A 144,179-nucleotide genomic window follows, 5' to 3' on the forward strand; every position below is an offset into this window, starting at 1 on the left:
TATGTTATATATAACATATATATCTAAAATATTTAAAAATAAAAATCAGCTTTAGACCTACATTTTCTCTTTTATAATGATTTAAATTTCAACCCACCTAAAATTGATAGTTTTCATCTCCTACCACACTTTTCAAAACAAATATATTCTAACCAAGAGAAAAATTATAAATTCTAAAAGGAGGACTCTCTTCTCTAGAATGTCATATAATTTTAATTTATTTTTTATATGATTTGATATTTGTTTTCTTTCTCAAAATTGACATTTTTTTTACTGTTAAAATACATACTCGTAAAAATTTTAAATTACAATAAACCCAATCTAATTAAAGCACTATAAACTCTATATGAGAATATTCATGACTCTGAGCTCTATAAAATGGTGGTTATATGTGATTAAAAAAATCATAAAAAATAGTAATAGTTATTGAAATGCGAATTTTATGAAATAATTGTATTTCTTTAGTAATTAGATACAAATTGGTATAAAACATGCATTTAATAGACATTTCCAATTGGAAAAGTGTGAGACCATATATAAATTAGCTAGAATGAATTTATCTAGATCATATTTTTGAAAAAAAATGATTTTTAGATAGAAATACTCAAGTTTAGTTGTTTTGATAAGTTAGCCTGAAAGGTGACATAGCTTTGTAAATTTACCCAGCACCTCTGACCATTTTCAAACTTGCTTCAAAAATTTGTATATGCACACATGCATCTATTAGTTTTCTTATAGATAATAAATTCCTTTCTCATACTAGGTTATGCAAGACACCATCAAATCTTATAATTCTGCCATTGAAAAATTTCACACAAATACTTCCATGATCAACAATATCAGGAACTAAGTTATGACCCAAACACACCTTACCACCATCAAACTTTTCTAACTTACTAAACCAGTTTCTATAAGAAGTCATGTGGAAAGATGTAGCTGAGTCTATCAGCCATGCATTGTCACCTCCATGAATGGCCAATGGTATAATGAAATCATCTCCATCTTCCTTTTCGGACTTAGAATTAGAATCTTGATTCTTCTTCTTTTTCTTCTTCTCCTCTTTATAGTTCATTCGAAAGTGTCTAGGTTTTCCATAATTCTAGAAGATTGCCTTGGATATACTAGGAGTTTTTAAATTTTTATCTCCCCTTATTCTTGGACTTAGAATAGCCATGATTCTTTTCATTCTTACCTCTTTCTTTTGGTCTTCCTCAAACAGTCAAAGCATCTTTGGCATTTAGAGAGACCTTATGTTGCATCTCCTTAGAAAGTAGGGAACCAATAACATCCTCCATCTTCAAGACAAATGAAATGCTCCCTATGGCCACGACAAGGTTGTTCCATGAGTCTTGCAATGAACATAGCAAGATTTGGGACCTTTCTTCTTCATCCATTAACACCCCAACTAAGGTCAACTAAGTCATCAACATATCAAAACTTTAAAGATGCTTAGAAATCCATCCACCTTCTTCCATTCTCAAGGAATACAACTTCTTCCTCAAGAAAATATTGTTCACACATGATTTCTCTTGATAGCTCTTACTTAACTTCTTCCAAATATTTTTCACAATAGGTTCTTCATGAAAATTAATCATAATCAAGTCTGCAAGACACAATCTGATGAGATCTTGAGCTTTTCTATTTATCACATCATACTGTGTAACTAAAGTTGGATTTGTGGGCCTCATCTTAGTCTCATAAATTGTATCCCATAGATCCTGAACAATCAATAGATCTTCCATCCTTAGCTTCCACATCTCAAATTTTGTGCAACAAAAAATCCCTACGTCAATCCTCCCTAACATGCTTGTCATCTTTGCAATCCTACAATACATAAATGCAATCCTCTACACAAGCTGCCACTCAAACCTTGATTATCTCAAAAAACCTGTACTCAATAAATAAAACTAAAACTAGCCAGGCTTTGATACCACTTGTAAGGAAGAAAAGGTGCACATAATCTCCTCATACACTAATCTTGGGAGGATGATTATACAAATTCAACTAACTCTTTTAGAGATCTCAAGAAATGAATAATAATATAATCAAAATAATGTAATGAATAGATAGCACAATAATTACAATGGGTAAACCCTCCTGGGAGAAAAATCCCACCCTCAAAAATCCACATAATGTATTGTCAAATCATAAATATTGCAATACACTTGCAATGCAAGTTCTTACAAGAGTGTATCACCACAACTTGAACTTAGACTCGGACTCAAAAATGATCCTTCTAGCACCCAGTCTTGCAAATAGAACTCAATGATCCAAACACTTGCCCAAGCCCTATAATTTTATAGTCATTTACAAACTAAAAACCATTTGTGATTTTTAAAAGCCATGGGCCAAAGCCATGGGCAAAACAACCATGCCACATGTTACCCACTTGTCATTTGTAACTCCAAGAATAGCATTATCTTCCATAATTTTGTCCTATAGTATTGACCCCAATAAAAGTCATACCATGAATTTTTTATAATCTAAAAGTGACCCTCCTATATACTACTAGGGACAAGGCACATTTTCAACAACTCATACACCTTTTTCCAACTCATAAACATGTGGTTGGGTCCTAACTATCTAATAGAAACCACAAACAAACTAGAAACTACAAAAACACCCTCTATTTTACTTCTACATTGACAGACCATCGATTAACCAAGTTACAGTTACAAAATAAAAACTAATATCCTAGTTGTCTCACTTGAAGCTTTCTTGTATTATGTACTATGATTTTTACCCTTTGAATATTTAAATTTTTTTTGTTGTTTAACACTATGGCATTAAGTTTTAAAAATATCTCACCCATCATATTAGCTTTGTTGGAAATTGGGTAGATGATGTGATGTGACCAAAAGATGAATAGTGTTGAGAAAAACACATTTATAAGTATATGGTCCACTAGGAACGGAATTGAATTCACACTTATTTGATAAATTCAGACTAAAGCCTTTTCAAGGCTATTGTATTGATGTTATAGAACTACCAAATAAAAACATTATTGTTACATATAGAAAGTAAATGTGAGGAGGGAGGAGGAGAATGGCTATGATTACCGAATAATATTGATTATCATAGAACATTAGATTATTAGGTTCAAGTCTAGAGGTCAAATTTTTTAAAAGGTCTTTCTTGAGAGGAGGTGCAACTAAAAGTTCTTCAATCATGATTGAACTTTATATGGAGTTGAATATTCCTTGACTTGAGAAACACACATGTTTCATTAAAAGGGATGATATTAATTGCTTCTCATGGATGCTATCTATGGAAGATAATGATCTATAGGATAAAACAAAGCCTTTGTATATCAATATCAGGTGGAAAAGAATGTTGAACTATACTTGGAAAAGAGATTAAGGTTGCATGTCTAAGGATATAAGGCAAAATCTTATACTTCGGAGAAATGGCATATGGAATAGTAGTTGGCCACAAGATTGGAAAGTTGAATAGATAATCAATGGGGTACTCAACATCCAAGTGGATGATGGATTGGTGGCTATGGGAAGAATGACATGGGGTTACGGTAGGGGGTTTATGACTAGAAGCCACACATATAGTTAAACTTCATTTTTTTCTACAATAGTGGTGGGGAGGAGTACTAGCTAGTTATTGTAGACACCTAAAAATCCTTTAAAAAAATAAAGAATTTTTATTTTTTGAAAAAATCCCTGATGACATCATCATTAATTAATTAATTAATTAATTAATTTTTATGCCATTAAACCCCTTTATCTTAATTAAAAATATTTAATTAAGGAATCCCTCCCAAAAATGTTTAAATCTTATTTAAACATTATTTCCTTATTTATTAATTATTTAATTAATAAATTGACCAAAAATCCTAAAATAAATTAAAAATTTATTTTTTGTCCAAAACTTGGCCAATTTCCTTATGACTAATAACCTCTTCCAAAATCTTCTAATCCTTCTTTAATTTCGATTAAAGGCTAATCCCATCATTTCCTACCCCTAATCCCAACTCAAAATATTTAATTAAGATTAAATATTAATCCTCATGTTTATTAAAAAAGTTTTAATAAATATCTCCTCAACCCAAACCCTTGAAATAAATAAAACTTTATTTATTTCCTAAAAATCTAATTTATCCTCATCCTAAGAAGTTCTAGACTCTTCTAGAAAGTCTTCATCCTCATCCTAGGAAATTCTAGACTATTCTAGAAAGTCTTTATCCTCATCCAAAGTCTAAACTCTTCTAGAAGATGTCTTTAAACCTAATCCTAATCCCCTCCTAACCTTGTCACATTCCCTAAACATGGGTTAAGACTTACTAACCCAAGCCAAAGTTAACAAATATCTCCTCCTTCACCCACCCTCATTAAATGCCATCCACTTGCCTATCCCTAAGCTAATCCTAAACCATCCTAATCCATCCTCTAATAATTTCCACAAGACTAAACAAGCTTAAAACCTTCCTAATCAAGTTCAATTTGAAATTGCTCTCATCACCCTCAAAATATCTCAACCATAAAACTTTATGAAGTCCACTAGGTCATAAATGACTCTTACAAGCCCTTTTATTGCTCTTACAAGTCATTATGAGGGTCTTTATGAAGATTTTATCCCTTGAGCCTCCTTTGTTGACTCATCCTTCCCCTTTCCTCCATCCTCTCACCATGTGACATGTGTCACTCCTTGATTGGCTATAAGGAAGCACAATCCATGTGCCTCCTCTCATGCAATCTGAGCCCTCCATAAGCTTTTTCCCATCCTTGCATCTTAGCCCTCAAACCCTCAAGCCTCTTGCCTATAAATTGGATCCTTCCCCTTTGCAAAATAACACAATCCATGAAGTAAAGTCATAATTCCATTTTGAGAATCCATTTTACATCAAAACCATACACTCACACCCAAATTCCAACTCCATTTGAAGCATAAAGCTTGAGCATACATCCTATCTATTTAGACAAAGCTACTCAACAAGAGAGCTTCTCATTGAGAGAGCCCATTAATGGCTCATATTCTCAATTGAGAGCTCATCTTAGTCTATCTTGGAGTTTATGAATTTTTTTTTAGTTTGTAGAAGCTTTATTTAAATTTGGTTTCTATTAGCATACTAACATTGCTCATATACATTTTGGCACGCCCGGTGGGACCCCGCATGGGTCATCTTCATTAGCTTTCTTAGTCAAGTTTTGTATGTCATTTGCTAATTTTGGCTAATTTTTGTGATTGGTAGGATTTTATAAATTGGTTTTGTAGGTCCACATGAGCATGAAGAAGACAAAGGAACTCATAGTATATCTCATAGTGTTTGCAGATTTTTCAAGCTTATAGGTGGACAAAGCACTTGGAATTCTTCTTCCTCTTCTTGTCTATATTCTTCTTATTCCATCTACTTCTTCTTCTTCTTCTTGTGGGAGATCTTGGCCATTTTTTTTTAAGGAAGCAAAATCATACACACTTCTTTTTAGTGCTTAAAATGAACCCCCAAATCATACTTAAATCCATTAAAAAATTAAAAATTTGCAAAAAAGAAAAAAACTTTTAACAAGTGAAACTAAACCAATCTAATCATTTGCATCCTTGCAACATCAAGGTTTTAGATGCATTCATGCAAAGTTAGGAACACTTCATTTTTTGGAATTTAAAAAGAACTTCAAATTTCCATTTCAAAAGGTTCAAAATCAACACTAAGTGCACACTAAAATCTAAATCAAACTCAAAGCATCAATCAAGGATAAAATGAACCTCATTTGCAAATATTTTAAAGTTCTTTTAAAAATCTCATGAAAACTAAGAGTCCTAAATGGTTGCCAAAATTGTCCTAAAAATCTTTGTTATTTGTTCGAAATAAATGTATTGTTGCAAAATCTTGAATGTTTCTTAGGTTTTTCATGCATCAAAACAATCTAGGAATATCATTTTTGGGCTTAAAATATGCAAACTAGAACACAAAATCTTGAATGAAAACCAAAGTCCAAAGAGTCATTTTCATTTTTGAGTCCAAAACAATCTTGAATGATCTAAGGTTAAAACAAAGCACTTCAAAGTTCTTAAAACAACACACAAAATCTCAATCTTGAATGCTCAAAGAAAAAAACTTGAATGTTTAATCACTTGTCTTTGAATGCATTGTTGCTAAAACCACTCTTGAGTGCCATGGATTAAAATCAAAGTTTTTTTTTTTATGAATGCATGATTAAAACAATAAATCCAATCTTGAATGCCATAGATCAAATAATCATCTTTTGGGGCATAAAAAGAATCCACATTTTTGAAATCTTCTAAGTTATAAAAACTAATAAAGATGCTTTGAGTTAAGTTTGTAGTTGGACTCACCCTCTTTAATCACCCATCAATTGAACCATTGGTTGCAATCTCAGTGCCATCTATGGGGATGGGTCCACCTAAGAGGGTGTTAAGTGCTCCACTCAAATCAAACTCCACTCACTTGAGTTTTTAGTGGTTTTTCTAAGTTAGAAAATTCCTTGAATGCGCATTAGTCTCGCTAACACTTCATTTGGGCATAAAAATTGAACAACTCTTGACATGGAGGGCCTCCAGGCGCACGCTTGGCAATCGAGTTTCACACATCTTTATTTTGGGCTTAAAAAAAACTCACACTCAATCTTGAATGCCTAACAATCAATGAACATCGCATGGTTTTGATGCATTTTCAATGGCGCTCACATTTCTTATGTTGACGATCTCTCGACTTTCATTATGCTAATGATGCTGTCAAATTGGAATGAACATTGTATGCCATAATCACAAGTGTCTTCAATCATAGCTTACAAAATTTAAATCATCAATTGGAATGAACGCGTGTCTTTTAAAGCCCAAGATCATGTATGTGGTCTTGTTTTACACTTTTTAGGAGGCCTGCTTGGGGATTTCATCACCCCTTGGGACGACCTCAACTCCAGCATTTCGGCGGAGTATAAAGATCGAGAGGTGAATCCAAAGACACCTCTCTTGGGATCAAAATTTTGTCACTCGGGCTAAGCCTCAAGGAACTTTATACCCTTGAGAAGTGAAAGAGGAGAAGTGGGTTACCGCTCCTCTTGGCTGTGTGACATCTTTTTGGTTTCATCTACGGATTTGGGCCTCACGTACCTTGCGTATATCAAGGACTCCCTAGCTAAACCAAATTTCATCCTTGTAGAAAGCTTCCTAAGATGTTGGTGTGTTTGACGTGCTTGCTCAAAACTTTTGTCTGCTTGTTTGTTCATAGCTTTTGAATGAATGTTTGCTAATTTTGGTCGAAATCCCAGAAAAGCAGAAATCTCCCAACTCAAGGCATACTTAGCGTAGTCACTGCCTTATCAGAAAATCATCCAAGATCCCCTGATGCAACCGAATCTATCTAGTTCTTTGCCTTAGAACAATCCCAAATCCAAAGTCTATCCAAATCATCCCCCCAGCCAGCTAGCAACCTAATCCAAAATCACCCAAGCCTTTAAAGAGTTGTTGTCACTTTGCTAGATTTTGCTATCCAATCAATCCTACCAATCAACCAATCTCACCAAGGTTATCCCTTTGACAGAGCATTGTCTAGGGTAATCCAACTTTGTCACTTGTATCCCTCATCACCTTGAGCTAAGAGTTGGGATCCACAAGTGGTCAATCTTGTGTCATGCCATAGGATCACTAGTCTATCCTTAAGTTGACACAATCACCACGAATCCTGCACATAGGAAAGCAAAACTCTCACTTTTTGATAGCATACCCTTGAAGTCTTCCACCCACAAGAAAGCCAAAAATCTCCAGCCAATCCTCCTTAGGTCTGTCATACAGCTTTGACTCTCCCTAGGAAATCTTTCATCAGCCAATCCAAAATATGTGCTTAATCCAAATCCAACCATGAGCTTCTGTGTTCATCCATATGCAAGGCCCCATCCCCATCAAACTCATCATCAAAGCATGAAGTACCAATCCTATCATGATGTGTTTGGTCGCATTTTCCTTGCTCGTGCCACCTCCTATTCCAATGATGATGAAAATCTTGTTGACTATGACGGGTATATTGAAAGCCTTAGAAATATTCCCCCAAGCATCCCCCAAAATCCAAGAGTTATTCCAAACTATCTAGTCATGCCATCCGATATTCTAGCTTCCCCTCCATCACCCAATCAACCAAGCTTCCAATCTTCCACCCCAATCACACTAGCTATTCCTATCAATCCACCTCCACCTTCGACACATGAGTCTCCAAGGAATCTCCTAGAGGAAATACAAGAAAAGTTGCCTCCAACAGTCGATAAGCCATGTCATCTAATCCAACCATGTGAAGTAGTTAGTGATGAAGCTTCCCCATCTATAATATCACCTCATTCTCCCATAGCTATCATCCCCATACCATCCATCAAATTGCTTAAAATCCTTCCACTTCCCGCAAGCATCAAAATCCCACCACCTATCAAATCCCTCCAAATCCTATCCACATCACCTCCAAGCATTTCCCAAATCTCTCGTAATGACCCTTATGCATCCATCTTCTACTCACCCATCTCCACTACTGAATCTCCCATCTATCCATCCGTTGCCTTTGAAGAATCCATCCCTTCACCTCCTATCGCACCATCCACTCCAAACCAATCCTATCAAGATCCTACCCAAAATCATGTTGACATCCCCCAAAGCATAAATGAAGATATCATCGTACCATGTCTTCCATCCATAGTGCAGTCACCATCTCCTCCATCTCCAAAACCTCAAGCCATATCTCCTCCACTACAAGATATCTTGTCATCCCACCAGCTACATCAAGATCCTATCCTTCCATCTCCCCCGCTCCATGCTTCCATCTTACCACCTATCCAAGCTATTCCACCATCTATAATCTACCCTCTTGGTTCACTTACATTCATCCAAGGTGGCCCTCTCTCAGCAGAAGAATTAAGAACAGTATCTCCCCATTGCAATACACCTAATAAATCACTTCTACCATTTTCTGCAAGCAAAAAGTTTTCTTAGCTTGTTCAAATGCTCAATCGATGGCATTATCAAGGTCAAGGTTTAGGACCACAAGAGCAAGGAATTAGAGAGCCTATTATTGCACAAAAAAATCTAGGATTTCATGGTCTTGGATATGTATCCAAAGGCTCACCATCTAAAGGTGTTGGTACACCACACCCCCAAACCAAGCCTATCTCCAAGCCCACCATGCCAGCCTCCCATCACTCCTTCAAGAAATCTTATGTCATCCCCCCTCCACCATATTTGCAACCCAAAACAACCTACCATATCCCCCCTTCATCCGCTAAATCCATTTTGGGTACCTATGTCCCAAAATCTACCATCCTCCATCCTCCTATTAGCCATCATAAAAATCCTATTCCATCCATTCCTATGCAAGATCAACAAAGGCACATATTAGGGCACATCATCCATCATCATCCCCCTACATGCTCTTTCGTATCCTCTCCATCTCACAAAGCTTCTCCTAACCATCTTCCCGAAGCTTACCACAACAATGTGAATGCCAACTTCAAAATGCATAAAGCTAAAAATCCACATCCTAGGCAATCATATGTCTATTCTAAAAGACATACTCCAAAAAGGAAAAATGCAATCAAAGAATGCAAAACAATGCAAAAGCCTATGAAAAGAAAATCCAAAACCATGTGGATCCCCAAGAAAAAAGTTGAAACCCAATGCATAATGGCATCCACCATTGCTAATCCCCCTTCTAGTACCTCATGTCCCTCATCTCCTAACTCCATCTTGGGTGCCTATATCCCCAAGCACGCTTCCACAAATCCTCCATCACGCCCGCATCTACCATCTATCCCCCATATGCTCTTTTCACACCCGTTCCAACATGTGCCAATGTTGCTCTTGCAAGCATCCCCATCTCAAGCTCCTTTCCATCATTTTCATCCCTCCATCTCCTACCATCAATCCCATCTAATCTAATCTATTGCATAAATCACACATCCGGTGTACCAACAGCTAGCAACAAAATTGAACATTCCAACAGCCAGTGAAAAATTCCAAAAAGCCAAAATAGCTGAAGAAAGCCAAAATCATTCCAGCTAAGTCCAAAGTCAAAAAGTCAAAAAAAAGTAAAGAAAAATAAAGTGTCCACTGGTGAAAACTTGGCAATTCAAGCACCTTGGACAAGTACCATGATGAAAACTTGGCAAACAAGCGTCATGCATAATCTCGCCATCCCTAGCTTAGCCTATCACCCTCATGCTTTTGGTCATCTCTTGACATCCAACTCCATCTTCCAATCTATCCACCTATCCTCCACCCTCCATCTTCCATCTCACACCGTCCACTAATCTCCTGCAACTTCAGCCAATCATCCCAGCTATCATCCATCTCCCTAGCCCCTTCAGCTTTTTCCATCCTAGCTTCAATCCTATCACATCCATCATAAGACCTCCTTTCGCATGTTATCTTCTGATTGGGGGCACTATATTCCTTGGAGATCTTGTCTTGTCCATCCTCCCTTGTCATTGGTATCTAGCTCTAGGCTATCCTCATGCAAACCCAATGTCATCTCTTTATATCCATCATAATCCTAGCTATCTACCATCCTATCCAGCCATCTCATCCTGCTCCTCTAGCTATCCTTGGTCACAAAATATCTCATCATCATTGCATGCATCCTGCCAAATCCATATCTTTCACTATCACCCCACCCTTAGCTTTCACATCTTGCACAACATCGAACCATCCTGCTATCCTATCATCCTGAGCTTTTGCCTGCTTGTAACTATCTTGGTCCGTTAGCTTGTACCATATCTTCATTAGCTCACTTGTAAATATCTTGGTCTGTCATCTTGTACATCCTCTTTAGCTTCGTACCATTGTATCTATCCAGTTTTCTTGTTCGTTCCTCCTTGATTAGCATCTTGCACACATCACACAACCCTTGGTTAGCTATTCCAATGCATCCTTTAGCTAGATTTCCTATCACCAAAGTGTTATCTTTCTTAGTTCAGCTTGCCAAATGCATCACTCATCCAAATCCACTAGCTTAGGTGCTCTCCGATAGGTCCTTGCAGGATATAGCTTTCCTCATGTCTGATCTTGGTCTGTTAGTACCTCGTCCTACCCATCTCGTTGGCAAACAGTTCTCTTTTGGATTTTCACTTTCTTTTGATTTGGACTCTTCCCTATTGGGTCTTGAAATATCTTTTCCAAGATATCTCCTTGTTCCCTCCTCAAGGTTGCCACGATCTTTCATATCATGGTATACTGTGAATGGGGCAATCAGAGCATAAGGTCTTGATCATGTCTGTTGCTTGTTTTCTTTTCTGCTTGTGGGTTACCCAGTGTCGTTTCCACACTACTTCCTCTAGGATTCATGTGTGATACTGGGGCAATCCTTGCGTGTTTGTTATGAGTCAGTTCGTCAGTCCTTTGGACAGTTGGTGAAAAGGCCTTGATGTTCTTGGTAACCTTGGCAATTAACCAACAGTCCTATAGCAAATCTAGTGCTCAACTACATGGTGGTACTTCTCTTTGAAGTATCCCCCCACTCAAAAAGCTTCAATGGTTTTCCTTCATCTCCATTATCCCCCATCCATATCCAGCATCCGTCTCTCCTACCCCAGCTTATGCATCAGTACCTCTTTGAATCACTCATCACTCTTAGCTTTAGGGATCCACAATCCTAGTCTTAGGGATCCACCAAGCCTCATCTTTCGAGATCCACAATCCTAGTCCTAGGGATCTCCGAAACCCATCTTCTGCCAATCTGACTCTTTGAAATCCTGTTGCATCAGCTTTTTTAATCCCCTCATCCATCTCCCCATCCTGGATTCCTTTTATAGCGCTCCGCTCCTTCATCCTCTGCAATCCCTGAGATCTTAAGCTTGCTTCCTCTTGAGCCTATGATTCTCCCTTTATCACTCTCCTGTAGTGAGAGTTTGAGCTAACTAAACCTCTTCTCTTAAGCCAATCTGAGTCTCCTTGCTCATCCTAGATTCTTGTATTTTTCAAGAAGCCACCAAGCCTCGCTTTCTCTCCCCGCTACCTTCTTGAGGGGGCATCTCACAGTCCATTCTCTCCTCTTCTGCTCTAGCCTTGGGCATCTTATTTTTTTATCTTTGATGCCATGCCACTTGTGGCATCACATCAAAGAGGGGCAAAATGTAGACACTTAAAAATTCTTTAAAAAAATAAAGAATTTTTATTTTTTTTAAAAATCCCTGATGACATCATCATTAATTAATTAATTAATTAATTAATTAATTAATTTTTATGCCATTAAATCCCTTTATCTTAATTAAAAATATTTAATTAAGGAATCCCTCCCAAAACTGTTTAAATCTTATTTAAACATTATTTCCTTATTTATTAATTATTTAATTAATAAATTGACCAAAAATCCTAAAATAAATTAAAAATTTATTTTTTGTCCAAAACTTGGCCAATTTCCTTATGACCAATAACCTCTTCCAAAATCTTCTAATCCTTCTTTAATTTCGATTAAAGGCTAATCCCATCATTTCCTACCCCTAATCCCAACTCAAAATATTTAATTAAGATTAAATATTAATCCTCATGTTTATTAAAAAAGTTTTAATAAATATCTCCTCAACCCAAACCCTTGAAATAAATAAAACTTTATTTATTTCCTAAAAATCTAATTTATCCTCATCCTAAGAAGTTCTAGACTCTTCTAGAAAGTCTTCATCCTCATCCTAGGAAATTCTAGACTATTCTAGAAAGTCTTTATCCTCATCCAAAGTCTAAACTCTTCTAGAAGATGTCTTTAAACCTAATCCTAATCCTCTCCTAACCTTGTCACATTCCCTAAACATGGGTTAAGACTTACTAACCCAAGCCAAAGTTAACAAATATCTCCTCCTTCACCCACCCTCATTAAATGCCATCCACTTGCCTATCCCTAAGCTAATCCTAAACCATCCTAATCCATCCTCTAATCATTTCCACAAGCCTAAACAAGCTTAAAACCTTCCTAATCAAGTCCAAGTCGAAATTGCTCTCATCACCCTCAAAATATCTCAACCATAAAACTTTATGAAGTCCACTAGGTCATAAATGACTCTTACAAGCCCTTTTATTGCTCTTACAAGTCATTATGAGGGTCTTTATGAAGATTTTATCCCTTGAGCCTCCTTTGTTGACTCATCCTTCCCCTTTCCTCCATCCTCTCACCATGTGACATGTGTCACTCCTTGATTGGCTATAAGGAAGCACAATCCATGTGCTCTCCTCTCATGCAATCTGAGCCCTCCATAAGCTTTTTCCCATCCTTGCATCTTAGCCCTCAAACCCTCAAGCCTCTTGCCTATAAATTGGATCCTTCCCCTTTGCAAAATAACACAATCCATGAAGTAAAGTCATAATGCCATTTTGAAAAGCCATTTTACATCAAAACCATACACTCACACCCAAATTCCAACTCCATTTGAAGCATAAAGCTTGAGCATACATCCTATCTATTTAGACAAAGCTACTCAACAAGAGAGCTTCTCATTGAGAGAGCCCATTAATGGCTCATATTCTCAATTGAGAGCTCATCTTAGTCTATCTTGAAGTTTATGAATTTTGTTTAGTTTGTAGAAGCTTTATTTAAATTTGGTTTCTATTAGCATACTAACATTGCTCATATACAGTTATAAGCTAGGATGTTTAACAAGATATCCAATGGAATATTCAATATTGAAGGCAATCATGGTTTGGTGTTTATTAGACTTAAAGGAGGGGGTAGATGACCAAAAATTGTAATTCAACAATTTTAGTATGTCATGAACAACTAGTATTTGTGGGTTAACACATTTGATCAAAGCTATCAACCAAACTTTTCAGTAATCATTGTAGTAGAGGAAATTTTTTCTGATTTGGTAGGGGACAAGTCTAAAAGGCAAAATGTTTTGATGGCTCTATATGCAAAAAGACTCCACACTTCATGCTTACAATATTCCCTATATCTAACAAATATTATTTTGATTTGACCTATGAATTGGACTTCTTAATTGTTGACATAGTAGAAGAAATTCTTGAGATGTTTCAAACTTGGATTAAAAATCTATAGATAGAAGCTCTCACCTTCACACCACAAGCTATCCCAAATATTTTTGAGTGGACTCTTTTTACTCGACTCTTAACCTTGACTTTTGAAAGAAGGGAATTCAACAATCTTTAAATCTTTGATGAGAATTTTATAACATTAGAAAATGTTGACATTTTTTTTACATTATTATAACATATTACAAAGATATTTCTAAAAGAAACATGCTCTCTTGTCCTTGGTTTAATTTGAATAAATTTCTTGATGGTGGAGTTACTATTTTATTCTCAAATTTTAGTGCCAAAGGACAAATGATCTTTACACAAGTTTAGGTTAGAGGAAATGGAAGTAGAGGAAATCTATTATTTTAAACTATAATTTTACACAAGAAACTATTCATTGCATGAAAATGATATTTTCAAAAATAAGAAAGGGCATTGTAGTGTGTATTCATTTGTGGGTAGGTGAATCTAAAAACTTGATGAGTCTTAGGTCTATGGATAGTTTTATCCACAAACTATGGATAGTTGATTCTAGAAACTATTTAGAAGTTTGGAATGGTTCATTTACAATTATATGATATCAGAATATTTGTAGAAATATGTGAAATTGTAGTTCATGGTTCTTAAATAGAAAAAACTAATATATCATTTGAAAATTAACTATTCTCATTCTTTTAAACGTAAATTATTTTGTGTGCCTAAATAACTATCATATGAACTTAATCAAAATTTAAGTTTAAAAATAAAGCATAACTATAAAATTAATAAGATGAACAACATATGTCTTTATAGAAAATAATTGTGCTTGTAATTAATTAAAGATTTTTTTTAAAATCACTATTTGTACATTTAATTCAATATATCTTGAGCATTCTATTATGATTGATTCCAAATTATCATTTTAAATATTAATTCTTTTCTAATATTCTAAATGTTTGGAAATTATTAATATAATTATATAATATTTAAGTTATAAGTTTTTTTATTCCACATAATCATAAAATGAGATGTACCATAGTAATAGTTGTTGGGACAAATCTCAACCTCATCCCTTATGATGTCAAAGACTTGCACTCAACAAGAATTGATCATTGGGGGTTCTTTGTGAGCCACTCAACTTCACCAATAGACCAAGGGCCGATTGGATTTTTTATTATTATCTTTGGTCATACATTAAACACAATTTTTTGTGGCTATGTGTGTACATGGAAGAATAGAAGATGCTAAGTAGAAGTGACTTAGAAGGATAAGTAGAATATGTTTGACGATTTGCAAAGATATATTCAATTAGGAAGGACCAAGTATTCGAGCCAAAATTTTGATCTAAAATCAATAATACAATTACATTAGAAATCAAGTCATCTAATTGATACTCTCTAACCATTGTAGCAGTGATCTAGATCTCTTAATAGACTTGGCTTAACAATTATTTTTAAATCCTCTAACAAGGTGGCATTTCTAGATTGAAGTGTATTAAGACCTCTAACAAGAAAACTCCTAATAAGGTGACTAAATCCTCTAACAAGGTCACACCTAAAAGTGTGGTTTTTGACATTTAACAAGGTTGGCTCCTAACAAGGCTCACTTCAAAAAAGTAAAAATCAGTAACTATTTGCAATTAGTGGTTTTTTCCAAATTGAATTTCCACGTTAAGTCTTGGTGTCACTTATATTCATGTTATTTATTTCATTTCAATGAAACTAATTTAATTAAGGTTAATCATAGATAATATCCTAAGACTTGCATGTTAAACATCTGTTGAGTTATAGTTGTTATTGTACACAGTTGATTCACATATTCATGAGACTATAGAGAAAAGGGAAAATAGAATGACAATGAGCTAATGTAGACACAAGAAATCATTTTCAAATCAAGACTCTACAAAGACCCATGTTCCCCTAACTACAACTGCTAAGGTTTCTATCAAACAACTATCTCGGTGATAGTTCTAGAATAGGAGTATGCTATGAATGCAGATCTAAAAATGTCTATGTAAGATCTATGTGAGAATACAAATTATACAAGTATAATAACTCTAGAATTCTATGATATGTGCATGTAATTGACAAAACAAGTGCTAAAAGATATCAAATGAATAACACAAAAAAGCTAAAAAGATACTAGAATGACATGAATTCACTATAGTAACAATGCTAACATGCTAACATGATAACTCTAAATATGCATATAGTTTAGATGCATCAAAATTAGGTCCCTTTTCTCTTGAATTTGTCTCCTATTTATAGGATTTTGGAAGGGGACTAGGTAAAGATCATGATTTCACTTTTGATTGGAGGGTAATGGTGATACTGTAAATAGCTCATAAGGAACCAAGATGAAGAGTCCAACAGACTTAGTTTGTGAGGATAAATGAGGATTTTCCAATTCTGTTAAATGTGAAAAGGAGGATTTTCTCATTTGTTAAGCTAAATGGATTTTATTAATTTAATAAATGTTCTATTTATTTTCAAATTTTGTCTTTTTCCTTTTTCCTTGTTTTTTTATTTCATTTTATGATTTTGTGAATTGCTTTTCCCCTTTTTTAAGTTGATTTGCGTTCTTTTTTATTTGATACGTGATTTGATTCATTAATGACCTGATGCTACCATTGATTTTAAAGTCTATTGTATTTATCTAATTTTATTCTTATTTTTGTGTCATTTGATCAAAATTTGCATTTTTGTAGGTCTTTACCAATTTTTACGTGTCTACAAATGCCCCTCTTTGAGCTAATATTTGAAGCATATTAGTTCAAAGACTATGTGATATTCTAATTTTAGGTCAAATTCTAATAACTAAATGTTTGATGGATGATGTTTTGCTAACTCAAGATTGATATGATGCCTAAATGTCAATAGTCTAATGTTTGATCTAATATTGTGATGTTTTAAAATCGTTCATTTAAAATAACTTGTTTTGATGCCCTAGTTTGATTTAATGTTGGAATTTAAGCTTGGGTAGAACTTATTTTATATTTGGAATTTAAGCTAAAATGTCCATCTCAAGATACAGAGCAAAAAAAAAAAGGTTCAACAATGTGTTTCAAAAAGGTGATGTGTAAAATCAATCAGGTGATGTTAGATAGATAGAAAATAGTGCCCTCCTTAGGATAAAAAGTAGGGAAAACTAAAATGTCCATCTTAGAATACATAGTAGGAAAAATAACTAGTTCAATATAAAACCATTAGCTAAGTAACTAGATGTTGATATTTGATTGATTGAGGATGATCACTTGTGATAAAAAATTGATGTCATTATTTGATTGTTTGATGAAATAGGTGCATGGGTGTTAGCTCATGGCATAAGCTAATGTCATTGTTTAATTTTATGAATTTTACCCATGGCCATTGGAGAGTATTTTCAGATTATCAATGGCTCATCTATAGGTGATTGAAAGATGAGAAATTACCTATCTATTTCCAATGGGATGAGTCCCCCCACTGAGTAGGGATCTAATATATATGCCAACCATTTGTTGTTAAGGTACCCAAGAGGAAATTCAAACTAGATGAATGCAACTAACTATCACTATTTTGTAAAGAGATGCAAATTAACTGTCATCGTAGAGCACCTAAATAAAAGTGACATAGTACACCCACCACTAGCTCAGCTATGGTGATATGAATATTGTATCACACCAAGAATTATGATGAAAAATAATGTACACAAAAAATAGGACAACAATTAAGAAAAAAAACTATAGTTATAATAAATGAAAACAAGCTAGCAAACAGACACATGTTAGATAAAGATCCTAACCTAAGATATCATTCAAAATTGATCAAGGTACATATAGCCTTCTAGAGGAGAGGAGGCACTTACAAGTGGACACCAATAATGCATAGAATCAAAGGATCACTAGAAAAGAACATTGAAAAACCAAAGACAAATAAAATATCATGACCACATCCCGATACCTCTATTCAAGTACATCATCAAGGTACTAGAAGTTCATAACAATAGAAAAAAATCATTATTTGTGAACCAATGGTGCTGATAGTTATTCAATTCCTTGTGGATGAAACTATTGTAGGAGTCTGGTAACAAAGTGTGGGATGTATCACTGACAATTCAGCAGTGAGATCTGGACATTGTGTTGAAAGATATGTGTTGATGGGGATCTGGGTGACTAAATGTTAGAGCCAAGTACTGGTACTGGTGTGGTAGGATGTATAGAATGAATGTATGGCAAGGAAAGTGAAGTGTAAGGCATGGTGAGTGACAATTATAAATAGATGAGAATAGTGTCAATGAAAGGAAGCATATTAAAGGAGATAGCACAAATGCTAAGTTAGTTTGAAAATTCTAGTAAATGCATGGTTGAAATAATGTTGGGCTCACCAAATTAGTCACAACAATAGGGTGATGTTAGCCAAGGAGGATGGGTGAGGTAAGGACAAAGGGAAAAGCACATTTAATGGACTATTGGGAAATTGGTGCATCAGTTTGAAATTCAAGCCTTTTTTCATGAGCAAGGTGAATCAAGTCATGCAAGATGGATGCAAACACAGCCTAAAGGTTTGGGAGTTAGGGTAAAAGAAATGCCATTATCAACATTGGTGATGTTGTCAGGGAGTGCAGCACAAGAAGCATTGCAAAGTGGTACTAGGCAATGATCCAATGATGTAGGTGGAGAATATCCTACCTAAGGTGATGAAGAGTGTGTTAGAGGCAACTCTAGAGGTGTAAGGAATGAAATCTCTAGTGAAGACTTTGGGAAAACTATAGAGGGCAATAGAAGATTTTAGTGTGGGGGAGGTGACAAGAGAGATAAGTTAGTTAATTAGCCTTGGGATTTTAGGAAAAAGGTCAATCAAAGTAGAGGAGGATTGATTGGGTGTGGTAGAGCCATAGCTAGAGCTAGAGGGTGGAGCATAGTCAACAAGTGAAGTGGAGGAGTTATCGAAAATGCTAGCTGTAGAGAGAGTCTAGGTAGATAATGCAAAGTAGGAAGTCACATTTTTGTTGGGGTTATTGATGGAGAAAGATTGCAAGGATCAGACACAAACAAAAGCAAAGTAGCTCTAGGTGGTGGTAAATATCAAACAAGCTCAAGTGTGGTCATTAGAAGTGGAGTTGTGAGTGGAATAGTTGTGAGCAAACAGAAATGATGCATGCTTGCAGGTAGAGTGATCATGAGTGCAAAGACTATAGGAGTCACTAAGAATGGCACAAGTGTGTTTAAAAAGTGCATAGAATGAACTAGTGTAATTGTGAGCATAGTTTGAGTCTTTTAGGAAGAAGTTGCAACATCAAACACCATGTCATTATAGTTGCAAGAGCTATTAGCATTGAGCAAGTCAAAGGTGAGGTAGTTACAATAGGAATTAAGTAAAGAGAAAGAATATGTGGAGCGCTAGAGAATGGCGGTTGATTAGATGCAACAGGAGTGGGATGTTTCCCAATGAGTGATCACTATACTAGGGATAAAAAAGTTGATGGAGAATGTGATTTTTGATATGCAATGAACTGCAAAAGTGCATCGAGAAGCTGCCTACTATATGAGACTTTATCATTAGTCCCTCCCTCATGAGAAGTGATGAGACACTTAAATTGTAGATAGGGAATTTACACAACTATTGAATGCCCAATTACATGGTGGGAGATTTCTAATTCCCATGGATGTTGTGTGAGTGTGAGGAGGATTGATGTTAGGGGCCTCATCCTTTGGGACTAGGTCTATGGAAATGACCCTAATTGGACACCTTGACCTACCACCTCCCTAAGGGAGGCTGAAATAAATGATCCACCAAATGTTATTTGAATGCAATATGCCTTGTCATTGTAATAGAATAAAAAGTGTGTTTGTTTTTGTAGTAAGTGAAAGGGGGAACCATGGCTCATGTTAAAATTGAAAATTTTGGATAAACATTGTCATAGCTATTTTTGATATTTTGTGAATATATTTTAGATGTTTTTGGAATTTTTAGGAATATGCGGATGTTTTTGAAATTTTTGGGAATATTTGGATTTTTAAATTTTTTTTGGAGTTGTTTGCGAATATTTGGAAGGTTTTCAATCTTCATAAAAGTAGGAACAATGAGATATGTAGAGGAAGATTAACACTCACTTATGTGTGGGAGCCAAAAGTTAATGTGGGCTCTCAATAAAAGATGAGTAAAAACTTGTGTGATATTTTGAGAGCACTAGTGTACAATGTGGAAAAAGAACGAAAAGCTCAACCATGAATTGTGCCGCACAATTTTGTATATATTGATACCCTTTATAGACGAGCGAAGAGCTAAAGTTGGGATTTTTCTCTTGGTGTGTGATGAGATAATACTCGCATTGCCTATGAAAAGGGGTTTGGGCCTATGGAAGGCTTTGATGGTTGAAAAAGGCACTAGAGGGGCCTTAAAAGAGGTGTTGGTGCCTACAAAGGTGCTAACGGGCACTTAAAATGGTGTTTGAGGGCCCGAAAAGGGTGCTTGAGGACCTAAAAAGGGACCTTAGCCTAAAAAAGGTGTGTGGGCCTAGAAAGGTGAAATAAGGCCTTGAAAAAGGCATTTGAGCCTAAAAGTTCTTTTTGGGGGCCTAAAAAGGCACTAATGGGGCCTTAAAAAGGTGCTTGAGGGCTTGAAAAGTGTGCTTGAGACCCTTAAAAAGGCGTGGGAGCTTGAAAATGTGAAATGAGGCCTTGAAAAAGGTGTTGAGGCCTAAAAAATTTTCTTAAGGGCCTAAAAAGTGTTGGGGGATAAAAAAGATGTTTGAGGTCCTTGTGGTCTCTCAAACATACACTTACTTATTCTGAGCCCTTGTTAGCTGACGATGAAAGAGTCTGATAGATATATGGTCTTTTTAGGATAGAATTGATATATATTTTTTAAGTTTGTTGGACTAATCATGGTCTCTGCAACATAAATAAGACTGGAAATCTACCAAGAGTCATTGTTCTGGATAGGATCAAAGAAAAGAAACTCTTTCAAGACCCTATCAACTATTCGTGTTGTGTTAGATTTTCCAAAGCCCAGCGAGATGTTTCAAGACATAACTACACTACTTCCTAATAAATGGGTATTCTTGTTTATTGTTTTTTTCCAAAATCAATAGGGAAATAAAATAAGCCATAAAATATTTCAATATTTTTCAATATAGTCAGACTCACCATTGGTTTCATATAAACTAGTCAAGGTATGTGAACCTGTCTTGAAGGAGAAGAAATTATAGATAGACACCAAATCGACATGAAATCAATGGATCATTAGTTTAAAAAATATGAAAATAATTTATCCAAATTTAAATAGCCTTTTTGGGATGAGTTTTTCATTAATTAATCTTAATTTTTGGCTATTTTTGATATTTTTGAGAATTTTTTATTTTTCTAAGAATTTTTGAATGTTTTGGACAATTATTGATAATTTTTAAATTTTTTTTTACAATTTTTGATAATTTTGGATGATTTCAACTATTTTGGGTAATTTTTTGATAATTTCAACTATTTTTGGTGATTTGTTTGACAATTTCAACTTTTTTTTGGAGATTTTTGATCTGGTGACAAGAAAAGGAGGATTTAAGTGAGATTTTTTGGAATGTGTAGATAATCAAGGACTTTTTGAACACATAAAGAGTTAAGGAGACCAAAAGTGGGTTGTAATGGCTAAAAGTGGACTTAGAGGGCTATAATGGAGAACATGGAGGCAAAAAAAAGATCTTTGGGACTTCAAATGGATGTTATGAAAGCTAAAATAGAGATCAAGAACTATTGGCCATGGAAAATGTTTGAGATGTGCACTGGTTTTCCTATAATTCATGTCTTTGATATCTCAGAACATAATCAGAATCCATGTTGCATCTGAGTTGCCTATCTTCCCTTTGTTGTTGTTTTGTTGGCTAACATTGTTGCTGTGGACTATGTCTGATGCCTAGAAACTGCTAATTGTAACCCACAAGTGTTTCTCACTTGGGTATGTGTGAAATTAACTCAACTATGCTAGGTAGGGTGTTAATATGAAGTGAAGAGGCCACAAACAAGCAAAATTTGTGTCAAAGAGGGTTTTTTAAGCCATGTCCTTTTGTCTCTTTGCATTGAAGGATTTGTGTTGTTTAGGAAAGTCCAAAGGTGTTATCACTCTCTCCTTTTAAGAAAAAGGTGATATTTCTCATTCCTTTTGTATCAATTAATATTTTTATTTATTTTGTTTTTAATTTTTAATTTTTTATTAATGTTCTGTAGTGTTTTTTTGTTTTTGGTTATTTCAGCGATGAGGTGTTTCTATAAAGCATTAGACATAAAACCTTTTGAGATGGATGTTATTGATGGGTTCAGCTAAATCTTCTCCATCACAATCTGAAAGTTTGTAGGTACTGGTCCCAAAGGATTCAGTGATAATCTAAGGACCAATCCAATGTGCTTTCCATTTTCCTTTCTTCTCTCTAGTTGCCTGATTCTTATGATTTTCTTGAAGGACTAAGTCTCCAATTTCAAAGACACGGGGTTTGACCTTTTTGTTGTAGTGTCTTGACAACCTATTTTGATACACTTTGAGATGCTCATGCACTATACCTTGATGTTCTTCTAATAGTTCTAGCTACTTTATATAACAAACTCTATAGTCTTCATCTAATAGGATATCATAGAGGGTAACTCTCAAAGATGGGATCTCAACCTCTAAAGGAAGAATGGCTTCACAACCATAAACTAGGTAGAAACATGTGGCACCTATAGGTGTTTTAACAATCATCCTATATGCCCATAAGGTAGGATTTGGCTATAAATTCTAATATTTACCAATATCATTGATGGTTCTTTTAATAATTTTGATCATTTTGTTGTTGGTCACCTTTTCTTGGCCATTGTCTTTGGGATAATAGATTGACAAAAAATGGTGTATAATGTGAAACTTCTCACATAACTCATCAACTATTTGATTTTTAAAATACAAAGCATTATCCATTAGAATGGCATGAGGTATGCCAAACCAACAAATTATTTGGTTTATTATGAATGAATATATTTCTTTTCTAGTAGAGTCTACAAGTGGTGTCACTTTGACCTTCTTGGTGAAATATTGAGTTGTGGTAATGATCTATTTATGTATGTTGAAGGAACGTGGGTAAATGGCCTCAATCAAATCAAAGCCCCACTAATAAAAGGACTATGGTGTGGCCAAAGGGTTGAGTTCTTGTGCTAGTGCATGAATAAGGTTACATGGATTTAACACTTTTTACAATTTTTTACATAGTTGATAGAATCCTTTTGTTGGAAATATTCAATACTAGCTAGGTTACTGAGAGGAGAGGGGTGAATCGGTAACCTCAAAACTTTTAAAAATTTTAGAACTTAGTTGCATTAACAAATCTGATCTACTACATGCATAAGAAATCAAGAAACATAAGACACCATGAACACAATATTTGGTGACCTAGAAACCCTCCAAATAGTAAGTAAAATTGGGGTGGGGTTGATACCCACAAAATTTCAATACTGCAACATAAATTTGGCCTGTTAAGGCTTACAATGATCACATCTAATGATCTGCCCTATTAGGAGCAATTAGTACTGCTAGGTCCACCTTGTTAGAGGTTTTACAAACACACAATGAAGTATGAACTCAGTAAAGAGAATTAAAGAAAAGTATATTAAGTCTACCTTGTTAAAGGATTTGATGCTAATTCATCTATTAGGATGAAATAGTTGATCTCTAACTTATAATTGAATGGTTGATTGAGATCCTTGAAGTACTGATCACATCTATGTGATAGATATAACTTTGTTGCTCCTGATATGGCCTTACAATATGCTTTACTCTACTATTAGATTCTTTGTCATGAATGGACTCTTTAGATAGTGATTCAAATTCCCACTTGGTGGACTCCTCATTACCTTCATTATTAGGGGTGCCCATGAATGGTTCTCTTTTATTCAATGTAGATAGTAGAAGAATAGATTTACATTCTTAGTATCAACTATTTTTTTATTGTTGACAACTTTATCTTTGGGTACCCATACCAAGGTGGTAGAGGAGGAATCAATGTTTTTGGATTGAGACCGAGAAGTGGTTTTTGCATTGTCTTGTTGAAAGTATCTGACTCCTTTTTTTGATCTATTAGACTTGAACTATGCTACTAGAGGTTTAATGATATGTCTTCCTTTTCCTAAATGGCCATCGCATGTGTATCCCATCATTCTCATTAGATTGAAACCCTTTCCATAGAGGTGAGGGGAAATGTCAATATTTTGTATGTTTATTGATTTTCTCTATGGAACTTGAAGGTACACCACTTTCTTTAAGAAAATGTGCATGGTGAGGCCTAACATTTGAAGATGGTTTTCCATGAGATCTTTGAGATAGTGGGGGATCAAATAATAAGATTGAATACTCTACTACCCCTTTGCATTAAAATTTTAATTTCTAATAAAATTCATTCATTTGACAATCCATTTCCTCATAATGTGATTTTTTGTGGTTTTTTGCTGACGATGGTGAAGGAGTGGAAGAACTGGAACAACCTACTTTCTCTTTTCCCTTAGTTGATGTAGATAACTGGTTGTTGTCTTGGGTAGTGGAACATGAATTCTCTATTGATGTGGACTAACTGATTTCATCTGGTGGGATGTTAGTTTCATCCTTGTTATAAGGAGCAAGGGAGTTACAATATTGGGTAAGGTTTTGATCCCTAGGTATGGTCACCTCTTGACCCATGTATGGAAATTTGAGACATTGATTGTAAGTGGAATGAACAACTTCCATGTTGTGGATCAAAAACCTTCCTAATAGGATATTGTAAGTTAATTTCAAGTCAAAGACATGAAAAATAATTTATTTTACCACTGGGCCTACCCTAATTGGCAGAATGACCATGCCCTTGGAGGATCTCCCCTCATCGTCATAAGTCTTAATGGTGATTTTCTTTTTTCAATCAACAACATCTTCTATATACCCTAAGACTCTTACCAAATTCAATATGAAATTTTTTAGGCCTGCCCCACCATCAAAAAAGGCTCTCTTAACTCTATTTCTATGGATAAAGACTTCAATGTGCAACAAAGAGTTTTGCGGATGAATGAGAAATTGTCGTATTGGGCTGAAAAAGATACACAATGGGGGGTGACAAGGTTACTTACCATGTGTTGGAGTCTACTAACATCTAGTTCATTTTTCATGAAAGCTTTAGTAAGGATCTCCTTATGTTCAAGTGATATTTGTAGTAGTTTGAAGATGGAAATATGGGTGTGAGTCTTCAATAATTGGTTAATTAAGTTGTATTTGGGTACAGTGGAACTTGTAGTTGTATGATAAAAACCAATTATGAGCCCTAGTAGAATGACTTTAGAGGCTTGACCTTAGGTAACAACACTTAATAATTGTTTCTTATGTTTGTCTTTAATTACAATTAGATTTACAACATTGTCAAATCTAGAGATCATATTAATAGTGTTATCATAGTGATAAGCATAATTAACCTTATAATGGGAAGACATGTTCTAGTTTTCCCTAGAGGATTCACCCTTATCATGACTCATGAAATGGTTTTTGAAGGTCATGTGGTCTTATTTTTGCAAACTTTATTCACTTCAATAGTTCCATTATTGATCAATTTTTGTATTGCACATTTAAGGATGTAATAGTTGTTGGTTAAGTGCCCCCTATTTTGATGATAGGCATAAAAGTGCTTGTCACTCGACCACTTTGATTTAACTTATGGTTCATAGGGCTTGGCCTCAGGGAGTACAATAAGTTCATCTACTAAGAGTGTTTGCAATGCACTCTCGTAAGACACATCATTGGGTGTGTATTCCTTAGGTATTTTAGAATATTGGTATCGTCTCGGGGGAGGGGGTTGATTATATGACACTTTTTGATTGGACATTGAAGGAGTAGTCATGTTGCATCAGTAAAATGGATGAACATCATCTTTTCTAGGTGAGTTTTGTTTGGTATTTATATTGGTGTTATTAATGATAGGATACTGCTAGTTTGGATGGAGTTGAGCTTGTGGTTTAACATGATTGACTTCAACCACCCCATCATTGACTATGTTTTTATTATTATTCTCCACCATGACTTTTGTTTATCTATGGACTAATTAGATGTATTGTGAGTCTATGATTAATTATTTGAGAAACCCTTACCATCTTTTGATAGCTCGATGAGATCATTTTTTTTTAGGGTATCTTCTACTTTGGTTGCATTTTCTAATGTAGTTTTAGAGTCCATAGGACCTTGAAGTTGTAGACAGTAATTCATTGGTTTGGAGAGACTATTGATGAAGATGTATATCTTCTCGTTGTAGGGGATGTCTCTGTGGTACTTGGAAAAACTATGTCTCCACCTTTGTAAGAAGACTTTGAATGACTCTCCTAGCAATTGTTTGGTATTGCACAAATTGATCATGGTAACTTCCCTTTTGATATTATATGAATATTGTGTCATGAAGACTAAGTTGAATTGATCAAAGTGCTTAATTTTGGAAGGTAGCTTGGAGAGACACTCCATAGCTTGTCCTTCTAGGCTTCTAGGAAATAACCACAATAGGTAAGTTGTGTCATGGTCAAATTCAATACTTAGAGTATAGAATTTTCTAGGGTGATTTCAAGGATCAAATGTATTGAAATTCTTATCATATTTTGGTAGTTGCGCATTCTATAGGAAAGGTGTGAAGGTGATACATTTTTCAAATGGGAGGGAACACACCTTCCTGAGGCTAAATTCTACAAGTTGGATCTTCCCTCTTTTCATCCTTTCCATTCCTAGTTATAAGTCTCGTAGTTTTTGTGTAACAATATCTAATAGTGATTCTTCTTTATCTCATTTAGATTTGTAATGTCAAAATCAAGTAGTAATTTTTGACCTCATTGTGCTAATGCTAGTAAGTAGCATTCTTTGTGTCTTTCAAGTATCTGGTCCATGATATCACCAAGCTTATGGTTTTGCTAAAAGTCTTCAATTTTGGTTTTGATACTCTTCTCATCCCACATGTTGGATGAACCCATTTTGAAAAAGGGCTTTGAGTTCTAGTTGAACAAGGGTGATTTGTGGGTAGTTGTGTTTGGTGAACAGTTGGTAGGTATAATAGAATCACTGAGGCTTGAACATTGTTTTTATTTGATGATTTTCTTGGCTATTCTTGCACCTATCTATATAGATGAACATGTTGGCTTTGTCACTACACTAGCTTTATGCAGTGACATGAGATATAGATGGGATTCCTTTAGTTTGTTTGCATTTTAACAATACAAGGGCATCTTTTACACTGTAGTTGGTTAAGAAACAATCTATGTTTGAAAAGGATGTTTGACAGTGTTGATAATGATAAAATTCAATCTCACAAAGTTAGGTAGGGAATGGATGTGTGTTTCTAGTCATTTTTAGCTTGATATGTGGGGCTGAAGTAACAAGAATCTTTGTTGGAATTAGAACATTTCTTGTTCAAGAGAAAAATGGTGATAGTGAATTTCAAAATCTCTCAATTTTTGTCAAATTTTGACAAGGAAAAAGGGTGTCCAAATCTATTGTTCATTTGTGAAAATTGCATGTACAAGTAGCCTTTGTTTTAGGATTTTCCTTAGATGAACTACAGAAAGTCTTAAATGCACCATTTTAATAATTATATGCACTATTTTATTATTCACGAGGCCCAGTTTTGTAGGTTAAATATGCTATTTAATCCTTCAAATGCATTGTTGTTTTAGTTAGATTCTTTATCCTAGAATTCAAATGTGTTATATAAAAGATCAAATGCATTGTTTAAATAATTATATGTGCTATTTCAAGTTATTTAGTAGTTTTTGAGTTTGGTCTTGTATCGATTTGTAGTTGCATCTTCTTGGGAGGATGATTATGATTTGAAGGATTATGATTATTACATATTAAAGTAGGCAAATCCAACACAATTGTAGTAGATATGATAATGAAATAAACCCCCACACACCAAGAAAAATAAAAGAAATGGCCTCCTAACAAGGCTATCTAAAGATAGTGACTACAAGGTTTTAATGTTTGACCAACAATGTTCAAATTTACCACTTTGTGACAAAGAGCTTCCCACCAATGCTAAGGAGGTTTTGCAAAATCTCTTGCAAGATTACTAGAGGAAGGCTATATTTCAAATATAGTTGGCTTGCATTTGATTAAGAATGTAATATTTGGAAGGCGTTCCCTCTTACTAGCCCTACTAAGGAAAATCTTGGGAGAAGCCCTTCTACAACTAAATAATCTAGCTAATAAAAAGTAGGAAAAGTAGAAATTGAAAGTAAGTTTGGGAGTTTGACCACTCTAAGAGAGTAAGAGCATATCCCTACTACTTTTATCTCCCAAACATGATAGACAAGGTTTGTTCAATTTGGAGACCTTAAATACAAAAGAAAATGGGGCTCCTAATTAAGATAAGTGTTTGACCATTCCTTTTTTGATTGTTACTAACGTTTACAAAAGGTTTGGCATTCTAATAAACTCTTATGAGTTGAGAGCATAGGCCTACTTCTGATTAGATCAATGAGATCAAACCCCCTACTTAAACTAGGTTATGGATTTAGAAATGCTACAATCTAATTGATGAGGGTCTAGGTCTACTTACTTGATTAGATGCTAGCAAAGGCTAGGCACATTTTTGAGGGTTTTCATTCCTACCTCACAATTTTAGTAGCTTGAGAGTTCTTGTCAGTGTAGAAGAGATCTATAAACAACCATCAATTAGATCTGCAAGTTAGATGTGATGATTGATAACCCAAATCAAATGTGCTATAGAAAATAACATATGCATTATAGAAAGGTGCAAATGTGCTACACGAATAGTCAAAAGTGCTATTTAATAATACAAATGCATTGTAGAATATAGAAAATGCATTGCAAAATATGTCAAATACATTACAGAAAACTTCAAATACATTATAGAACACTTCAAATATGCTAAAAGACTATGTGAAAGCATTCAAACAGTGTTTAGAGGCATTGTAGCATTAGGAAAATTGTAGATCTAGTCTTCACAAGTTTGTTGATGTCTTTGAAAGTTGGTTGTGTTTGCTATGAAGCTTCCTTAATATTGTAGAACCTGCAGCTAGTCATATCTACACAAGAAACCCAATAAAAATATTGATCTATAATAAAAATAGAAGGTTAGCAAGAAAATTGAAAGAACAATTAGGCTTTAAGTTGAAGCCCCATGGTGGGTGCCAATTTGTACACGATGGATTCATGTATTCATGAGATCTTAGAGTAGAGTGAAAATATAATGAAAATGACCTAATCTAGACCCAAGAAATCATTGTCAAATAGAGACTCTATGAACATATCATGTTTCCCTAACTACAACCACTAAAATTTCTCTTAGGCTAGCATCTCAGTGACAGTTATACAATGAGAGTATGCTATGAATGCAAATCTACAAATGATTATGCAAGATCTATGTGAGAATATAGATTATACGAGTATAATAGCCCTAGACTATTATGATATATGCATGCAATGGACTAAACAAGTGCTAAATGATATCAAATGAACAACATAACAATGCTAAAAGGATACTAGAATGACCTGATTCCTCTCTAACAACAATGCTAACATGCTAACTCTAAATATGTCTATAGTACATATGCATAAAACTTGGGTCCCTTTGCTCTTGAATTTCCCTCCTATTTATAGGATTTTAGAAGGGGTTTGGCTAAAGATCACAATTTCACTTTTGACTAGATTGTCATGGTGAAACTATAAATATCTCATAAGGCACCAAGAGGAACAGTTCAAAAGACTTAGTTTGTGAGGATAAATGAAGATTTTGAAATTCTTTTAAATGTAAAAAGGAGGATTTTCAGTTTTGTGAGGATAAATGGCTTTTATTGGTTTAATAAATATTCCATTTATTTTCAACTTTTGTCTTTTTCCTTTTTCCTTTAAATCCTTTTTTTTTTTTACCGTTTTATGATTTTGTGAATTATTTTTCCCCTTTATATTATTCATTTAGGTCCTTTTCTATTTGATAGGTGATTTGATTGATTAATGATCTAATATTACCATTGACTTGAAAGTCTATTATTTTCCTTTGACTTAATCCTCAATTTTGCATCGTTTGATTAAAAAATTTATTGTTTTAAGTTTTTGCCAAATTTTGGATGTCTATAATTATTTTAGTGGACACCAAGTTATAACATATTATTAGTATTATATGAGTGCCTATGTGTTTACTAAGCTACAATAATTTTTGTAGAGTTTATGTTCTATGTTGACATCTAAGTGATCTGGGATTTATTTTAGTGGTAATTGATTCACACCTCCCCTCTCAGTTACTCATGTTATATTTCCAACAATTTCTAACAAAGATTTTGGTGCTTGTAGAAAAGGTTTCAAGGACCTACGCTAAATATTAGGATGCCTTACAATAGAGGGATTCCTAAGCTTAATAGAGACAACTTCAAGGCATGGAAGGAACTTATGAAGACTCATCTAGAAACCATCAATGATTTAGGTTTGAAATATTTGGGAAATTCTTACAAGGCTCCTACTAGAACATTGACTATGGAGGAGATTACTGAAAATAAAAATCATAACATTATGATGATTGACATTACATTAGCTCTTAGCTATGTTGAATTTGATGAGGTCAAAGGATCTCCTACTACTCATGACATGTAGACCCAACTGAAGGATATATATGGAGGTGATGATAATGTGAAAGAGCCAAAGCAAAAAGATTGAGAGGTCAATTTGATCAGATGAAGATGAGAGAGGATGAAAATATTGCAAAATATATTGAGAGAATCAAAGCTAGTGTCAATATAATCAAAGCCTTTGGAGGGACAATTGAAGATGTAATAGTGGTAAGAAAGGTACTCATAACCCTTCATCCTAGCTATGCAATTAGACTATCTGCTTTTCAAGAGATGATATGTGATCCAAATAAAAAGATAAATTTTGATATTCTAGTTGGAAGATTGACTGTATTTGAGCTAGATAACTATGATAATTATACTCCTAGTTCAAGCAATCTTGAGTTAGCATTTTAAGCCAAGTTGTCACTCAAGAAGAAAGCTAAAAAGTCTAAATGAAAAGAATCTAAAAGTGAAAAGGAATATAGTTTTGAAAGTGATCTTGAATCCATTGAAACATTGCTTCCAAGAAGGTATCCCGAAGACAAAGGAAAGTACAAAGGTAAAATTCCTTTAATATGTTTTTCTTGTGAAGAAGTTGGTCACATTTCTGCAAGGTGTCCAAAGAGAGAAGACAAAGATGAAAAGAAGCACAAAAAGTACAAAGGCAAGAAGGGATTTCAAGACCTTCAAGGACTAGAAAGAAAAATGTAAGAAGCCTTGTTTAATGGCTAAAGATTTAGACAGTATTTACCATAGTGAAATGGTCTATATTATTGCAAAAGATGGATCTGATGATGAAGTAAATAAAATGGCACTTATTTCTCATGTTAGCAAAAATGATACATGGATTATCGTTAGTTGTTTCTCACATCATATGATTGGTGATAAAACAAATTTGAACATTTGGAAAATTATGATGGTGGAAGTGTAAAATTTTGAAACAATGAACCATGTTGCATAAAGCAAAAAACTGGTATCTCACTATCCAATGAACTTAGATGTGATAATACTTATTGGGTTGAAGGACTAAAGAATAATCTACTGAGTGTGGCATAGTTGAATACCATTGGATTGAAGGTGGATTTCATGAATGCTAAGGCCAAGCTACTAGATGGAAAATGAAATCTAGTTAGGTTTGGTAACCAAACAAAAGGTAACTTATTCTACCTAGATCTTAGTAGAAGAAAGATGGTTATGGCATAAAAGGTTGTGTCATGTGAACTTTGATAATCTAATCAAGATAACCAAAAAAAAATGAGTGAGAGGTATTCCTAGTTTGAGGAAACCTAGAACTATGTAAAAATTGTCAAATTGGTAAGATGGGCAAGACAAGTTTCAAAAGTAAGAACTATCATTCTGAAGAAGTGTTGGAGTTGGTTAATATTGACTTATGGGGAGAAATTAGTGTTGAGCTCTACAGTGGAGACAAGTAATTTATTATTTTTTTTTATGATTATTCTAGAATGATGACTATAATTTATATAAAGGATAAGTTTAAAGTTTTTCAAAAGTTCAAGTGACATCTAGATAGAGTAGAGAAGGAAATAGAAAGGAAGCTAAAGTGTTTCAGATCAGATAGAGGTGGTAAATTCATTTCTAATGAATTATGTACTAAAAAAGGAATTGGAAGACAAGTATCAACCCCTAGTACACCACAATAGAATTTTATAGCTAAAAGAAGAAACAAATCTATCATGGATTGTGAAAGAACTTTGATGATAGAAAATAATGTTGCAATCAAATATTGGAAGGAAGCTATTAGTACTATAGTACATACCTTGAACAAAGTACAGCTAAAGAAAAACTCAAATCAAACTCCTTATGAACTATGATATGGCTACAAACCTAATGCAAGTTACTTGAAAGTATTTTTTAGTGAATGTTATATTCTCAAAGAGACTAGGAAAGGTAAATTTGATGTCAAAGGTAATGAAGTTATATTCCTAGGATACTTCAGTAGAAGTAAAGCATATAAATATTTGAATTTGTCCACTCATGAGATCTTAGAAAGTATATATATGAGGATTGATGAGTTTTTAGAAAAGAGTGAAGAAGAGAGTAGCAAAGAACTTGATACATTTCCAAATCTAATTGGAAGTCAGAAAACTTCACCTATCAAGTCCCAAAAATCTCTAGAAGTACTCAAGTTGCATCCAGTGTAACCTAAGTCATAGTCTAAAGGACTTGAGTCACAGCCAAAGCAAATTGAGTTTGAAGGACCTAATTCATAGACAGTGGGACCCAAGCTTGATAAAAAAAGATCATGACTAGGATAGTGGAACAAGTTATAAATCCAAAGTACCTATGTTGGCAAGATATGTTAGAAGGCACCATGCACCCGATCTTATTGTTGGAGACAAGTCAGATGGTACAATGACAAGAAACAAATTGAAAGTACATGTTTAAAATTTACTTTCTTTCTAGGACTTTACTTGCTTATGTTTCATATAAAGGATTTAAAATTTATCAAATAGATGTGAAATCTGCATACTTGAATGGAATTCTTGATGAGGAAGTTTACATAGAACAACTAAAGGTTTTGTAGATCCTAGAAAAAAAGATATGATTTGTAAACTACACAAAGCATTGTATGATCTCAAGCAAGCTCCTATAGCTTGGTATGAAAGACTTCATAACTACTTGATAAAGATTGGTTTTTAAAGGACAAATGATAACAACAACCTATATATAAAAGGACCAGAAAAGAAGATTGTGTTGACAAAAATACTTGTGGATGACACATTGTTTACTAGAAATGAGTAAGAAATTTGAGATGTCTATGTTTGGAGAGATAAAATTCTTTATTGAATTATAGATTCAACAAAAGAAAGATGGTATCTTCATTACTCAATCCAAATATATCAACAATATATTAAAGAAATTTGGAATGGATGATTCGGCACTAGTTGGAACACCTATGTCTACTCAATCTAAGCTTTCCAAAAATGATGATTCCAAGAAAGTAGATTAGACCACATGCATATCACTCATTGGAAAACTGCAATATGTAGTGCACACAAGGCCTGATATTGTTTTAGCAATCGGTATAGTTGGCAAGATTCTCAAAATTCCTAAAGAAAATCATAGGGGTGGCGATCAAGAGAATCATGAGGTATCTAAAGGGTATTGAGGAATATGGACTATGGTACAAGAAAAGAGGTACTTATATTTGAAATCCTTTACTGATGTTGATTGGGCAAAAAGTGTTGATGATAGGAAGAGCACCAATGGTGGAGCATTCCTTCTCGATAAAAGACTAGTGTCTTGGACAAGTAAGAAGAAAATTTTATTTTCCCAATTTACAACAAAAATAGAATATGTTGAATTAGTAGTTAATTATTCCAATATTGTTTGGTTCAAGCAACTATTGGCAGGTATGAATGTAGAGATCAAGGATTTAGGGGTTATCTTCTATGATAGCACTAGTACAATTAATACATCAAAGAATCTTATGATGCATACCAAGACCAAGCACATTGCAATAAAATATCATTTTCTAAGAGAATTGGTGCAAGATAAAGAGGCAAGATTGGAATATGTGAATACCAAAGAACAAATTGTAGATATATTCACTAAGCCATTTCCTAAGGATGCATTTTTGTATCTAAGAGGTAAGTTAGGGGTTATTCCCCTATCTAAAGATCACTAAATGAAGTTTAGTGATGCATCAACTAGTGCATTTTGAAGATTGATCAAGTTGATTTAGTATTAAAATGGATGATTTCATATGCATTTGTACATGAGGTACATTGATATTCATTGAATATTGTCTTTGGCATAAGATGTCAAAGAGGGAGAATATTCTATCATATTCATAGAAATTTTATAAAGAGGGAGAGTTTTGTGATGTGGGAGAGTTTGTGGAGAGTTTAGTCATATATTAGTTAGAGATTTCAAAGAGGAAGAACTTGGTCTGAAATATTTAGAGCTAATATGAAAGAGGGAGAGTTTTCTATTAGAAGAAGTTGTTGAAGATAGAGTAAATAGGAGAGTTTTCTAGTAGAGGGAGAAATTGAAGTCAAAGGGAGTTCACACTAATAGAGGGAGTTCTCATGGATGAGAATTAGAATGAAACTAGGGATATTGTCCTTACTATTATTTTTCTCTAAAATTGCATTGTATTATGGCATGTTGTGTTGCCATCAATGCCAAAGAGGGAGATTGTTGAAAACAATTGGTTAATTGTGTATTATCTTTGATGTTATCCAAAATTTCATATCTTTATCAACCAATGTACGCTAAACTCACTCGGGAAATGAAGAAAGTTTCTTGTGTTTGTCAAACATTCCAATGTTTACCAAGTTCAGAAGGCAATTTCTACCAAGTTCACTCAGGCATCAAATAGAAGTTTACAAAAGTTGAGTGTTAATTGAGATCACTCAAATAAGAAAGGAAAGTTGGATGGAACTAGTGCTACCTAATCTCACTTGGTTACCAAAGGAAATTTTTGAAGATGTAGTGTTGACCGAGTTCACATGGTTAACATAGAAAAATCATTTATGATTTAGTGTATACCGAGTAGGCTTGGCTAACGAAGGATTTTCTTATTTTTGCATATGAATTTAATTGATTTGTTTATTAGGGTAAGTGCACCGAGTTGTGGTGCCAAAAAGAGGACACCCTTTTTTTCCTTTCTATTTTCAATAAGTGCGCACACGCTATAATGCGTGTGTGCTATAGTGCACACGCAAGCCATAGTGCGTACGCGCTATAGTGCACACGCACTATAGCGCGTGCGCGCTATTTAAAAAAATAAAATAAAATTCAAAGCGCGTACATGCTATTTAAAAGTATATTTAAATAGTGCATACGCACTATAGTGTGTACGCACCATAGCATGTGCGCATTTTTTGAAAACTTTTTTTTTTACAAAGCACGTACACGCTATTTGAAAGTAAATTTAACAAGCTTTAAATAGTGCATGCGCGCTATAGCGCGTGCGCACTATAGCGTGCATGCGCTATTTAAAGATTTAAATACTACCAAGCCTAACATTTGGTATTGCCTTGGGAATCCAAACCAAAGCTTTGGAGTCCATAAACTGGTCTGAGATGTGTTTTGCTGCAAACATACAAAAAATGATTGATTTTTCTTGTGTGCTCTCCGTCTAGTTTCTTCATGGTTGAGCATCAATAAAATCAGGTTTCATGAAATTATAGGTCTCTTTGTTAGCTACACAACCATATAATTTATTTTTAATTTGAACTATTTTAAGCCTTTCATCTATAATTTCTTTTGAATGTGTGTCCATTTTTTGTCAAAAACCAACATGTACTAATTGGGCTATAGATTTTAGCTCGTTGATCGAATTTTGAAAAAACTTAGTTTTTTAGAAACCAGACTCCATTCTACACACTTTGAAAAAAAGAAGTTTTTATTTTAGATTAGTTTTCAATCATTTATAGGGGGAGCACATAGATATTTCACATTTTTCGAATGTGTTCAATTAAAAAATTCATAAAAAAAAATACATATTATAAAATTACCCAAAAAATCTAGGATAAACTACATAGTGTTAGGTAACTTTTGACCAGAGCGATTAAAGAATTTGAAGAAAAGAGTTAAAATTTTAGGGGGACCACACTTTGTACTATGTTATGTTTCTTTGAAAAAACCAGCACCACTTTTTGTGGCCCCATTTTTGAGGACCTAAAACTAAACCATTTTGAAAAAAAATTAGTAGTTTAGAAACTAGATTCAGAGGACTATGACTTTTGTTTTTGTCATATCTTAAAATTTTGAGCCTAACTATCTTCAAATTCTTTTTGAAGTCCAGAAATTGCTGATTTCAGGAAAAAGGTGTCCACTTATACCCCCCTTTTGGCACCACAACTTGGTGCACTTACCCATTAGTTCTAGCTGAATGACAAGATGAATATTAATTATTCTATGTTGTAGTCAAGCTAACTTGACAATGGATATGATATTTAAGTATAAGGTTAAGTGGAGGATTGAATGTGTATGGTTACAAGGAAGAATAGAAAATGCTAAGAGGAAGCAAATTAGAAGGATAAGAAGAATATCCTTGAGGAGTTGCAAAGATATATTTCATTAGGAAGGATCAAGTATTTGACATAGAATTCAGATTTGAAATCAGTAGTACAGTTGCATCAGAAATCAGGTCATCTCATTATTACTCTCCAACCATTGTAGCAGTGATCTAAATATCTTAATAGAGTTGGCTTAACAGTTATTTTTAAATCCTCTTACAAGATGGTATTTTTAGATTGAAGTTTATTAAGACCTTTAACAAGGCCACTCCTAATAGGGTGATTAAATCCTCTAGTAGGGTCACACCTAACATTGTGTTTTATAACCTTTTATAGGGTTGGCTCCTAATAGAGCTCACTTCAAAAAAGTAAAAATTAGTAACTAGTTGCAATTGGTGGTTTTTCCCAAATTAGATTTCCACGTTAAATCTTGGTGTCTCTTGTGTTTATTTTATTTATTTCATGTGTATGCACCTAAGATAATTAAGGTGATGCAGGAGCATCCTAGGTATAAGAGAAATCTTGCATCACCCAGAAATATTTTCTTTTTGATATTTTGTATTTTAATAAGAACTAGTAGACAGGATGGATCCTATTTATGGGAGCTTTCTATTTTTAATAACTTTTTCATAGGAGCTTGAAATATTCTCATTTTCTACATGAAGGTTCATTTAGAGTTGTAAGCCTACCATAAAAATCCCATTGCTCTAGCTTAATTATCCAAGAAGTTATTGTGGATTTTCAGTGGAAACATTTGCAGAAAAATCTCTTGGCTCATAGTTGGAGGCCTTAGAGTGCCCAAATGAGGTTCAAAAACTTGATGAAAGGGTTCTTGCATGGTTCTGAACCTATAGATTAGGAGCTGGCATTTCTGAAAAGTGGTTATAATACCCAATTGGAGCAATGCTTAGAGAGTTATTGCCTTCTAAAGTTGGGCTAACTGAAATATCTAAAATAATTCTCAAAGATGTATTTGGCCAACTCTCTCTCTCTCTCTCTCTCTCTCTCTATATATATATATATATATATATATATATATATATATATCTATTTATCTATTGTTAGAGTCTGTTGGCCCTAGATATTAAGTTTCATTGTCTAGAACCTTCCTGAGCGGCATAAAAATTGCCTATTTAGGAAAGGCCTGAACATTATGTAGAACAAATTTGGGTGATATTTCGTAGCTTTTCTTGCAAATTATTGTAATGAAGGTGTCCATGTGGGTTAGCATATTGTAGTTGTGAATTCTATAATTTTACATTATAGCGCAACTAAGAAGTCCATATTTTGTTCTCGCATTTTTTATTGTTTCTTTGTTTTCTGTTATAGTTTATGGTATTAAGGGGACCACCCTTCATCATAAGGTTATTCACAAATAATGTCCTAAGAATTGCATGTTAAGCATTTGTTGAGTTATAGTTGTTATTTTAGTGGTTACTGAGTTACAGTATATTAGTAGTATTAACTGAGTGCCTGTGTGTTTACTAAGCTACAATAATTTTCTTAGATTTTATGTTTTGTTTTGACATCTAAGGAATCAAAGATTTATTTTAGTGGTAATTGATTCACCCCTCCCATCTTAGTCACTCCTCTTATATTTCCAACAAGATGGTCATTTCACTGTTAATTGTTGTAAAAAGAAAAATGATAAGCAAGCTATGAATAATCATCAAAGTAATAAAAAATCTCATGGTAATCAAACATGTTATGCTTTAATTATTAGTTATAATGTTTCTAAATGATTAGAATGGATTGTGGATAGTGGTGATTCTCAAGATATTACATCTCATAGAGAAGTGTTTGATTCTTTGCAACCTAATCCTTCAAATATTCTAATTCAGTTAGCTGATAATCATAGTTGTAAAGGTGAAGGATTTGGTAATGTTAGTATTCCAAATGGAAAGTTACATGATCTTCTTTATGTTCCTCATTTGGAATATAATCTTCTTTCTATTTCTAAATTATGCCAAGATTATAAAGTTGAATTTCATAAGCACATGTGCTATGATATTTATCCTAACACAACTGAATTTGTTGCTAATATTAAGTTAGAGAATGATAATTTATTTAAATTTTTTGGGTTTACCTCTTTAAGACACCCTTTATATGAAAATATTTCTTTTAATACGAAGCATGAAATGCTTTGTAATTTGAATTCTAATTGTATCTCATCTAATATTGCTGAGAATTTAACTCCTATTGTTCCATCTAAGATTTCATGTACTAGGTGCATGAGTGAAAAAATGAAAAAAAGAAAAGGTTACCAAGCTTATAATAATATTACTAACAAAGTAGAAATTGCAAGAAATGTTTCTATTTTAGAAAATAATGTGCAAGATTCTTCCAATGCTCAAAATGAAGAATTTAGTGGAAGCAGAAATGTGTTAGTGGATGACCAACCTCCTTCTCTAAACCCTGCTCCTTGTATATCTACTTTTATTCCTTCTATTTTTTTGTACAATGGTAGTGGCAATAATGCTAATGTTGATACTAATGATTGTTGATCTTAGATTGGTTTTGACAAGTGAGTGTAAACAAACTTAAGCTATTTACTTAGTTCATGCTGAATAAGTAACATATGTTGCTCAGAAAAACATAGACCATGCTAAGTGACTCAAGTGTTGAGAAAATAGTGTATACCAAGTGATTTAGGAGTCGACTGAATAGTGGATGTCAAGAAATATAGGTATCAAGTCACAATAGAGAGATTAGTGTATGCTAAGAATTAGAGACTTTCGATGCTAAGTGAGATAGTTTTGACAAAAAAATTTGTAATGGCACAAACAACTATTTAAACCATTTTTGAGCTGACTTAAGACTAAATTATGATATTTTGGAGATAAGGATGAATATCTAGTTTGATTCCTTATACAATTACATGAAGCCAATCACAAAATGGGAAGGTTTAAGTGAAAAAATAGATGAATCTCAGCCATAGATTCATACCTAACCCTAAGTCACTAACTATTCTTAAGGAGGATAAAACTCTAAACTCTCCAAGGAGTGTGTAAGGAATTCAAGGAGAAAAGAGAGAAGTTTGCATGTGCAAATAGAGCATTCATAGTGAGTTATACCTAACAGTATTTGTAAGCCTTTAATAGGGTAGACCTCTTATAGGGTAGATCATAACTCATAATCAGAAGATTGTAACCTTCATTGCATATACTTTATTACTATAGTAGTGAAGATTTGTGGGTCTCATCCCCACCCCAGTTTTACCTTCTCACTTGGAGGGTTTCTAGGTAATCATATATGTTGTTATGTCTATGAATGCTTATATGTTTACATGATTTAGATGTATGTGCTTTACATGTTATTTTAGTTTATCTATTCAATGCTTGAGATGGATGTATGGTGAAATTTTTATAGGTCCAAATTTGAACTATTGATTCACCTGCGCACACCCCCCTCAGAAGTTTACCTTTCTTATTGTAATTCTAGCAATTGGTATTAGATTCTTGTTCTCTAAAAGAGAAGTTTTGTAACATTGAGGAATGATCTTGAAATGGAAATCTATAAAATGGGAAAGATCATTGAGAATTAGGAGATTGAAATACATCTCATTCTCAACTAAATGAAGCAAGAGAAGCTTTAAAGAAGTCCTTGAAGAGAAGGAAGGAAATTGCTATGAGCAGAATGACACACAATATAGAGAGATAGACACTAATAAGCTATTTGTGGATGAGGACTCCAATAAATTTGATGCAGCAGTTGCCAATACAATAGAAAAGAATAGAATCCAACTAAGGAAATTATAAATCTCAAGTTAGAACAAGAATCACAAGCCATACAAGTATGTCAAGTGACTTAATAGAAGAAGAAAGCCATGGAAGTAAAAGCCATGATTAAATAATACAAAAGAGTTTTGGCCAATAGGCTAGAAGAGAAATCATTAGAACTAACCAAGATTTCCAACATGCAATTGGATAGCCTAAGTCAAATGATGAACATCAACTATGAATTGAATGTCAAGAACATTGAGATAACAACACTGAAACTACAAAATAAGTAATTGAATAATGACCTAAAGAAAGGAAAGGAATTCCCTAACAAAGATTTCCATCATGCAATTGGATACCCTAAGTCAAATGATGAATTTTAACTATGAACTGAATATCAAGGACATTGAGATAACAACACTGAAACTACAAAATAAGTAATTGTAGAATGACCTAAAGAGGAATTTGTTGAATGTCTCAAAAAACCAAATGAATCCATCAAATAATTTGAGAAACTATTAAGATACCCTAGATCTAATAATACATCTAGACTGGGATACACAGGTAATAAAGAAGGAGAGTCATCCAAAAGTGTAGAAGAAAGGAACAACAAAGGTAAGAACTCTAAATCTACTTGTCATAATTGTAGTAAGAATGGACATAATACTAATGTGTGTAAGAAAAATATTATAAATTAGAATGTCAAGCCTAAGAGCATGGTTCACTACCATTAGTGCAACAAGAAAGGTCATCAGGCACATGAATGTAGAACCAAGAACATGCATGTACACAAAGTACACAAACATTTGAAGGATATTGTTACAACTATCAAAAGTATGGACATAGAGCTTTTCAATATAGATCCAAACTCATCTAGTCATCAAGCAAGCAAAGAAAGGTAAGGAATAGGTTAAAACCACAAACTTGTGTCACCCTTTTGTAAAGTAAAAGGCTAACAAAAGTATAATGATTTATCTTCAATAACATAAAACTTGTAGTATTATTTTGAATTTGAAAATGAAGTAAACTAATGAAATGGGTAGAAATAGTTGAAGTTTAAGATTATGACTTTCAAAAATTATTTGGAATAAGAAATGATATATTTTCCTAATTTTTATAGATAATTTTTTAGTTGCTAAAAAATACTCAAAATTAGGGGTTTAGTTCCCACCACAAAACTATATTGAAATAAAATTACTTCCATTTGAATTCAGACTATGTTGTAGATAACACATATAGCTAGAACAATCAAAAATTAAAATTGACTTTAGACAAATATTTTCTCTTTTATAATGATTCAAATTTCAACTTATATGAAATTGATAATTTTCATCTCCCACCACAATTTTCAAAAAAAATCTATTCTAACTAGGAAAAAACTTTATGTTTTGAAAGAGGACTCTCTCCTCTAGAATGTCATATAATTTTTAATTGTTTGATATGATTTAATATTTTTTTGTTTCTCAAAATTGACATCTTTTCAAGTGTTAAAATACGTGCTTGTAAAATTTTTAATTACAATATAATATATCTAATTAAAACACTATAAACTCTATATGAAAATATTCTTGACTTTGAGCTCTATCAAATGGTGTTTATAGTTTACTAAAGAAATATAATAAAAACTAGTAAGAGTTATTGAAATGCCAATTTTCTAAAATAATTTTATTTCTTTAGTAATTGGATACAAACTAGTATAAAACATGCATTTAATAGACATTTCCAATTGCAAAAGTTTGAGACCATATATAACTTAGCTAGAATGAATTTATGTAGATCATATGTTTGAAAAAAAAAATTTTTTGAATAGAAATACAAAAATTCAATCATTCTAATAAGTTAGCCTAAAAGGTGACACAACTTTGTACTTTTTCCCAACATTGACAATTGTTATAACTCAGATTTTAATACAAGATATAGCTATCAATATTGTCAGGAATATGGGCATGTTCCTAAGAATTATATTAGGACACACTTTAGTGGTAATTAAAAAAGGTGGTTAAGTCAAAGCACATGTTTTAGCTATTTGAGGATTGGTCAAATTAGTAGATATTGTCCAGCTAGATCAAAGGCACCAAGTTGTGAATTTGATAAAGGTAAAGTCAAGGCAAATGTTGAACACATCAAAGATGATATGAATAAGACATGGAAGAAGAAAGATGATTGCAACACATCAAATGGAGAAGGGATCATTTCATCCAATGGGTTAGGTGATCACATCTCATCAAACTAGGCATTCAAGAGGTATGTGGGACTGATACTTAAATGGTATATCATACATTAGTTCCAAAAGGAGATAGTATTGAAAAGATTACATTATCATTAATAAAGATGCAAGATGTTGTTATAAATCTAAGATAAATCTTTAAGTTTCTTATGTTGTTTCTAAGCATGAAATATTTCCTATGTGTGTTAAGTGAAATGGTAGTCAGTGTTGAGCTTACAGCTATGTAAGCACTCAACATTAATTATAAGGGTTTCAAAGGTTATTTGATCAATTTTAGCTCATTTTTCATCATTTCAAATTTGAGAAAGAGAAAGCAGAGTAGAAGTTGATCTAGAAATCCATTCAAAGAAATTGTAGAGGACACTAGCCACGATCTCACTCTAGTTTGTCAAATTTTGTAAGGTATTTGTCAAGAGATGAGCTATGTAGTTTAAATTTTGTAAACCCTAGTTTTATATTATGGTAGTTAGTTCGAAGAATATAGAAGGGAAGGAAGTTTTTAATTTTCAATTAGTGAGTAATGAAGTTAAGAAACCCATTTTTAAAGCTATTTCTAACATCGCTTACAAGCAAGACCCTTTTGGTGCATTATTGATGATTCCACCAAATGTGATAATAGTAAAATATGTAAGAAAATGTTATAACATAAAGATTAGTAGCATTGGAGATCTAGAAATTAGAGAAGTATATGAGAGATTATGTGATAATGGTGTTTTGAAGGAAGAGTTCAAAATCATTGAGAGAAAGGGATTAACACAAACCCTACATTTTCCAAATGTGTTAAAGATAGAATGGATAAGGATAGTACTTAGCTAAATCCATGATGGTTCTTTATGACTTGATAACAGACCTATCCAAACTACTAAGAGAATAATCCATAGGGTTACTAGTTACCCAACCCTAGATCAGACTATGAAACTGAGAAATGATTCTAACGAAGTGATTGATAAAAACACTAGAGTTGTCTAGAATAAAAGACGCACGACAACATATACAATCACTAATTCATTGCTAGATTTTTCTATCAAGTTGATTTCACACTTGAAGTTCTATCAATCTAGTAGATTAAACAATGTGCCCTTTATAGCAATGGATGTGGATTACAAAATTGTAAAGAAAGATCACACACATGATCTAGTTGAGCTACAATTCTAACAATTGATGAAGAACCTTGGAGCTATCAAAAAGACAAAGAGTGCACAATGTAAATTTGGTTCCATACAAGTTTGTATATTCTTTTATGTGCAAAATACATTTCCTTCATTCGTCACTTGGGATGGAAGACCAATAGATCAGTTGTAGTGCAAATTAATGAATACATTGAGCAATTAGGTGAGAATTTTGAATCTTTAATGAAAATTTATTTTGAAGACTTCAAGAAGTCAATGAAGGAAAGAAAAAAAATAACAGTATCCTTAGTTGAGAAACAATATGATGACATTTTCTTTCTTGTGGATGTTGATTATACATTTGTACAAGCTTCTACACCAAGGGTGAGATGGTTGAGGCCACTTGGTTATGAAATAAATGTAGATGAGGCATCTGTAACTATAACAACTTTGCTGGAAGAAGAAGTGGATGAAACTACAAAGATATTTGGAGACTATGAAGTGGTAAAGTCCAAAATCACCATGGAACTAAACATTGCTTTAGTTACCAAGAAGAAGGATAGGCTGGTGAAGAAACTAAAGTCCAAATTTTGTGAAGGTGATGAGAAGGAGGAAGACAGAGAGGAAGAAGAAGAAGAAGAGGATGAAGAGGAAGAAGAAACCCAAGCAAAAGCACCTCTTGCATTAACTCAAGGTATGGGAGAATACTAGGAAGAGGAGGAGACTGAAGGCTTTGAGGGAGAAGAAGTCAAGGAAGCACCCACTCCTGTCGAGCCAAAGGACAGGAAAGCCAAGGCATAACCTATGGCAAGGACTAAGAAAATTGTCAAACCAAGTTAGCCAAAGCCCACTACACCTACTATAAGAGCCAGTACTCATGCAATAGCCCAAAAGGCCAAAGAAAATACATAACAAACATACCAAGGAGGTCAAGAGTAGAAGAAACAAAGAAGACAATATGTTGCACAAGCTGAGTTTGATGAAGAGAAAATAGACTCAGATGAAAACAAAAAATTTAAGGTGGTGAGTCATAATCCTCTTTCAGACTTAGATAATTTTATGTGAAAATGTTAAGAATAGTGTAGACCTATCGGGATTTTCACATGTTGATTTTGATAATTTTGGAAAATTTAGAGAAAAATCAAGTGGAGGAGGTCATATGTGCCATAATGAAAAAATTCAAGACCACTCCACTAGAACTTGCCAAATCCATGCCAAAGAGTCTATATGACAGAGTTGAGCAAAAATGGCACTATTGTTTAGACTTGTAGAAGCAAATAAGATAAACATCTCTAGCCCAAGTGATGCCTGAACTAACCAAGGCACAAATTGCTAAAGATGTAAAGAAATATGTAGTTAGGTTTGTACCTAAATATAGAGCTTTTAGAATTTTGTAGAACAATATTGAGTATGTTTTTAATAAATCCACTCAACTATGGAAAGTGACTTATGGATTGACTACAATAAAGGAAGGTGAGGAAGAACCCATTGAAGTCAAAGATGATGAAGAACATGATGAAAAAGACAACATTGTTAGAGGAGAAATAAAAATGGAAGTAGATGACAAGGCAACACCTGAGCTTGAGCATCCAAAAGAATAGAGTGTGCAAGAACATAATTGTCGAGTGCTAGTCCTCCACATGTCATAAATGAGACTACTAAAATGATAACTGTCAAGGATATTTTTGATCTATTAGCTTAGAATATCAATCCCCTTACTAAAGAAGATTTCAACAAGATATTAGATCAGTCTACACTATAGGCCAAACTTTGTGACAATCCTATTTTGGTCAGAGTAGATGAGCTACAAAAGTCAGTGATTGATACTCAAAGAGAAAAGGTGAATCAATAAGAACCAACTTCTATTATCCCTCTAGTCACTATTGTACAACCTTTGGTCCAAATTCTAGAAGCTACATCTACCGAGGTTGATATAGTTGCCAAGATTGATATTGTTGAGAAGGAAATAGCAGAAGAACAAGCCACCATTGTAGGACGACAAGAAACAGGTCAGATTGACTTATCTACACCTACAACACAAGGACAAGGTGCAAGTCAAGTCATAGTGGGAGAATAGGGAAAGCCTAAAGAGATAGAGTTGACATCTAAGGTTAAGGAACAAGTTTACATCCAAACCTTGGTAGCCTTACTAGCATCTAGCACTCCTTCCATACAAACTCTTTAGAAGCCAGGCACAGATTCTACTCCATTATAGATCTTAGTGTTGAGCCCTAGTCAATCAAAGATTGAAGAAGTAATTAAATATGGAGATGGGAGCCTTGATGAAGAAATTTTTCTATCCAAGTTTGATTATGATGCTATGACTATAGAACAAATGGGCATATTGTAGTAGGCCCTAGCAAGGAAAAAGCATTAGGAAATGCTTAGCAGGGAGTACATGAAGAAGTAGGCACTACAAGACATTAATGACATCTTTTTAGATGCATTAAGTCTACCAACTTTGGATTAGACCAAGCCACTAATGGAATAGTTGATAGATATAGTGGAGAAGGTTAGTAATCAAGACCTAAATACAAATACCAAATTATTAGAGTGGTTAGAAAAGAAGTTCCAAAACAAAGTAAATGAGAAAATATCTAGTGCTATAGCACTAACACAATGTGCACTAGCAAGTAAGGTTGAAGATGTGAAGAAGGTACTTGAGAACATATTCTCATTGTACACAAAATTGTGTAATTCCTCACTCTTCACCCAAGAAACTAGAAGTCACATTTTGAGAATGGAGAGACACATCAATATATCAGGTGCCAAGATACCTCAGAACCCAGCTCAAAGTGAGAAGCATTTTAATTCATTGCTTCAAACATAGAGTCAGTTAGTTTTATTGATAGTAGATGATGCCAACATAAGGGCAAAACTAACTAGCATCCAAGAAACTCTCACCTCCCATATGGAAATATTGCACAAGGAGCTAGGCTATGCTGAAACCCTACTGAAGAAAGACCCCAATCTTTCTACTTTGGATGGTCTAGTCCACCTTGCTACCGAGCTAGCAATCCAAATCAAGTTATTATATGTAGCATGTGAGAACTGGGATGTAGCTCTTAAGATAATATTGAAGGTCCATAAATCTTTTCTAGATAAACAGATAATAAGTGTATAGCCCATTCACATAGGTGTCAAAAAGGGGGAGAATAAGATAAAGGGCAAGACATATTTTTGGGGAAGTAACAGAGATCAAAGAGAGAGCAAGTAGAGAGCAAGCATAAAAAATCCAAGAAATATCAAATGAAAGAGTATTAGCCAAATAGTGATGAAGTCAAAGTGTATTAGCAAAGACACATTTACTCAGTAGGAGTACCAAGTTTTGGTTACAAACCATACATATTAACTCAAGGGGAGTTATCTAGTTTTGAGGTATCCAAGTGTTTACATAATTTTGAAATTTTGAATATAAGATGACTTATGGTATGTTGTGCTCATGAGATTAATGATGTTAATGTATACTCAAGTGTTTTTGGCACTCATGTCAAAGGGGGATATTTTTGATCTTAGACTAGTTTTAAAAAGTGAGTGTCAACACACTTAAGCTATTTATTTAGTTCATGCCAAACAAGTAACATATGTTGAGCAAAACATAAACCATGCTGAGTCACTCAAATTCCAAGTAGAAAGTGTATGTGGAGTGATTTAGGAGCTGAGTGAATAGTGGATGCTAAGAAATGTAGGTGTTGAGTCATAATAGAGAGATTAGTGATGCAGGAAAAGGGTGAATAAATAGATCCAAAGGCTCATCTAGCTATCCAAACCACCCTGCAAGAGTTAACACGATAGAAGAAAACACAAAGAACAGCAACCAAAAGAGGAAGAAGAGTGAAATACTTTTATTGATTCATCAAAATATCTTCATACATGCCCAGCTATAAGACCTTCTAGGTTATGACCAACTATAAATACATTTACATTCCAAGATCCAACTGCAAATTCACACTTTCAAATTTTCTCTCATAATTCCTCTTCTCAAAAACATTTTTCTTCTCCCAAAAAATTTCTTAATACTAAGCCTAAACACTCTATATATACTTGTCGAAATGGCTTATAGATTATTCTAGAATATTACATAAGAGGAAGGTCAACCCAACAATGGTCTAGATACATCCCAAGAAAATATTTTAATATAAATGTCATGATTGAAATAAATCTCACAAGTTGGCTCATAGAAGTCATGTACAAATGTTGACAATTGGCAATAACTTGGCATACATTGGGTAACTTGGAAAATGAGGAGTCACTTGGCATACACTAGGTAACCCAGCACATGAAGGAACACTTAGTCAACACTTCAACATCTATAGAGCTATAGTAACTTGGCATCTACTAGAGCTATGGTAACTTGGCATCCACTAGAGATATAGTAACTTAGCATCCACTAGAGCTATACTAACTTGGCATCCATTAGAGCTACAATAACTCAACATCCATTAGAGCTACAATAACTTGACATCCATTAGAGCTATAGGAACTCTGCATGCACTAGAGGTATCATAACTTGGCATCTATTAGAGCTACAGTAACTTGGAATCCACTAGAGCTACAGTAACTCTGCATCCATATGCAGAATGAACAAAAATGAGTAGGATAACAAGGCAACCTAGGATGCTCTTGCATCAGACAATCAGGGTTGAAAGAAATGATTCTCCTAAATCATTGAGATGTCACAACCTAAGTTGAATCCAAATTAGATTTAGAAATCCATGAAGCATCTTCAATAGGCTTGTTCTTCCACTTCACCAAATATTCATAGTAATCTTTTCCTCCTGTGCTCTTTCCAACTCTCTAATTCAATATTTGTTCAACTTTTTCAATCTCCTTCTTAGGATAATATTTTGATATAACAACTTCATCATTTGACTCATGATAGTTATAAAAATCAGCAATATTTAATATAGGAGATATATCCATGTCATTAGGTAACTCAACTTCATAAGCATTACCATTATCAAACTTCTTCAAAATCTTATAAGGTCCAAATTTCTTCATCTTTAGCTTATTGTATGTTCCAACCAGGAATCTTCCTTTCTTTAAATGAACCATCACCTCTTCACCAACTTGAAGATCATGGTGTCTTCTAGATTGATTAGTATTCTCCTTATAGTTCTGATTTACTTTGTTCCAACCTCAATTTCATTTCCTTATGCAAAGACTTCATAAAATCAGCAAATTCTTCTCATGTAGCACTTTTATTTTCTTCACTAGCAACATTTCTTGAATCTAATATACCTCTAGGATGTATTGTAGTAACAATCTCAAAAGGTCTCTTCCCTATACTCCTATTCATAGAATTATTATATGTAAATTTAGCTTGTGCCAATACCATCTTCCAATTACTTGGCTTATTCCCAACTATACATCTTAGCAAATTTCCCAAGCTTCTATTCACAACTTCTATTTGTCCATATGTTTGTCGATGGAATGTAGAACTAAACTTCAGCTGAATACCCATATTTTTCCACAAATTGTTCCAAAAATAACCAACAAACTTCCTATCTCTATCTAAAATAATACTTCTTGGTAATTCATGCAATCTCGTGAGCTCTTCAAATAAAAGTTTAGCAATATGCTTAGCGTATAATGTCTTCTTACATGGTATGAAATGAGAAATCTTAAAAACTTTATCCACTACAACAAATAAGGAATGATACCCTTTCACTGTTTTAGGAAAGCCAAAAATAAAATGCATACTAATGTTAGTTCAATGTTTCTTAGGAATAGTAATAGGTGTATACAAACCAATATTTTGACTCACCACTTTTGCAATTTGAAAAACTCCACAACTCTTTACCAATTTCTAAACATCCTTATACATTTGTGGCCAGTAATACTTCTCTTTCAACAAACTCAATGTCTTATCAATTCTAAAATTTCAAACCAATCCACCACTATAATTTTCATTAATCAGATTCAACCTCATAGAACTTCTAAGAATACATGTTATTGAATACCTTTGGGGAAGTAACTGAGATCAAAGAGAGAGCAAGTAGAGAGCAAGCATAAAAAATCCAAGAAATATCAAATGAAAGAGTATTACCCAAATAGTGATGAAGTCAAAGTGTATTAGCAAAGACACATTTACTCAGTAGGAGTACCAAGTTTTGGTTACAAACCATACATATTAACTCAAGGGGAGTTATCTAGTTTTGAGGTATCCAATTGTTTACATAATTTTGAAATTTTGAATATAAGATGACTTATGGTATGTTGTGCTCATGAGATTAATGATGTTAATGTATACTCAATTATTTTTGGCACTCATGTCAAAGGGGGATATTTTTGATCTTAGACTAGTTTTAAAAAGTGGGTGTCAACACACTTAAGCTATTTATTTAGTTCATGCCAAACAAGTAACATATGTTGAGCAAAACATAAACCATGCTGAGTCACTGAAATGCCAAGTAGATAGTGTATGTGGAGTGATTTAGGAGCTGAGTGAATAGTGGATGCTAAGAAATATAGGTGTTGAGTCATAATAGAGAGATTAGTGATGCAGGAAAAGGGTGAATAAATAGATCCAAAGGCTCATCCAACTATCCAAACCATCCTGCAAGAGTTAACACGGTGGAATAAAACACAAAGAACAGCAACCAAAAGAGGAAGAAGAGTGAAATACTTTTATTGATTCATCAAAATATCTTCATACATGCCCAGCTATAAGGCCTTATAGGTTATGGCCAAATATAAATACATTTACATTCCAAGATCCAACTGCAAATTCATACTTTCAATTCTGCTCTCAGAATTCCTCTTCTCAAAAACATTTTTCTTCTCCCAAAAAATTTCCTAACACTAAGCCTAAACACTCTATATATACTTGTCAAAATGGCTTATAGATTATTCTAGAATATTACATAAGAGGAAGGTCAACCCAACAATGGTCTAGATACATCCCAAGAAAAGATTTTAATATAAATTTCATGATCGAAATAAATCTCACAAGTTGGCTCATAGAAATCATGTACAAATGCTAACACTTGGCATACACTAGGTAACTCAGCACATGAGGAGTAACTTGGCATACATTGGGTAACTTGGCAAATTAGGAGTCACTTGGCATACACTAGGTAACCCAGCACATGGAGGAACACTCAGTCAACACTTCAACATCTATAGAGCTATAGTAACTTGGCATCTACTAGAGCTATAGTAACTTGGCATCCTCTAGAGCTATAGTAACTTAGCATCCACTAGAGCTATACTAACTTGGCATCCATTAGAGCTACAATAACTCAACATCCATTAGAGCTACAATATCTTGGCATCCACTAGAGCTACAGTAACTCTGCATGCACTAGAGGTATAGTAACTTGGCATCTATTAGAGCTACAGTAACTTGGAATCCACTAGAGCTACAGTAACTTGGCATCCATGTGTAGAATGAACAAAAATGAGTAGGATAACAAGGCAACCTAGGATGCTCTTGCATCAGACAATCAAGGTTGAAAGAAATGATTCTCCTAAATTATTGAGATGTCACAATCTGAGTTGAATCCAAATCAGATTTAGAAATCCATGAAGCATCTTCAATAGGCTTGTTCTTCCACTTCACCAAATATTCATAGTAACCTTTTCCTCTTGTGCTCTTTCCAACTCTCTAATTCAATATTTGTTCAACTTTTTCAATCTGCTTCTTAGGATAATCTTCTGATATAACAACTTCATCATTTGACTCATGATAGTTATACAAATTATTAATATTTAATATAGGAGATATATCCATGTCAGTATGTAACTCAACTTCATAAGCATTACCATTATCAAACTTCTTCAAAATCTTACAAGGTCCAAATTTCTTCATCTTTAGCTTATTGTATGTTCCAACCAGGAATTTTCCTTTCTTTAAATAAACCATCACCTCTTCACCAACTTGAAAATCATGGTGTCTTCTAGACTGATCAGTATTCTCCTTATAGTTTTGATTTACTTTGTTCCAACCTCAATTTCATTTCCTTATGCAAAGACTTCATAAAATCAAAAAATTCTTCTCATGTAGCACTTTTATTTTCTTCACTAGCAACATTTCTTGAATCTAATATACCTCTAGGATGTTTTGTAGTAACAATCTCAAAAGGTGTCTTCCCTATACTCCTATTCATAGAATTATTATATATAAATTTAGCTTGTGCCAATAGCATCTCCCAATTACTTGGCTTATTCCCAACTATACATCTTAGCAAATTTCCCAAGCTTCTATTCACAACTTCTATTTGTCCATCTGTTTGTCAATGGAATGTAGAACTAAATTTCAGCTGAATACCCATCTTTTTCCACAAATTCTTCCAAAAATAACCAACAAACTTACTATCTCTATCTAAAATAATACTTCTTGGTAATCCATGCAATCTCGTGATCTCTTCAAATAAAAGTTTAGCAATATGCTTAGTGTATAATGTCTTCTTTCATGGTATGAAATGAGAAATCTTAAAAACTCTATCCACTACAACAAATAAGGAATGATACCCTTTCACTGCTTTAGGAAAGCCAAAAACAAAATGCATACTAATGTTAGTTCAATGTTTCTTAGGAATAGTAATAGGTGTATACAAACCAATATTTTGACTCACCCCTTTTGCAATTTGACAAAGTCCACAACTCTTTACCAATTTCTAAACATCCTTATACATTTGTGGCCAATAATACTTCTCTTTGAACAAACTCAATGTCTTATCAATTCTAAAATGTCAAACCAATCCACCACTATAATTTTCATTAATCAGATTCAACCTCATAGAACTTCTAAGAATACATGTAATTGAATACCTTTGAACAACATACCTTCTTAAATCAAATACTCATCATACTTACTTGTGTGATTTATCAAATTTGGTTCTCTGCACTCTCTCCAAACCTCAAAAAAATTAGGATCAACATCATACAACTCTCTCATTTCATAAAAAAAAAAGAACTTCAACCTTCATTTTAGTCAACAAGAAATGTCTTCTACTTAATGCATCCATAACTATGTTAGTAACTCCACTCTTATGCTTTATCATAAATGTAAAGCTCTACAAATACTCAACCCACTTCATATGTCTCTGATTCAATTTATGTTGACTTCCCGAGTATTGTAAAGCTTTATGATTAGTATACAACACAAACTCCATAGGAATCAAATAATGTCTCCACTTATTCAATGCTTGAACAATGGCATAAAATTACTGATCATACATAGAATATTTCCTTTTAGCATTATTCAACTTTTCACTAAAGAAAGCAACAGGCTTACCTTCTTGACTTAATATAGCTCCTATTGCATTACCACTTGCATCAAATTCAACTTGAAATACTTTGTTGAAATTAGGTGAAGCCAATATAAGTAATTCAGAAACCTTTTGTTTCAAAGTCTCAAAACTCTTATCAGCTCCATGTGTCCACTTCAATTCTTTTTTATCTCCCCTCATTGTTTTAGTCATAGCATTACAAATAACACTGAAATTCTTTATAAACTTTCTGTAAAAACAAGCCAAACCATGATATGATCTTATCTCACCCACATTCTCAAGTGTAAGCCATTCCAAAATTTCTATAACCTTCTCAGGATCCATCTTCAATCCATCAACTAAAATCATAAATCCCAAATACACAATCTCCTCTTACATAAAAGAACACTTTTTCAGATTAATCAATAATTTTCCCTATTTCAACCTCTGCAATGCTTGTCAAATATGCTCGAGATGTTTTTCCATAGTTTTACTAAATATCAAAATATCATCCAAATAAATAATCACAAACTTACACAAAAAAATTGTTTTAGAACTTCATTCATCAAACTCATGAAAGTACTAGGTGCATTAGACAAAGGAAAAGGCATAACCAACCATTCATACAAACCATCTTTTATCTTGAAAGAATTCTTCCATTCATCACTTTCTCTTATTCTAATTTGATGATAGCCACTCTTCAAATCAATCTTGGTAAAATACTTTGCTCCACTCAAACAATCCATTATTTCATCCATCCTCAGCATAAGAAATATATATTTCACTATTATGTTGTTAATGTGTTTGGAATTAGTACACATTCTCCATTCTCCATTTTTTTTAGGTGCTAATATAATAGGTATATCACATGGACTCAATCTTTCTCTAATAAAATTTTTTTGCAACAACTCATGTACTTGTCTATTAAGTTCTTCATTCTCTACAGGTGTCAATCTATATGGTGCTTTGTTTGGAAAACTAGCTCCAGGAATCAGATCCATACAATGACTTATTTTTCTTATTGGAGGTAAATCATTAGGAACATCATTAGAAATATTATCTTTATACTCATTCAGTAATTCTATAATTTTTTTGGGTACTTAGCTATCACTATCTACTATCAGTTGGTCATTACTAGCTTCTGTTGCTCGACCACTACTACCAATACTCAGTCCTCTAGGAACTATGGAAAAATACACTTGATTCCTTTTCATTTCATTTTCAAATTGTTTCCCATTAACCAAGAAAATTTTTATAGAAGTACAATTAACCTCATCTAGACTTTCAATCAAAGGTAGCAATGGTTGTTTGTTTCAATTTACCCAAAGAGTATATTGATTTAATCTTCCATAATGTATAGCATATCTATCAAATTTCCAAGGTCTACCCAACAAAATATGACAACAATCCATGAGCATAATATCACACAAAACTTCATCAAAGTAATGTCCAATTTTGAACTTCGCAAGGCATTGTTCACTTACCAATATCTTATGCTCATCTTTGATCCATGAAACATGATAAGGTTTGGGATTTTTCAGCCTTTGCAACTGTAACTTGGTAACCAACTCTTTTGATGCTAGATTTTTAAAACTTCCACTATCAATAATCACTTTGCAACATTTTCCAACCATCTTGCATCTTGTCTTGAAAAGACTTCTCTTTAAAATAGGTTTCTCATCGCTTCCCTTATTACATAAGGTTCTTCTCACCATTATATTTTCTCTAGCCTTATGTCCACTTGAGGAACCCTCATCATCTTCTTGAATCACAACATTTATGTTACCATGCCTACTTTTAGAGGATCTACAATCAAAAGATCAATGTCCCTCTTTACCACATCTGAAACAATTACCATGAAATCCACCTCTAGAATAGGAGTTACCTCTTTCTCAGTAAGAATTAGTTCCTCCTTGATAAGAATTGCCACTTTTCCATTTAGTCTTTCCTTTTTCATCATTCTTTCATTCAAATTTTTCTTTATCCTACACAGAACTATTAGATCTTCCACTTTCTCCATAAGATCTACCTATACCTCTTTGTCTTTATTTATGCTTCTTTGCCAATATCTCCTCAGCTTTCAAGGCATATTGATATGATTCTTCTACACTTTCCAACTTCACATAACTTATTTTATCTTGAATTTTAGATCTCAATCCATTAATGTACCTTGCAATTTTCTCAACATCATCGTCCACCTGTCTAGATCTGATGTCCAATGTATAGAATTCTTTGGTATATTCTTTCATAGTCATGTCCTTTTGTTTCAAATTTTGCATCTTTCTCAACAAGATAACTTGGTAATCATCAGAAAGGAATTTTTTCATTACCTTGTTCACCATCTTTGGCCAAGTTCTAATCTTCTATTTTCCTCTCCTTTGTCTATTAGTTTGCAAGTGCTCCCACCATAGTGATGCATGACCTTTCAACCTAGTGACTACAATCTTCACCTTTCTATTATCAAGAGTATTTTCATACTCAAATAACTTCTCCATATCAAAGATCCAATCCAATACAACATTGATATCCAATTTTCCATCATAAGGAAAAACTTCTATAGTAGGCTTCAAATTTTCTGTAGACAACACTCACAACAATATTTCCTCATCTTGATCTTCTTCAAGTTCTGGATTATTGTTTGTTGTTGCTACTTCATAATCACTTACATCATCAAGATGTGCTCCTCTCATTTGGGCTGTCTCTATAGCATCTAATCTTGCTACAATTTATCTCAACTAATCTAATATAGCATCATCAACATTTCTTCTACCATGAACCATCTTTACAAATCAGGTTCTTGCAAGATCATAATCCTCTACATGTTATAGGTCAAATCTACAGATCTGCCACCCTATAAAAAAATCCAAATTAGGGTTCTACATGGCTCAATCCCCATAAGGATGCAAATCAAGCTCTAATACCAACTAAAATAGGCAAAGGGTGAACTCAGCCATCCAAACCACCCTACAAGAGTTAACACAATGGAAGAAAACACAAAGAATAATAACCAAAGGAGGAAGAAGAGTTAAATACTTTTATTGATTCATCAAAATATCTTCATACATGCCCAGTTGTAAGGCCTTCTAGGTTATGGCCAAATACAAATACATTTACATTCCAAGATCCAACTACAAATTCACACTTTTAGTTCTACTCTCAGAATTCCTCTTCTCAAAAAATTTTTTCTTCTCCCAAAAACTTACCTAACTCTAAGCCTAAAAACTCTATATATACTTGCCAAAATGGCTTATAGATTATTCTAGAACATTACATAAGAGGAAGGCCAACCCAACAACGGTCTGGACACACCCAAGAAATGATCTTAACATAAATGTCATGATCAAAATAAATCTCACAATTTGCCTCACAAAAATCACATCCAAATTCTGACCCTCAGCATACACTAGATAACTCAACACATGAAGAGTCACTTGGCATACACTGGGTAACTTGGCACATGAAGGAACACTTGGTCAACACTAGATTGCTACAATAACTCAACATCCATAGAGCTATAGTAACTCAACATCCACTAGAGCTACAGTAACTCAACATCCATTAGAGCTATAGTAACTCAACATCTATTAGAGCTACAATAACTTAGCATTCATTAGAGCTATAGTATCTCAACATCCATTAGAGCTACAGTAACTTGGAATCCATTAGAGATACAATAACTTAGTATCCACTAGAGTTATAACTCGTAATACACTAAAGCTATAGTAACTTGACATCCATATATAGAATGAACAAAAATGAGTAGGATAACAAGGCAACCTAGGATGGTCCTGCATCAATTAGTGTATGTCAAGCATCAGAGACTTTATGAAATGTCCCTTTTCTGATTTTACATGATATTTCCAACCTTTAATCAGATCTTTAAGATCAAACAACTAATATCACAAAGATCCTCCAAATTTCTCAAGAAACCCCAAATCGGGTATGCCAGAAATTGTGCCAAAAGCTTCACAGCTTCACCAATTACTAATAAATCTGAAAATGGAAATTTTTACAGAACTTTCAGTAGCATAACAGCCTACAAATTGACATTTCCAGATCCGTATAGCCTTTACACAACAGCTCAAAAATGTAGGACCAAAACTATGCTCATCGGGCTCCCGAAATAGCACAAAATATGCCCGGAAACACCACAAGAACACTAATAATCTATCTCAGAAGTTTAATCACGTCCCAATGTATATATTCAGATCTATTTTAATAGCTTAAAGTCTAAAATACAGCAGCAACCAAAACTGATATGAAATACTCAACCGGAAACACCAAACTCTTACAAAAATACACCCGGAAACTCACAAATCTGCACTGTTCAGCACAAAGGCAAACTCTGTATGAGCATGCACATGGAATGGCTTCAAACTCCCGTCCTTAGCCTTCCTGGAAACCTGCAAACTCCCGTTCTTGGGTCTCCCTGGAAACCTGCAAACTCCCGTTCTTGGGTCTCCTTCTCCACAGGTTTGGCAGCCTCTGAAGAATAACAAAGAATGAGCGAAAATCAAGTCTGGAATCCCCCCCAAAATGCCTCCAAACCTCTTTAAAAAGGGCATAACTGTAACTCACATCCAAGAGAGGTTAATGAAACATATTTTAATAATAATTATCATTTATTAGTCCAACGGTTTCCAAAGATTAACTCCCTTTTTCCGAAACTTCACTTTCTTGGGCCTGCCTGTCTTAGCAAAGATTATTATTTTTTAATTATTTGAAAAGGGGACATGACAAGTCCTCCCCTCCCAAAAATTGCTTGTCCTCAAGCAATGGCTGAACAATAAACCAATCAATCCTCCTGGATCCCAAATGTAGTCATGAACTATACTACTACCAATTAACACAGACTCTTGCAAGATCCTCTGCAATATGACCAAGAGGAATCCATAATCAAACTGGCAATTATAGCTCAACCAAACTCCAAAATCACCATTACCACAATCAAAAAGCCATGAGACACAAACTCTTAGAATATCAAAACCCAAGTAAAGTGGACTACCAACATAGTAAATACCATCAATGCATTCCACTGGCCTATATGGAATGTACAATCCAACTCTGCAACAATGGTGAATGCTCTCAAATGAAACTATACCAAGTATGGAGAATCCACACACTGTACAACTCCTGCAGTCAACACAACTCTGTAGATCATTGGCCACTGTCTCATAACCATAACTCCCATGCACCCCTGATGGTGAAAAGCCATCACAAGATAAACAACAAGAAATGGAACCCAAACCAAATTTTCCTGCCATCAACTCCTCAGCATAAGGATCAATTGTTAACTGATGTACATACCCTGCAATATAATGTTGATTAAAAAAACCAACCTCAGTCAACAGCTCACCATGAACAAGTGATACAACCCACTGTGATTGATCACTAGCTAAGTCAGGAGATGTCATAGCCAAAGGAGTAGAATCAATAACAACACTTGCTGAAGCATCACTCCAAAACTCCTGCTCTAAGTCATGTATTATCAAGCTATCAACTACAAAACCTGTTGCCATGTCGTGCCCATCACAACTCTCATCTCGAGGCATCAAACTATTCCATAACTGATGATAAGCACTAGGAACCAAAGTACATCTCTGTATCATAATCTCATCAACATGGTCATCAAAGGTAAATTGATGAGCGTACCTCACAGTGTAATGCCGATAGAATGCGCCAATCTCAGTCAGTGGCTCAGACTGTAATCCAGATGAAACTAACTGCAATTGATCATCAACCATGTTGGAACTGACTACTACCTCCAAAGATATCACCAAGGGAGTAGTATTACTAGCAGGAACCATGCCAACTGTCGACTCACCAACATCACACATGACCTTTGATACATCTCTAGTCTCTGTGCCTTCAGTACTAGAGGCCACCACCCTGTCAGGCATACAATAATCTGCTACAATACCCAACTCAACTAAACCTAACTCTAGTGGGAATGAACCTGATATGCCAATGTTAGTATCAAGGATGGATGCATCCCCATCTCCACTATCTCTAACAATCTCAGCCATGGACATCCTCGAATCACCAAACACCATAGCTTGTGACTGTATAGAATCAGATAAAGACTGTAGTCGCTCTAACTCCATGGTCACCTTAGCCAAATGAAACTGTGACTCCTTGAAAGCCAACTGTGTACTCTCCAGAATCTCAGAAGTCACCTCAAGCTGCTCAGTAAGCTCACTCACCTCATCTTCCTTGGCCAACAATGCATCATATGCTGTACTGCCCCACTCCATAAGATAATCTCTGTCGGCTACCAACTGCATATAATTTTGTCTCAAAATCCGAATAGCCTCCCATAAAGAGTGGATCTCTGTCAAGGAAAGATAACTTCCTCCCTGCTCATCACTAGTAGGAGAGCCCCATCCAGAAACTGCTAACAACTGACGAGCAGCATCGAAATGTTGGCAAGTGATAGCAATGTCTTGGTCACTAACTCTCAACTGATTAGACACATGATGGCACTGGCTTGACTGTCTCCTACAAACCTCCTCTGATGCACTGTCTGAAGGAGTGTCCTCAAAGTTACTAGTCTCTAGAGTATTACCATCCATATCCTGTGAATCAAATCTAAAGCTCATATCAACATACGGAGTATCAAAAACATTAGCATTGCTGTCCAACTCCTCTGTACCCAAGGAAACTAAGTCTTCAAAACTGCCCACTGCATCCTCCTGGATGTCATCAATGCCAATATGATCCTGGGACTCATCTATACACACTACCAAATATGAAATATCATCAACACATTCCAGCAAGTATGGTCGACTGGATATATGAACAAAGCCCCACATTGGTGTATAAAAACTAATACCAAAATCAAACAAGATACTGGCACAAGAAAAGACAACACCATGTAATCTGCTAATCAAATCCATGATAGCACCCAAAAAAACACTGCTACCAAAAAGTGTTAAAGATCTCCAGTCAACTGAATCCCAAATGCCAATATAACAATCTCGAGTCCATATCCGTAAACTAGAATCAACTGGTAACTCCAGCAAACTCCTCACCTGAGTAATATGACCAATACCAACTAACTCCACATACCTGTCATGATGAGATAATGAAGTCACAATACTATCTTGGTTCACCTTCAGCTGGCTGGACAAATCATGTGAAGTACTACCAGCCTCAACCTCATGTGATGAAGCATCTAACTGTGCCTGGTACTCTTTCTCAGCAAAGTCATGAATGCTCAATGTCTGCTCATCTCTACCAGGTATCTCACCATCCTGCACAACAACATCCTCATAATCATCATCTGAACCCACTACACTATAGTCACTGCCTGTCGTAACTATACCATCTTGAATACCTGTGGCATCACCCTTTGACGACCTGTAAACAATAGTCTCAATTTGAGTATCAAGTTGACTATTACTATCAATCTGTGTGATATCCTTTCCCACCACCTCCTGTGGCAGAGTAGAATCTGAGACCTCTACCTGGCTATCAGTTAGTTTCTCAAACTCCTCATGCAAGTTCTTGGGAATTGTGTCATCTGTCCTGTGAGAAAATCTGCCAAATAGAAATCCAGTCAACTTATCCACCTTAGTTGGGTCAGATAATATGTCATTTATACGGTGGTGCTCAACCAACTGTTTAGACATGTCATGGCTTATTTTCATAAGTTTATCTCGAATGTCTAAATAACCATCCTTTCTACTATTTTGACTCTGGCTATCAATTGTCCAAGATCGTTCCCTCTGAGACTCTGTACTATACCTGTCCATTCTGGATAAAGTAGAGTGTAACCCCAATAGGATATAACTTCTTCAAACACCAAGAACTAACATGAAAATGATTAGAAGTAGCATGCAAGAATAGATTTGGACATGCAACTGATTAGAAGCAACATGTAACCACCAAATTATGACATGCAAGATCTGGGTAGTTGTCAAAACTGACATGCAAAATCTGGGTAGTTGTCAAAACTGACATGCAAACTTCTACAACCACCAAATTCACCAAGAACTAACATGCAAATGATTAGAAGTAGCATGAAACCATAGATTTGGACATGCAACTGATTAGAAGCAACATGCAACCACCAAATTATGACATGCAAGATCTGGGTAGTTGTCAAAATTGACATGCAAGATCTGGGTACTTGTCAAAACTGAAATGCAAACTTCTACAACCACCAAATTCACCAAGAACTAACATGAGAATGATTAGAAGTAGCATGCAACCATAAATTTTGACATGCAGCTGATTAGAAGCAACATGCAATCATAAATTATGACATGCAAGATTTGGGTAGTTCTCAAAATTGAAATGCAACATCTGGGTAGTTGTCAAAACTGACCTACAAACTTCTACAAACCCTCAGGCTGGCAAGATCATGGCTCTGATACCACTGAAATGTCCCTTTTCTGATTTTACATGATATTTCCAACCTTTAATCAGATCTTTAAGATCAAACAACTAATATCACAAAGATCCTCCAAATTTCTCAAGAAACCCCAAATCGGGTATGCCAGAAATTGTGCCAAAAGCTTCACAGCTTCACCAATTACTAATAAATCTGAAAATGGAAATTTTTACAGAACTTTCAGTAGCATAACAGCCTACAAATTGACATTTCCAGATCCGTATAGCCTTTACACAACAGCTCAAAAATGTAGGACCAAAACTATGCTCATCGGGCTCCCGAAATAGCACAAAATATGCCCGGAAACACCACAAGAACACTAATAATCTATCTCAGAAGTTTAATCACGTCCCAATGTATATATTCAGATCTATTTTAATAGCTTAAAGTCTAAAATACAGCAGCAACCAAAACTGATATGAAATACTCAACCGGAAACACCAAACTCTTACAAAAATACACCCGGAAACTCACAAATCTGCACTGTTCAGCACAAAGGCAAACTCTGTATGAGCATGCACATGGAATGGCTTCAAACTCCCGTCCTTAGCCTTCCTGGAAACCTGCAAACTCCCATTCTTGGGTCTCCCTGGAAACCTGCAAACTCCCGTTCTTGGGTCTCCTTCTCCACAGGTTTGGCAGCCTCTGAAGAATAACAAAGAATGAGCGAAAATCAAGTCTGGAATCCCCCCCAAAATGCCTCCAAACCTCTTTAAAAAGGGCATAACTGTAACTCACGTCCAAGAGAGGTTAATGAAACATATTTTAATAATAATTATCATTTATTAGTCCAACGGTTTCCAAAGATTAACTCCCTTTTTCCGAAACTTCACTTTCTTGGGCCTGCCTGTCTTAGCAAAGATTATTATTTTTTAATTATTTGAAAAGGGGACATGACACTTTAGATGCTGAGTAAGATAGTTTTGACATATTCATTTGTAATGGCACAAACAACTATGTAAACCATTTTTTAGCCAACTTAAGATTAAATTATGATATTTTGGAGATAAGGAAAAATCTCTAGTTTAATTCCCTATGCAACTACATGTAGCCAATCAGAAAATAGGAAGGTTTAAGCGGCAAAATAGATGAATCTTAGCCATAAATTCATATCTTACCCTAAGTCACTAAGTCTTCTTAAGAAAGACAAAACCCTAAACTCTCTAAGGAGTATGTAAGGAATTGAAGGAGTGAAGTGAGAAGCTTACATGAGCAAATAGAGCAATCATAGTGACTTAGAAGTTATAAAGTGAAACTACATAGCAAAATCAATTAGAGTAGAATAGAGAATGGATAAGTATACAAAAAAGACACATCTAATCCAAAAACAAGCTGTATGAAATCCTTTAATAGGGTTCTTAATTAGTTGTGAGTTAAAGTCCTTTAGCAAGGAACACTTCTAATAGGGTGTTGAAATCCTCTAACAAGGTGAGACCTAATAGTCTTTGTAAGCCTTTAATAGGGAAAACCTCTCACAGGGTAGATCATGACTCATGATCAAAATATTGTAGCCTTCATTGGATACACTTTATTACTACATTAGTGAAGATTTGTGGGTGTCATCCCCACCCCAATTTTACATTCTCACTTGGAGGGTTCTGGGTAATCATATCTAGTGTTATGTGAGTGAATGCTTACATGTTTACATGATTTGAATGTATGTACTTTACATGTTATTTTAGTTTATCTATTAAATGAACGAGATGGATGCATGGTGAAAGTTATATGGTTCCAATTTTGAATTACTGATTCCCTCCCCCCCTGCCCCCAAAAGTTTACCTTTCCTATTGTAATTCTAACAATGATGCATTTATCAATCATGACTCTTCTTCTATTGATAATTCTTAAGAGAAAAACTAAATGGTTTCAAAATTTACTTAGTAAAAGAGATAAATTATTGCAATGGGTAGACTTAAACCTAGGAGAATCAATTCCTAGAAATATGGTTTGATGTCTTAACATACAAATTCTAATGATCTTCATTCATCATTTTTGGCATTTCTCTTTAGTATATTGTAAAGCCTAGAAATTATGTTCATTTTATTATTGGATAGTACTTTACCTCAAATAATTATGTTCTATCTACCATTGACTTTCTAGAACTTTGATATGATCTTAATTGTATTTGCATGATTTCATACCAAGATGATTTAGGTATATTTTTTTCATGTATATATATGGGGGTCCACACACAACATTTTTTATCTATTTATTGGTACGTAGGTATTGTTTATGCTTTTCTAGGAATCATTTTAAATTCCCACATTAGCACTTTATGGTTTATATCATTTATTCACATGGAGTTTCCCTCCACTTGGTTCTCTTTTGAAAGGTTGAGATTTATATGGAGATTCCCTTCATTTAGTTCTATTTTTTCTACTTTGAAGGTTGATATGTCTAAAGTTTCCTACCATGTTGTTCCATTTTTTGCTCATGAAGAGGATGTTATTCTTTGAGTTTTCATCCAATTTTAGTTAATTTGACATATCTTGAAGACAATTTAATTTTATTTGAAGGCAACCTATTTTTAATACTCATAATCCTTCCCTTTGGTATCTTTGAAATCATGACATATAATGTTCCACATACTTCATTTCTTAAATCAAGAGTCATGTATGTTATGGATTGATAACCCATGAACTTGTAGTGAGATGAATTATTAGTGGGTTGTCTATATCCATGTGATTAATGCATTGTTGATGTTAGATTAATTAGCTAGCCTTTTCTATGGTCCTTTCTTGAGAGCTTTGATAACATATTTTCTTTTTAAAGAATATGATTTCTTTTGATTGCTTTGTGGTACCAGGTTATATTTACAATTATCACATGCTATTCTAATTTACTCTATGAGAGATTACTTATACTTAAAAAGTTTCTAACTTGAATGTAAGATTAAATTATAATTGTGGATAGTTACCTCATTTCTTGTTTCTATGTTTCATGTAATCTATCAAGGCACATAGAAGGCATTACTATTTGTTTTGCACATCCTATGCCACATGATTTCACTTGAATATGTAACACACTTGAAGGACTATAAACTTCTCTTATCTCTCTAATTATGTACACACACTAATAAGAGACTTGATGCACAATTGAATGTATTTCAAAATATTAAGTTGTAATATTATAAATTGTGTTTGACACCCTTTGATGTTATCTCTAGAAGAAAATATTAAAGTGGAATGTTACAATTAGTAGTCTTTCCTTCATTGTATTTATTTGCTAAGAGTAATAAACAAAGGTATCCCTTATGTTGTTTGTCATGTTGTACACATGTGAGGACATAGAAATTACTTTTCCTCTTGTCCATGTGTGAGGAAAACTCATTTCTTGTAATTCCTTTTATAAGGAAATTATATCCTCCTTAAGAGGATCTTGACACTTTGTACACACTTATTATTCGTAGAAATTGGAGTTACACATACCACTCTTTTCTCATCTCTATAAAAGAGATGTCTCTCCCTCATTCTTAGATAATACTTCTTCTGCACATCATCTTGATGTTATTGTCATGAACTACTTGCTCCACCTTCTTTCTCTCTCCTTTCTTAGGACTTTAGCCTTCCATTCATAATATTACACATGGGGTTTTCTTTTCTTTCCCCTTTCAAAATATCTTATCTCCATTTTTTTTCTCCATAGGGTTTCTCATTTGGCTTATGGTAAACTTCTTCACATCAAGCCCTCTTGGATTTTTTCATTAGTAATCATTTTATTCAATTTCTTAAATAAAGAAATTGAAGTGATTTGTCACATTATGTTGACCTTGAATTCATGCACCAATAATAGAAATTGGATGGTCAAATATGAAGTAGGCTTTCAGTCATTTTCTATAATATTTTTCTTCACTCTTGAATTCACCACATTTTCAAAATAGATTGGGATGGATTCTTTCAGACGCTGGGTTTTTTTCCCTCAATGAGAGTTTCCTAGGGTATATCTTGTGTCACATTTTCGTGGGTATATTGTCTCTCTTGAATACACCACATTTTTAGAATACATTGGGATGGATTCTTTCAGAGGCTGGGCTTTTTTCCCTCAATGAGAGTTTCCTAGGGTATATCTTGTGTCACATTTTTGTGGCTATGTTGTGTATCCTATTGCATGTGTATTTTAATTTTATGTGTGTGTGTGTGTGTGTGTGTGTGTGTGTGTGTGTGTGTGTGTGTGTGTGTGTGTGTGCGCGTGCGCGCGTGTATGCATGCATGTATTATGGGTTATTTGGAAATGATTGTATTATTTATTTCAAGTTTCCTTACAAGCTAGCTATATAAGAAGCTTAGTTAGATATAGAAGGTAGTAGAATTATGTGAAGGAGAGTAGCATGAAATTTTAAATTGAAGAGGAAGCTAGAATGCGAGCTTGGACTTCAATTTCATAATCCCTTTGTATATGGCTAAAACCCGAAAGGCCTCATAGTTGGGCATGTTGAAAGTTTTATTTTAATTATTACACTAGTGTGATTGAAAGTTTCCTATCCTCAAATAAATCTTATTTTTATTTTTATTTTTAATTTTATGTACACACACACACACACACACACACACACACACACACACACACACACACACACACATAGACACACATATATATAGCTTTCGTGTGTAACTCTAAGTAGGGCATTTCCCATCACTACATCACAACTCCACTCATAGTGGTAAAAGAAAACCCCCATAGAAAAGATGGAAAAACAAAGAGTTCAAGAAGAAGAACATTGAGGATGAGGAAGAGGAGACAACTAGTGAGGGGAAACAGGGAGAATGTAGCCCTACTGACAACAACTTAGGCCCTATTCCATCTCATGTGTTGGATACTATCAGGAACAATGCCCCTAATAATCTAAAATAGGTTGTTGACAAGGGTGAGAGCCTTACCTCCCCTCTTCATTAGCATGATAAAGGAGAGATCCAAGATAAGGACCCCCAATGGATCCCGAAAGGTACAAATGAGAAACATAGTGAAGAGTTTGTAATGGAAACCCTTGGATGTCCCAAAAAACTAAACCAAATTGCTGAAAGGAATTATGTCAAACAGTTTGCATTCAACTTCTTAAAACCTCTTATAACTTAATTACTTCAGCAATATTGTCATAATACTCCAGCCCATGCTTACGAACTTGCTGCTACAATACTTTGTCCTCCAATCAGTCCACTACCTTCATAATACCATTCCCTCCAAGCAGCATAAGCGTCGGACAAGTAGTGAAGAAGATATGAGCATAATATCAAATCTGCCTGTAGCCGGAAATGCAACTAAACTACCTAATAATGAAGCCAATAAGAAAGAATTCCAAAGGCCAAACCCAAAGGGAATGACGTCTAGAATGTTACAAGAGAGGATAGACGTCCTCAAATGCCAAAAACAAAGCTACAACTCACACACCAATTTCTTCTCATATTCTCCATGTCTAATGAAGCCACAAATGCTTCCTTTTATTCTATTCCCACGGGTCCCCTCAACTCATATGGGAAATGTGGGATAAAAGATGTGTAATATAAAACATATATTAAAATACCCCTTATGTCTCCCTTGGGTACACATCACCATAAAATAAATATTAAAGTAACACTTTAATATTTTACAATTAAATTAGACGTTACTTTAATAAAACTTCAGGCATTAAAATGTATTAGCAATCGGACTACGAATAATTCGAGTGATAGCACATCGGAAAGCTCTCACCGAAGAGTATCGAATCCAATCACCAAAATTGACCTGCACTGTGTCCTGCCGACTTACTAAAAATAGTAAGTATGCCTGAAACTGAGTAAATCAACTTCGTTTTGGCCCAAACTGGAAATGACTAGGCCAAAACACTCCAAGATCCCATTAAACCCTTCGTGAGCCCTCGGGACCATGTAGAACAAGGCTAACGTGCACACACTTGGTCAACTGCTAAAATGGGGACATTACAGTCCGCCCCCCTTGAAATTGCTTGTCCTCAAGCAATCTCAGTCCAGCCTGCTGAATAACCTGCTCACTCTCCCATGTAGAATCTTCCTCCGGCAGGTCTTTCCATTTGACCAAATACTCCTTCACTATCTTGTTTCTAAGCTTCCTCTCTCTGGTATCCACAATAGCCTCAGGTACTAGCACAAGCTTCCCCTCTTCATCCAAAGGGGGTAAATCTGCAGAAGGCACTACACTCTGACCAATGGCTTTCTTAAGCCTAGACACATGAAACACATTGTGCACTCGATTGCTCTCTGGAAGCTCAAGCTCATAGGCGACTTTGCCCACTTTGCGAATCACCCTGTAGGGACCATAAAATCTAGGTTTCAACTTTTCAGCTCCACTCTTCTTGAGCGATGACTGTCTATATGGTTGTAGCCTCAAGTAAACCATATCCCCTACCTCGAAGCTATGCTCTATTCGGTGCTGATCAGCATACAATTTATGTTGATTCTGGGCCTATTGTATATTCTCTTTGAGCACTTTTAGGATGTCCTGACTATCCTGCAATAAGTTTTTGGCTTTGGGCACTCTACTGTCCCCCAAAACTAAATCCATGAAGCTAGGTGCTTCATAACCATAGAGTGCCATGAAAGGAGTCATCTTGATGGACATATGATAAGTGGTGTTATAACAATACTCTCCCATATGCAACCATCTGATCCAAGCCTTTTGTTGTGTAGTTACATAGTTCCTCAAATATCCTTCCGCCCATTTATTCACAATCTCTGTTTGCCCATCTGTTTGTGGATGATAACTAGTGCTAGGTGTAAGATCTGTACCACACAACCTAAACAACTCTTGCCAAAAAACACTCATAAACTTACTATCCCGGTCGCTAACAATGAATCTGGGCAGCCCATGTAACCTGAATATCTCTTTAAAGAAAAGATCTGCCACCTGTGCTGCTGTGTAAGTGGACGGAATAGCAAAGAAGTGAGCAAACTTCGTCAAGCGGTCCACCACCACATAGATGCAATCCCTTCCCTGCACTCGTGGTAAACCAGTGATGAAGTCCATCGAAATACTTTCCCATTTCCTATCAGGAATGGGCAAGGGCTGTAATAAACCTGCAGGAAATGTGTGTTCTCCCTTATTCTGTTGACAAACCATACACTCCCTGACATACCTCTGAACATCATCCTTGAGCCCTTTCCATGAAAATCGCTCTCGGATCTTCCTGTAGGTCTTGAAGACCCCCGGATGTCCTGCTGTGGGTGCATCATGAAATGCCTTCAATATCACCTCTCTCAAATGTGATGACGGAATCAAATAAACCCTGTCCTGAACTCTGATCAATCCATCTATCACCTCATAGCGATCATCGTGTATGGTACCTGAAATCAATCCAGAAGCCCAAGCATCTCCGACATACTCTACTATAATCCGATCTCTCCAATCTCCTGAAATCTCTACCAGAGCACATAAGTGAGGTCTCCGAGATAAGGCATCAGCCACCACATTTTTCTTACCTTTGACAAACTCTATGTCAAAGTCATAAGCCTGCAATTTAGTCACCCATTTTTGTTGCCGGTCATTAAGATCACACTGGCTCATGAAGTATTTAATACTGTTGTGATCAGTCTTGATCACAAAACGTCCACCTACCAAATATGATCGAAATTTGGCCAATGCATGCATTATGGCCAACATCTCCCGGTCATAGACAGAATAACTTTTCTCAACTCCTCTGAGCTTCCTACTCTCGAATGCAATGGGATGCTTCTCCTGCATCAATACTACTCCAATCCCATCACCTGATGCATCACAATGAAGCTCAAAAGGCTTGGTGAAATCCGGTAGAGCTAGAACTGGACATGAAGACATTACCTGCTTGAAATGCTCAAAACACCTCTGTGCTGCCCCTGTCCACACGAAGGATCCTTTCCTGATAAGATCTGTCAAGGGTGTAGCAATCTGTGAGAATCCCTTAACAAACCTTCTATAAAAACCACATAAACCAAAGAATCCCTTAAGTTGTGTAAGGTTTGTGGGAGTAGGCCACTCTACAATAGCTCTAATCTTTTCAAGATCAACCCGAATGCCATATGCACTAATGATATGCCCCAGGTAAAGGAGCTCAGTCATGCCAAACTCACATTTAGATTCCTTGGCATACAATGACTCTCTCTCCAGAATAGATAACACCTCCTCCAGATGATGTAAGTGCTCCTCCCAGGTCTTACTGAAGACCAAGATGTCATCAAAGAAGATCAAGACAAATCTCCTCAGCTGCTTCCTGAATACCTGGTTCATACAACTTTGAAATGTAGAAGGTGCATTGGTTAGACCAAATGGCATAACCATGAACTCAAAGTGGCCATAGTGACATCGGAAGGCTGTTTTCTCAATGTCCTTTTCTCTCATCCTGATCTGATGGTATCCGGATCGCAAATCAATTTTGGTGAAGAAGCATGCCCCATGCAACTCATCAATCAGCTCATCAATCCTAGGAATGGGATACCTGTTTTTAATTGTTTTCTTATTCAGTGCCCTGTAATCGATGCACATGCGCATTGTCTCATCCTTCTTCTTTACCAATACTACTGCTGAAGCAAAAGGGCTCTTACTGGGCCTGATATGCCCCATCTCCAACAAATCCTTAATTGCCTTCTCTATCTCATCCTTGTGTTTCTTAGGATGACGATAGGGAGTAATCATAACTGGTTTGGCTCCCTCCTCAAGCTCAATAACATGTTCCATCCCTCTGTCAGGAGGAACCCCATGAGGAATATTGCTAAATACTTTAGCGTGTCTATCAAGTATCTTTTGGACATCTAGTGGATGACTCTTTTCTTGTGGCTGTGGTGAAGTTGGCATAATGTGGCACTCTGCCGCCCACTCTATGTCATCATGACAAAAAAGTCTCTGCATTCTCCTCAAGGACACTATTCTGCAACCTCCATCTCAAAGCCCTCTAAGTACCACAGTTCTCCCCTCATGCTGGAATCTCATCTCCAATTTTGCTAGATTGAGTGTGAACTCAACTAGTGAAGCCATCCATGTCATGCCGAGGATGACATCATAATCTCCCATGTCCACAACATAGAACTCATCTTCCAACTCGTAGCCATCTCCAAACCTGATGCGAAGATTAGATATCTTCCAAGTGCATAATAACTTATCACCGTTAGCCACCATGACTCTAAACCCATCATGCTCCTTTGTCTGTAACCCTCTCCTGGCTACCAACTATGCATCTATGAAGTTATGTGTAGCCCCAGTGTCAATAAGAGATATCACTTTCTGCCCCTGGATAGTACCCCTAACCTTAAATGTGATTGCCTTTTGGGCCCCTGTCAAGCGTGCCAACGATCTATCATCCTTAGGAATGTTGCTCTCCTCTATAGTGTTACCCTCATCTGAATCGGAGTGCTGATCCTCCCCTTCTGACTCTGACTCTTCTGCTGAAAAATACTCCATTTGATTTGCCTTAGCCTTGAGAGAACATTTATGAGATAAGTCCCAAGGCTCTCTACAATGGAAGCACAGCTTCTTCTTTCAAAGTTCATTCAAGGTTTCATTGTCTAGTCCTTTTGATCCTTCTTTGGGTTTGCTATACTCTTTCTAAAATGATTTTTTGTCTTTGTCCTTGCGGTAGGAAGAATCTGTTGAATGGTTTTTTCCTTTGTATATCGAAGGGGCTAAATCTCGTGCCTTTTTAGTTGCTTCAGCTAACGTGAGTGGATCATGTCCCTTCACCCAACCTCGTAATGGATCAGAAAGACCATCACAAAATAACACCACCAATCTCCTAGGAGAGATATCAGTAACAAGTACAGACAAGCGCTGAAACTCGGCAATGTAAGCATCCACAGAACCTGATTGTTTTAACTGTGCTAGCTCCTTGAAATGTAACTCGGGATCCTTAGTGTCAAATCTCCCAATCAATGTTTTGGTGAATTCCTCATAGGATGTAATCTAATTATGCCCCAAAGTCACCATGCCATGATGCCACCATTCATGTGCAACGCCATCCAAGTGCATAGCCGCATACTTGATAGCCTCCTCCTCAGGCATAGGATTAAGCTGCAAGTATGTATCTACCTTTTGCACCCAAGCTCGTGCAGTCATCTTCCCTGAAGCATCATAATAAGGTAAAGAAAGTTTTCCAACTTTCTTCCTCAGCTCAAAGTTTTGATTCCTCCCTCCTGCTTTAGGCATGTGTCTCATTCTCAAGTCCATATAATCTCTAAGAGAAATATCTGCCTGAAACTCTGGTCCACTAGCCTCCCAGTCCCTCCTGAACTGATCCTGTAACTTGGTAATCTGCGGTTCGTTTACTGGATGAACCAGATCTCTGGGTGGAAAAGTGGGTAGAAGAGGTCTCGAGCTCACAGTCCGTGCTGGGCGTGCAACGTGTCTAAAGTTATCAGCCTCATTCCCATTGTTGCCGTGTCCATTATTACCATTAATGTTATTCTCAGGACCATTGTTGTTGCCTTGGCCTTCATGGTTATTGTTTCCCTCATTGTTATTGTTTCCCTCGTTGTTATTGTTTCTATTGTTGGCATCACCTGGATTAATATTGACACCCATCTGTCTAGCCATGAACTGCAACATCATGTCCATTCGCCTATTCTGCTCCTGCTGCATACGCTGCCCCTGCTCTAATGTATCCAGTAACTGTCAGAATAGTACCTCCCCTTGATCTGGACCAGCATTTCTGCCTCCGCCTAATCCTGTATTCCTGTCATCTCGATCACCCATATTATTGTCCTGATCACAGAATATCTCCTCTGTGTCTGTATGGTTGAATTCAATGTCCCCCTGCACGAATGTACTAGACTGTTTGCTTTGCAAGTCTGAAATCCTATTTTGTCTTGCTCTGGTATCACGGAAATTATAAGACCCCTGTCGCATGCTCAAACATAAATGCTTAGCCTGTGTTTTTTTTACTTACTTTTTCCCTCTATCCGGCTGTTCCAAATTCCCTATAAGACCTCCACAGGATGGCAGGACTTCTAGCTCTGATACCACTATAATGGACACCCTTCGATGTCCCAAAAAACTAAACCAAATTGCTGAAAGGAATTATGTCAAACAGTTTGCATTCAACTTCTTAAAACCTCTTATAACTTAATTACTTCAGCAATATTGTCATAATACTCCAACCCATGCTTACGAACTTGCTGCTACAATACTTTGTCCTCCAATCAGTCCACTACCTTCATAATACCATTCCCTCCAAGTAGCATAAGCGTCGGACAAGTAGTGAAGAAGATATGAGCAAAATATCAAATCTTCCTGTAGCCGGAAATGCAACTAAACTGCCTAATAATGAAGCCAAAAACAAAGAATTCCAAAGGCCAAACCCCAAGGGAATGACGTCTAGAATGTTACAAGAGAGGATAGACGTCCTCAAATGCCAAGAACTGAGCTGCAACTCACATACCAATTTCTTCTCATATTCAACCTTGTCTAATGAAGCCACAAATGCTTCCTTTTATTCTATTCCCACGGGTCCGCTCAACTCATATGGACAATGTGGGATAAAAGATGTGTAATATAAAACATATATTAAAATACCCCTTATGTCTCCCTTGGGTACACATCACCTTAAAATAAATATTAAAGTAACACTTTAATATTTTACAATTAAATTAGATGTTACTTTAATAAAACTTCAGGCATTAAAATGTATTAGCAATCGGACTCTGAATAATTCGAGTGATAGCTCATCGGAAAGCTCTCACCGAAGAGTATCAAATCCAATCACCAAAATTGACCTGCACTGTGTCCTGCCGACTTACTAAAAATAGTAAGTATGCCTGAAACTGAGTAAATCAACTTCATTTTGGCCCAAACTGGAAATGACTAGACCAAAACACTCCAAGATCCCATTAAACCCTTCGTTAGCCCTCGGGACCATGTAGAACAAGGCTAACGTGCACACACTTGGTCAACTGCTAAAATGGGGACATTACAGAGTTGGTATCCATGGAGAAGAGTTTTAGAAAATTGGAGAAAATGTAGGATACTATTGAAGAAAGATTTGATTGTGTCTAGGTTTATAGCCAACCTCATGCACTCTATGAGGTCTATGCTTCATTTCACATATGATGAAAAGGAAGACCTTGCTAATGGGGTTGGGTTGATACCTTAGGATCTCTCTATAGGTTCCTTGCTAATAATTGGTTGTAACTGCTACTTGACAAGCTAGAGGAGAAGGAGAATAACAAGGAGATTTAATTATCCTTCTATTTTAGTTTTATTTTTGTTATGTTTTCTTATTTGGCACTCGACCCTTATGGGCTTAGTTCATGGTCCTTTCATGTACTCTCTATTAATATTGATTATGTATATATTATATTTATGACTACTCATAAATTCTTACCAATGGATAGGTTTTGGGAAACTCTGATGTTAGGGTTTTTGAAATTGAGGAGAGTGGGTTAGTGTGTTGTATTAGACTTGTAGTTATTATGCAACATTTTGTTTCATGGGTCAGCCCCTATTTTTGGCTACTTTTTAATTTCAAAAGCTTTTACATTGCCATGGACTATATAAATAAATCTTTGTGGTATTTTTTGTGAAATTGTCTCATGTCTTTGATGTAAAACATTTGTGTGTTTCTTTCTATATTTTATTGACTCTTTTTTGCACCTATGTGTTGTATTTGTATTAACTATGTTTCAATATTTTTAACTAGATTTCACTATTTTGTAACAAGAAAATGATTAGATATAATATTTGCAATATTTATTTTTTTGTTTACTATAATTCTTATAGCATAAAATGAAATATCAATCATATCTACAATGAGAAATATTTTTAACAACTTGATTATTAAAAAAAATTATGAATAACTAATTTTTTTATTGGTTAATCTCATTTGAAACAAATATATTGAATAGAATGATATTATCAATAAAATAGTATAAAACCAAGATTAACTATGTATACTTAGAATCTTATATGTAATTGACAATAATATCAATCAAATTCATACAACTATAGTTGCAAATTATATTTTCCTTCTATATATTTTAGATTTAATTCAAACAAATCTAAAAACTTAAATTATAATAATTTCTTTTTACGTAGAGATAGTCGACCTTGATAATCTAATTTATTTTACACAATTAGTCAAGAGGCTCTTTAGTCTCATAAGTGAGACCCAAAAAATGTCCAAAATTTTTTTTTGTGTAGTTCATATGCTTTTAAAATAATTTTAAAAAAACATTAGAACAACCCAAAACCAATAAGCTCAACTCTAACAAAAAAATTTAATCAACTATGCAACTTCGTCGCCCTGCATTTTTCTCCACCTTGAACTCCTTACTGCCTCCTTGACCTCTCAATCTTGGGAGGGGTGGTGCCCCCCTCCACCTCTTCCCTCATGTTGGAACCAACACCCATTTTCCTAGATTTTGAGTTGGTTGTGAAATCCCAGAATGGTTGCATCCTTCTTCAGGAGGACACTTCTCTTCTGATGGTCCTAGTGAATGTGTTTTTTGGGCCCCATACTCTTGGTTGCTCCCATGATAATATTGGCCCCAATGTAAAATTTTTTGGGGGTTGTTGTTGGATTCAATACTCCTATTGATTCTGTGGCTAAACCCATGTTTTCTTCAGGTCCCATGGGACCCTTGATCTCACTTCCTGATTCTATGGTGGAGCCAATTTCCATAGGGTAGCAAAGTTTATCTCTTTCTAACCTACAGTAGATATGGTCAAAAAATGCAGCTTGAAAAAGTGCAAACTTAAGAGCTCTATTTCCATCTATGTGATTACTAGGGCCCTCTTCTTGTTTAGTTTCATGGCTAAAAATGATAGGGATGCAATCATGGCTGGGTCTTAGAACTTTGGCAAACATCACTTGATGTTGGCAAAATGGAAACTAGGTTTTGACCCACGAGTGGTTTTTATAGATCTACTTTTGTGTAGATCCTCTTACTTGGGTTGCCCTTGGAATTCTAGGATGAGTGTGTCTTTAGATGGATTGGTAGCTCCTTTGGGAAGTTCATAAAATTAGTCTCAATGACTATCTTAAAGATCAAACTAGGTTTTGATAGGATTTGTGTGAATGTGGGAATAAAAAAACCCCTACCAACCATAGTAGATCTGATGTCTAAATGGAGAACATGTTCACAACTATTGGCGCATGTGAATGTTCCTCCTTTCTACTAGAAATATAAAAACTTTGGACATCTCTTTGTGGAATGCCCAATGAGTGAGAAACTCAAGAACAAGGTCTCATCCTTAGGTGTAGAGGTGCTTGAAAGATCAAAATATATGAAAAGGGCTATTGCCCCAAAAACCTAGTAAACCATCAAAATTGGTGTGGGGGAGCCTCGGCTAAATGCAACCCTTTGCATGAGTGAGAAATTAAAAACCTCGATGAATGACTCGGTTGTTGTTCAATATGAAGAGAGGAATGTTGTTTCTCATGAAGAGGGGTAGATTCTGGACATGCAAAAATTGGAGATGTAGGATCTAGGAGAGGGGTTGTTGGACAATGAAATGGCTCCTATGGGGGTTGGGAGCTAATGCACTCCACCCCATGACTTGGGGATTGGCTCTCCACCTAATAATGAAACCCTTCTGGTTTCTATGCAAGGTATAATGGAATTCTTTTCCCTTACTTTTGAGGGCCCAAACCTTGAGTTCCCAAGTAATGATGTTGAATGAAAGGTCTTGAAGAGAAAGATTAGGGTGGGGAATAGGGTAGATGATGGTTCAACTATAAGGGTAGGGAGACCTCCAACTAGGAACATCCTTCAAAAGGAAATAATAAAGGACATTTTATATGGGAAAGAAAAAACCCTAAATGAAACTCAAAATCATAAAAGATGAATATCATATCCTAGAATGTAAGAGGGTTGAATAGTCCTAAGAAGTAGTATGAAATCAAATACAAGATCATTGAACCTAACATTGATATGATTCTTTTGCAGGAAGTGAAAATGACTGTGCAATTTTTAGCAAGAGTGGTTAATTATATGTGGTTAGGTGCTAAATATACCTCTAGTGATGCCAATGGAGCTTTTGGTGGCATTGCTATGATGTGGAATCCTAATAGGACTATGGGTGTGGATATTTATATTAGCACCCATTTTTTTGCTACAAGTTTTAGAACCCAATCTTGTAGCTAGACTACTCTTAATTTATATGCTCCCAACACTTCTAATGGTAGGCTCATTTTTTGGAATGAGGCTAGCACTATGGTTGATTCCATGAGACAAGGGAAAATTTTTTGTATAGGATATTTCAACACCTTGTTGTACCCTTCAGAGAAATTGTGGGGTTTGGAGGATTTTTTGGAGAGCATGCAGGACATGGAGTATTTCTTCAATATAAATAATCTAATTGATATCAATCTCCATGGTTATTATTTTACTTTTTCTAATAACAGACAAGGGAAAAACTTGATTCAAGTTAGACTTGACAAGGCTCTTATCTCCTCTAGATGGCACATTCTCCGACACACCTCCCTTAAGGTGTATCCAAGGACCATCTCAAATCATTCAATGTTGCTTCTCTTCTAGTCTCAAAAGGTAACTAGATGAAGGTCATTTAGGTATTAAATTATGTGGCGCTTGCATGCTGATTTTAGAGACTATATTATGCAATGGTGGAAGTAACTGGTGGAAGGCACAGTCATGTTTTGAATTGCTAAGAAAATAGATAGAGTTAGAAAGGAGGTGGGAGCTTGGAGAAAATCCTTGTTTGGGATTGTTTCCAAGGAAAAGAAGGCTATTAAAAAAAAAGATGGAATCTCTCCAAATGCAACTTATTCAAAGCAACACATAGATCAAGAAACATCAGGAGGAGAGGAAGTGTAGAGATGAATGCAAAACCCTCCTGAATAGGGAGAAATTCTGCTAGAAAAAAAGATCTTGGGTTCAATGGTTAGAGCGAGAAAAAAACACAATGTTTTTCCATAGATTGGCCTTGAGAAGGAAAAAGAGAAACATTATCAATTGTTTGATGTGTTAGGATTAAGCCACGAATGGAAATAACGATTACATGCAAATATAAAAAATATTAGAAAATAATAGATCACATAGGAAAGAATGCAAGATATCAAGATTTAATGTGATTCATTGAATCCATGGGCTACATCCACAAAATAGCAAGTCTGATATTATTATGATCTAGTGATGATAACCTAATTGAAATCTATAATCCCTTATAGCTCAATACCACCAAAAGAACCAATTTTGCATCACCTTATTAAATAGTTCCTAACCCTAGGCCCTTTTTATACAAGTATTAAACTACTTTAGGGTTATAATTATTAATTACATGTCAGCCCAAAATCCTGATAAAATAGGCCCAAAATTTTTATGAAGTATGTATAGTAATTTCTTGATCAATCACCATAAACTAACAATCTCCCACTTGGATACTGATCCTGTAGTTGTGTTTCTACTCCATGAGGCTCCTACTTGATCAAACCACCCTGAACTCTATTGTTCTTTTATTCGTGTCTAGTCTAGAAGACTGACCAAAGCTGAAGAGGAACTCAACTTTCTCCTTGTTACTACCTTTGTATACATATCTATTGGAATATTTAAATATGAATAATGCTTCTAAGAGGCGGGGGGGGGGGGGGTTGTGGTGGGGGGTGAATTAGAAGTATTGTACTTTGACCATTAAATTTTTTTAACTAAAAGTAGATTGCATGTATTTAAACATATCAAACAAAAATGAGAAACACATCACCATATAACACTTGAGATTTTGGTAACCCAGAAACCCTCCAGAAATAAGAAGGTAAAAGTGGGGTGGGGATGATATCCACAAAAATTACTGCAGCAATAATGTTTAACTACTTATGATGGTATGTCTTGTTAAAGGCCTGCCCTATTAAAGGCTACAACACACTTTTAAATGTGACCTTGTTGGAGGATTTGCAAACACTTTACAAGAAGTGTTACCCTGTTAAAAGATTTAATCACCTATTTAAAGGATCTACAAAATAGCTATTAAGCTAACCTATCACCATAGGTTTTTCCTTCTAATACAATTGCTAGAGATTATTAGGTATAATAAACTTGATAGCTTACAATCCTTCGATTGTTGAATATAGGCACTTGATCTGCTTTCTCTGATCTTGATCCTCTATGATCTGATACTCTTCACTCTGAAAAATAGTTTTACTTACACACCCTGATCCATATTCATATATAATGATATTTAGTCTTTCTTATAAAGACATTCAAAGACTTAGGGTTAGGTATGGATCTATGATCCATATTGAATCTTTGTTTCCCGCTCATTCCTTGCACATTTACTATTGGTTGCATGCCTTCTCCATTTTTCTTATTGGCTACATGTAGATTGCACAGGAAAAATAAAAGATTTGTTCTTATCCTTTTAATCCTTCGAGATTCATCATATGTCAGCCATGAAAATGGTTTACATCTACATTTGTAAAGTTACAAACTCATATGTGCATTCTGTGTTGCTCGACACTTATTGATTCCTGATGCTCGACACTTATATTAAACTAGCTTACTTGGCTCCTATTATATTTTTGTATTGCTCGGCATCATCTATGACTAAGCACTTGTATCATGCTTGACACCTAAAGTCATTCAGCACTTGATCTTCACTTGGCACTTGAAGGCTACTTGGTAGCTGAAGATCACTCAGCACCTGAAGGCTTTCCTGACTTGGCTCATGTTGTGGCTCGACATACATGGTGTACTCAGTTCTAATGTAGAATTTTTTTAAGTGTGTTGGTAATCAAGTGTCAAAACCATTTTCAGACTAACAATCTCCCCCTTTGACATGAGTGACAAAAACACTTAACTAACCTTATGAGTACATTAAAGTTTTTAAAACCTTGATCAATTTTTTTGTAATATACAATATATACCTCAAAATTATTTTAACTCCCCTTGTTGACTTGTCTCTCTATTTCCCCATTCATCTTGTCTCACCCTTTATCTTTTCTCCCCCTTTTTGACACTTATGTCAAAGGATTTTAAGGGTTAAGACTACATTATACCAAAAATGTGTTGTTTACCTCCATAATCATTCTCCAATTATGCAAAGCAATTTCCAATGATTATGCTAGATGGTAGTCTCTGCAGCAAGGTGAATAAGTCCATCTAAAGTAAAAAGATTTGGATCTTTCTTGAGAATAGTTTTTGCATAGACTTTTTCTTTACAGAGGAATTCCAAATGTGGGGTAATGGAGGATTGGAGTTGTAATAGTTTTTCCTTGATGGTGGCCACTTCTATTGTTAATACAGTTATTTCTTTCTAAATATGAAGCGTTTGAACAAAATGCTTCTCACTTTGAGTTAGATCTTTTGGTAGCTACATGCTTGAGATATTCAAATTCCTTTCTAGGCTCATTATCTTTTGGCTAGTTTCCTTTGTGAAGTATGAAAAGTCACATAGCTTTGTGTATAATGAGAATATATTCTCAAGTACCTTTTTCACTATGTCTATTACCTTTTCCAATTCAATCTACGAAAGTGCTATTTCACTAGATATTTTCTCATTAACTTTCCCTTGAAATTTTCTTTCAGACCATTCCATAAGTTTTGCATTTGTCTCTTGGTCTGCATTTCTCACTTGGTCAACAATATCTGGTAATTGTTCCATGATATGCTTGGACTCATCTGGTGACTGAATACTAAAGGCATCCATAAATATGTATTTAATTTCATGTAAAGTTTATTTTTGTTGATACTCCTTCTTGAGTATCTCTTGCCTCTTTCTTCTATTTAATGCTTCCTGCACCTCATTAATTTGATCAATGTTTTTTTTTTTGAGTCATAACTTGGTATGACTATCTCCTCATCTAGTTCAAGGTCTCCATAGTGAAGTACCCTTGTAACTTTTGTAGAGCTTGATCCTGGTGCTGATAATTGTAATGGCTTTTGTGAAGGAGTCCCCGAGGTAGGAAAATTTATCAATGTTTGTATTGCCTCCTACTCTTTAGGGGTTTCCTCTTTTTTCTCCTCCTACTATCTACTTTGATCAATTATTGTAATCTTAGGAAGTGCACCTTGAGTTTGTGATGTACGATCAGATGTAATAGTCTATCCTGCTTGTTCTATTTCTTTGTCTGCTACTGCATTCACCTTTCGTATTGTTGTGTCAACTATGCCAGATGAAACAACTATTGGCATTTGAAGTTGACTATTAGTAACTATAGAGATGATGGAAGGTGGTTCTTGTGGATTCACCTTATCTATTATTGTGTTTTCTACTGGTTTTTGTAATTCATCCATACTAACCAATACTGGATCTGCAAATAATCTTGCTTGTTACATGGATTGGTCAAGGATTCTTTTGAGATAGTTTGTAGTTAACAGATTGATTTTCTGAGTAGAAGTGTTAGGAACATCTTGTACTATTACATTTTTTGTAGGTGTGATGGGTACATGAGGAGGAGTCGAGGGTGGCAATTGTGTATCTTGCACACTCTGATCTTATTGTTGTTTTTTCTCAGCTATTGCCATTTCATCTTGCTTTTGTGTCTCCTCCTTTGTTTCTTTCTCCTTTTCTTCCTTCTTTTCTTCTTCTTATTTCTCTTCTTCTTCCTTCTTTTCTTCTCTACCTTGCTCCACTTTTGTCTTTTCTTCTCTCCTTTTTCTTCTCTCTTCTGGTGGAGCAGTGGCTTCTTCCTTGTATTCTTCTTTAAGAAAATCTTCAATCTTTTTGTACAAGTTCTTCCATGATTTTTTTGTTCTTTGTACAATTTCTTCCATTTTTTTTTGGAGAATGAAGAATGCCCTATATTTAGGTGTAAACCTAGTACTGTGTCTTTTGATTGCTTTCTCTATTTTCTCCTTAGTCAAATCAGGCAGTATGCTTGCTAGGGTTGATTCTCTCATCTCCTTCTCCATTCTCAAACAAAAATGCCATCTGTCTTCTACAATTTTAGATAGTTCATCTGGCAATTGTCCATCCAGTTCAAGAGGAGTGTACTTGAACTATGTCATCATTCCATAAATTGATTCTTCTATTCTATCTTTTTCTTCTTTAGTAAACTTATTTAAATTGACTTTATTTATGTTGCTTAAGTCTCCACTTGCAATCTTTTTGCATAATGTATCAACTAAAAAAGGGCTTACCTTTTTAGATTGATCTTCTTCATCAGTATCAGGTTGAGCCACATATTTTCTTCTTTTCCTTAGCTCTTCTTGTGTCTTCTTGATTCTTTTCTTCTTTGTAGTATCCTCTTTATCTTTTTGTGTGGAGGCCCTTGTTGCAGCTCTGGTTGTTGGCTTTTGAGGTGATGGCATGGCAATTTTCTTTGGTTTGGGCTGAGCTGGAGGCTGATCTTTTGCCTTTCTCTTCTTTGGCTCAACTTGGGTTGGTGCTTCCTTGGCTTCTTCTTCCTCAACACCTTCCTCCTTGTCTTTACCTAGGCCTTGAGTTAATTCCATTGGGCCTTGCTCTTGTTCATCCTCTTCATCATCATTGTCATCATCTTCTTCTTTAGCTTCAACCTCTACCCCTTCACCAAATTTCTTCTTAATTTTCTTCATCAATTTATCTTTCTTTTTCAATGTGGAGGCAATTTTTAATTCCATATTTATCTTTGACCTTACCACATCATAAGTGCAAAAGTGTGGGCCACTCTTATCTGTCTCTTCTGCCAATAATGTAGTTATTGTTGCATATGCTTCATCTATGTTGATCTCATAACCAAATGGTTGTAGCCATCTCACCCTTGGAATTGCTTCTTGAATATAGGTGAAGTCAATATCAACTAAGAAGCATATATCATTAATATGTTTTTCCACTAAGGAAATTGGTATTCTCACCCTTTGCTTCATGGATTTCTTGAAATCCTCAAAATAACTTGTTATCAGGGTATCAAAATTGTCTCCCATTTGTTCTATATATTCATTAATTTGGGATATGATAGTTCTATCATTCGTCCATGTAACTTTTCCAAAAGAAGGAAATTCATTATAAACATAAAAGAATATACAAACCAAAATTGCTCCAAATTTGCATTGGGTACACTTTGACCTTCTTATAGCTATTAGGTTTTCATTTATCTACTGTAGTTGTAGTTCATCAAGATCATAAGTATGATCCTTTTTCACCAATTTTTAACCTACATCTACTACTATAAATGGCACACTTTTGAGTCTACTGGATTGATAGAATTTGTGGGCAATAACTCTAACAACATACTCAACTAGAGGATCCTGAATGGTGTGAATTGTCATTTCTCTTTTGTTCCACTGAGCACCTGTGTTCTTTTCTATAACCTCCTTGGATTCACTTCTCAAGTTCTTGTGCCTTGAATCTAGGGTAGGATATCTAGTTACCCTATGAATTATTCTTTTTGTGATTTTGACAGGGACATCTTCTAACCACAAACTATCATCATGAATTTTTCTCAATACAAGTCTGATCCACTCTGTCTTGAACATGATGGGAAAACTCAAAACTTTTGTTAAAACCTTCCTTTCAACAATTTTTTATTCATCTTTTAATACTCCATCAACACACAACTTTGCAAAGGATTCTCTTATTTCCATATTTGGTAGGGCTCCTATCTTGCAATTGTAGCATCTTCTTATGTCCTGGACCATAACAACATTTGGAGGTATGTAAGAAATGACTCCAACTAGGACATTCTTGTATGTGACTTTAGGAATAGGGAAAAAATTAGGCTGCCTAACCTCATTAGATACTAGTTGGACTTAAAACGATTCTTTTTCCTAGGTTTTTTTAGAACTTGAAGCCATTTATGCAAACTAGGGTTTCCTTTACACAGAAATATGAAACTACATAGCTTGACACAAATGAAAATACCTCAAGATCAATGAAAATATGTTGTAGGAGGTTGCAATCTACTTGGAATGCTGGATTCTCTGTTGTGAAGTTGCTCTGTGCTCTTTATCTTCTTTGCTTCTTGATCGCAATGAAAAAAAATGATCAAAATCACAATAATATACCCTATTTCCATCGCATTAAATGCTTAACTACAAACTTTTCTTATGAAGGATTTTAACATCACTTGGCTTGCACTACATTTCCATTTTACTCGACTTCCATAGGAGTTACTCAACTCAGCATCAGTCATCAACTCAGTCATTGTTAGGAATTCGGCATCCACTAAAGTTTTACTCAGCATTGAAAGATAGCTCGGCATCATCATTTAAAATTTTGTCTTGGCATCTTGTTTCATGTAGATTTATACTTTGCATTGCTTCTCCATGGATTAGGGTTGATGTATGATACTTCCTTATATGTATCAACCGCATAGGCTTATCTTGAGATTAATTGGATGAGAAATGATCACTTGACCTTGTGGGTGAAGTGACCCTTTCATTGGATGTACTTGATTCATTCTTTTTTTGCAATATCTTCTTCATGTCTGTTCTAGTGTGTTCCACATCAATCTTTTCTTTGCCCTTGTTTACTTCAACCTTTGGTGCCTTTGACCTTGTAGGACAGTTTCTACTGATATGACCAATTTTCAAGCAACTAAAACATGTGGTTCGGCTTAGCCACCTACTATAATTCCCTCTGAAATGTGTTCTTATATAGTTTTCAAGGATATGTCCATATTCCTTGCAATAATGATAGCTATATCTGGTGTTATAATCCCAATGGTACTGACTTTCATTCCATTTTGTTTTTGCTGGTTGATTTGATGTCCACATAGGCTTTGATCTTCATTCAAATGCTCTATTTCCATACTTCTTTCAATTATGACAATGTCCATCAAATATTTGTGTCCTTGTAACTCTAGATCTATAATCTTGTGTCATATGTCCTTGCAGGTTGCACTTGTGATAGTAACTCTTATTTTTGGGTGTGTTTGGATGATTGATTCTTCTACTCTTGCAAACATTAGCAGTATGCCCCTTTTTATTACAGTAATTACAAGTAGGTTTAGAATACTTACCTTTGTCACCTTTTTGCTCAACATTATTTGATGATTCTCCAACTTTTGTGCTATTGTATCCAAGTCGTGATGTATTATGGGCATATCTTGGAAATTTCATCAACTGTTCAAAGTACTTAATGGCTTCACTTGACTTGTTGAGATTCTCTGCTACCTCTTTTTCTCTATTCAATTCATTCTATAGTTGTTCATTTTGCATCTTCAAAGTAGAGATCTCAATATTTTTCATATTGAGTTCATGATGAAGATTCATCATTTGGACAAGTGTATTCATCTATTTGTTTGAAATCCTTGATAATTCAGTACATTTTTCTTCAATTCTATTTGCAAGATTTCTTTTATCATCTTCCATCATGACTCTATCCTCAACTACTCTTTTCTTTTGTTCAGTGATTTCACATAACATTATGGACCCTGATTCATATTCCATCTTGAAAGATCGTATCTCATCTGTTTGAATTTTGTTTTTCTCCAACAGTTCTGCTATTGCTGCATCAAACTCTTTAGTGTCTCCATTGGTAAATAGTTTTGTGGTATCTATCTCCTTGTAGTTTTTATCATTTTCAGCTATGCCTATATCCTTTCTTCTTTTCAATTATTTTCTCAGTTACTCCCTTGCTTCCTCTACTTTGTGTAGAGCCAGTTGCACATCAGTCAGTTGATTGTCAATAATCTTTCCAAGTTTGAAGACTTCCATATTTAGACCTTTTTCTCCAAGTTTTTAGACTTCTTCTTGTGAGAACCTTGCAGCTCTGATACCAATTGTTGGAATATTCAAATAGGAATAATGCTTCTGAGAGGGGGGGGGGGGTGGTGAATCAAAAGTATTGTACTTTGACCATTAAAACTTTTTAACTGAAAGTAGATTGCATGTATTTAAACATATCAAACAATTTTGAGAAACACATCACCATATAACACTTGAGATTTTGGTAACCCAGAAACCCTTCAAAAATAAGAAGATAAAACTGGGGTGGGGATGATACCTACAAAAATTACTGCAGCAATAACGTTTAACCAGTTCTGATGGTCTGCCCTATTAAAGGCTACAACACACTTTTAAATGTGACCTTGTTAGAGGATTTACAAGCACTTTACAAGAAGGGTTACCCTATTAAAGGATTTAATCACCTATTTAAAGGATCTACAAAATAGTTGTTAAGCTAACCTATCACCATAGGGTTTTCTTTCTAATACAATTGCTAGAGAGTATTAGGTATAATAATCCTGATGGCTTACAATCCTTTGATTGCTGAATATAGGCACTTGATCTGCTTTCTCTGATCTTGATCCTCTATGATCTGATACTCTTCACTCTAAAAAATAGTTTTCCTTACACACCCTCATCCATATTCATATACAATGAGATTTAATCTTCCTTATAAAGACATTCGAAGACTTAGGGTTAGGTATGGATCTATGATCCATATTGAATCTCTATTTTCTGCTCATTCCTTGCACATTTACTATTGGTTGCATGCCTTCTCCATTTTTCTTATTGGTTGCATGTAGATTGCACAGGAAAAATAAAATATTTGTTCTTATCCTTTTAATCCTTCAAGATTCATCATATGTTGGCCATGAAAATAGTTTACATCTACATTTGTAAAGTTACAAACTCATATGTGCATTCTATGTTGCTCAGCACTTACTGATTCCTGATGCTCGGCACTTATATTAAATTGGCTTACTCAGCTCCTATTGTATTTCTATATTGTTCGACATTTTCTATGACTTGGCACTTGTATCTTGGTCGGCACCTAAAGTCATTCGACACTTGATCTTCACTTGGCACCTAATCTTCACTCAGCACCTAAAGGTTGCTTGACACTTGAAGTCTTTCTTGACTTGGCTCATGTTGTGGCTTGGCATACATGGTGTACTCGGCTCCAATGTAGAAGGTGTTTAAGTGTGTTGGCACTCAAGTGTAAAAACCATTTTGAGACTAACAATATCTACTAGATTTTTGTCTATATGTAGCTTGTCCAACTTTAATTGTCCATCCTCCAAAACTAACCAAATGAAATGGTACAACAATTGTATGTGTTTTGTCTTGGAATGTAGAACTGAATTCTTCGCAACATGAATGGCACTCTGACTATCTATAAATAAATAATTATCCTTCTAACAGTGTCCCAATTCTTTCAAGAAGAAATAAATCCATATCATCTTTCGGGAAACTTCTGTAGTAGCTACATACTCTGCCTCTATAGTGGATAAAGCATTAACCTTCTATAACTTAGAAACCTAGCTCAAGGCTGCCCCACCAACAGTAAAGATATAACTTGTAGTACTCCACATGGTATCACTATCCCCTGCCAAATTTGACTCAAAATAGCCTTGTAAATTAGTAGTAGAGCCCCCAAATTGTAAACACTTTTTGGATGTTCCTCTTAGATATCTGATAATTCATTTGATTGCATTCCAATGCTCAATTCTTGGATGACTCATATACCCACTAATGACTCCCACTACATGTGCAATATCTGCCCTAGTACATACCATAGCATACATCAAGCTTCCTATAGCTGAAGCATAGGCTACCTTAGACATCCTATCCTCCTCTTCTTGTGTCGTGGGACACATCTACTTAGTCAACTTCAAATGACTAGGTAAAGTTGTGCTAACAACTTTAGCATTCTCCATAGTTAAACATTGCAACACCTTCTCAACATAATCAACCGGAGATAGCATCAATTTTTTGTTCTACCTATCTCTAAAAATCTTCATACCAAGGATTTTTTTTTCTAACCCCAAATCCTTCATAGAAAATGCATGTGCTAACTAGCATTTCAACCCCTTAATATGATCCATGTTAGACCTAGCCACGAGCATATCATCAACATATAAACATAAAATAATGTAGCTATCATCATCCAACCTCTTAAAATAAACACAATGATTTGAATGACACCTATTATATCCATGCTCATGCATAAAACTATCAAATTTTAGATACCATTGATGAGGTTCTTGCATCAAGCCATATAAACTTTTGAAAAATTTTCACACTAAGTTCTCCTTACCTTTGACCTCAAAACACTATGGCTGAGCCATATATATCTCTTCATACAAATAACCACGAAGGAAGGTTGTTTTAACATCAATTTTTTATAAATACAAATCTTCAATAGCCACAAGACTTAAAACAGTACAAATAGAAGTCATCTTAACAAAAGGAGAAAATATCTCATCAAAAACAATTCCTTTATCTATGCAAATACTTTGACAGCTAACCTAGCTTTAAATATCTTCTTAGCTCCCCTCTTCTTTGAACCTATAAACCAACTTATTTTGTAAAGCACTTTTACTTGTAGGCAACTTGCATAAATCCCATGTCTTATTCTTCGAAAAAGTGTCTATTTTTTCTTTCATTGTAGACTCCCACTGAATCTTAGTATCCATGTGCACAACTTCATCATAACATTCAGGTTCACCAGCATCAGTAAGTAAAATTGAATAGAAAGAGGGATAAAAATCTTTCTAGAGGTCTAATTTTCCTTGTTGACCATCTAACATTCATTGGTGTATGTGGTATTCTTTGTTGTGGTTGTTGCACATCATGAGGAATAGTCAGAACATAATCTTTTGGAGTATCATCTAGCACTACATAATCATTTTCTTTCTTATTATGTTTCTGCAATAGATCTTTGTACACCACTTTCTCATTGAATATGACATCCTTTCTTCTTATAGTTTTATGATTTTCAAAATTCCAAAGCCTATAACCAAATTCATTAATTCCATATCCAACAAATACACATTTCTTTGACATAGATTCTAGCTTGGTTCTATTTTTAGAATCTATATGAACAAAAGCTTCACAACTGAAGGTCTTGAGAAAAGAATAACTCACCTTCTTACTAGTCCATGCTTCCTCTAGAATACCACAACCCAAAGGAGTAGACAGACCTCTATTAATCAAATATATAGTAGTATCGATAGTCTCAGTCCACATGGGTAAGGGCAACCCAACATGCAACCTCATGCTCCTTTCACACTCCATTATTATCATGTTCATGCATTTAGCAACTACATTTTCCTATTGAGTCCTTGGAACAATTTTCTATCTATAAATACAATTAGTGGAGCAATAATCTTCAAATTCATAACTGCACTATTCACCACCATTATTAGATTCGAGATATTTTAATTTCTTACTAGTCTCATTTTCAACCAAGCATTTCCATTTCTTAAAAGTTTGAAATACATCAAATTTCAGTCTAAGGAAATCAACTCATACTTTTCTAGTTACATCATCAATAAATGTAACATAATAATGACAGCCACCAAGGGAAGACACCTGGGCCAATCCCCATAGATTTTTATGCACAAGCTCTAATTTCTCCTTTTTATTTTCCTTCCCAATCTTCACAAAACTCACTCTCTTTTATTTTCCATACACACAACTTTCATAGAAATCCATATTAACACATTTCAGACCTAGTAAAACTTTCTTTGAATGAAGTATTTTCATACCTTTCTCACTTATGTGCCCAAGTTTGTTATGCCATAGTGTTGTACGAAAATTTACAACAGCTATTTGATCTCCTAGCTCAACTACAACAATTGTTCATGAATATTCATTTTTCTCTTAACAATTAAAGTAGAAGGAATAATATGACCTGTACAAATATATAAGGTGCCTACTTTCAAACCTTTTTCTACTACAAGGGAACCTTTTGAAACCTTCCAATTTTTATCATTAAAAGTAACTACACAACCCTCATCACCAAGTTTCCCTATAGAAATTAATTTCCTACTCAGCCTTAGAACATGTCTTACCTCATTTAGTAGCCAATTATTCTGATTCTACAACTTAATCTTAACTTTTCCCCTTCCAACAATCTAACAATGTTTATTGTGTCCCAAATAAGCAAGCCCAAAATCCCCTTGGACATAATCAATGAAATAACCTCTATAAGGTGTAGCATAAAACGAAGCACCAGAATCTAAAACCCATGAATCATCAACACTTTCTAAAGATAGAAGCAAAGCATCCTCTTTAGATTTGTTACTTACCATAGTTGTTTCCTCATCTCCATCTGGTCTATCTTCATTTTTCTCTTGATTCCAATAGTCTTTCTTTTTATGCCATGGTTTCCCATAGTACCAATAGTCATTCAGTCATGTCAATTAAGACCTCCTCCCCTTTGATTTTTGTCTTGATTTCTCACAATTTCTAAAATTATTTCCTCTCTCAGTTATTCTACCTCAACTTTGTTCATTCAAAACACTTCCAAATTTAGATTTACATGAAGATTTCCTATGATTTTTATCACTCAAAATAATATTGATCACATCATCATATTTTAGGGTACTAGATCTAGGAACAAAATTACTCACAACCATTCCCAAGCCATTCTAGCTTTCAAGCAAAGGACAAAAAATCAAGAGAGTCCTAATTTCTTCATCAAAATTGATACCTGCAAAAGATAATTGACTAGTAATAGTATTAAACTCATTTAAATGATCTACAACAAATCCATCCTTTTCCATTTTAATATTAAATAAATGCTTCATGAGAAATGCATTGTTTGAAGCAGAGAGCTTTTCATATAATATCGCTAGGGTTTTCATCATCTCTTATGTTGTCTTTGCTTTAGTAATATTAAATGCCACTAATGGTGCCAAGCATAACCAAATGCTACCAACTGCCTTTATGTCCAAAAGATCCCATTCCTCATTTGACATAGATCCCTGATTCTTAGCTTTTCCTTCTAATAGCTTCCATAAATCCTTCTGATGAAGATAGTCTTCATTTACAACTTTCATAACTGGAAGTTCTACCCATTAAATCTATCAACCCTTAGGTCAGCCTCATTTTCCATTGTTCCCACTCAACCATGAGACTCCAGCTCAACTATGAGACTTTCTTGTAGAGGATAGCTAAAAAATAACTTCGCTTTAATACCACTTGTTAGGATTAAACCATAGATAGAAATGACAATTACATACAAATATAAATAATATCACAAAATAATAGATCACATAGAAAAGAACACAAGACATCAAGATTTAACATGGTTCACCCAATCCCTAGGTGATGTCCACCCAAAAGCATGTCCAATATTATTACGATCTAGTGATTAAAGCCTGAATGCAATCTATAATCCCTTACAGCTCAATACTGCCACAAGAACCAATTTTGGATCACCTTATAAAATAGTCCCTAAACCTAAGCCCTTTTTATAAAAGTATTAAACTACTTTAGGGTTATAATTAATAATTACATGTCAGCCTAAAATCTTGATAAAATAAGGCCCAAAAAAAATTTAGCCCCAAAGTATTTATGAAGTATGTATAGTACTTTCCTAATCAGTGACCGCAAATTAATGTGATGGATGATATTGACCACAAGGTCACTGAAATAGAATAGATAGAGGATAAAGTCAATTACTATTTCTAGGAAATGTACAACCCCTTGATAGCCCAGGTTAATAGCAACATCCAAAGAGATATCCTAAGGTTGTTTTAACTAGTGATAAATGATCATATGAATGAGAAGATGGAATGTAAGGTTAAAGAAGATGAAGTCAAAATGGTTGGTTTCAATATGGACCAATATAAAGTTCCCTATTTTGATGGGTCCCCTCCTACTTTCTTTCAGGAATTCTAGGACATTTTCAGGTATGACATTATCCATGTTGCTCATGACTTTGTTGAGATGAGATAGCTCTTGAAGGAACTTAACTAGACCTTCATTGTTCTCATTCCTAAGAGAAAGGATCCTCAAATATTAGAAAACTTTAGACCCATCAGCCTCTGTAACACTATTTATAAGGTGCTTGCTAAGGTTATGGTGAATCACATCAAACCCCTCCTAGAAAAATTCATTGGCCACTTTTAGAATGGTTTCATGCCTAAGAGGTAGATTCTTGATGTAGTTATAACCACTTATTAGGTAATATGCTCTATGGAAAGGTCTAAGAAACCAAGTATGACACTTAAACTGGATATCTCTAAAGCTTATCATAAGGTCAGACATGAATTCCTCTTTTCTATTCTAGCCAAACTTGGATTTAATTAGAAGGTTAATAGTATTATAATTAATGATGTTATGGAGTCCCTGGAAATTTCTTTTCTTCCTCCCAAGGTCTTCACCAAGGCGACCGCTTATCTACCTATCCTTTTTATTATTGTCACGGAAGTGTTAAGAGAAATTTAGTTTCTTTGAGTAACTCTAATAGAATTAAGGGTATTAAACCTACCTCTCAATGGCCCCCACAAATCATACAATATTTTTTGGATGATACCTTCTTATTTAGGATCTCCTCCATCCCTGAAGCTAGAGAATGAAAAGACAACCTGAATTAGTATGCACTGATATCTGGTCAGTGCATAAATTACCAAAAAATCAAAGTCTTTTTCTTTAATACCATTACCATTTCAAGAGAAAACATTATAGATATTCTTTGTTTCTAAGAGGCATCTATCCCTAATACTTATCTAGGCCTACCACTTATAATAAAGTAAGTCCCTAATCAGTTTTGGAATGGTCTAGTTGAACAATTCCAAAAAAGGCTAGCAAGCTGGAAATGAAAAATCTTGAGTAATACTGGGAAACTCCAACTTCTCTCAGCCACCCTACTAGGCATCCTACTATATTTCCTCTCCATTTTCAAAATTTTGGGTAGGTCTAGAGACGTTATTTATAAAATCCAGTAGAACTTCTTTTGGTCCAGCACTAAAGAGAAGTCAAGAATGAATTTGGTTAGCTAGGAGAAAGTTTGTCAACCAAAATCTTTTGGAGGTCTCAATTTAAGAGGAACAGGAAACTTGAATAAGGCCCTATTAACCAAAATTGGTTGGAATTTGGTGAGCTCCCAAGATAGCTGGTGTAACATTTTCAAAGCTAAGTATCTTGGAGGATTGTCTCCCTAATAATTTGCTTGGGCACAAGATCTCCCCTTGGGCTACAAGATCTTGAACAATGTGGTTAAAACTTAAAAGGCCCATAAAAATAGTTGTCATTGGATTACGGGGAATGGTAATTCCACCGACTTCTAGGAGGATTAATGGAATTTGGATAACCCACTCATGCACACTAAGTTCTTAATATTATGTGTAAAGTGTAATAGATTGTTTGGCCCTCAAATTTGAGATTTAATCACTCCTAATAGATAATGGGTTACTTTCTAGAGCCTCTAGCCTATGGAGGTGGGGCTTTCCAAGGAGCTACAAAACCTTATTCATACCTATAGGATCACCCTTGATCTGGTTGAGGACTCCTTGGTGTGGAAACTCACACCATTGGGGGAGTTTATAGTTTAGTCTACTTACCTTTGTTCTATAAGGTGGGGGGGGGGGGGGGGGGGGAGGTAGCCCAAGATGATTGGAGAAGAGCTTGGCACCCTTGGATCCTACCAAAGATAAACATATTTTGGTGGATAGGTTTGCATGGGGTGATCCTCACTATTTGATAATCCCCAGTGTAGAGGGTGTCAACTCACTAACTACTATATTTTATGTCTCCAAGATGCTGAGTCTATTCCACACCTTCTTATCCATTATCCTTTTTCCACAGTTGTGTGGCAAAAATCTCTTGTTCTATGGGAGGTCAAGTGGTGTATGGAGAGTGAATTGAAGCAATTTATTCATGGGAATGGTCTAGTTTCTCATGCATTTCTCAAATACTTGTAGTCAATTATCCCCCCTATGTCACTTGGCATATCTAGAAGGAAAGGAACAATAGGATCTCCAAGCAACATGACACTTCTAGTTTGGAGGTGGCCCAATAGATCATCAAGCTTATAAAAGAATGTAGCAAGATATGGCATAAGATGCACCCCCCCGCATCCCCCCCCCCCCCCCAACACACACACTAAAACCCCCCAAGTGGTGTAGATATGAAATGAGCCTCCACATGGAATGTTGACCCAATTATAGAACAATTTGATAATTCTAAACTCTTGGGTAGGAAGAAGATGGTGTGGCACCCAACCCCTCTCTTGATTTAAACTAAACTTTGATGTCTTGGCCATGATGGGGAGCATTGTAGCAGGATGTGTCCTCTATAATAGCATGGGAAATATGGTGGCTACCTATTCTGGAAATTGTGAAGGAGGCTCTAAAAATGAAGTTGAAACCTTGGTGCTCTTGTGAGAATTAAGAATTGTGATAGCCCAGGGAATCAATAAGCTACCCATTAAGGGAGAATCCATGTTTATCATTAAGGTTTCTAAGGGTGAGGGCAAAGAAACTGGTCAATCAAATCATAATCAATAAAATCCAAAGGTTGATGGAAGAGTACCATGAGATCCATGTGGCACACATATATTAGGAAGGGAATGGTGTGGCAGATGAGCTAGCTAAATTTGGCCATGGTGTCATGAGATTAGTGGAATGGGAGGACATAAAATTATTGCCATCATCAATGCAAGTGGTGATGGAAAGGGGGTGTACTTTCAATAATGCCATAGGAGATGGCAAGTTTCCTTTTTTTCTACATGGGCATGCCAAAAAGGTGATTCATAAAGGGCTTGTTTGGGAAGATTATATGATGATAGTTATTAATGTTTCAACTTCTATGAGTATCGATTACTACCAAAAAAAGATACATAGGGGAGATTTAGCAAGATATAGAGAACGAAATAATAATCAAAATGACAAGTTGTTGAATTCTTGCACAGATCATAGCTAGTGTTAGTCATTCCTAGATGGAAAGAGATTGCTCACACGTGCTATGGAGGGTGGATTTTTGTTTCTCAGGAAACTTTGTAGTGTTATGATGAGTATGAAAAGCCTATTCATTTCTATCATTGAGGTTTTTCATTTTATATTTGGTAACTACCATACCTACAACAAGGCTATGTCATCAAAAAAATTGGTGGTCAAACTTGTTGAAAGCATGGGTTTTAGTTCTTGCACTAAACCAATGGGCATGGAGGAAGTTATCTGTAGTAGTGAGGCAGCAATGGTGTACTTGTAGGAAGGAAACCTCTTTCCATATATGAAGGATATGGGGAAGCACAATGAGATTATCTCAATGTAGTTCGCCCAAACTTAGAAGGATAGAATGGAATTTGAAATCTCTGAGGGAACCATAGAGAAGGTCAAATATTTTTCTATGGAAGAAAAGAAATGGAGGAGACAAACTAAGGTCGATGATGAAGCTAGTATGGGGAAGTTTTTCAAAATCAAGGAGGACCAAAATGTATGCACAGAGGGTTTTCATGGGAAGCTCTTCCTAAGCCTTGGGATGCCATCTATTATGCAATCATGCAATATATCACCCTAGAGGACCACTTTTAGGTAATCTATTATTGCCACTTCCCTATTTCGAATCACTTCAAGAATATTGACCACATTTCCTTCCCATATATATTATTTCTTTCACTGGAAGATTGTATTATTAAGGTAAGAAGGAAAGATGAGGAGGGTAAAACTTTCTACCTGATCCACTAAGGGCTTATGAATAAAATGTATACCCATCACCTAGCCTAAAACATGCATCTTTTGTTTAACCCTCGGGCCTCAATCACCCCTCAAGTCTTCTTGGACCCAGGCCCTGGCCCTAGCCACAAGAAGTTTAAGAAAACTCGTTTCCCAAAAGTCAAAATTGACCGTGAGGTCAAAATTAGCTACATAGAGTTAGATTAAAATACTAGGAAGGGTTCATAGAGCACCAAGAGAACTAGTAAATGTCTCTAGTTAGAAAAATTCAAGTCCCCCACAAGCAAGATTCCACCTCTAATTCTTTCGACAATGATGTCGAACCTATGAGACAGAAGAGAGTACCTCAAGATAACAAGCCTGCCCACATTTGCCTTAGCCCTACCCACATCTCTGACACCTCGGAGGCTACCCTAGCTAGGAGTGGGGGGAGGATATCACTTACCCTAGGAAAGAAACCAATAAAGACATTGGGAAGAAAGGGAAGCATAGTCATAGCAAGGAAAAACTAGAAAGGCTCGAGCAACCTATGAAGGCTCTAGCTGACAATCAAACTTGGATATTGTATAGATTTGATACTTTGGCAGAGTTCTCCACCAAGGCCATGCACTTTACAACCACAACTTTATATTTCTTGTAGGTTACCATGGAGGAGAAGGACCTGGGAAAAGCTACTGAGACCACTGATTCCATCTATGGATTCCTAGCGAAGGACTAGCTGATCAAGGTGGAATAGGAGGATGTGGACAAGCATGTTCCTAAGGAAAAGAAGGAGGACAAACAAGGGCAGGAAGAGGGTAGCTAGCCTTGGTTCTAGTTTCTTTTTCTTTGAGTTTTTGTATGTGCTCAATACTTTGAACTTGGTACCCCTAGGGGTTTAGATTTTATGTTTATGTTGATTAATAGTAGTGTTTTTTTAGGAGCTATAGGTTTATTTTATAGTCTATTATGCACATTAGACTAAGGATTGATATTATAGTCAATTATGCTATGGACATATTCTATTTTTTGAAGTATAAAGATGGCATAGGTTAGATAACTAGGAGGTTGCCTTCGGTTGATTCTTTAGCCTTTTTGTTACTTGGGGTCAGCCCCCATCTCTTTTTGTTGCTATCTAATACTTCAAAGAAAAAATTAATTAATTAATTATAATATGAAATGTTAATTTAAATTGAATTTTTTCTTATCAATTATTCTGATAGAAATATGCTATTGTAATAGTTTTTTTAACTAGTTATTAACCAAACTCATTTTAACCAATTAATTTTTAAAATTATTTTTAAGTCAATCATTGGCATCCACTACCACATTCAAATTTCCATAATGTTATGAAAACTTATTGAAATTATTTTCTTTCATATATATTCTTTATAAATAATATTTTGATGTACTATTATAAAATTACTTCTCAATTCATAGTATTAATACAAAGTTAATGATTACTTTTTACTTTTTACATTGTCATTGTATATAATCAGTTTTATTTTTACACTATATTTTTATAATTAAATTTTCAACATGCACTATGTAGCACTTATTAGTTTTATAGATATTTTTCTTAATTGATATACATCTTTTATTTTTATGTCATTTTTCACTTTTTAAATAATAAAATTGGGTGATAGGCTCTTTATCATACATTTTAAATTACTGTCTTGTACTTTTTGGAGCAGAGCTAGCTAATTCAGAGCTCATCATTGAGATTCTAGTTGTGTGAAGTCTTGGTACCCTTACAATGTTGCCTTAGTTGTGTAGGGGTTGCAGGAAGACAATCAACGGAGATGATGCATCACTATGCCTTTTTAAACCTTAAGCAGTGTTGATTTAGGTGAAAGAAAGACGTCTACGATTTTAGTTTCTAAGTTGTTATTCAGTTTTAATGGTGCAAATTCCACAGAATGGTTACTGCAGGATTTAAAAGGAATGATAATTATAATTTGTATGAAAGAAGACAATATAAACCATTTTAACTCACAACCTTTCTTCTAAATCCAATGCTCTTACCCACTATTATTCAATGCTCTTTTCCACTGTCTATTCAGTATGTACAATTATATTCAACTTATTTTGATTTTGATTCCATTAACGGACTGAAATATGGTTAATAGGGCCCAAACAATTTAACAGTTCTAGATAGTCTGCATAAATAGATATAACCAATTGAAAAAATTACGGGAGCGCTGTCACACAAGAACTCCAATTACTTCGCAATAACCAATCTTTCTTTTGTAAAGACGTTGCTTGATCTTTCCAAGTCAACCTGAATGATTGTTTTGGTAAAATGTGTAGAGTTCCTAAAAACAATGAAAGAATTTTTATTTTTATTTTTTCTTTCAAAATATATGATTGGTTTTGATTATCCTTCTGTTTTAGGAAATTCAATATAATTCAAAACATAGTAGAGTGAGGAAGGTTAAATTAGAAGAGAGGTATGTGAGAGAGTTGAAGAAAGGGAAGAGAATAAATTACTTGAGTTATTGATATAGATAAAGGAGGATAACTAAAATTCTGAATAGAGGGAAGAGGAAGAATAAGGGGATCATATAGTTGGCAAAGGGAGGGAGAGAATGAAAAAGTGTAATTAATGAGAAATAAAAAGAGAGGGATATAGAGAGATTATGATTATAGGAAAGTGATAGCTGGAGAGGGAGAAGCTAAGAGATGATTTAGAGAGAAACAATAATTACTATAGACTGAAGGTCAGTTATTAGTGGGAGAGAGATATCTGGTAATTAATTTAAATATATGGTAAGAGCAGGGGAAGAAGGGAATAAGAGGGAGAGGCTATAGGGAGAGAGATGAAATAGAGTTTTAGGATGACAATAATTAGGGATTAAAACAAGAAAAGATATTGATGTGTATATGTAGAGGAGGGGGAGAGAGAGAGAGAGAGAGGAACAAAAATATGGTCATTAGGAAGAAGAGATTTTGAGATGGGGAGAAAGGGATAAGGATAGATATAATAGGGTGGAGAGATGATAGAGAGAGAAGGGGTGACATAGAAAGATGGGATACACAAACTATAGTGAAGTGATGATTGGACAGAAATAAGTAAAGAGATGAGCTAGAGATAGAAATAGAGTAATTAGGGCATGAGAGAGAGAGAGAGAGGGAGGGAGAGAGAGAGAGAGAGAGAGAGGTGGAATAGATGGAGACATTTGGGAGGGGGGAGTGAGAATATTTATTTATGGCAGAGAGATGTGCAAAGTGATATAGAGCAAGAGAAGAGAGAGAGTGTGTGTGTGTTAATTAAGGTGGAGATATGGTTAGAATGAGATAAAGAAAGACAAGGTAGAGAGAAAAAGGGGAGAAAGAGAGATTATAGGTAAAGAAAATAATTAGGGAATGCAATAGATAGAGAGATAGAGATAGAGATAGAGAGAATAATTGCAAGAGGTACAAGTGTGTGTCTAAGAGGGGACGACTTAAACACCACATACTAAGCCTTGATTTGTAGGCTAAAAGTGTTAATAGTAAAAGTTGACATTTTTTTTCTAAACTTAATGTTTTGCTTAATGTGTGATATTTAAGTACGTTCATCTAAGAAAGAGAGGATAAACAAAATTGAATATTTTATTAACTAAATTGAACCATTTATATATGTTGATGCTACTAGCTTTATAAAAAAAATTAAAAAATTAAAATTGAACTCTTGATATCTTTTGGTTTTCTCTCTCTATATATAAACTTTATCCATATACAAAATAATGAACTTGGAAAGCCATTTATGGTCACATTAGCTGCGTGTACTTACTGATAAAGATAGTTCATTAACATTCCATTTAACATCTACTCAAAAAAAAGTTAGTGAAGAATGTGATCACGGTCACATAAGCTGCATGTGCGTCCTGATAAAGATAATCAGAGTCATAGAATGCGTGTAAATATTATATTTCAGGTTCATTAACATTCTCCAGTGTGCAATGCATGAGAAAATATTCAGTTATCTGGTAGTCAGTCATCTAGTGTGTGCCGTAAATTTTGAGTTATATGAATTTTGTGATTTGTTTGCTCTTCTAAATTCATGGTGATCACTACGCGGATAGTGCTTTTGCAATATTTACATTTTATCATCAGAATATTCAATAGAAAAAAACTATTCAGAGTTTGCCGAGTTCTCATTTTAACTACCACCCATTTGTCTTCTTTTGGGTTTTCTTGCCATAGGTTGCGAGATCCGCGCCTAGCGTGAAAATATGGTATAATTATATTCTTACACTAAAGATTTTAGATTATGAGTTTTATGCTAGTTTTCTTTTAATACATATATTTTCCTAGAAATGCAAATGTGTAGTTGAGGGCTTTTCTATTGATCGGAATGTGAAGTTGGTTTTTCCATTCTATTATCTGGTAGTCAGTCATCTAAATTTTGTGATTTTTTTGTTCTTCTAAATTTATGGTGAGCACTGTTGCTTTAAGGGATGGACTAAGATTATTTGTGAGTCTGATTCCCAGGTGGTGGTGAACATGCTTTCTTCGCAAGAGCTTGAGGATGTTAGTTGGCAGTTGGCCACTGTTGTTAAGCAGATTCTTTTCTTCTCTTTCTCTTTTCAGTTTATTAGGTTCATGTATATTCCTCGTGAATGGAATAGAACTGCTGATTGTTTAGCCAAATGGGCTTCTAGTCATGATCCGGGTTGGAATATTGGGGATAGGGGGCAACTGTCCTTTGAGATGGTGCAAGAATTTGATGATCTTGTTGTAGAACAAGATTTAGTATGCAAAGAACATTAACAAATAAAGTAAACATTCACAAACCAAAAACTAAATTCACATATATGCTTAGACAAAGAAAGAAAACAAGAAGTGCAAACCTCACAAGAGAAAACACTCCATGCTTTCTGGATTCTGTAGATGTGTCCTTTTGCTGTGGATGTATGCTCAAGATGCTCAAAAGCTTCTTTAATGGAGATGGGTAATGGCAAATTGGTAGCTTTGTGAGCTCTCAATTTGGCATTATAAGGGTATGGTTGATGGCTTTGGTTCTCAAAATAGCATGGTAACTTTAGCTCAAAGATTGTTGATGAAATGGCTTGGAATGAGATTCAATTTATAGGCTAAGGGGTAGAGGGATGGAGGGCTTAGATGCAAGGATGGATGAAGGCTTAAGGAGGGCTAGGATGCACTCAAAGGAGAGCACATGGATTGTGCTTGTTTAGCACCAACGGGAAGGTGACACTTGTCACAAGGAGGATGAGTGTGAGAGGGTAGGGTAAAGGGTTGGTTAAAGGCATGATGAGTGGGGTTGAGTATGTAAGAGGGATGTAAGAGGAATGAGTGTGGAAGATGGATGTAAGAGTCATGAGTGGGCTTGTAAGAGTCTTTTATGTTTTGTAAGAGCACTCATGACTTGGTGGTTGGGATTTTTGAGGGGAGACTTTGGTTTGGATTAGGAAAGTCTTAAACTTGTTTAAGGAATGTGACAACATTAGGGGGTGGATTAGGCTTGGGTTTAGGATTAGATTAGGGATGTTAGAGATGTGCAAGTGGATGGCATTAATGAGGGTGGGTGAGTTAGTGGCTAAGCTTGGTTAGTATGGGTGGATGGGGTGGATTAGGCTAAATGGAAGATTAGAGATAGGTTAGGGGTTTTTGAATTTGAGGATTTCATTTATCAAATAGATTTATTTAATAAATGGGGATTTTTGAAATTAGATAGAAGAATAGGATTTAATTGATAAATAATAGATTATTTGATTTATCAATTAGGACTATAGATGATTAATTAAATTAATCAACTAGGGGATGACAAAGGATTAATTAAATAGAAATTTAATTAATAATGCCTTTTTAGATAACTAAATAGGATTACTAAAATAGTGTAATCAAATTTAGGTGTCTACATTTTGCCCCTCTTTGACATAGTGTTGAGACAACACTATTTCAAAGAAGTTTGAATGAAGACGACATGAGGAAGATGTTTTAGCAACAAGGTTGCCCCAGTCTCGGATAAGAAGAGGAGAGACTAGACTTAGATGATGCCCCCTCAAGAAGGCGGTGGGGAGAGAAATGAGGCTTGACGACTTCTTGAAAAGTACAAAAAATTGAGACGAGCTGAATTAGCTCAAACTCTCACTACGGGAGAATGATAAAGGGAAATCAGAGGCACAATAGTAAAGCAAGCTTAAGACTTTCCAAGATTGGGGGGGGGGGGGGGGGGAGATGGAGGAGCAGAGCGCTATAAAAGGAATCCATGGTAGGGAGATGGATGATAGAATGATAAAGCTAATGCAACAGGATTTCAAAGAGTCAGACTGGCGGAAGATGGGTTTCGGAGATCCCTAGGACTAGGATTGTGGATACCTAAAGCTAAGCGTGAGGAGTGATTCAAAGAGATACTGATGCATAAGCTGGGGTAGGAGTGACAGATATAGGATATGGATGGGGGATAATGGAGATGAAGGGAATCCATTGAAGCTTTTTGAGCGGGGGGATACTTCAAAGAGAAGTACCACCATGTAGTTGAGCACTAGATTTGCTATAGGACTATTGGTTAATTGCCAAGGTTACCAAGAACATCAAGGCTTTTTCACCAACCGTCCAAAGGACTGATGAACTGACTCAAAACAAACACACAAGGATTGCCCCAGTATCACACATGAATCCCAGAGGAAGCAGCGTGGAAACGACACTAGGTAACCCACAAGCAGAAAAAGAAAATAAGCAAAAGACCTGATCAAGACCTTACGCTCTAATTGCCCCATTCGCAGCATACCATGATATGGAAGATCGTGGCAACCTTGAGGAGGGAACAAGGAGATTGCTTGGAAAAGATATTTCAAGACCCAAAAGGGAAGATCCCAAATCAAAAGAAAGCGAAAATCCAAAAGAGAACTGTTTTCCAACGAGATGGATAGGACGAGGTACTAACGGACCAAGATCAGACATGAGGAAAGCTATATCCTACAAGGATCTATCAGAGAGCACCTAAGCTGATGGATCTGGATGAGTGATGCGTCTGGCAAGCTGAACTAAGAAGGATAACACTTTGGTGATAGGAGATCTAGCTAAAGGATGCATTGGAATATCTAACCAAAGTGTGCGATGTGTGCAAGATGTTGAGCAAGGATGAACTAACACGAAAGCCAGATAGATACAATGATACTAAGCTAAAAAGGTTGTACAAGCTGACAGACCAAGATATGTTACAAATGTACAAGTTTGTTCATGTTTTGGTTTTTTGTGAGATGGAAATGTTTGTGAAGGATGGGATGTCTATAATAGTTGATAGGTGGATAGGTAGATGGTTTGTGCAAAGCTTAAGGAAAATGGGATTCTGTGTGTGCATGTGATAGGATACAGGCTAGGATACAAGATTATTTACAAGCTGGAATATGGTACAAGCTTTGGACAAGATTCGGATATATACAGGGTATGGTACAAGATTTACAAGGTATAATACAAGCTTTGGTACAAGATTTACAAGCTGTATAGGAGGTATTGACAAGCTCCATCAGATTTTGGATATTTGATTGGAACACCAAAGGAACAAGCAGGTGTTTTATGGGATGGTGGGTGGATGGATGAGGGATAGGATAGTGATAGATAATGGATTAGTCTTTAGCACACAAGGCGCCTGAATTACTAGGTTTTCACCAAGGTACCTATCCAAGGTGCTTGAATTGCCAAATTTTCACCATTGGACGCTTATTTCTCTTTATTTTTATTTTTTTTTGTATTTTTCAAAAGCTAGGTATACCAAGGATCTTCAAGCATAGAACTTCTTGAGATGAATGATGTTAGTGGGATCATTCAAGAGTTCTCCTTCTAGTGTAGATAATTGATAGGCTCCGGAGCCAAAGGAGGCAGTAACCACATAGGGACCAAGCCATGTAGGTTCAAACTTGCCTTTCTTTTCTCGATCTACTTGGACTTTCATATTTTCTTTGAGGACCATGTCACCTGGCTGAAAGTGTCATGGGAGCACCTTCTTGTTGAAATTCCTTTTGAGATGAGTTTGGTAGACTGTGAGATGGTCATAAGATTGTTGTCTCTTCTCGTCTAAGAGATCTAGCTGGGTGAGTCGAGCTACTCTGTATTCTTCATCTGAGATTTGCCCTCGCAAAGATATGCATAGTGAGGGAAGTTCAACTTCTATAGGTAATACCGCTTTGGCACCATAGACTAGGGAGTATGGAGTTGTGCCTATGGATGTACGGAAGGAAGTTCGATAGGCCCATAGAGCTGGATTTATTTGAAGGTGCCAATCACGGCCGGAATCATTGACAACTTTCTTGAGGATTTTGAGGAGGGTTTTATTAGTTGCCTCTGCCTGGCCGTTACCTTGTGGGAAATATGGGCTAGAAAAGCGGTGATGGATGCAGAGGGAAGTGCATAATTCTTCCATGTTGAGATTTTCAAAGTTACCTCCATGGTCAGTGAAGATGGTGGATGGGATGCCGAAGCGGCAAACAATGTGGTACAAGATGAACTTGGAGACTTGAACTCCTGTAGCTAAGACTAGGGGGACTGCTTCCACCCACTTAGTGAAATAGTCTGTAGCTGTTATTATCCATTTATGTCCATCAGATGAGAGAGGTGTGATAGTTCCAACTAGATCAAGGCCCCAACAAGAAAAAGGCCAAGGTGGTGCAATAGGTTGTAGATCCTGTGCTGGAGCGTGCACAAGATTTGCATGCTGCTGACATGGGAGACACTTTCTGACAAAGTCACAAGAGTCTTCTTCAATGGTAGGCCAATAGTAGCCTTCTCTAAGGATTTTTCATGCTAGGACAATACCACTTGTGTGGGCACCGCAGAGTCCAGAATGTACTTCTTTTAATGCCATCGCGGCCTCATTTTCATCTAAACATCGAGAGAGAGTATCGTGATAACCCCGACGATATAGGGTATTGGCTATGATAACATAGTGGGATGATTTTCGGATGAGGTTCTGGCATTGGGTACATGTGAGGTGAGGGGATATGATACCATCGTTAAGGTAAGCGTGAATTTCATGGTACCAAGGGGATTGGGGACCAACCAAGATACAAACATGGTTTGAATCCTCATTCGCATAGGCAGGTGTGAGGAGCTGCTCAACTAAAAACTCATACTACGTAGCTTCTTGGGGAATTTCCAAGAGCGAGCCGATAGTGGCCATGGCATCTCCTGCCTTGTTCTGCATTCGAGGCACTTGTGTAAACTGAAGCTTTGTAAAATGCTGGGTCAGCTGATCAACTAGCTCTTTGTAGGGTAATAGCTTTTCATCTTTGGTTTGATATTCATTTAAGACTTGTTTGATGATGAGTTGGGAATCACCAAAGACTTGTAACTCAGTGATATTCCATTCTGCAGCTATCTTTAATCCTGCTACAAGAGCTTCATATTCTGCTATATTGTTGGTGCTAGGGAATTGTAGCTTGAAGGCTTTTGGAATGTAATCTCCTTGAGGTGTAACTAATAATATTCTTGCCCCTGATCCATGAGAGGTGTATGAGCCATCAAAATAAAGCTTCCATGGGGGCTGTTCTTCAATTAGGTAGATATGCTCATCTAGAAATTTTGTGAGCAAAGGATATGCATCTACTAGAGGTGCATCAGCTAGGTGATCTGCTATAGCTTTCCCTTTGATTGCCTTTCTGTCCACATACTGGATGTCAAACTCACTTAGTAGCATAACCCATTTGGCCAAACGGCCTGTAAGTGTTGTTCTGGAGAGCATATACTTGAGAGGGTCAATCTTGGAGACTAGTTGGATGGTATGACTTAGCATGTAGTGGCGAAGCTTTTGAGTTGAGAAAACAACTGCCAAACAAGATTTTTCCATAGGAGTGTAATTGAGTTCATAACCAACTAGGGTTCTACTGATATAGTAGATGGCTCTCTCTCTGCTATAATCATCATGTTGTGCTAGAAGTGCCCCTAGAGCAGTAGGTGTTGCTGATATATACAAGATCAAGGGACAACCAGGAACTGGTGGAACCAAGATAGGGGGATTGGTGAGGTACTGCTTGAGCTGATCGAAGCTGCACTGACATAAAAGATCCCACTTGAAGTTCTCATTCTTCTTTAGCAAGTGTGAAAACGGTGTACACTTATCTGCAAGTTGGGAGATGAAGCGCCGGACAGATTGAAGTTTTCCCTGAAGAGAGCGAAGCTGTCGCAGTGTCTGGGGAGGAGGCATGTTTAAGATAGCCTTGACCTTTTTGGGGTCGATCTCTATACCTCATTTAGAAACTATGAAGCCTAGAAGCTTGCCAGATGTGACCCCAAAGACACACTTATTGGGATTTAGCATGAGATGATATTGGGCCAACCTATCAAAGACTTTCTCCAGGTCAACAAGATGATCCATGAAGGTGTGAGATTTGACTAGGATATCGTCCACTTAATCCTCCAAAATGCTATGGATAAGATCATGGAAAATGGCTGTCATAGCTCTTTGATAGGTAGCCCCAACATTCTTTAGGCCAAAAGGCATCATGGTGTAGCAAAAGGTTCCCCAAGGGGTAGTGAATGTTATCTTATGCTAGTCCTCTTTTGTAATCTTGATCTGATTATACCCAAAAAATCCATCCATAAGTGACAAAATTTCATGTCCAGCTGTAAGATCTACAATCATATCTATGTTGGGCAAGGGAAAATCATCCTTTGGACAAGCTTTGTTAAGATCTCTAAAATTAGTGCAGATTTTGATGTCACCAGAAGGCTTAGTGATAGGGACCATGTTGGAGATCCATTCTGAGTAGTTGATAGGTCAGATAACCTTAGCAGCTAACATTCTTTCTAGTTCAGCTTTGACTAGTAATGCCACCTTGGGGTGCATTTTTCTAAGCTTTTGTCTGACGAGCTTGATCTTTGGATCGACTGCAAGATAATGAACTACAAGCTTTGGATCAAGTCCTGGCATGTCATGATATGACCATGCAAATTGGCCAATGTTCTCTCGTGAAACCTCAAAGAGGAGGTTAGCTTGGTCTTGTGATAGGGATGCAGCAATGTGAACAATTCTAGGGATCTCTAAAGAACCAATGTTGACTTCTCTAGTATCCTCTATTAGAATAGAAGACACCTCTGGTCGATTATCTTGAGGAGGCAATACTAAATCCTCATGTTCTGCTTGTGGCTCTAGATTTTCTTGCTGAGGGGTTCTCTTCGCTGCCTTAGCTAGTCCCAGATTTACCTTAGTTTCAGTTTTGGGTGTATCGAAACTAGGTTGGGGATTTTCTCCAAAATACCCCTTGGGATCTAGCTTGTAGATGTAGGCAGAATCTGGCTTTGTCTTCTTATGAGGAGTTTCAGCTCCCATGAATCTTAGAAGCGCTTCCTCTGATGCGAACTCATCAATATGTATGACACTTGGTTGGTCCCAATCTATGAGTTGTGGATGAGCAAGTGGTAGGTCAATGAGATGGATGGATAGTTCTCGGAGAATAGAGTCTCCTAGGAAGATTTGGTCTGGGATATCGTCGTAGGCTCTCTTTTCAACTTCTTCAGGAATGTCTTCAATTTTGACAAGGTCGCGGTGGATGTTCAAAAAAGCGTGACCGTTCTCGTTGGTGCCCCCAGTTGTGGGTATGCCAAAGCCAAGACCTGACTTTATTTCCCAATTATGTGCTTCGATGGGACATTGCATGCCCCTTTCTTCTAGTCCTAGTCCACCTCCTTGATAGTTCCATTTTTCAGTGATGAGCTTATGTTGTTGGGGATACTTCTGGCTGAAGTGATCAAGGCGTGCTTGATTTCTTGGAGGTGCATCCTTATGTAGCCAATTGTTGATATCTGGAGTGAGCTCCTCATGAAGAGGGGTTTTTGAGGACACAAAGGTGGTTGGGCCAAACTGTTTGTATCGAGGAGGTGGAATCTCCTTAGCTTTGTGATATGTTGGCCATCCATGGGTATGTGGATCAAGTGGGATTGCTCTGACAACAAATGCATTTGATAGACTATATTCTCCACAACCTTTGTTGTTGATCTTTACAGTAGATAGGGTGGAGGCAAGGATGGTTTCTGTGTCATTACAAGTGTGGGATGAGCTGGCGATGGCTGTGCCGATGTCTATTCCAGGGCAATGGTTTGTATATGAAGCTTCAATCGTATTGCAGTAAGCAAAGGGTTCTGGATCGGCATGGATGGTTACCTCAGTGCCCTGATGCGGAAATTTGATGCACTGATGGTAGGTGGATGGAACGGACTTCATAACATGAATCCATGGGCGACTAAGGAGGATGTTAAATGGTAGGTTTAGATCAACAACATGGCAAACTGTCTCTTGAATGACTGGCCCAACCTTGATTGGTAGCAAAATAGTCCCTTCTGTGGTCCTTTCCAAGTTGTCATAAGCTTTGATGGTGATAACCTCACTGATCAAAGTTGCCTCAGTATACCCAGCTTGTTTTATGAATTTTAGGGTGCAAATTTTCAAGGCTGATCCATTATCTATCATTACTCTTTTCACGACAAAATTGGATACCATGATGGCTATGTGAAGCGGAAGGGTGTGATCTGGCTCAACCGCGGGTATGTCGGTGGGTTTGAAAGATAGGGCACATGAGGATGAAAGGTGTCCAACAAGATTACAAAAATCAGTAGCATTGATATCAAAAGGGACATGGGATTCTATGAGAGCACTGTCAAGGATGTCTTTGTACATAGGACTAGTGCGGAGAAGGTCTAAAATGGATATTTGGGCTGGCATGTTCCCAAGGTGTTCCAAGATATTGTACCGGCTTTTTGATGGAGCTGATGGTGCTGATGAAACTGGTGGGCCTGCGATGTTAAATTGCACTCTTCGAGTGGTGACTGCACACTCATTGTCTAGTCTTTGGATATTGATAACATTGACAGAAGGCTCTTTCTCAGATATACAACCTATAAGGCTACCATAGTCTATATAGGATGAAGTGTGGTTATTGTTCTTCCCATGCTGTTGGTTTGGCTGGCAGTTGTTGGTGTTGTTTTGGATAGGTGCTTTTCGAAGATTTTGATTGTTGAGTAGAGGAAAAGAATTTTGATAAATCTGTAAGCCTGCATTGGGAGAGGTTTGGGAACCAACAGTGATTTCCTTTTGATCAATGAGGTCTTGCACATAGTCTTTCAGTTTCATGCATCTGAGGGTGGTGTGACCGTTTACCCTATGGAACTTGCAATACTCATTGTCCTTGTACCATGCAGCTTTGGATTGGCTTGGATCAATTTGCTGGGTAGGAGGAAATTTGATGAGGTTTTCCTTAGCCAATTTCTCAAAAATAACATCCAATGGCTCACCAAGGGGTGTATAGTTTCTAGGTTCAGGTTGGAATCTGGGCTTTTGCCCTGCAGCTACATTGATGGCATTAGCTTGATTGTTAGACCCTTGAAAGTTGGGTCTTGTATTGTGGTTTTGATAGCTTTGGTTATTTCGTTGTTGGTAATTAATAGCTTGTTGGTTGTTTGTTTGATATGGTGGGTTAGACTGGTTTTGAGAAGGACCAACAATATTCACATGTCTGGTGTCAGTAACCCCATCTATTGCAACATGCTTGTTTTTGTTCCAATACCTAGACTTGTCATTGGAATGTGATTGATTTTGGTTGGCCTCTTTGTAAATCTTTACCACACCATCTTTGATGAGTCCTTGCTCAAGGATCATTCCTTTCTCTTTGATATCCTTATAGGTCTGCAAACAGTTCATGGTCATGTGGTGAGCCAAGCTAGGATGTGCATTATCAATAAACATTTTCACCACATGGTGTTCTGGCAAGGTGCAAGATATGCGGGTGGTAAGGGTTTGCCATCTTTGCAGGTATTCGACAAGGCTTTCTCCACCTTTTTGCTTGGTGTGGACAAGATCAACTATTGATAGCTCTGTTTCAACAAGATGGGCATATTGGGCTACAAATGCCTTAGATAATTCAGCAAAGTTTTTAATTGTTCCATAGGGGATTCTATAAAACCATTCAAGAGCTGGTCCAGCCAAGCTTTTGGGAAAAAGGCGCAAGAGGAAGACATCATTGTATGCCACATCCTGGCAATGCATGTAAAATTCTTTGATATGTGTGACAGGGTCTCCTTTTCCTCTGAATTTGTCAAATTTAGGTACCTCAAAGTGTTTGGGAAATGGTGTCCTGGTAATGGCTCTATCAAATGGGTAAGGACACACATTCTCAAACTTGAATGTCTGTGGATCATTCCCTTCTTGGATGGCTTTCAGAGCTGTCTTCATTTGCTCCCACTCTGAATTGATAGGTGATGGTTGGGGTGCCCCCAATGTAGGAGTGCCTTGAGGTAGGCATGTGCTGGATGGGGCCACTGAATATGGATGGCTGTGAGGGATTTTCTGATAGGGATTGTACATTATTTGGGCAGCTGCATGGTGGATGACAGGTTGTTGAGGGGGAGGTGGCACATACTGCTGCATGTGCTGTGAGGCTTGCTGTTGATATGGGATTTGAGGTTGGGATTGAGGAACATAAGCTGGCTGTGGGATAAATGGATTGCTTTGTGGAGGTAAGGTATAAGATGGTTGTGAGGCTTGGGGAAAGGATCAGAGGGCTTGTGGGGTTTGACCAATATATGTGGGTTGTGCCCCCATTTGGGATGGTATCTACAAATAATTGGTGGTTGGCTGGGGTGGTGGATTACCTCCTCGAAGTGGCATTGAAAAGTAGTTGGTAATTGGAGGTAATGGATTAGTTGGTGGTGGAGGTGGTGGGAATTGAAAGCTTGGGAATGGAACTGATGGGGTTTGATAGCTTTGTGGCTGGATTTGGAAGCTTGCTAGAGTGGTGGTGGGAGCTGGGGTCACTTGGGAGCTTGGTAGAAGATTGGCAGTAGCTTGTGGGTTTTGATAGCTTTGTGGAGTGAAGGTAGTAGCTTGTGGATTTGTGGCTGGTGGTATTGAGCTCCCAAGACTTAATGGAAATGATGGGATTGTACTTTGGGCTGTGGTGAACAAGCTGGGGCGATGAAAGGTTGATTACTTGGCCCCATGGGTGGCATCCCTGTTGTATATTGCTGAGGTTGGCCAAAGATGCTAGCACTGATTTGGGAGATGGGTGGATTTGGAAGGCTGGGTTGGGGAGCAGTAGCAATAGTGAAGGGGGTGAACGGTGAGGTGTTTTGAGTAAAGGGGGTTTGGAGCGGAGAGGTATGAACCAAGGATGGAGTGGTGGTGGCTGGGTTGGCTTGCGGCATGGAGATTTCAACTTGGGTGGATGATGGTATGTTTGGGTCTATTGGGTCATATGGATTGGCTGGAGGCTCGTCTTTTGGAATATATTGAGGATAATTTGGATCATAAGAGCCTATGGGTGGTGGCAGCTTCCCGAACAACGGGTGAGATGGATCTAATAATGGAGGGGGTCTTCCAAAGTCAAAGGTTCCTACATTGTCCCTTCGAAAATTAGCCATGATTGTCTCTTTGTTTTTGTCTATAATGGCATTTACCAATACTGCATTTCCTGGTTGGTTCATGAAAGCTTCAATTTCAGTAGGTGATGGCATAGCTTGCTCTGGGCTGAAGGATGGCTGAGTGGTCAAGGGGGGTGAGGCTGTTCGATCCAAATGATAGGGCTCCATTGTTTCTTTCTTCTTGGCTAAGTGAGTGACAGGTGGCATGAAAAATGCTCCTAGGGATGAGATGCAATAATGCTGATGGATGCAAAAGGGGGAAGCCTTTTCTATGCAAATGATTTCCTAGGTTGAGGCAAAGCTATATGAAAAAACCTAAGGAGGACTGGGTTGGGGATTCTAACTTCAAAGATATGTTGTCAAAGCACAAAAGGTCTGCTTTCCTATGTGCAAGCTTGGTGGTGATTGTGTCAACTTAAGGATAGACTGATGATCCTTTAGGAAGAACACAAGATTGACCACTTGCGGATCCCAACCTTTAGCTCAAGGTGATGAGGGATAACAAGTGACAAAGCTAGATTACCCTAGACAAAGCTTTGTCAAAGGGATAACCTTGGTGAGATTGGTGGATTTGGAAGATTTTAGGAATGGCAAACTTTTAGCAAGGTGACAACAATTTTGAAAGTTTAGATGTGCAGATTTTCGATTGCTGGCTAGATAGTTTGATTCTAAATGAGATGGATGAGCTAATAATGCTTAAGGGAATAACCTAAGATGGCTGGCTTTTCTACAAAGATGACTCTAAAGTGAAGCTTATCCAAGAAGATGGGGAGAAACAAGGGTGTCTAATCATAGAAATCATGCCTAGTTGGTAAGGCATAAGAAGGATTAACTCCTGGATGTTGGCTAAATTTGATGGTGTGCTCTAACCAGGCCTCTTGAAGTGCTTTGTCGGTAGCTTTGTCCTCTGCTTTGTGGAGTTTGGCAATTCGTGGGCTTGGTGTTATTTCTTTTCTCTTGGCTGAAAGTTCTTGGTATGCTAGAGATGGCTTGAGTTTGACCTTGTTAAACTTCTGTTTGGGTTTGGGTTGTTCCGACATAAATTTCTGAATTTGCTTGGCTTTGGGAGATTCTGGTTGTTTTGCTTCAACTTGTTCAACTTCCAAAATAGGCAGTGACTACGCTAAGTGTGCCCTAAGCTAGGATTGACCAAGTTTGGCAAACATTCATTCAACAAGTAAAATAAAAATAAGTAATAGATAGGAACACCCAGATAGAAGTTTGTGGTTCTCAGAATGTGATACTTGCGTCGAGGAGTGTGTATGTTCTATAAATGTTTCGATCAGTCACTCAAAACACATTAACATCCTAGATGGTTTTCTGCAAGGCTGACAGTTGGTTTAGCTAGGGAGTCCTCGATATACGCAAGGTACGTGAGGCCCAAATCTGTAGATGAGACCAAAAGGATGTCACACAGTCGAGAGGAGCGGTAACCCACTTCTCCTCTTTCACTTCTCAAGGGTATAAAGTTCCTTGAGGCTTAGCCCGAATGACAAAATCTCAATCCCAAGAGAGGTGTCTTTCGATTCACCTCCCGATTCTTATACTCCGCCGGAACGCTGGAGTTGAGATCATCCAAGGGGTGATGAAATCCCCAAGCAGGCCTCCTAAAAAGAAACAAGGTTTTGGATCCTAATCTTATGCACCCAAGATGGCCTCGAAAGACGACAAGGGGAGAGAAGACTTGGATGACCTTGGGCTAAAAAACACGCTTGTTCTTTTACCAACTGACTCTTATGTGTGCTAATCTAGACTTTGCAAGCACTCATGTTTAAGAGATAATGTTCAATTCCAACTTGAAGCACCAACAAAAGTAAATCGATCGAAGAATGCAAACAATAAGAAGAGTTAGGGTCAACAAAATCAAACTCGCGCGCCCGGAGGCCCTCCACGTCAAGTATCGATTAATTTTCTTTAAGGCATTCAAGATTGAGTGTGAGTTTGTTTTAAGCCCAAAACAAAAGTGTGTGAGATTCGATTTCAAGCACGCGCCCAGAGGCTCTCCACGTCAGTTCTTGTTCAATTTTAGTGCCCAAACTTGAAGTGCGATCGATTTAATCTAGAGTTTTGGCCATTTAAAATTTTTGATAAAGTTAAAGCAAACGTTCAAAGACCAAGTGAGTGAGTTAGATTGTGGAACATTTAACACCTTTTTCAAGAAGACCCATCCCCATAAATGGCGCTGAGATTGCAACCAATGGTTAATATTTGATGGGTGATTAGAAAAGAGGTGAGTCCAAGGAACTACTCAAATTGATTTTTGTAAATTTGTATTTTAACTTAACAAAGTTTCTTAAATGTCCAAAAATTAAACTTTACCTAGATTGCATGTGGAAAAGAGATTTGTTTTGTTCAATTTTAGAAGCTCCAAATGAAGTGTTTGATATTGCAATGGTTAATTGATCCTTGGCATTCAAGATTGGATTTGTTGTTTTAAGCATGCATTCCAAGGAAAGTTGATTTTAATCCATGGCATTCAAGAGTGTGTTTTGAGCAACATTCATTCAATGGAAAATGTGTTTAACCATTCAAGTTCATTTTTTAGCAACATGCATTCAAAGACAAATGGTTAAGCATTCAAGTTCATTTTTTAGCAACATGAAAACCTGCAAGAAATATGGTTAGTGGTTCCATATGTGCTCCAACCTGCAATGAGACAAGAAAAAGCAATTTAGTTAGTTAGCCAAAATCTTCAAAAATAAGAGCTTAACTATGGGAAAAAAAAATTTAACTTTTTTTGTTGTTTTTTCTACGCGTAAAAATGCTTAAAATAGTCTAAATCCTATGGAACCACTAAAAGTCAAATTTTGATTTATACTCTTTTTTTTAAATTTTTTTTTTTTTAATTTAGCTACAAAGTGCAAAAAGCAAGCAGAGACGACAGTCTATCAAGCGGAGACGCCACAATACGGAGATGCTAGTATTCGAAGACGACAGAACAGATTTGCAGCACAGAACATAGGTGACAAGTAGAGACGTCGATTTGTGCAGATGCAGATTTTCGCAGACGACGATTTTCGCAAACGCGGATTTTCGAAGATGTCAATTTTCACAGATGCAGATTTTTGCAGATGTCGATTTGCGCAGACGTCGATTTTCGCAAACGCAGATTTTCGTAGACAGAACAGGTTGCAGACGCCAAAACTGTGCCAAAAAAGTTGAAAAATGCAATTTTTTTTTTTAGATGGTATTTCTTCTTCCTAAGTGCGTTCTTTAACCTGCAAAAACAAGCAAAACACCCTCACAACACACTCAAACAATAACAAACATTAGATGGTTAGAAAAAATGACATATAGATGAAAATAGATTATTAAATGACCCATAGTGGGGTCCCACCGGGTGTGCCAAAATGTAGAACAAGATTTACTATGCAAAGAACATTAACAAATAAAGTAAACATTCACAAACCAAAAACTAAATTCACATATATGCTTAGACAAAGAAAGCAAACAAGAAGTGCAAACCTCACAAGAGAAAACACTCCATGCTTTCTGGATTCTGTAGATGTGTCCTTTTGCTGTGGATGTATGCTCAAGATGCTCAAAAGTTGCTTCAATGGAGATGGGTAATGGAAAATTGGTAGCTTTGTGAGCTCTCAATTTGGCATTATAAGGGTATGGTTGATGGCTTTGGTTCTCAAAATAGCATGGTAACTTTAGCTCAAAGATTGTTGATGAAATGGCTTGGAATGAGATTCAATTTATAGGCTAAGGGGTAGAGGGATGGAGGGCTTAGATGCAAGGATGGATGAAGGCTTAAGGAGGGCTAGGATGCACTCAAAGGAGAGCACATGGATTGTTCTTGTTTAGCACCAATGGGAAGGTGACACTTGTCACAAGGAGGATGAGTGTGAGACGGTAGGGTAAAGGGTTGGTTAAAGGCATGATGAGTGGGGTTGAGTATGTAAGAGGGATGTAAGAGGAATGAGTGTGGAAGATGGATGTAAGAGTCATGAGTGGACTTGTAAGAGTCTTTTATGTTTTGTAAGAGCACTCATGACTTGGTGGTTGGGATTTTTGAGGGGAGACTTTGGTTTGGATTAGGAAAGTCTTAAACTTGTTTAAGGAATGTGACAACATTAGGGGGTGGATTAGGCTTGGGTTTAGGATTAGATTAGGGATGTGAGAGATGTGCAAGTGGATGGCATTAATGAGGGTGGGTGAGTTAGTGGCTAAGCTTGGTTAGTATGGGTGGATGGGGTGGATTAGGCTAAATGGAGGATTAGAGATAGGTTAGGGGTTTTTGAATTTGAGGATTTCATTTATCAAATAGATTTATTTAATAAATGGGGATTTTTGGAATTAGATAGAAGAATAGGATTTAATTGATAAATAATAGATTATTTGATTTATCAATTAGGAATATAGATGATTAATTAAATTAATCAACTAGGGGATGACAAAGAATTAATTAAATAAAAATTTAATTAATAATGCCTTTTTAGATAACTAAATAGGATTACTAAAATAGTGTAATCAAATTTAGCTGTCTACACTTGTTGCTCAGGATCGAGCTCCTTGTTGAGCTCTCCTTGTTGTATTCCTTTCTGTCTTAATAAATTTTTACCCCTCTTTTTGCAAAAAAAATATTTATGGTGAGCACTACAGGGATGTGCTCTTGCAATATTTACATTTTATTTGAAACCTTAACATCATCAGAAAATTTAGTGTTTGCTGAGTTCTCATTTTAATTACCACCGATTTCTCTGCTTTTGGGTTTTCTGGTGATGGGCTGCCAGATCCGTACCTAGGGTGAAAATATGGTATAATTTTATTCTTCTGCTAAGATTTTAGATAATGGGTTTTATGTCAATTTATTTTCAATACATATATTTTCTTAGAAATGTAAATATGCATTTGTGGACTTTTCTGTTGATCGGAATGTGAAGTTGGCATTCACATATTTTCTTACTATAAATTTCTGGGTTAAAACTATAATTAATATGTTTAGATAGGTCAAATTATAGTTTCAACTCATCATAGATAGAATTAGTGTAATTAGTGATTCTTTGGAGGCTGGTTTTGTTATGGCAATTAGTTTGGAAAAAAGCTTTGTTATATGGAACAAATATTTATCATGGAGCTATTGTGTGATGTTGTTCTTTTGGGTATCTTGATAAACTTGTCATCTTAATAATTAAGGATGATGATTTTCTTGACAAACTTGTCATCCAACAGAATTTTTTGGTAAATCAGTCACAACTTTTCAACACTTTATTGTCTTTGCTTTCTTTAGTTAATGATATAGGGATGGGGATAATAAAAAATGATTTATTCTTAAAAAGAATAAATAATGTGTTATTGTGTTTTAATTTTCTTTATAATTATTTAGTTCTTTTTAATCTTTTGTAGTCTTTTTTACTATTATTTATTTCTGTAGTATATTTGAAATTTATGCTACAACAAAAAATGTGTTTAAATTATGGTCAAACATAATAAAAGATTTTCTTTATAAATATATGCTTTATAGTCAAGAATATTGAAAACTTATCTGGTTTATATTTCAGGAAAATAACTTAAGATTTATTTGGTGGCTTTATTCAAGAATAGGCGGAATTGGAAAAATAGAAAAGTGGTACTATAGGTAAGTTTCATTTTATGATTATAGGAAAAAATAATATTTTAAACTTCTAAATTGAATATTTTCTAATTATATTAATAATTTATGTTTTTTTCTAAACTTTAGAATATTAGAAAATGATTAATATTTATAATGATATTTTGGAATCAGTTATAATAGAATATTCAAGATAAATTCAATTAAATACACAAATAGTAAGATTTTTTTAATCTTTAATTGATTAGAAACATAAGTTTTTTTTATAAAGTCATACGTTGTTCATATTATTAATTTTATGGTTATGCTTTATTTTTATATTTAAATTTTGATTAAAATCATAATATATTTACCAAAAGTTAATTTACATTTAAAAATTTGAGATTAGTTAATTTTTAAATGATATATTAGTTTTTCTATTCAAGAATCACTAAGTACGATTTCACATATTTCTGTAGACATAACTGTAAATGGATCAATCCAAACTACTCATAACTTATAGAAAATATTTTCATTATATAAAAAATATTCAACTATCAATAAATAGTTTATAGATTAAACTATCCATAGTTTGTGGATACAACTATCTACATACCTAAGACTCATCAAGTTTTTGGATTCACCCAACTACAAACTAATATAATTTGATATAACAGATTTCCCCTCCTTCCATTTTCTCTAATCTAAAATTGTGTAAAGATCTTTTTAATATGTTACATTAATGTATGGAGATGTTTAAGTTTCTCTAGCTTTATAATGGTCAACAAAGGTAAACATTGATGCATACTCTCCTTCAGTTTTTAAACTTCCCAAGAATTCAAAAGTCCAAGTTGTAGGTTAGGTAAAAATAATCTACCACAAAATTTTGGGGACACCTTGTGGTGTGAAGTGGGTATTTCTACCAATAGAGTCATAAACCAAGGTTCAAATATTACAAGAATATCTTCTACTATGTCAACAATTAAGAAGCACAATTCATAGCTCAAATCAAAAAAAAAAATTCTCAAATCTTAGGAAGACCCTAAACATGAAGTTTGGAGTCCTTTTGCATATATAGTCATCAAAAGTTTCTATCTTCTAGAGTGGTCTACCAAATCAACAATTGTTCCTCTATAGCAATGATAATCCACTTTGATGTTGAATATGCCATTGATTATACTATTCAACTTCACAATGTTATGGCCAACTACTAGTCCATCCCCTTGTGCCAAGTATGAAATTTTACCCTATATCCTTAGAAATGCATCCTTAATCTCTTTTCTAAATGTAGTTCAACATTTTGTTCCTTCCCGCCTGGCTCTGTGGTGAACTAACCTGTTGATCGACATGTGGGTGTGCTTCCGCTTCTAATATCATTTGGGAAGAACCGACGCCCCCCTGTGCATGCACAGGGGTAGGAGGGCTTAATAGTTGGGTGGGATCCGACTAGCACGTTCGTCACTCTACATGCAGACTGCTTGCTAAAAGCTGCTTATTCCAGCACCGCAGAATCATAGTTAGTTGACACCGCCCAGTTTATTAACCACCAACAGCAGCCACGACTATAGATAGTTCAGAGGGCAACAGTTTTATTGACAGATCGAAAAGCATACCCATAAGCAGCCCTAAAATATATGGGCCAGTAGCATACCTTACAGTAGTATATCCATAAGTTGAGACATAGGTAGCTAAGCCAGAAGCTAGAGCAAAGTAACTAACTAACGCATAAAATTATAGGTAGGGGCACCTTTCGTTTACCTTGACCCAGTTCCTTACACAGCAGATTAAGCAGTCTGCTGATCGAGTGGGCGATTCAGTCATTTAAGCAAGTGATCCTGGGCAAGTATGAATGTAAATATATTGAACTATAATATAACATAATATCTTAAAACTACAACATTATTTAAATTTTAATAATATTATAATTTTTAAAAAGTAATAGTGAGAATAGAAAATGTTAACTTATTATAGTTATAATCAATTCTAGAGTGGTAACATGCTTAATTCAAAACTCATAAGACCTAATTCAGAGCCATCTAATAGAGAGCATTACATTTGAAAATATTCAAATTTAGAGGTACCTAGTAACAATGATGTTAGTTTTAATTTTGATCTTAACTTTTATAAAAAAAATTCTAATTAAGAACATTAGTATATTTTAATATTGATGAATTAAAATTTAAGGTTAGATAAATCAAATATTAAAAGTATATATGTAGAATTCTTAAGAGGATAAGATGAAATATTTTGACAAATTAAATATTGATACATTTGATAACTAGAGCAGATTTATAAGTGTTTATTTTTATTTTATTTTATAGAAGTATTATATTATATATTGGGTGAACATGGATATATGGGAGGATAAGGAGATAGAGGCTGAAGAGAATGAATAAGATGAATAATATAAAGAGAGAAAGAGAGGTGAAAAGTTTTGCACTGATTAAAAATTAGAGAGGAAAGAGAGAGAGAGAAGGGGGCGAAGCAGTAGGAAGGAGGAGGGAGAGGTAGATGAAGAGGAGAGAGTGGGGTCAGGGGATGAAGAGATATAATAAAGATATTTGAGGTGATAGATAGTATATAGATAGTTACATATAGAATATCAAAGAGAAATTGAGAAAATAAAATATAGATAGTGAGAGTTAAAACTTTTTAAAATGGGTATGATAAGATAGAGATTGAGGCAGAGGAAAAAGTGTATATGTGTATAAGAAAGATATAAAGAAAGGATATGGAGGTAGATAGAGAGAGTGTAAAAATTAAAGAGAGATATGGATATAAAAACAGAGAGATACATAATTATAGAGAGAGATGGAGATAAAAGATAAAGATGATGAGATAACAATTTCAAATATCTAGGCTATCCATTTTGTATAGGAAATAATAGTTTGAGGCATGATAGTCATCCATTGCCAAGTTGTTGGGAAATAGAGGAATGAATAGAAGCCAACAATATAAATTGTATTCAACATAGGATTGAGACTATAATATTAAATATATAATTATTTGTTAATTTGAATTCTAGGTGACAGTTGTGAGTTTTTTTCCTTACACGATTACATTTAGTGAGTAGATTTGAACCTAAGAGCTCTTTGATAAGAGACTCACAATTTACTATTGTGTTGTAAGCTCTTGCCTATTGTATATTTTAAAGATTATTTCATATTATTTCATTTGAATTAATATTAAATTATTTTAATGTTATTTTATTAAATATATATTGTTATTATATTTAGAAGTTTTAAAATTGAAATTAATTTTTGTAATATTAAGATTTATAATTAAAATTTAGGTGACTATTATTTTTGTGTCAAAATTAATTGGTTGAGATTTATATTTTTTAATTTAATATGTTTTATAAATTATCTATTGTGTTAAGAACATTTTTTTTAAAATATTACCTTTTGAATTTTTATCTTTTGCATACTTCTGGTATTTATTTAGATAGTTTCTCTATACATTAACATTAAAAGGATGGATAAAATCAAATACAAAAAATATATTCGATACTTGTATATAAATTTGACTATTTTATTGTTTGAATTACCTAAGAGTTCCCAAGGCTCACTTTCTTACACATTTTCATTAATCATACTATTATCATTGTCACTCATTGGATTATTAACTTTCTAGGGAGTCTTCTGGAGTCTTTAGGCATTCATTACGAGGGAATTTTTTTTTATATGCATGTTACTACCTAGAATCTATGAATGCATGCCTTTATAATAATATAGTATATCATTCTCCCTTAGATGATCTTTGTCTTCTAAATATAACTAAGATCTTTGCTACAATTATTTCTCATGACTACAAAGAACTAGTGAACCAAGTTTAGAGATACACAAAATACACTAAGCATACATATTTATTCAAGAAAGAAAACAAGGTCACATGCAGATATAAAGCCTCTTAGAAAGAGAAAGTTTTATGAAGATGATATATTGAGTGCATTTTAGAAGGCTAGGTTATCCAAATCATTTACAAAATGATGATTAGAGGGAGGGAGAAATAGTAAGAGAGAGTGATAATATGAGGGAGGGAAAGGGAAACAAGAGGGATATGAGAGGGAGAGAAATAGGAAGAGGAGACAAGAGAGTGGGCAAATGAAGAGATATAATTTGATAGAGATATGTAAGGTGATAAATAGTATATTATAGATAGATACACATAGAAGATAAAAGATAAATAGAGAAAATGAAATATAAATAATGAGAGGTAAATGGTAAAGAGAGGGGTAAGATAAGATAGACATCAGGAAGGGAAATGAGTTGATGTGTATATTAAAAAGAAATGTAATGCTTACAACAAACATTTGGATATGAGCAAGACTCGTCAATGGAGTGATTGGTGAAATCACAATATTGTCTACATAATAGGTACCAAACCACCAAACATGTCCATGCATATTGTTTTTTGTTTTGAAAAATACAATGGACCACCATGGAATTGCGATGACTCAGTGGAGTTAAAAGATAAGGACTCATTTTTCAGCTATATCTAAAGCCTGATTTCACTTTTGAAAGATACTAAAAAATGAAAAGAAATCCATATACAATTATATGCAAGAAAAAGGACGACCGCCTATATTAGAAAGTTCTTTAGACAAACATTTGTATGTTCAGTGTGACAATAAATCAAAGCAACACAACTAAATCAAACATATTACATAAAGAACATACTCAAGAAAATACTCAAAAGTACATAAGACTATCAACATAACCCCTTGCACCATCAAAGGTGCAAGTGCTAGTTAATTGTTCTACTTGAACACTTATTTTTGTCATGTGCTTTACATCTTGAATAAGTTTCACTACATAATTAGCTCTCTCACTTTTCTAAGAGTTACCAACCTTAAACATCATTTATTGAATTCAATTTAAAGGAATATTTATTGACTTCAATGAAAAAGTATTTGAAAAATTCTAAAATCATACTTATTTATAAATTCTTTTTTTTTGGGGGGAAACATAGGCCAATATTAAAGCCTGCTACCATTTCTCCTTCTATGTTTCTACGGTTGTCATCAAAGAACAAATGTAGTAAGGGCTCAATAAGTACCATTGTAGTAGACACTACAATATAAGTTTATTTTAACTTACTATTTCTTGAGGATTTAAATTTGCAATAGAAATTATCTGCTTAAATGTTTAACATCCAAAAAATAGTTATCAAGAACTTGGTCCCATAAACTTTGTCTGAATTTGTGAATATATGCACAAGAAGTTGCATTTATGCTAATGATTAATATCCAACTTCATTTTTTCTTTCGAATTTTTAGAATTCACATTAAAAAATTTAGTAAGAAGAATGCTATCTAATTAAATCTTATAATTATAAGCGTTCACTCATATTTGTTTATTTAACCATTCAAAGCTCTTGTTTTCAATTACATCTTAAAACTAAAGACTTAAAAATTTGATTATATACAAAATTTAAAATTAAAGATTTTTTCAAAATTAATTAAAATATAGAAAAATTGTACTAAACATTTCTTTATCTATAACTAGCAAACATTTATTATTTAATATGTAACACAAAGTTCACATGCGATCATTCTTTTCAATTACAAAAATGTCTTTATGGCTACGTATTAGAAGCCTTGGGTACTTCTTTGCCAGGATTCCTCTGGTCCACTAAAACAAATCCATCGTCCTACCATTCAACATTTATTTCGAAGCACAAAAAGCATTAAAATCCTTGAAATTACTTTAAAATAATGGAAATAAAATACAATTATATTAGTGTGTAAGAACCATGTCCTATTTAAATTTTCCCACATCATCAATTGTGGAAAATACAGAAGAGAACCAATCAAAACATTGTGGAAAAGTCAAATTATTTATTTATTAACAATTAGTTTATTAGCATAGCATAACATCAAGACGTTGATTTACAATAACACATCTTTAACGTGTTTTTAAAAATATGATGTTCAAAATAACATCAATAATGGTGATAACTAATCACATCTCATGGTTATGACAAAAATATAATACCATAGTTGCTGATCCAACTCACACCAATTTATAATGCATTACTTTACATCAGTTCCCAGCTTTATATAGCTCTCAAATTATAATTACATATATCAGTACATCATAATAATGAACAAATATAATCAAAACTAAGTTAACCTTTCTTGTTGTGTTCTTAGGATCCTATCTCCAAAGTTGTAGGACATTGTCCATCTGCTATCTGAGATAAGAGTGTAGCCCAGGTGTTTTAACCTCTCCAACCACAGAGTGAATACTCCCTCCAGATTCTTCCTAACATGAAGAATTCCATGACCCTAGCACGAGAAGCCTATCTTCCTAGAACAAGATCAATCAGATAGATCTAGTGTGACCGTGAAACACACTACATGCAATCATGTGCCTAGTAGCCTAATCACAAAATGTAGTAGGGAATAAAATAAAACTACACATCTACACATATGTAGTAAAACCAAATAGGCATAGTGACATACACACATATGCATTATCTAGGATATCAAATGGCTTGGCCAAGCACTTTACAAAGCCATATTTTATGGTAAAAAAAATAAGAACAACATGTATCTATTCTACAAAACTAGCAGATAGAAGAAACTAAATGTGTAGTATCCATCTATCTTTCCCATAATTTCTACATTACACCCAGAAATGAAGGAAAATACATGCCCACACACACTGAATTACAACAAGATGTTAAAGATTATTGATTTTTTTATGTAATTCTAGAAGAAGAGTTAAAACTCAGCAATATTTTCATTTCAAATAGAAGATTTGTTTTACCACAAAATTTTAGTCTAGGTCTTGAAGTGATTAATCTATTGCCACTATATAACACTCATAGGTTTATTCTTTTCAGCATAGAAGAATAAAATGGGTCTTTATTAAAAGATCCAATATAATCTAAGAAATTTTTACTATTGGAAAAGTTAAGTATTGGAAATATAATCAACAATTAGTGGGAATAGTCTAGCTCTATCAAAAATGCACATACACTTATGTCACTCTATAATGTCTACATTTTAACTTCATAGATGTGTCGAGATAAATTGTAATAACACCCAAGATTCAATGTCTGCACTCATTTGAAAAGGGTAAGAATTTCCAATAATAATAAAAACTAAGTGTTTTCAACATATAAATTTACTAAGTGTTTTCAACATATATTGATATTAGCACTCAAAATTCTAAGTAACCAACTAATATTGCATTACAAACACTCAGATATCTTTATAGACATAGACCCCAAATGGAATTGTGTTTGCTAATAAAAGTAATTATAGCAACCATATGCATATACTATCCTCATCAAGCACATAGAACTATTTTCACAAAATGAAATAGGGATTATCTGTCCTTTCACATGAAGGGACTTGCTACATACCATTCAGTAGCCATTACAAACTGACAAAGATAGCAAAGATGACAATAATTGCTGATTGCATTTGAAAGGAATAGAATTAAATTTCCAAAGAAATCAAATTGGGTTGGGTAGGGTTTTGATTCAGGAACCCCATGTCAATTTAAATATTCCTCGATTGGCAACCTACAGTTGAGCAAGGTTTTTAAAGGAGAAAAACACATCCTACACGACTCCAATCAACAACATAAAATGGTCTGAAAAAGTCTCAAGTTTAACTACCATCAATTTTCATTTTTCCTCTTTGATTCACAAGACCATGGTAGGTCCTATGCATTGACTAAGATGTAATTACATGGTACAAGATTACCAAACAATAGCGTATCAAAATCAAGGTTCATTCAGAAATAAAATTAGAAAACTAGAAGCTATATTCCAAACAACAAGATTACTTCTAGACAGCAAGATTTATTTCGAATAGTAGGAAAATGAATTCAGACTTAAGATGAGTCTGGACTGAAGTTACAAAGAGGGCACAATTTTGCTAAAAATAGCTAAGGTTTAATTTGAAGATTAAATTTTCAAGATTCTAATAGTAAGTGTTTAATTTTGAATTTGACATCCTAGTAGCAAGATTAAATTTCCAAAGACATCTTTCAAATAACAAGATTCACATTCAATAGTATATACAAAGAGAAACAAGAAAGAAGAAAGCAACCTGTGTTTTCTTCCCAGTGGTTCAATTCCTTTCTTCTTGAGTTGTCATTGCTGCTACCCAAGTTTAGGTACCACATAAGGAAAACTGAGATTTAATGTGTTCTCTATTTTTTGCTAAGGACAAAGAAAACAAACAAAAATGCTCTCTCCAGTCTACCATCCAACATTTTTCCCAAACCCTTCCTTAATACAATCCCAAAATAACTAACCTAATTTGTTCCTTTTCTTATACAATATTTTTCCTCTTGCAATAGATAATTTTTTGTTTTTGTTGTTTTAGAAATTTTTAAGAAATAAACATTTTGGTATAACAAAAACAAGTTTTTTTTTTAATGTTTTTTGTAAACATATTTTTTAATGAACACACATATCTATGTATTTTTTTTTTTTTAAATGAAATACTTCTAGGTCCCTATTTAATATAAAAAAGGAACTTTTTAATTATATCTTAACAAACATAAAAATTCATTTGTTAGTGGTTTTATATTAAAAATCAATCTAGACATCTTCCATTAAACCAATCCAATGATTTATCTAAATTTCATTCTAAATTTCAAGGTTAGCTTTAGGAATGTGACAAAAAATATAAACAATCACATGAGATTCTACGTGATGTATGTGTGTGGTAGCACACCATCTGACGCATCCCCTTCTAAGAGGCTAGCCCTCTCTACCTCAACCACACTCTCATCATGATCATCCCTATATCCACTCAAACACTCACAACCAAAAACAAGTCAGTATCCATCATACCAATATATTACATCCTAATTATATCATCATCAATAAATAAAACGTTAGCATTAATCATATTGCTATTAATTCACAACATATAAGAACACATCTTATGACATCATCATCATAACCTAATAGATCATGCATTTCCATATTAAAAGAATTCATTTCATTTTGGTAAATCTAAGATGTTAGCTTTCATTATCTGAAATTACGATTAGACCATCTTTGACCAAGTTAAAATTTGACTAACTATCACATAAGCAAGAAAATAAAATGATCCTAGGGCAAGACGTGACATCCTTCCACACTAGGCAAAGGCATCATCCTGATAGCTTTCAGAACAAAATTTAGTATACACATACCAAAACTATTATCCATTCTAAAATAAAATAGCTATACAAAAAGATGGGGAAAAGATTTTTGTAAATCCTTTGCATCTTCCCAAGTGGCACTATCCACATTAAATTGGTCCCATTTGACCTTATATTTAAGTAGATCCCTATGTCATACCCTAAGGGTATGCTTCTCAATGATACACATGAGCTGAACTACCATCACCCCTGGATCCTATACCTGCAATGCATGCTAGTCAAGAACATGAGATATCTTAGAATGATAGGGTTTAAGAAAAGACACATCGAAAACATTATGAATTTGGGCCAAAGCAGTTGGTAGAGAAAGCCAATAAGAAATTGGGTTGAAAACTTCTAAGAGCTTGAACGAACTAACAAATCTTAGGGCAAGCTTTGAACTCTTGCTGAATGAGATTGAACTCTTTTGTGGCCTAACCCTTAGATACACTTTGTCCCTAGTTTGGAACTGATGGAAGGTGTGTTTCTTGTCATCATAACTCTTCTATTAATCTACTACCTCTTTCTATTCACTACAAATTAAAATCATCCACTCTTCCATTTCTCTTAGCATCTTAGGACCCACAATAACCTTGTCTTCAACCCTATCCCAGTTGATAGGAGTTTGACATTTCCATTTTTAGAGAGCCTCAAATGGAGCCATACCCAAGGAAGAATAGTAGGAGTTATTATAAGAAAACTCTACCAATGGAAGATACTCCACCCATTTTTACTATTGATCCATGTAGTACATGTGTAACAAATCTTCAAGCAGCTAATTTACCCTCTTTGTCTGTCCATTAGTCTTAGGATGGTATTTTGTATTGAAATTCATGTGTGTACCTAGAGCAAAGTTCAAGGTTGTCCAGAACCTTGAAGTCATTTAGGTGTCCCAGTCAGAAATAATGGTCTCTAGAATACCATGTAGTCAAAAAATTCCTAAACAAGCTTTCTTGCTAATACTGAAGATCTTTCCTTCATACTGCTGGGAATGAAGTGGGCAACTTTGGTTAATTTTTCGACCACAACCAAAATGACATCATGCCTATATCAAGTCATGGGTAAACCTTGTACAAAATCCATACTGATAACCTGCCATTTATACTGTGGAATCTCATGGAGGTATAGAAGACCTACCAGATGGGCATGCTTAGCCTTGACACACTAATATTCCAAACATTGGGCCACATATTTTGTCACATGCTATTTGAGTTGTGGCCAAAAGTATAAAAGACTCAAATCAGCCATAATTTTGTTTACCCCTATGTTCCCTAAAAATGGAGTGCAATGCATCTTCTCAAGTACGACATTCTATAGCCCTTCATGGTTGGGAACATAAATCTTGTTTTGGTATTTAAGCACACCATCTTCATCAAAAAAAAATCTTGAAACCGTGAGTCAGAAGCATCAATGTCCAAGACTGACTTCACCCATTCATAATGGGCATCTCTAGGAAGGTACTAAAGAATATACTCTCTCATAGGAGTTCAAGATGTAGATATAGCAGAAATATGTCTCCTATGACTAAGTGCATTAGCTACTCTACTCTCTTTTTCTTTAATATACTTAATACTAAAATCATATTCACTATGGAATTCGAGCCACTGTCTCCATCAAGCATTCAAGTTAGGTTGAGTGGAAATTTACCTCAACCCCATATGATAAGTTTTGAGCTCAAATGGCTTCTCCAACAAATAATATTGCCACATTTGCAAGGCATGTACTATCATAGCCAACTCTAAATCATGAGGAGCATAATTTACTTCATGGGTGAACCCACAATAGTGGGTTACACTTTTTTGCCTAAACTGACACTGAACTCTGAATTTTAAGAAAACGTTCACTTTCAAATGCAAATTCATGTTTAACGGTTAGGAATTTGAAGATGAAGTAAACTAGAGTCTTTTAAGATTTTGTGATTCTTTTGAACTTAGTTTGTTAACATCCATACCTAAACCGTAGAGTTGGTCTTATATCTTTATCATTAGTATTTCATATTTTATTGTAGTTTAAAGTTGGCATACCACTAATTTAGACATACGTGGCTTTTGACACATGTAACTTATTATATATTTACCCAATTTTTAAAAAGTAAAATTTAATTGAAAGGTGACTCAAATACGGAGACCGTACTTATTTTTCAAAGAATTTATTTTTATATTTACTATTTTTCCATGAGCATTGAATATCGTAGTTTATTTTTTACAATAAACCTATATTTAATTCATGTTAAAAAATATATACCTAAAAAATTTGAAAAGAACCAAATTCATAGTCATTAGAAAGCTAGTTCAGAGTACTTCAATCATGTACAATTTCAGGTCTTTAGTGCTCCATTTGAACCTGGTAATTCAGCTCCGAAGAAAGGAAATCATTGAAAAAACTTCAAACTATTCATGGGGGCTTCTAACTAGCTAGTTTCGATAGAAACTTAGTTTCTATCGAAATTATTTTACAAACTTTCGATAGAAACAAAATTTCTTAGTTTCTATCAAAACTATTGCGAGCTTGACCACGCAGTTAGCAAACCGCTTTCCTAGTTTCGATTGAAACTATCCACCTAGTTTCGATCGAAACTAGGAAAGCCGGTTAACCCTTTAGAAGCAGACCATAGGGGTGTTTTTCTAGTCAGATCCTTAGGATTTTTGTCTAGTCGGCTAATAAAGAGGGTTTTTTAAAAAAAAAAATTGTATATAAATATGAGTTTCATTTTTTACAATTTGCATTTATGTGAAATCAAGTTATTGGCTTTTGAATTGGGTAGAAAGAAATATTTGACAAACTTCAACCTATTTTTAAATTTTGGAAGAAGAATTTACGACATGGGCAATAAAGATAAAAGAGCAAGTAAATATGCACAAAGAAGAACTAAGGAACAAGAAGATGAAAATCGTCAAAAAACGCTAGCAAGATACTATCTTAGATCAGGTACACATGCACAATCTTTTTTCCAATGTATTTAATTAGTTTATTTAGTTAGGATTAGGGTTTAAATCCAATTAGGAATATCATATTTATCTTAAATTAGCATTACTAGATTAACTTAATATTAAGAGCTTATTTGAAATTATGTTCATATTTAGGCCATTAGGGTTTATCCAATTATGTCCATATTAGTCCTTAGGGTGAATATTACATTATGAATAAATTTAAATTATGAATTTCTTTAGCATGGGAATTACCTTGTTTATTCAATTATGTTAATAATTTATAGTTCATTAAGGTTTATTAGATTATGATTAAAATTAAATAAATGAATTTATTTAGGACGTAGTCAACTAGGACAACCTATCGACATTGGAGAAGGTTCATCCCAAGTTCAAACAGGTACATGTGCATCTCTTGCAAGTATATAATATAGATCTTTCTAGAATTCTAGGTCTCTATCAAACTTTATATCTTTAATTTTTAAATTTAGTGAGCGATATTTCCTCTTATAAACTTACTTGATTTTATTTGTTATATCGTGCACGTGTAATTCTAGTAGATGATGAAAATGTTGGACATGAGGAAATTGAAGATGAAGCAATGGATATTGAAGAAGGACCATCTGAAGGTTAGATAATTTAATCAAGTACATAATATTTCACTCTTGAGTTAAACATGTATATATGTATACATATATGTCCCCTAAATCTAGATTGTATCTTAAGACTTTGTTTCATTTTTTCTTGTGCAGCCCGAGATCAAACAACAAATGAGAATGTTAATTTAGCTCAAAGATTGAAGAGAAAAATTAATCATAGAAACATAGATCATTTAATTGAAATGGATGTGGAAACATTGAGAGAATATGCTAATCAACCTACACATACTACGAAGAGGAAATTGAATAAAAAGTCTAAAGACATAATTGCACAATTTGAGAATCTATCAACAGTGGAGAAAACTCAACTATTATCAATTTCACTTCTCAAAGATGAATTAAAAGAGCCACTGAGACTATTGGGTATAGATACAAGTATAAAAAAGATGAGGACTTCTAAACTAGAAAAAGATATTGTTGAAAGTGTTAAGGAAGGGTTACATTCCATTGGGAAAAAAACTAGATCTGCAGATAAATCCATTGCACGAAGAGTGATACTAACATCTATTTTAAATAAGAAAACATCCCAAAATAGACAGATCTCTTCATTATCATCTCATTTCGAGTATAGTCGGAAGACAGTACTACATTATCTAAAAAGGAGAAACAATTTGAATGATAGTACATTAGAAGGCAATTGGGCACTAATGTGTAGAGCTCCTTGATCTGACATGATTGGGGAAACAGTTAAGAACTTAGTTAATCAATTTTGGATTGATAATACTCGTCCTTCACCAAATAGAAGAGATATCATCAAGCAGAGGATTGGGCCCAACGAATATATTCAACATGCAAAACATTGGTTGGATGTCACTCAACATGAATTTTATCTCTCATTTTGTAATTTAAATCCTAACATAAAGATTGGACAAACAATGTTTGAAAGATTGAAGCCCTATTTTGTGAAGATAAATAAATCTTTTGAAACATGTTGTTGTTGATATCATGTTGAATTTGATCTGTACTATGAAGGGTTTCAAAAGATGATAGAAGAAAGTGGTGAAACTTCTCAAAATACTTTTCCTAAACAACCGAGTCAATTCATAACATCAATCTTATGTGACAAACCAAATGATTGTGTCCGTGAAATAGATTGCATAAGAGAAACTTGTGAAAAATGTGGTAACTTGACTAAATTTCCTTTGAGAGAAGAAGATACTAATACGACAAGGATGGAAAAATGTAAGAGATATAAGTACATAAAGTCAGAAACAAAAGTTGGAAAAGAATCAACAAGGTTAGAATATGTAGAGGATGAGATATCGGCTGGAGAATTTATGTCAAATTTTCGTAAATTGATTCAACCATATATACGCCATGCATTTTTTGCTAAGTGGGAAGCAGAATAATTTCAAACACTAAGAGAAACTTTCCCACTTGGAACAATTCTATCTGTTGTTGACTTTGCAGAGAATTACTCTTTCGTATCTCAAAAACAACTTCAAGCAGAATACTACTATATAGAGTAGGTTACTATAATGGTTCAAGTGTCTTATCGACATGCACAAATTGATCTGGATGGTGTGGAAAGTACAAATCAAGCACAAGTCATTAAAAAAGAGTATCACTTTTATATTAGTGATGACAAAGAACATGACACACATTTTGTGGAACATTGTTTTAAGACATTTTTTGAATATTTGAAAAACAAAAACATTAAAATAGAAAAACATTTGGTATGTTCAGATGGATGTGCAGCACAATTTAAATCAGCTAGACCATTTTATGCATTATGTAGATATCATCGATACCTTAATATACCACACATTTGGAGTTTTTTTGAGAGTGGACATGGAAAGGGTGAGCATGATGGTGCAAGAGCTTGTATCAAACGTGCTTTAAGAAAGTATCAAATGGACTATAAAGGATATCACATTAATAATGCTCATGATGTGGTTGAGTGGTGCAAAACACATTTTTCGGTGCCAACAAATATAGATAACACATCATCAGAAGCGGATCGAGTCATACCATTTAGAGTGTTTTGGGAGGTATCAGGTATATATAAATTAATTTGTTCATATTTTTAAATTGAATTTTAAATTTATATTTAATATGTTACCTTAGATGATCTCTAACTAAATTATGGACCTTGTGTACTCATTCAGGTGTTGATAGAAGATCAATGCATGCCTCCAAGAGGGTAGAGAAGACACGATCTTTGCATTCATTCATGAGTACAAATAGTAATGTGTGGTCATTGTATACAAGAGAATACTCATGTTTTTGTCCTGATTGTATTGATGAAGACTATGGTGGTTGCATTAATCAAGAACATGGATATGTGGGTGAGAGGACTTTGGTGCCACTAGATGTTATTAATACGAATGAGTTTGAGGACGAAAACTATGATGATATTCCATTGATTTCTAGTGATTATAACCATATTTCAGGATTGATCAGAGTTGGTATGTATGAACTATATATATACCTGGATCATGTACATGTATACATTTTTCATAATTTTGGTTAATTTTTATTATATATATGTACTTATGTAAATGACGTGTATCCAGAATTTTGACATATATAAGTTTGTGTAGGAAATGTTTTTGCAGTCATAGAAGAATTGAAAAATGTAGAAGGTGCTAGCTATTATTTATTACATTGCACCATGGAAAGAGAGAAGCTAACAAAGACTGAAATAAGTGATGAAATTGTTTTTCCCACAGGTTAGTATATAGTTGAATTATGTATATATGCATGTCAAGTATCTATATTTTTAATGAATTCAAATTCTTTGACTTAAATTCAAGATTGATGTATTTTTTAAATGTGTACATGTGTAGGTTATGTTGTTGTACAAAGAACATATTTGAAGCAAATAAAATTACTTAAAAGTGGGATTCATTTCACCGATTATCAACCTAACAATAAGGTATATCAATATAGTAACCAAGTTATTGCCACTGGTCTAACTCTTCATCCAGTCAAAGGACCTGGAATACGTAAGTGGAGGCTCCATATTGATGATCATGAGAAAATATTAAATGTTATCCAAGAACGAGTTGATCCACTTGATATGAGATAGAAACAACTCCTAATTTGAAATGTAACTCAAGAACAATTTGAAATTTGGTTCAAACTATTTGAAATTTGGTTGAACAATCATTTGATCAATTTGAAATTTCGTGGAATAACTAATTTTCTAAATTGAACTTTTACTCTTTTATTTTGAATTTTCTAAAGTAACTAATTATAGAAATTATGAACTTATATGTACATGTGTGTACACTAATTACCTGACATGTGCACCTTGAGGGAAAGAAATTCGAACACCACTTGTCTTAAGAGGATGAAATTAGGAGTTTGTAAAATTAATTATATTGAACTTTCTATTTCACTTAACTTGTCAATTTTTGGACACATGTACGCTTTCAATTTAACTAATTAGGGCATGTGCTTTCAATTTTAGGACATGCGAGCTTTCAATTTAACTAATTACCTAACATGTGAGCTTTCAATTTTAGGACATGTGAGCTTTCAAGTTCAAATTGCGATTTGTTTAACTAAATTTTGAACATGTACATGTTTTAAGTTGTAATTGAATTAGAACATTGGGCTTAAGGGGATAAAATCCTAGGATACATGTGTGCACTTGAATTAAAATTTCACTATGATTAAAATTTGAAATGTAACTCAAGAACAATTTGAAATTTGGTTCAAACTATTTCAAATTGTGTTGAACAATTTGATATTTGGTGTCCAATAACTAATTTTCTAAATTGAACGTTTACTCTTTCATTTTTAACTCAATGCAAGAATTCATTTAACTTTCTAAATTACATTGAACTTTCTACTTCATTTAACTTGTCAATTTTAGAACACATGTACACTTTCAATTTAACTAATTAGGACATGTGCTTTCAATTTTAGGACATGTGAGCTTTCGATTTAACTAATTACTTGACATGTGAGCTTTCAAGTTCAAATTGCAATTTGTTTAAACTAAATTTTGAACATGTACATGTTTTAATTTGGACTTGAATTTTATAACATCAATAAGGGGATAAAATTCTAGGATATGTGTACAAATAAAAGGGATGAGTTCTATAGATTTACTCGAGTTAGGAATTATGTACAACTAATTACCTGATACTTTAACATTTAATACATGTTCAATATATTACCAAACATTTAAATTACATGAACTATTTATATACATATATACATATATATATATATGTATATATATGTATATATGTATATATATATGTATATATGTATATATATATGTATATATGTATATATATATGTATATATATGTATATATATATATATGTATATATATCTAAATTTAATCAATATATTAAACATGCACGTACATATCTAAATAAATTACTTACATATCTTAGATAGAAGCAATTTATAATATACTAGATCTAGATCTAGTATGTACATTAGATTCCACAACATAATGCAACATGTATCAATCATCTCGAGAACAAATAACAAAAACATGTATCTATCTAGAGATCTATCAGAAGATAATATCAAATATAAATATAGTGTGCACACATGTAGACATGTAAATCCAGGTACATCTATATCAAATTAAATATAAATATAACATGCATCATGTGTGTATATAAAGTGTCTATCTAACATATATGAATGTCTCTCTGGATGAAAGCCTACAACAAATCATCTAGATAAAAAAAACTATAGATCATCACGTCCAGGATTATCATCGCCACGCCTCCTCACAATACGCTCTAAAGACTGACTAGTATCAAGGTGCTCACTAGGATGTGCTGACCCCTATATATAAATTCAAGAGAAAGTGGTATCAATACATACATACATTTAATCAAGAGAAAGTGATATTGAAATACATGTACATGTATTTAATCAAAACATAAATAAACATTACTTGTCCACTACTGACATCATCCAATGAGTCTCGACGACGTACATGATCTGGCATCAAAGCTGGAGTAAAAATAGGCACGTCCCCCTACATTGTACACGTGCACAGGCAACACATCAAATTAAAATTTCTCTACATGATTACATTTGAATCTACGTGCATGATATACATGTACATGTGCACACATGCACATGTCTAAATTAAATTAGTTTGAAATGATTGAAATTTTAACATGAACTTGAAATTTTTTTTACCTGTGTAGATGGTGACATCTAATAATACTCGGACTGCCTAGCATCGATTGTGTCCACTAATGCATCCAGATTTCGTTGCGTCGCATCAAGCTCAATCTCTGCATCTACTCGGGCCCCATGGCTGGTGACTGGCATATGTCCTAATAATGACGAGCCAAGTGGACTATGTACATGAGATGGCATAGAAGTAGAATCATCACGTGTCAACAAGTCCATCCACCCTATGGTCGACAAGCTCAAATCAACATCATCAAGGCCCACATCTGAACTCTGAGCCTGCACTGTAACACTAGCTCTGCACTGTAACACTGGCTGAAGGGTCTGTGGTATGTATATGTCTCTGTGGAGAAAAAGAGTGGTTAGTAGATGGATCATCATGTGCACTACCACCATGACCACTACCTGATCGATGAGAGGAATATGGCTGAGGATGTGTCCTAGTACTACCATGGACATGACCTCGAACATCTGATATGGGTATGCCAAGATGCTCTGATACAAATCTATATGTATCTAGTAAATCCTCAGCCAAACCAATCATAGTATCTCATGCCAACACTCCAGTGAGACCCTCTAAGCTAGCCACTGAAGGGATGCCTGCTACACTGTACAAGTCTCCTAAAGATGAAGCATAGGATGATGATCTGGAACGCTGACGAGACATCAAATACTGACCAAACTCATCACTCAAAATAGATCTAATAGCTACTACAATCTCTCCAACTCCCTGAAGGACCCCATGTAAATGAGTGGTACGCATGGCCTCATCAGCTGATGGACCTAACACAGGGGAAATAGCAGGTGCCCTCTCTCCGACAATCGATCTATGTGCCAGTGGGGGACGACCTGGCTGCCTATCAGCCAATCTACCACGCCCCTGTCCTAAATGTCTTGGTAAATCTGTGTAGTTCACCACCCTGTGTAAGCGAACCTCTGCATAAAGCTGTCGGGAAAAATAGAGTGGAATTTGGTCATTATTTGGATAACAACCATGGGCAGCAAGGAAGCGTGGGTATATCTATGCAGCCATCTGTGGATCTGTACACTTAAGGGGAGAATACCCCTTCACATACTTTTGTGAAAGATAATGAGGGAAACATTCCCTCTTCAGGACATCTTTGGGCACCAAGCCCTGCACCTCCTGGAGTGAAAGACCAGAGGAGATCTCTCGTCTCTTACTATCAAGGACAGCCTATATAGTATGTGTAGAATATGGGGCAGCACCATGAATCTCATCTTGAATAAATTTCAGGCTGCGTAAGATAGTCTGGCATGTACCACTATAAACACTGGAGCATGTGCCACTAGTCAGGGATTCCTGGAGTCTATGAATCTCCTGGTTAGTGCAATCATAGAGCTCCTGAGGTGGGATAGGTAGCTGATCCCAGGGGACATGATGTTGCTCAGGGGGGACAGGCTGCTGCTCAGGGCCTAGGATAGGCTGCTCGGGCCCAGGTATAGGCTGTTGCTCAGGGCCCAGGATAGGTTGCTCGGGCCCAGGTATAGGCTGCTCGAGGGGGATAGGCTGCTCGGGGGGGATAGAAGGTTGTTGATCAGCCATGTCAATGTATGTAGGTGCGTGTATAATGTGTAAACCTGAAAATTAAAATTAAAATGTATGACATTTAATAAACTTGAAATTTATATTAACATATATGTATGTACAATTTGACAAAATTAAAAAACTTGTATCGAAATTGTTTTAATAAAATTAAACATGCATGTACATGTCTTCATATATATAAAAGTCCTAAAACTTAAATGAACATATACCTTAAAAGAAAACTAAATTTTAAAACACATATGTTGTTATATATATAATGTTTGTAACTCAGGGACCTTTTAAGAACTACATGTCTGCAAGTAATATATCTATCTATCTAAGTTAGATTGAATGTTCAAAGGTTTTAGACATATGTGTGCACATAAACTTCTCAGATCTATTTGCATATATAGATCTATTTGTGTACATATATATAACATTGATGTATCATTTTGAGACCTTGATATCAATGTTTAATTAGTTTTAGGGTTAGGGTTCAATTTTGTTTGTACTATTTGATTAGGTTTACATGCTTAGGTTTCAATTAGGACAAGAGTTAATAAATTGAATTAACGTTTCAATTCAATCTTAGGGTAACGGTTTAATTTTGTTAATGGTTGGGGAAAGGATTTAAGGTTAAATTCAAGGTTTCTACTATTAACTTGGGATATATAATTACCTGTTTATGATCATGGTTTAATTCAATTTGGTTTATAAGTATAATATTAATTAGTTAAGGGCCAGGGTTACCTTTCAATCTAGTTTGATATATTCAATTTGGTTTAAGGTCAAGACCCAGGGGTTAGTTTATTTTAGTGTTAAATATTAAGATATTATGCTAAATTATGATATCACTCATTTTTTGATATTTTGATATGATGGACATGTCATAAATGACATTTCTATATGATTCTTTTGATATGATATGCATGGATTATATATATATATATATATATATGTATATATATATATATATATATATACATATATATATATATATACATATATATATATGTATATACATATATATATATGTATATACATATATATATATGTATATACATATATATATATCTATATATATATGTATATATATGTATATATATATATATACATATATATATATGTATATATATATATATATGTATATACATATATATATATATGTATATATATATATATATGTATATACATATATATATATATGTATATATATCTATGTATGTATATATATATATGTATATATATATATATATGTATATATATGTATATGTATATATATATATATGTATATATATATATATATACATATATATATATATATATACATATACATATATATACATATATATATATATACATATACATATATATACATATATATATATATACATATATATATATATATATATATATATATATATATATATAATCTTATGATTTAGCCCGTAAATTATCATTTATAATATAAGGGTTTAGAAATTAAATTTTAAGATCTTGAGGTTAGGGTTTGGATAATTAAATTTTAGTTTTAGGTTTACCTGGTTAGAGTTAGAATTATGGTTAGGGCTATGATTTAGGATTGAGACCACGATTAAAGGGTTAGGATCATGTGGTCGGAGGTCCCAAGTACCTGAGTAGAAATTATAGTCTAGATCAATTAGGGTTAGTAAAGTAGGCAAGTTAGCATTTAGGATTTAGGGTTATAGTTATGATTCTAGGGTTAGGGTACATTGGGTTTACATTTCTATTAGTACTATTTATAGGGTTAGGATATGGGTTGACATTGGTATTAGTATTATTTTTAGGGTTATGGTTTGTACATCAGGGTTTAAATTTATGGATCTAGGATTATGATTAGGGGTTATAATTTAGGATAAGGGTTGGGGCTTATCATCTAGTATAAGGGAACTTACCATTATAATTTATGAAATAGGGTTAGAATAATGGTTTAGTACTTAAATTAGTTTATATCTAGCTAGCTTTTAAAATTAGAGTTTAGCATTTAAATTTAACAAATTTTAGGATCTTAGTGTACACATACATCTTGATTCTAGGGTTTAGTATAATTTAGGGTCATGGTTTAGCATTTATTCAATTATAGCTTATAGGTTTGTACATGATCATTGCTAGAAGTATGGTTAGAGGGTTAGGGTATGGGTTTACATCATGTTGAACTAGAAGTATGATTCTGAGGGTTAGGATTTGTATTAGCAATAAAAATTTTGATTATGGTTTTAACACATAGTTTAAATAAATTTATATAATTAAAGTTAGGATCAAGTATTAATATGATTTACTATTTAATGTTGGGGTTTATCATTTAGACCTCTACGGTTCAAATTGAGATTTAGAAAAGTTTTATGGTTTCAAGTGTGCATCTAAGATTAGGGGTTATAATTTATGATTAAAGGGTTTTGCAGTTAGGATTATGACCAGGTTTAGTATAATTTAGGTCTACTGTTTAGCATTAAGGAACTTAAGACTTAAAATTTAAGTTAAATATATTTAATCTTTACATGAACATTAGATTATATGATGTACATTTTTTTATGTAACTTGTATATTATTTAATCAAGTTATGTTCTTATAATTAAGTTTTATTAATTAAAGGTTGTAACATGTATTCTTTAGGTCATACACATTCTAAGTTATATATGTTTCAAGTATGTATGTATATGTATGTTATATTCTTACCTAGATGCAAATTAATCTCTGACATTCTTATATATGTATTTAATTTAGGATCTGGACCCAAGTTAAGACATGTGATTGAATTATAATATAGTTAATTATATACTTAGATTATTTTTAAATTCAATTTACAAACTGACATTATAGTTAATTCTAAATGAGGCCTAGCCAAGGGATCCAAAGAACTAATCAAAAGTTTTACTAAGCAAACAATAACATACATACAATAATTTACAATTATAAAAAACATAAGAGATTGCAAATTCCTTAATGAGCACATTTACATTTCATATTTAAATAATTATAAGTACTAAAAGTAAAATAAATAACACATCCACATGAAATAATATTAACTAGACTTCAGTTCAATCCATTTAAATAATTTATATACATTTGTTCTGAATGCCACTTGGCAAATTAATTCGAAATGCACAATCATCCACTGTACATGTCACAGGGTATGAAAGGCTGAAAGAATATACATTTATAAAATAGTTTACATCATCCATTTTCGATCCATGAAACAAAGTACAATAAAATTTAAGTAAAATTATTTTAAATAGTATTAGAAGTTTTTTGTTTGGATCCCTTGGCGAGTTGTTATGTGATTAAGTACTTACTTATATATGTTTAGGGTTTTATTGTACATAACTATATGGTTAGGTCATGATTATAGTTTAAATAATAAATTTACGTCGAGGTTATATGGTTTTAGGTCAAGGTTATATGGTTCTAGGTCAAGGTTATATGGTTCTAAGTCAAAATTATATTTATTTGTAAAATTACATGTAACTTAAACCATAAATTTACATCTAATCTAATCATTCAACATTGTAATAAATACATAAATTAAATACATTTCAAAACATCTAAAATAATAAATTTTTAAATAAATTTTAAATTAAAAGACAATATTATATACTTAGATCTAATTTAGAGATTCATAATAACATTAGAGGCTTAAGCATGAATAGTAAAATAAAATATACAAAGAAACATATATAAAAAACAATAAAATATACGAAAAAACATATAAATTTTAACTAAAACAATAGAAAAAAGGAAAAAACAAATGTTTCATACCTTTTTCAGATGGTCGATAAAGCGGATGCCAGGCTCTCTCCAACTTTCGATCGAAATAATGAGGAGAGAATTCGACAGTGCTACTATTTATGCTAGCGGGTTTCATAGTTTCGATCGAAACTTAAGTAAAGTTTCGATCAAAACTTTTAAACCGCGGGGAAACTCGCGTTCAAAGTTTCGATCGAAACTATGAACGCGGGTTAGTTTTGATCGACAGTTACTTTCTATCGAAAGTAACTAGTTTCGATCAAAACTTTGAAAAAGAGTTTCTATCGAAACTATACGGGTAATTTTTTCGATCCACGCTTGTTTGGAGGAATTTCTTCCTCTGAAAAAGTGTAACCCACTATTGTGGGTTCACCCTGCAATTTGAGTTTCCTAGACTCGTACGCAACAACCTTACCATCTTGCATCAATACACCCCCAAGCCCATCATTGTAAGCATCTGTGGTGACAACAAAATGTCCCTTTGGGTCTGGTATAATCAATATAGGAGCTATAGTAAGCTTTTTCTTATGTAATTGGAAAGCTTTCTCACACAATTCTATCCACTCAAATCTTTTACCCTTGCACTGAAGAGATGTAATTGGTGCTACTATATGAGAAAATCTCTCAAAAAAAATTTGATAATACCTAGCAAGACCCATAAAGCTCCTAACTTTTCTTACATTCTCCAGAGTTGGTCATTCAACATGGCTTTGATCTTTGTGGAGTTCACTACTATGCCTTTTGCTAACAAAATGTGTCCCAAGTAGTGGATCTCTATTTGATAAAAGGAGCACTTAGAGAGTTTTCCATATAGTTTCTTGTCTCTTAGATGTTGTAATAGTATGCACAAATGTTCTTTGTGCTATTCTAAATTCTTGGAGTATATTAGTATATCATCTATAAATATCTCCATGAATTTATCAAGATAATCTCTGAAAACACTGTTCATCAGGTTCATGAAAGTAGCAGGTATGTTTGTTAGTCCAAAAGTTAAGACTACAAACTCATAATGCCCCTATCTTGTTCTAAATGCTATCTTAGATATGTCTTCCTGTTGAATCCAAAGCTAATGGTATCTGGATCTCAAATCAATTTTTGAGAATATAGTTGATCCCTTCATTTGATCAAAAAGTTCATCAATCCTTGGAAGAGGATATCAATTCTTTATGGATACCTTATTCAACATGCGGTAATCAATATACAAGCTTAAGGTACCATCCTTCCTCTTGATGAAGATTATAGGAGCTTCCCATAGTGATACACTAGGGCAAATGAAAGATTTATCCAAGAGTTCCTATAGCTGAGTATTCAACTCATACATTTTTGTAGAAGTCATATGAAAGGGAACCTTTGATTGAGGTTTTTCTCCAAGCACAAGATCTATGGAGAAATTGAATTCCCTCTTAGGGGGTAGGTCAGGCATATCATTAGGAAACACATCTTTGAATTTTTGTAAAATAGGATGATCTTCCAATTGAGGTGAAGTCTCTTTTAGACTCTTAACATGGGCAATGTATAACTAACATCCTTTCCTCTCGGCTTTCTTCAATTGCATTGCTGAAATTTTCCTCAACTCCAAAGGTCATTTGACACCATTTAGTGTCATTGAATACCTTGTGTCATCAAGAAATTTAATAACCTTATCCTGATAGTCTACCAAAGCCTTATGCTCACTAACCAGTTGATGCCTAGGATGACATCATATGAGCCCAAAGGCGCTACATACAAGTTGACCTCTATTTGGAAGCTAGGGAGTTCCAACTCGCTACAAAATAAGTATTTCTTTACCTTGTGTTCAACCTTGTTACCATACTCTACAGTCCAAGGTTCATCCATAAAACCAGCCCTAATAGGTATCTTGGCTACAATTGGATCTACAAAACATTCAATAGCACTAGTATCTATAAGGATAGAGATAGGGTAACCAAAAAGTGTACTAGTCATTTGTATAGGAGTGGCCTAATAATCTACCTTTCTATGATCAATTGTAGCATGAATGTGGTGTTGTAGAGAAAAGTCCTCCTTATTGTCTTGTTGTGGGAACTTAGCAGCAAAATGTTTACCGCTACATACATAACAGCCTACTCTAGGGCCTCTCCTATCCTCATTCCTATTTTGATCACCTCAATTATTTCCATTCCTTCCACTTCCATTTATAGGATTTTTCTTTTTTTTGTAATTACATTTTTCCTTCAAGTTTCTACTTTGTTGCTTCTTTCCATTTCCCTTTGGTCTATCATTCAAATAACACTTGTTATCCTAATATGACCTATTATCTTGGAACTTCCTTTTATAGTCTTGGTTGAAGGATTTATATGAAGAAGCATTCTTCAACCTCTATTCCTGCTTAAGGGCCTTACACAATACAAAGTCTAAATTTGAAATAGCTCATCATGCTAATACTGAGGAACATACTTCACCAAATGACAAAAGCACTCATGATACTATGTAACATTCATGTTCCCTTGAACTAATTTGTAGAAGTCTATTATTTTCTTGTCATAGTACAACTAAGGTAACCATCATTTGTAGAAAAGCTGCAAGAATTATTCCCAGGTTACCTCCCCATGCTGGAGCTTCTTTTCAGCCATGACATTTTTTGACCATGTAGCTACCTCACCCATTAGCTGATAGGTGGCCCAAACTACCCTAAACTTCCCTATATAGTTTCAAACTAGGAAGTTCTTCTCCATGCTAGTAATCCATGCCTCAGCATCTTCCCTAGAAGCTCTACCATGAAACATAGGTGGAGTCACTTTCTTGAGATCTTTTCTCAAGTCAGCTGCTATCTGAATCCAGTTAGAATTAAGGAGAGCACTTTGATGGTTAGCTTCCACCTTTGGCTCCATCTTAGATGTCCTAAGAGCATCATCCAACTACTTGTCCTCATGTTTCTTTCTCAATTCCTCTTCCTGTTTACATAGGGCTTCAAAGCACTAATCTTCATCACACTTCCTTGCCTCTTCTATAGTGTGTCTACCTCGAGCCTCATGCTCTAGGTTATCCATCCTTTGGCCTTGTTGCTATAACAAAATCGACTATTGGGTCAACAATGCCATTATTTGATCTAACCTCTCATTAGGTTCCTCCACTTGTGCACCACTGTTGGACCCACTTTTCAATTTAGATCTTGTGGCCATGGTGATAATTCAAACACCTATCAAACATAGGCACAATTAGCATAGTAGCCTAAGGGCCTAGGTTTAAACCTGGCTTTGATAACATATGTAAGATCTATTTCCTATTTAAATTTTGTCACATCATCAATTGTGAAAAAAGTGGAAGAGAACCAATCAAAACATTGTGGAAATGTCAAACTATTAATTTATTAACAATTAGTTTATTAGCATAGCATAACATCAAGATGCTAATCTGCAACAACACATCTTTAACATGTTTCTAAAATATGATATTTAGAATTTCCAAACCTTTGAAACCCATTCTTTTCATAATTTCCAAACCAACACTATTATTATCATAACAAACAAAATCTAAAAACTTCATATCATTTTCTTTCTTACGCTTTTCATCACAAACACTTTTAGCTTTAGCAAAATCACATTTCTCAATTGCATAATCACACAAATCATTTGTGTCACATGATACATCACTTACAAATGGTTTCACATTCAAACATTCTTTCTCTTGTTTCAAAGTAAACAATTCCTTCTTTAACATACTATCTTCCTCTTCTAATTTCTTCACATTTTCTTCTAAAACTTTGTTCTTTTTCTCAGCATCATCAAACAAATTTAACTTTTCTTCTAATTCTTTATTTTTCTCTCTAAGCTTACATGTTTCTTTGACTTTCCAATTATGAACTTCTTCCAAAAAATTTAACCTATCCTCTAGCTCTCCAATTGCTTCTATATGGACACTAATTTCATTTAACAATTTAGACTTTTCTTCTCCCATTTCATTTCTTCTTTTTTCCAATTCTTTTTGCAAAATATATTTTTCACACAATAATCTTGCATTTTGTTTCTTCACCATTACTAATTCTTCTTCTAACTTGTTTGTCTTCTTTTTTTGAACTCTACCAGCTCTTCCCATTGAAATAAAAGAGATTAAACACACTTTATCCTTTTTCAAAGACCCATTATTGTATCCTTTCAAGATTTCTTTATGAACTTCTTCAAAGCTTTTGTCACAAATAAATATTTACCCTTTTCACCAATTAACACATGAAAATTCATTCATTCATTTTCTACAAACTAGTATAATAACTCATCTAAAAAAAATCAAGTCATGCATTTTCCCCATCATAGAACTATAACTTTAAACAACCATTCATTTTCAGCCTTATCTACATTTCTATCTTAACTTCTCAACAAAAAATATTAACAAAGCTTCACACAAGCTCAAATCTTACCAACAATTTTCAGCCATTGACTTTGTAATCTTCAACTCTCTAGGATTTTAATCCTTGCACTCTAAAATATTTACCTTTCTATGATCTTTAATAGATATGAAGGTTAAATTATCTCTTATACCAATTGTAGAAAATCATGACAACTCCGATTTACCTTGTGAAAGGCGGATGGACAAAATAAACTAAAATGGAAAGATACTCAATGTGTTGTGGCACTAATATATTTCATTGACTATTTTGTCCATATCAATTAGATTACATGATGCGTCTATTTATAGAGGTCTTAGATCATTTTTGGAAACATCTAAATTGATCGACATAGAAAAAATAGTTTTTTTCTAGAATTATCTATGACTTCTAGAACTTTACCTAACCCTATTCGTCTATCTAGGAATTTCTAGAATCCTCTACTATGATTTTACATTTCATTTGAGAGGGAAATTACTCATTTCAACACTCCCCCTAATTTCAACCTCAAATGTTGTTGCATATGAATCCAAATCTTTTCTTTTGCCTAATGCCAAAATGCTTCATATCTGTTAATTTCTTGATGAATAGTGTCTTCCAAGGTTGTGGTCTTTAATTTTCAAAAATATCTTCCCTCATCTATCACAAATATCGGTGGCAGGATTCACTGATAACCTTAATCAAAATCATGTCTTCTTTTAGGTACCCCTTGATAGCTTCATTTGTCACAAATGGTGATAGGGTTCTCCAAATAACCTTTCTATGCAAAAAAAAATTCTCTTTCTTGTCACAAATGGTGACAAACAATTTCCTTCCTTCTTCAGCTATCCAATGATTAGTTACTTTTGTCAAAAAATAATGATAGGATGCTCCCAATTAACTTGACTCTAATTCATCTGTCACAAATGGTGATAGGATTTTCTTGCCCTAGCTCCGATACCATTTGTAGAAGGTGGACCAAGATCTAAAATTATCTCTAATACTAGTTGTAGAAACCCATGGCAACTTTGATACACTTTGTGAAAGATGGATGGACAAAATAAACTAAAATGGAAAGATACTCAATGTGTTGTGGCACTAATACATTTCATTAAACTTTTTGTCCATATCAATTATATTACATGATGCTCTAAGACCTCTATAAATAGAGGCATCATGTAATGTTATTGATATGGGCAAAACAGTGAAGGAAACACAAATTATTTCTTTTGTGTAGTAGCACATTGTGTTGTTATATGTTACATCTTTCATATTGGTATCAAAGCTATTGTGTTTTTCTACAAGTTTTAGAGCCTGGTTGGATAGAAGGTTGTACAAAATTTCAGATTGTGATAGGTGTGTTGTGCTACAAAATGGAGGAGGATTGTTTGTGTTATGAGAAAGATAATTTTTTTGAAGAAGACCACACAGGAAGTGTTAAGTAGGAAAGAGGGAAAGTTGGAAAAAAAGGTATGGTGCAC

This window comes from Cupressus sempervirens, chromosome 11, assembly GCF_028749045.1.
Source record: "Cupressus sempervirens isolate cs-2001-9-10 chromosome 11, ASM2874904v1, whole genome shotgun sequence".
NCBI classification, from domain to species: domain Eukaryota; kingdom Viridiplantae; phylum Streptophyta; class Pinopsida; order Cupressales; family Cupressaceae; genus Cupressus; species Cupressus sempervirens.